General features: G+C 40.8%; 2 protein-coding genes and 2 long non-coding RNA genes across 5 annotated transcripts, besides 6 other annotated features; 2 read left to right on the top strand and 2 right to left on the bottom strand.

The window, feature by feature from the left end:
- The first annotated feature begins 2,583 nt into the window (after positions 1–2,583).
- Positions 2,584–14,506, top strand: LOC124904277 (uncharacterized). The gene is made up of 2 exons (XR_007066326.1): positions 2,584–2,711; positions 14,389–14,506. It is a non-coding gene; the product is annotated as an uncharacterized LOC124904277 (long non-coding RNA).
- TTR (transthyretin) lies at positions 11,263–18,207 on the bottom strand. Its single transcript, NM_000371.4, has 4 exons — positions 18,113–18,207; positions 17,058–17,188; positions 14,829–14,964; positions 11,263–11,516 (listed from the first exon to the last, which is right to left on the bottom strand). The coding sequence occupies exons 1-4, from the start codon at positions 18,179–18,181 to the stop codon at positions 11,409–11,411; spliced, it is 444 nt and encodes a 147-aa protein (NP_000362.1). The 5' UTR covers positions 18,182–18,207; the 3' UTR covers positions 11,263–11,408.
- Positions 53,173–67,938, top strand: DSG2-AS1 (DSG2 antisense RNA 1). The gene is made up of 6 exons (NR_045216.1): positions 53,173–54,121; positions 55,369–55,442; positions 59,725–60,046; positions 64,178–64,348; positions 66,689–66,982; positions 67,763–67,938. It is a non-coding gene; the product is annotated as a DSG2 antisense RNA 1 (long non-coding RNA).
- DSG2 (desmoglein 2) lies at positions 61,076–111,907 on the bottom strand. 2 transcript variants are annotated; one of them, XM_047437315.1, is made up of 16 exons: positions 111,788–111,907; positions 100,749–100,786; positions 91,810–91,845; positions 90,147–90,281; positions 89,120–89,281; positions 88,841–88,985; positions 87,835–88,001; positions 85,499–85,636; positions 85,196–85,381; positions 78,832–79,097; positions 74,672–74,814; positions 73,655–73,882; positions 71,106–71,333; positions 68,770–68,891; positions 67,232–67,564; positions 61,076–64,363 (listed from the first exon to the last, which is right to left on the bottom strand). In XM_047437315.1, exons 7-16 carry the CDS (start codon positions 87,988–87,990, stop codon positions 63,341–63,343), a joined length of 2,823 nt encoding a protein of 940 aa, XP_047293271.1. In that variant the 5' UTR covers positions 87,991–88,001; positions 88,841–88,985; positions 89,120–89,281; positions 90,147–90,281; positions 91,810–91,845; positions 100,749–100,786; positions 111,788–111,907; the 3' UTR covers positions 61,076–63,340. The 2 variants fall into 2 exon arrangements, with proteins under 2 accessions (XP_047293271.1, NP_001934.2); NM_001943.5 differs by lacking the exon at positions 100,749–100,786.
- Positions 93,215–93,758: an enhancer, noted in NCBI's record as "NANOG hESC enhancer chr18:29096289-29096832 (GRCh37/hg19 assembly coordinates)". NCBI's record gives its function as "activates a minimal SCP1, AML or CMV promoter by ChIP-STARR-seq in primed H9 embryonic stem cells {active_cell/tissue: H9 hESC(primed)}" and the evidence as "EXISTENCE:reporter gene assay evidence [ECO:0000049][PMID:30033119]".
- Positions 98,761–98,830: an enhancer, noted in NCBI's record as "active region_13199". NCBI's record gives its function as "activates an Ori minimal core promoter by ATAC-STARR-seq in GM12878 lymphoblastoid cells {active_cell/tissue: GM12878}" and the evidence as "EXISTENCE:reporter gene assay evidence [ECO:0000049][PMID:35858748]".
- Positions 109,553–109,662: an enhancer, noted in NCBI's record as "active region_13198". NCBI's record gives its function as "activates an Ori minimal core promoter by ATAC-STARR-seq in GM12878 lymphoblastoid cells {active_cell/tissue: GM12878}" and the evidence as "EXISTENCE:reporter gene assay evidence [ECO:0000049][PMID:35858748]".
- Positions 111,708–112,177: a silencer, noted in NCBI's record as "silent region_9384". NCBI's record gives its function as "represses an Ori minimal core promoter by ATAC-STARR-seq in GM12878 lymphoblastoid cells {active_cell/tissue: GM12878}" and the evidence as "EXISTENCE:reporter gene assay evidence [ECO:0000049][PMID:35858748]".
- Positions 112,378–112,517: an enhancer, noted in NCBI's record as "active region_13197". NCBI's record gives its function as "activates an Ori minimal core promoter by ATAC-STARR-seq in GM12878 lymphoblastoid cells {active_cell/tissue: GM12878}" and the evidence as "EXISTENCE:reporter gene assay evidence [ECO:0000049][PMID:35858748]".
- Positions 119,741–123,888: an enhancer, noted in NCBI's record as "VISTA enhancer hs2166". NCBI's record gives its function as "enhancer in: heart[3/10] | other[6/10]" and the evidence as "EXISTENCE:transgenic organism evidence [ECO:0001131][PMID:17130149]".

Genomic DNA, 130,143 nt, shown 5'->3' with positions numbered 1-130,143 from the left:
ACTGTGAAACCCATAAAATACCAAATGTCATCCTCCCACTAAAATGAGTAACTGCTGCTGCTTTGCAAATCATACCTTTATCTCTACTCTGGTCTGCCCTTCCTGTAGAAGTGCTTGAGATACCCAATCATAGAATTATCCCCAGTTCCTTAGACTCTCCCCAAAGTCACCCAACCAAAGCCCAAGTCCTCTAATAGGTTTTTTCTAACACCCTCTTAGTGAGATGGCCCATGGTTTCCCATGGAATATGTTTTCTCTTGCTGGAAGGAGTAATAAGCCCAACTGATTCAACCGCATAGGTGTGTTCCTGGGGGATGTGGACTGTGTAGCGTATTGACACCATTCTCTCCTTTCCATTTCTAGTTAAATCCTGTTTTTCATCATCACCAGCCTTTATTATCATCAGCAACAACATCATATGTAGTTTTCCAAGTTCCAGTGTTCTTCCCCTCTCAGCCTTTTTCATGCTACCATGAGATTACCTCACCCACCCCCACCAGTGGATTGTGTGAAACTTTTTGTTTATCAAAAATGGGCCACAGAATATAATGTGTCGACAACATAAACTCCTAGATGTAACGCGCTGAGAGGAACGCAATATCATTTCTATAATATTCTTACCAAAAATGCATAATCCCATTTCAATCACAAGAAAAACATCAGGCAAATCCAAATTGAGGGATATTCTCAAAATAACTGATCAGTACTCTTCAAAAATGTCAGTCGTGAAAGACAAGTGTGGTAAGTTGAATTGTGATCCCCCAAAACAGATAAACACATTCTAACCCCTAGTAACTCGGTGTGTGACCTTATTCGGAAGTAGGCCTGCTGCAGATGTAATTCATCAAGACAGAGTCATACATGTCACAAAAAAACAGATACTACATGATTCCACTTATGTGCAACTGAAGTAGTCAAATTTATGGAAACAGGAAAACGGAGGTTACCAGGGGCTGAGGGGAGGGGGTAAAGGCGAGTTGTTGTTTAATGGGTATAGAGTTCAGATTTGCAAGATGACAAAGTCCTGGAAATCTGTTTTGCTAGCATGTAAATATACTTAACACTACTGAACTGTACGCTGAAAAATTAAGATGGTAAATTTCTTGTTACATTAAAAATTAGATGCATACATATACATATGTATAAATACATATTGATTTTAAAAGATGATATCATGCTGGTTAGGGTGGCCTCTAGTCCAATATGGCTAGTGTCTTTATAAAAAGATAGCCATGCGAAGGCAAAGACACACAGGGAGACTGCCCTGTGACAACAGAGGCAGAGACTGGAGTGATGTAGCTGCAAGCCCAGGAAGCTTTGAAGAGGCAAGGAAGAATTCTCTGCAGATTTCAGAGACAGCACAGCTCTGCCAACATTTTGAGTTTGGACTTCTGGCCTCTAGAACTGTGAGACAATAAATTCTTGTTGTTTTAAGCCACGCTGTTTGTTGTTACTTGTTACAGCAGCTCTAGAAAACTACTACAGCAAAGAAAGACTGAGAAGCTGTTACAGGTTGGATAAAACTAAAATGTATTTCTATCAGTGTTCTTTTCCTGATTTTGATAATTGCACTATGGTCATGTAAGTGGTTAACATTAAGAGAAGTTTGGTAAAGAGCTCTATGTACTATTTTTTCTAACTTCTTTGAAAGGCTAAAACTAGTTCAAAATGAAAAATTAAATAAACACGGTGTCTTAGGCTCTTTGTGCTGCTATAACAAAATACTTTAGGCTAGGTAACTTATAAAGAACAGAAATCATAGTTCTGGGGACTATGAAGTCCAAGATCAAGGTGCCAGCTGGTAAGGGCCCAGTGTCTGCTTCCAAGATGGTACTTTGGTGTTGTGTCCTCCAAAAAGGGAGAGACACTGTGCCCTCACATTTTGGAGGGGGGAAGGGCAAGAGAGCTGAAGCCTGTGTGAATTGTCTTATACAAGGGCCTTAATCACATTCCTGAGGGAAGAGTCCTTATGGCCTAATCACCTCTTAAAAGTTCCACCTCTTAATACAGGCATCCCCAATCTGAAAATCTGAAAACTGAAATGCTCCAAAAGCCAAAACATTTTGAGCTCCAACAGAATGCTCACAGGAAATGCTGAGCGGAGCACTTTGGACTTCAAATTTTTGGGTTAGGGATGTTCAACCAATAATGCAAATACTCAGAAACTGGAAAAAAATCTGAAATCTGAAACACTTCTGGTCCCAAGTATTTTAAATAAGGGTTATTCAAATAGTACCATCACATTGGCAACACCTGAATTTTGGAGGGGATACAATCAAACCATAGCACATTGTATAGATGTTTTTTAAAAATAAGAAACACTGATTTGGAATACTAATCTAAACATGACGCATCTCTGCTTAAAAACCTGCGATTGATGTGGGAGAAACAACTCCTCTATGTTGCTTTCACTAACAAAGTGCCTGGCCTGACATACAAGGGGCAAGGTGCATGAGCTATCCACATCCATCAAGCTGCCCTCTGCTCTCTGACCTGGGTTCTCCAGCAGTGCTGACCACACGTGCTCATTTCCATGCCTCCCCTATTTCACATGACTCCATTCATTTATTATATCGTCTCCAATAATTTCTCTTTTGTCCTTAGGCAGCACCACTCCGCAGCTGCTTCTAACTCAGCTCCCAAAACACAGCCCTGGGCTCTGGGAAGGGAGAGGAGAAGATGACTAGAGAGAGAGACAAATACACTTAGAGGTAGGGACTAAGTGTGCATCCTGTTTTTTTTTTTTTAATGTTTACATCTAAAACAATAAGAAGAAATAGTCCCATCTCTGGCATTGCTTCCATCTCCAAAACTGCTGAATATCTGTTCTTATATCAGAAATGATTTTCCAGGCTTTAGCAATCTAGCATCTTGAAATATGAGGATGGTTAATGGGAAAAAATCACTAATCAACTTCTATATGTGACCAGACCAGTAATTTTTACCTGTAAAGTCTAGGTTCATAGTCTCAGGGCATCCACTGATTTCAACGGGGATTCCTGGTTCCCTCAAGATAGAATATGTGGCAAAGGAGAGCCTTTAGAAGAGGTAATTGTGAAATAGCCTCTCACATATTAATGTCCCATTCAAATATTATGTTTATTTGAGTGTGCCTTACATAGACATCATATGTAGCTTTTTCATCTTATTAAAAAGGGCAGGGACATTTTATGAGAATGAATACCCTTCTTTTAAATGACACTCTTGTTTAAACTCTCCGCCTCAATATTCATACACATACCCACTCACACCGTTATAGAAAGGAGTTGTAACACAGAGGATATGTGCAGTAGTGTGCTGGAATCAGCAACTAATGGCTTATTTTAAATTTTCAGAAATTTTGTAAGCTGGTTATTGAACTTAGCATTAACTTACATTCAAACAAAGGTAATAAATAGTCAAATCTTATTACTTCCTAACTACCTTACCTGTCCTCTTGAGGCTGTTTCTATCTGTTGTATCTGTATGGTAGAAATACTACACCAGACTACTGTATAACTCTTCCCAACTGTGCATTTAATGACATCATGGTGGTAGTTTGAAATTGCCATGGTGAGATTGTTTTTACCATGAAAATTGGCAAACATTACAACCTTGAGCTAGCTTTTTTTCTCCAAAGAGCCAGTTAAACATTTACCGTCAACCATACCCACAGCACACACAGCTTCTTTACAAAGACTGACTTTATGTTTTCATATTGGGATACAAATGATTGATTCACAAGGTAGAAAGTCCAGACAGGTAAATGGGATCAGAGCCTCATCATTCATCCCCCTGCAAGGCATCGGTTGCTTTTTAATCTACCTCATGATTTTTCCCTGAGGAATGCAAATCAAACCTCTTCCCATCACATATACATTTTAAGATCTGACATGCATTCCTTTTCTTGCATTTCCATGTCTGCCTCCCTAATGCAACGTCACATCACCTCAAATCTTCATTGCTACCAATATGGCAGTATGATTCCTCTACCTTCTCCCAATCAGTCCTATGATGTTCATTCCTACAAACTTTGTTTTCCTTTTTAAATTCATCCCCTCAAGCATTTATCCTCTGAGTCACAAATAATCCAATTACCTTCTTTAGGTTATTTTAAAACATACAGTTAAGTTATTATTGACTATAGTCACCCTGTTATACTATCAAATAGTAGGTCTTATTTATTCTTTCTGTGTTTTGTACCCATTAACCATCCCTGCCTCCCCCAAGCCCCCCACTGTCCTTCACAGCCTCTGGTAACTGTCCTTCTATTCTCTATGTTCATGAGTTCACTTGTTTTGATTTTTAGATCTCACAAATAAGTGAGAACATGCAATGTTTGTCTTTCTGTGCCTGGCTTATTTCATTTAACATAATAATCTCCAGTTCCATCTACCGTATTCCAAATGACTGGATCTTATGGCTGAATAGTGATCTGTTGTGTATACGTACCACATTTTCTTTATTCATCTGTTGATGGATACTTAGGTTGCTTCCAAATCTTAGATATTGTCAACAGCGCTGCAACAAACATAGGAGTGAGTGCAGATATCTCTTTGATATACTGATTTCCTTTCTTTTGGAGATGTACCCAACAGTGGGATTGCTGGATCATGTGGTAGCTGAATTTTTAGCTTTTTGAAGAACCTCCAAACTGTCCTCTACAGTGGTTGTAATAATTTACATTACCGCTAACAGTGTACGAGGCTTCCATTTTCTCCACATTCTTTATTATTTATTTTTATTTTTTATTTCCGTAGGTTTTGGGGGAACAGGTGGTATTTGGTACATGATTAAGTCCTTTAGGGATAATTTCTGAGATTTTAGTGCACCCATTACTAGAGCAGTATACACTGCACACAATTTGTAGTCTTATCCCTCACCTCGCTCCCATCCATCCCCCCTCCCCAAGTCCTCAAAGTCCGTTGTATCATTCTTATGCCTTTGAATCCTCATTGCTTAGCTCCCACTTATGAGTGAGAACATACGCTGCTTGGTTTTCCATTCCTGAGTTACTTCACTGAGAATAATGGTCTCCAATTCCATCCGGGTTGCTGCAAATGCCATTATCTGGTTCCTTTTATATCATACTACTCAGCCATAAAAAGTATATATACATATATATAATGGAATACTACACAGCCATAAAAAGTAGCTTTATTAATCAATGAGTGGATAAAAAAATTGTGGTATATATATATATATATCCACTCATTGATTGATGGGCATTTCGGCTGTTCCATATTTTTGCAATTGCAAGTTGTGCTGCTATAAACATGCGTGTGCAAGTGTCTTGTTCATATAATGACTTCTTTTCCTCTGTGTGGATAGATACTGAGTAGTGGGATTGCTGGATCAAATGGTAGTTCCCTTCTTTTTCTCCACATTCTTGCCAGCATTTGTTATTGCCTGTTTTTTTGTAATGTAAACCATGTTAACTGGACTGAGATGATATCTTATTGTAGTTTTGATTTGCATTTCTCTGATGATCAGTGATTAAATGTTTTCTTAAACTCAACTTCCATCATGTTGTTCCCCTGCTCCAGAACCTACAAGTCTTCCCTATTACCATACAAAGGGACCTTCAAAGGGTGGATGATAGTACAGTACCTGTATAAGTCAGTGTTCTCCAGAGAAACAGAACAAATAATGTGTGAGTATGTGTGTGTGTGTGTGTATTAGAGAGAGAGAGAGAGAGAGCGATGCTATACATATATCTGAATTAAACTTAGCTTTCCTGTCCATAGTTCCTTTTGGTATCAGCCTACTTAATCTTACCTGTTGAAACCAACTCAATTTGACTTCCAGTTTAATGCTCAGCCTTCTTTGTTTTTCCATGAATTCCATCCACCTTTTGGAGGCTATGGAGCATCTTGACATAAAGGGGAATGTGTTGTCTGGTCGCTGACTGTCCTCTGCCCATGCTGCTTCGACTGAAATGGTTGTTTGCTCCCTTGGTCTGTAATTGCCTGATGCATTTTTCCTGCTGTGCATACAAAAGCAATTCATTGAGACCATGGTATTACAGTAAATCAAGAGTTTAATTAATGCAAGGCCAGCCATGTGGAAGAACTAGAGTTATTACTCAAATCAGTCTCCCCAAAGACTTGGAGGTTAGGGGTTTTTAAAGGAAAGTGTGGGCCAGGTGTGCTGGCTCACACTTGTAATCCCAGCACTTTGGGAGGCCAAGGCAGAGGACTGCTTGAACCCAGGAGTTGGAGACCAGCCAAGGCAACATAGTAAGACCCTGTCTCTATAAAACATTTTTAAATTAGCCAGGTGTGATGGTGTACACCTGAAGTCCCAGTTTCTCAGGAGACTGAGGCAGGAGGATTGTTGGATCTCAGAAGTTTGAGGCTGCAGTGAGCCGTGATGGTGCCACTGCCCTCCAGCTTGGGCAACAGAGCAAGACCCTGTCTCAGAAAAAAAAAAAAAAAAAAAAAAAAAGCATAGTTTGGTGGGCAGGGGGCTAGGGAGTAGTGAATGTTGATTGGTTGGAGATGAAATCATAGGGGTGTGGAAAACAGTCCTTGTGCACTGAGTCAGCCTCTGGGTGAGGGCCACAGGACCAGTTGAGTCACAGTTGTGGGTTGAGGTGAAGTCCAAGTCAGTTGATTGTCAGAAGTGTAAAAGTCTGAAAAAAACCTTTTAAAAGGCCAATCTTAGGTTTTATAATGGTGATGTTATTTACAGGAGTAATTGGGGAAGTTATAAATCTTGTGACCTCCACAATAGTGAGTGGCTGGTTAGTGTTTAATTATGCCTATATCTTAGCATAATTTAGGCACATCTCAAAATCCTAAACTTGTGCCCTTTTATTAGTTTCACAAAGGTGGTTTAGTTTGGGAAAAGCTATTATTATTCTTGCTTTAAGGTTAAAAAAGACAATAAATTCATCTCAAAGTTAGCTTGGCCTATGCCCAGGAATGACTAAGGTACAGCTTGAAGGTTAGAAGCAAGATGGAGCCAACTATGTCAGATTTTTATTCAATGTCTTTTTCAGGGGACATAGTTTCACCCATAACAATGGCCACGAAAGGACATAAGCAGAAGATACTAACACAGAACAACAAAGACCTAAAGGTGCCTTTGCAAAAATCATGACCTGTGAATGTGACCTTATTTGGAAATAGTCTTTACAGATGTATTTAGTTAAGAGCAGGTAATTAGGGTGGACCCTAATCCAGCATGACTGGGGTCCTTAGAAGAGGAAAATTTGGAAAAAGACACAGGGAGAGCATCATGTGATGACAGAGGCAGATCATGGAGTGATGTGGCTGCAAGCCAAGGAACTCCAAAGATCAAGTGCCACCAACAGAAGCTAGGAAGAGGCAAGGAAGGATTCTCCCCTGCGAGTTTTGGAGGAAGTATGGCCCAGAAAATACCTTAATTTCAGACTTCTATCCTCCAGAGCTGTGAGACAATACATTCCTGTTGTTTTAAGCCACTCTGTTTTTGGTACTTTATTATTACAGCCCCAGGAAATGAATAAAACCTCCTGCGGGCTTCTTCCAAATTTTGTCCTAGGTTTATATTCATTGAAATCTTTGCCATTCTGAAAGTCAAAAATTACTTTTAATATTTAGCTCAACTTCTCTTTTTGCCTTGCAATACTGAACATATTGTCTCATGGTATTCGCCGTTTGAACCTCTCATGTGGACTGCGTGTCCACCCACATCTGCCATCTTATACAGGGGGCCCACTTATTTAATGTAAATTCACTAGAACTCTGTGTATATTAAAGAGATTATGAATCGTATTTAAAAGATGGGACATGTGGAGGAATAGTTGTCTAAGTTGTAGAAAACCACATCAGCTAAAATGTCTTGGTGGGAGTTAGTGTGATCATAGCAGAGAGGGAGATGGGAACTAGATTTTCAGAAGCAGAGAGCTGGAAACTCACGATGGAAAAAGCTGGAGGGGTAGGTTAGGTTCAGGTTAGAGAGCCACTGAATGCTAGGTTTGGAGGCTTGTTTTGGGATAAGAAAATAGATACATAAGATCAAGCAATTTGCCCAAAGCCATCTGGGGAGCTTTGGAAAGCCCTGAAAAGCAGAGAAACTTAATTTTGCCGGAGTAGTTATTGAGTTCTCAATTAATTTAAATGGTGAGGAACTGCTCACCTAAAGCCTTGAAATGCCGATGAATGCTTATAAGAAAATCCTGCCAATATCCTGCTTCTAACATATCAACCTTGGTGGGCTCCAGCCAGCCCTACACTTGATTCCCATAAGATACCCCAAAAGATAAATGAGTATGTTAATTAATTCCATTCATAGCCTTCCCCACTAATCAGAAACACAGGCATCTCTTAATTCCCTAAAGCTGGAGGGATCTTCATCATGATATATCAGTTTTCCCCGTGACCTCAAGAATAGGAATGTGGCCAAAGATTTCATTCTATGATGAACAAATTTGGGGAAGGGGACTGTGATGGTTAATTTTACAGTCAACTTGGTTAGGCCTATTTTTGGTCAAACACCAGCCTAGATGTTGCTGTGAAAGTATATTTTAGACGTGATTGACATTTAAGCCCCTAGACTTTGAGCAAAGTAGATGACCCTTCATAATGTGGGTGAGCCCCTTCCAATCACTTGACAGCCTTAAAAGAATAGACTCAGGCTCCTCCTCCTGACCCATGAGGAAAAAGGAATTCTGCTTCCGGATGAGACTGCAACATCAACCCTTCCCTGGGTTTCCTGCCTGTGGGCCTGCCCTGTAGATTTTAAACCTGCCAGCTCCCATAATTGCATGAACCAGTTCCTTTAAAAATACGTATATAGTTTATTTTCTTTCAGACAGAGTCTTGCTCTGTCGCCCAGGCTGGAGTACAGTGGCGTGATCTCAGCTCACTGCAACCTCCACTCCCCAGGGTTCAAGCGATTCTCCTGCCTCAGCCTTGAGTAGCTGGGACTACAGGTGCCCGCCACCATGCCCAGCTAATTTTTGTGTTTTTAGTAGAGATGGGGTTTCACCATGTTGGCTAGGCTGGTCTTGAACTCCTGACCTAAAGTGATCTGCCTGCCTTGGCCCCCCAAAGTGCTGGGGTTACAAGCATGAGCCACCGTGCTTGGCCACATGTATGTGGTTTTAAACTGATTCATATTTTCAACCTGTTTTGATTATAAAAATCCATAGCTATTTAACAACAGCCAAATGAATATGTAGCATTCTAAAAATAGGCAGGTTAGTGACCAATACAATCATGGTAGGTAATAGACTGAACCTTATGAAATTGCCAATATTTGACCATTTAGTCTATAAAAATGGCAATTTGCTATGGATTAACCAATATGCATGGAACAAGGACTTGCTAACAACATTAATAGAATTGGAGACATTGATTTTGCTATGTATCTTGGGAAAAGTGCATGTGAAAAACTCCAAAGCTACACTGCATTCTCTTCAAGTTTTTTCCTCTCTCAACATAGCCAGTTAGAGGGTAGCAAGATTTGAGATTTGAATTTGGAGGAAAATAGAAAGACCACTCAGGTAGGTTTAGGCCTAAGCCATGTGTCTAACTCAGGTTCTCCTGGAGAATCCTGGTTGGAGATTACGGGCAAGTGGTAACTATTCTTGTCCCAGCCACATGACTGATGTCAAGGTTCCCTTCAATGGACCCATGTTGCTTTCAAGACAAATTCACAGCTGTAACGCGTGGCAGATAAAACCAACCTTCACTCCAGCCTCATGCCCCACCAGTCCCAACCCTACTGTGGTAGAGATGGTTGTTGGCCAACTCAGATTAGTGCTCCTCTTCCAGAGCATAGAGTTAGTTGTTCTGGGAAATGGCTCCCAGCCAGGGGCCACATTTCTCAGCACATCTAGATGGGGGCATGTAACTAGCTCTGGCCAGTGAGAAGTCAATGGGACTCATGTGTGACACTTCAGCACAGAGGGGTCTAATACCATACTATGTTCCCTCAGTCTGCTGGCTAAATATCACCAGAGTGACCTTGAAGCCACAAGACTAAATCAAACTGTCTCAAACAGTCACCATTAGAAGGAAAGCCACCCTAAAGAGTCTCTAGAGCAAAGAGTTCTACATTGGACCTGGCACAACTGAGACTAAACTTTTACTTTGTTAAGCCCCCGAGATTTGGGGTTATTTGTGATAGCAGCATAACCCATCCCACCTCAATACCTTTGCCCTTCAACATTCTGAATCGTCGTCTGCTCTCTCAACTTATCAAATTGTTTCACTTGGCTGGGCCTTGCAAACTGTATTCTCTCTACCTAGAATACCTTTTCCCTTGTCTATCTGACAAATTACCAACACTCAGATTAAGTGACACCTATTCAGAGTCATTCCCTGATTTCTGTAGGGTGTTGGTTTCTTCCTCCTTCTTACCCTTGCTGTGCCTTGTACCATAGCCTCCTGCCAAACCATGATGAAACAGTTATGTTCTCAAAAGATTGTGAGTTCTTTAAGTAAATGCAGGTACTGGGTCCTATTCTTTATATTCAGTTCACCTAAAATAGTGCCTGGTGCATGTGAGTTCTCCATACATGGATTTTGGATCAGCCTAAGTAAATTGGGTGTGTGGGGTTCTTTGGTTTTCCCCTGACCTGGCTGGTTGCAGTGTAGATCTGGCCTGAACTGATCAGACGGCCTGAGTTGCTGCAGGTGTATCTTGTTGGAGCTCCCCTTCTCTTTAATCAAAGAAATGCCCAGAGTAGGGGCCGGGTGTAGTGGCTCATGCCTGTAATCCCAGCACTTTGGGAGGCTGAGGCAGGTGGATCACCTGAGGTCAGGAGTTCGTAGACCAGCCTAGCCAACATGGCAAAATCCCATCTCTACTAAAAATACAAAAATGAGCTAGGCGTGGTGGCATGCGCCTGTAATCCCAGTTACTTGGGAGGCTGAGGCAGGAGAATCGCTTGAACCCAGGAAGCAGAGGTTGCAGTGAGCTGAGATTACACCACTGCATTCTAGCCTGGGCAACAGAGTGAGACTTTGTCTCAAAAAAGGAAAAAAGAAAAAAAGAAAAAAAAAGAAATGCCCACAGTAAAGAAGTGGGCCCTTGGAATGTGTCTTTTGCTATTTGCTGAAGGTTACAGGAAAATAAGGCTCTCTCATTTACAGAATGTGTCTTTTTAATGGCTGCAGATCATATTTAATACGTGCTTTGCTTGCAAGACAATGGAAATTTGGATCTCTCCTAGCGTTCTGCCCAGATACTTTCTAGAATTCCTTTGATTCTTTGTAAAATTTTGATTCTCTTTTTTTTGGAAGGGACAATAAGGGAATTTAAAAAATCAAGTTAAAGTGGAATGAAAAGTGCCTTTCACAGGAATGTTTTATTGTCTCTGCCTGGACTTCTAACATAGCATATGAGGTGAAAACACTGCTTTAGTAAAAATGGAATACTCTTGGTTACATGAAATCCCATCCCTCGTCCTTCAGGTCCACTGGAGGAGAAGTCCCTCATTCCTTGGGATTGGTGACGACAGCCGTGGTGGAATAGGAGTAGGGGCTCAGCAGGGCGGCAATGGTGTAGCGGCGGGGGCCGGAGTCGTTGGCTGTGAATACCACCTATGAGAGAAGACAGACAGATCCATTTCCACCAGAGCCCGAAAAACGTGACAGATGACACACATGACTGACCACCGGAAGTCCAGTGCCAACTTAATTAATTTTATTCTTTTATATTTTGGAACAGTTTGAACAGAAGGAAAAAGCTCAAATATGCTGGCAAGCTAAGCCTTTGGAACCATGCACAGTCCTTAGAGCAGGAGTACAGAGTCAGGTCTTGTTTTGCAAATTCACGCCGAAAGTCAGGATGACCCTAGCTTGACTAAGGGAAATCCCAGAAAGCCTAAAGGCTGTATCTATTTTATTGGTTTTAGAAAAAAAAGGTAGGGAGAATGCAAAACTGCATTGAGTCATTGAAGAGCTGCTGCAATAGTGGCTGCCAACCACAGACTTAGAGATTTAGCATTCTGGAGCTGGAAACATTCTTCCCAATTTACAGATGAGCAAACCAGACTTGAATTATTGTATTGTCCCAGTCTACATTCTGATGGAACCATAGTAGGAAGGCAAGTCTCCTGTCTCCAAGCCCAGAGATTCCCCCACCCTCCTATTCTTTGCATTTTCTAACATGAAGAAGAAAAGTATATTTTTATGTATAACAAGCAATGAAATACGAAGTAAAAGCATTACAGGGCTCTATTTACAATACAGAGTGTGGAAGATCATGGTGGAATTTTGAAATATATATGCATGCACTAGAGCTCATTTAAGCTTTGTAACTGGGCAAATTGTGGATCAAAATGCTGTTCCAGATAGTCACACAGTTCTGTCAAATCAGTAGAATATCTGCGACTCAGGTGCTGGGACAGCCTTGGTTCTCAGAGTGAGGCAAGTTGGGATATATTGAGGTCAGGAAAGAGGTAGAAGACAGTAAAGATGTGTTTAATTTGATTTATTTTGTATACAGGCCTTGGGTTGAGGTTTGGACACACTCTGCATAAATACATTTTGTTCTAAATATGGGAAAAAGAAACCCGGATTACTTAGGGATAGGAGGAAAAAAGGATCTGAGTGAGCCATACCAAAAACAAAAATAATACTGGGGCAAGAGGAAGTGAGAATCACCTAAGAATCTCTTAGGAAGAAAGGGCTCCCCTTAAGGCCAATTCCCTAGAATCAACTAATAAAAATGTCTTTTGTCTTATGGTGACATTGACCTTCAGCCCACTTGATTCTTCTTAAAAATTGTAAGAGGCATAATCTGTAATCAAAAATCCATGAAGTAGCCGGGCACGGTGGCTCACACCTGTAATCCCAGCACTTTGGGAGGCTGAGACAGGTGAATCACCTGAGGTCTGGAGTTCAGACCAGCCTGGCCAACGTGGTGAAAACCTGTCTTTACAAAAAATACAAAAATTAGCCTGGTGTGGTGGCGCACACCTGTAGTCCCAGCTACTCGGGAGGCTGAGGCAGGAGAATTGCTTGAACCTGGGAGGCGGAGGTTGCAGTGAGCTGAGATTGCACCACTGCATTCCAGCCTGGGTGACAGGGCAAAACTCCATCTCAAAAAAAAAGGAAAAAAAAATCCATGAAGTGAAGAGGCCTAAGAGCTCCTAATAAAAGTTTCCATTTTCCCTTGGTAAATCTACTATGACCACCTGGGTCACTGGCCAAGGTAGAGTTGACCAGTTCTGAAGGAGGCATTTATCAGAAGAAGCTGCATGAAGCCCACCACGCACCCGTCACCAAAGTGAGGCATTGGGACTCATCTCTCACTACTCGCTCTCTCTTGTTCTCCGTATTTATCTGGGCTTCAAGCTGGGCTGACGGTCCTGCTTAATCTGTCTTACTTCAGTCCTTTCCCTTCCATTCCAAGGGTCGGGATGTATTTTCATTTCTAAATCCACAGCATCTAGCAGAGTGTTCCACACATAGAATGCTTTTTTTTTTTTTTAATGTTTGTTGAATGAATACTGCAAGAATGAAGAGCAGACAAGGAAGCTAAGATCTAATGAAAGAGAACAACATGTGGGCAGTATGTCAGTGAACCTTTTTATATGGTTCCCATCAGGCTGAGACCCAGCTCTTGGGCAAACAACAGTCTCAGGTAGGCAGATCTATTACTCGAGGGTAGGGGCTGAGACTCTAGGGGCAATGTCTTGTGCTGGGCGCCGCCGAAACCCTGCTCCTGCCCTGACTGGGGTCCATGTCTTGCTGCTGGCTGAGGGGTAGTCAGGGACATGCTCCTTGGTAGATGGGGCTCTCTTGTTGACTTGTGGGCCCCAGAAGTCAAACAAACCCCTGTTGTTTCCCTGGTAACATTGTCTAATAAAGGAACCACTTTATAGCAATTGAAAGTCTCATCCATGACTAAGCCAGAGAATAGTTCCCTTTCATGCCGAGCTATTTTTGATGGAATTAGTTGATCTTTAACTCTGACCAACATGTCTGGATTCTATTTCCATGACAGCCATCTGTTTCAAATGACTTAAGAAATTAAGGAGAAGGCAGGGGGACTGGGTCCATGTATAACTGTTTGAAGATCCTCACCATAGGCAGGGGAACAGAGCACGTTACAAATGTGGCTTTTCTTTTTTTAAGCTTGGCTTTCACAAGGGAAAAAGTTTCCTGGGGCATAATGCGAGGCATAGCAGAACTGAGGGCAAACCCAGCCTGGGCCTTAATTGTAAACATTTCTACTTGTGTATTTCCTAGTCTTGTGACCTTTGACAAGTTATTTGACTTCCTGGTGCCTCATTTTCTTCATCTATAAGATGGGGATAATAATAGGACTGACCTCAGTGGCTTATTCCTGAGGATTAAGTAGGTTAAATATGGAAAACACTTATAATTGTGTCTGCCACATGGTGTATGCTTGGTAAATGTTATCTATTGTGTTGCCATTATTACTTTGATTTTATTGTCTCTATAGGTATGTGTTGCCAAGAATCACTTGTCCAGACCTCCGAGAAGCCAGATGTGTTTTGGAATGAAGAATGTTACGGGTTTTCGAGAAATAAAATGGTGCATCTCTTGTTACATACACTCTACGTGGGGTCTGGAGGGCTGCCTCATAAACTATTATTTCAACAGCAGATACATCAATATTCATATAAAGTGGAATGAATAGACTATGAGTAGTTTCATGTAAGTTCAAGTCATGTTACTAAGTGGATTTTCATCAAAGTCAAAAAGAAATTTGCTTCTCAGAGTGTTGTGAATTTTTTCTTGTATAATAGGAAAGGGAACCTTTGGTCATTCATCACCTTCCTTAGGACATTTCTGTGGTACACTGAGTAAAACTGTGCATTTCCTGGAATGCCAAAAGCAAAAACCAAAACCAAAACAACCCTCGAAGGTCTGTATACTCACCTCTGCATGCTCATGGAATGGGGAGATGCCAAGTGCCTTCCAGTAAGATTTGGTGTCTATTTCCACTTTGTATATCCCTTCTACAAATTCCTCCTCAGTTGTGAGCCCATGCAGCTCTCCAGACTCACTGGTTTTCCTATAAGGTGTGAAAGTCTGGATTAAGTTACGCATGGAGGAAACAAATGGCATGGCAAAGTAATACACCCCCACCAACTAACACACATAAACATGTTATAAACATGTTATGAACATTTCCCCTCAACTAAGTCAGAAGTAGGGAAAACTCCTAACTGAAATTAAATGGCAAAAAGTTTGTAAAAACTTTTTGAAAAGCTCACTGTAGATTTTTTTCTCTGATAAGAAGAGAATGTAGGTATAATTTTTTTTTTTTGAGACAGAGTTTTACTCTTGTCACCCAGGCTGGAGTGCAATGGCACGATCTCAGCTCACTGCAACCTCTGCCTCCTAGATTCAAGGGATTCTCCAGCCTCAGCCTCCCAATTAGCTGGGATTACAGGCGCCTGCCACCATGCCTGGCTAATTTTTGTATTTTTCATAAAGACGGAGTTTTGCCATGTTGGCCAGGCTGGTCTTGAACTCCTGACCTCAGATGATATGCCCACTTTGGCATCCCAAAGTGCTGGGATTACAGGCGTGAGCCACCGTGCCCGGCCAGGTATAATGTTTACTTAAGAAAGAGTCCCTGTGATTCAAGATTGATGATTGGATGCAAGTGGCCACAGCTGTTCTAACTCTGCACTTCTCCAGGACAGCAGGATCTCGCTCCTCTCCCTTGTGGTGTGAGGATAGCTTTGAGGCATCTGCACACCACCAGGGAGTATCATTTGCACACACAGTGGAAAACCTAAAGTAGGAAGAAGAACCTGTATCTGACTCTTTTCCCTTTTATATATTTAACCTCTCTGATAACTCTTTGCCAGCAACAAACACTAGGCAACTTCTATTTCCATGTAAGTACCAGCTCCATAGTTGAATGTTGGAAATTGCTTCCCATTTGACTGCAACAGCTACGATAGATAAAAATAGCAGTTGTCTTTACTGACTCTGATTATGCCCCTCCTCCTTTCTTCTTTTCACTTCTTTTTTTTTTTGTCCTGGTGCAAGGAAAAGATTCACAAGAACATTGGAATATTTTTGGTGTCCATTCTGTCTCTCCCTTAGAATAGTCCTGTAACCACTTTTCATGTTATGCTTGGCATTTTATATAAACATAAATGAATTCCCAAATAAAAAGCCAGTTAAAACCAGACCTAAGAAAATGATCTTCCCAATAATGGTTGAAGAATCATGTGGTTCTTGGGGTTCAATTAAAACCCAACAGAAATTCTTCTCTGTGGAGATGTAAATACTTAGCAGTTCCTCTTCTGCTGGATGCAAAGGGTCTCCTGATTGCTCTGTCTTCTGGTCACTTTGCTTAGATTTATTAATATGTATTTTCCTTGAAGTTTTTGCTAGTGCAGGTAGAAAAACTCCATGAAAATTGTGAACTGGCTAATGAAGGTGAGAAGCCACTCTTGGACATGAAGTCGGGTGATCGTGGGATTAGCCTGGGGCTGTACTTTGCCTCATGGATCCATCTCTTCTATCTTTTTTTTTTTAACTGAGCTTGACAGCCCCCAGCCTTGCACACAGTAGGTGCCCCAAAGTGTTCATTAGGCAAAAGCCTTGGGTTTTGGGTGATCCATATTAACTACAGACAGATGCCTGGTTAATAATATTTCTGAATTCCTTTCCTTTTGTTAATGGGTTAATACACATTATACCTTTTCCTAAAATTCTAAGACAAGGACACTTAGCTTTGGTGTTACCCAGGGACACCAGGGAATCTGTGAAACTCCTAAAATCACATATATGATTTTGTATGTGTGTGTATCTGTGCATTTTTTCTGGGCATAGAATGTTTACTTTTCATCACCTACATAAAGTGTTCTGTGACCCAAAAGGGTTGCAAACCACAGCTAGAGGAGAGGAGTTCTGATTCCTTCTTTTCTCTACTGTCTGCCCCTAAATGATGCTCAGGTTCCTGGTCACTTCCTAGCTAAGCAAAACAAAAAGAGGGCATCCTTCAGAGGGCATACTTGACCTCTGCCTACGTTTTTCAATCTACTTGTAAATTCTTTAGCAGATGATGTGAGCCTCTCTCTACCAAGTGAGGGGCAAACGGGAAGATAAAACCAAGTCCTGTGGGAGGGTTCTTTGGCAACTTACCCAGAGGCAAATGGCTCCCAGGTGTCATCAGCAGCCTTTCTGAACACATGCACGGCCACATTGATGGCAGGACTGCCTCGGACAGCATCTAGAACTTTGACCATCAGAGGACACTTGGATTCACCGGTGCCCTGGGTGTAGAGAAGACACGTGAGAAGTTAACAAAATTGATCAGAGTGAAAGGATTTATTCTTTGTGGTATTAGAAATCTGGAGCGAAACAAGAATTACACACTGATCCCATTATCAGGAACGTAAGTGTCGACAATTAATGAGCTTCCCTACTCAGTATAACACAGACGTAATTGTTTCCAAAGCAAGAATGGTTTCTGCCTCCAGACACACTGCTATCAACCAGGGATGTGTATAATGAATTTTAAGGGAGAAAATAGGTCCCCTGAGAACAGTTGCTTTGTTAAAAGTCTCCATTTGAGTGGAATTACTGAAAAGATGTAATGTACCATACATAGGGCCAAACAGGTTTTCCTGAGATCATTTTAGTTGTTGCTATAGTCACTCCCTCTTACCAGTTGTTATAAAATAATGTCAGAACTACATCCAGACCCATTTTATAGTATTAGTTAATTCTTCTAGAGGATTTAAGAATTAGATATCTGACTAGAATATTGTTCACTAAGCCTTTTAAAGATTAATCAATAAATACGTTTTGAATAACTATAGGGCCAGAATATAATCTCCTGCAGTTTGTCCCCCAAATACATTTTATGGAGGGATACTTTTCTGAAAATTCAGTATTAACAGCTTCCTTAATATCATATCTTTATTTCTATCATCTATCTGAGGAAACAGAGGTACCAGATATTACAAACCTAATGCACCAAAGCAATGAGGTAGAATGCTCAGAGTTCAAGTCCCAGCTCAGTAAGCTCAGTGGAACTTCATTCTTTTTGAAGTTTGAATTAATTATATTAAAAATAGATGCTGGGTACCCTTGCCCTAGTAATAAAAGCTGGTTGGCAAAGCTGGAAGGAGTCACTTCTACTTCATTTAGCGTGAATCTTAAATGTAGGAATGGGATGTCACAGAAACACTCACCGTAGGGCCAGCCTCAGACACAAATACCAGTCCAGCAAGGCAGAGGAGGAGCAGACGATGAGAAGCCATCCTGCCAAGAATGAGTGGACTTCTGTGATGGCTGCTCCCAGCCTGGGGCTTTTATACTCACTTCTCCTGAGCTAGGCTGCTTATCCCTGCCAATCTGACTGCAAACCTGCTGATTCTGATTATTGACTTAGTCAACAAAGAGAGAATAAGTAACCCATACAAATATGAACCTTGTCTAGAGAGATTAGAGCATCGGAACATTCGTTCTATGAAATATTCTTAATAGGTCATTTGACCAGTTAGGTCACCAAAACAAAACAACCAAAACAAAACAAAACAATCAAAACAAAACAAAAATAGTCTTCTCCCTGTGTGACTGCGTGCACTAACATTCTTGGGGGTAATTTTTTCCTCCCTCACATATTTCTATGCATGTTTTCCATTTTTATAGATTTTTTGTCTCTCATTTTAGATGCAAGATTTTAGACAGATGCAAGTTGTAATAATGTATTTCATGTTGAATGACATCTAGCTGCACAGGCTTAAATATAGTGCATTAGAAAATGTTTGCACTTGATGGATCCATGGGTCAACAAGGAAAAACCCTTGGCAGTGCTCACATTTTTAAAAGCCTACATTTTAGCCAAACTAAGTCATTTGGAAGCTTTGCTTAGTCAGCAATTTCTCCACAATGTGTGTGTGCATGTGTGTATGTGTGTGTGTGTTCTGCCCAGATAAAGTCCACTTCAATCTAAGAATGGCATCTTCCCTCCCTCCCTTCCTTCCTTCCTTTTTTCCTTCCTTTTTTTTTTTTTTTTTGACAGGGTCTCACTCCAACGCCCTGGCTCGAGTGCAGTGGCACGATCACAGCTCGCTGCAGCCTTGACCTCCCGGGCTCAGGTCATCCTCCCACCTCAGCCTCTTGCCCAGGCTGGTCTCGAACTCCTGAGCTCAAGCAATCCACCCGCTTTGGCCTTCCAAAGTGCTGGGATTACACGTGTGAGCCACTGAGCTGGGCCAGAATGGCATATTTCAACCTGGCATTGATGCCCCTGAAATACAGAGAACCAAATCTTCTTTACTGACTCTTCTGCATTGGGCATGCAGGAACAAGGCTGACAGCTGGTTTTTGACAGAACCAAACTTGCTGGAAGAAAGTAGAGATGACTGTGAGAACCAGAAGCCATGATTGACAGCAGATTCTTTTCCTCCTGGCCGACTTATTAATACAAGTCCAGAAATTATGATGATTTGATGATTCATTACTCACATACAAAGTCTCTGTGTGTATGTGTGTGTGTGTGTGTGTGCGCGCGCACGCGCATGTGTGTGTGTGTCCACTAGCATGCGTGGCTTTGTTCATGGATAAACTAAGGCAGGTTTTTGTCCTTATAAGACAAACATGTAGAAAACATAGAGAAGACAAATATTTTGGACAAATACAAGCCAAGAGCAAGTCCGGTTTGGAGCACTAAGAATTGAGGGAACATTCCCATAACTGATAGAGTCAGATTAGAAAAAATTCAACAAGAAATTGTGAAGCACAGGAGCTTACAGGGAGTAGTGGAAGGGACAGAAAAGCCTTTCAGGAACATGAGAATGTGCAGGAGAGGACTCCGGGAGGTGGGTTGACCCCTCACAGCAATGAGCAAATGTAGTTGAGACCATAACTAGGAATGGAGTCTTAGACCCTTAGAGTTTAACTAGGAAGCAGCAGCAGAAAGACTTTTGCATTTGGAGTTGGATGACCAGAGTCATTCGATCCCAGTTCTGCTGCCCCGTTTCCCGGATGACCTTCTATGAGTTATCTACTATCTCAGATACTCGGCCAACTCGTTTGTAAAATAGAAATGCCTACTTTTCTACTTCAAAGGACTGTTCTAATAACTTTTAATATGAGAGGATGTACAAGCCTTTTGTAAGCTGTAAACCACTATCTTGCTGTAAAAGCATAACTAATAGAATTTGGTTCAACATCTATGCCTCAGGAGAGAATCCTTTCTCAAATAACATCTTTCATATATTGTCATCCAATATCCTCTTGATGATTTCCTATTGTTCAGAACCTGGATAGAGAGCCTTTTCTCTGGCTATGAATCATAAATATTTGGAAGTTCTTTCATAACCGAAGCAAAATCTACTGTGCACGCGTTTCAGCACTGCACCCTGTTGAAACTAAGAATCATCTCTTGTAGACCCTGTGAACTGGCAACGCTGGGCTGCCATCAGCCCATAGATATGTTATATTTGGGCTGCACAGAGTCTCTTTAAACATTTTGTAATAGTTGCCAAAATTAAAAATTGAGACATGCTGCATAAAAATTTGCATTTCTTGCTTCTCTTAAATCAAAAATATTGGCAGCTTTAGGCCAACATTTACACATGACAGTGATCATCAGAATGTCACTCTCAGACATCAAGACTCCCCAGGCCTCCCCGCCAACACTGAGGCTAGGTGATTCTCTAGTGGCATATCATGCGTGAGCTTTTATCTTTTCTTAAACATGGCCTGTTTCTTTCATCTGTGTTTCTGCCCAGCCTTTTGAAAAACTGAGTTTGTGATTGCTGGTCTTCCAACAGCCATGTAAGTAGTATTTTCTTTTTGCCAAATAGACATTCCCACTTCTGTGAATGAATCTTGTTTAGACATAGTTCCTAAGATCCTCAGCATCCCGAACTTCCTTTTCTGGCATATTCCCCTTGGTCAAAGTTCTCTTCAAATGTGATGCTCTGAACAAGACACAGTCCCTGAAGTAGATCAGGCCACAGGATGTCGAGACTGTTGCCTCCCTTGGCAAAGGCACTTTAGTGCAAATGTTGTACCCAGAATCCATCTGTAACTGTAGTAACTGTGACCCTCCCTTCGTCATAACACTACCCACTGTGATCTGTTGGCCACAATAATCTAAAATGACCTATATTATCTGTCATCCTGTGCTTTGATCATTTATGAATTTTAACCCAAATATGGGACCCTGTGTTTGTATCTGATATATCTCATCCTGTTAGTTTCAACCCACCACTTGATCCTTGATATGGTTAGGCTTTGTGTCCCCACCCAAATCTCATCTTGAATTGTAACACCCATAATCCCCATGTGTCAAGGGAGAGACCAGGTGGAGGTAATTGAATCACGAGGGGCGGTTCCCTCATGCTGTTCTTGTGATAGTGATTGAGTTCTCACAGGTTCTGGTAGTTTTACAAGGGGCTTTTCCCCCTTTGCTTGGCACTTCTTCCTGACGCCTTGTGAGGAAGGTGCTTTGCTTCCCCTTCACCTTCTACCATGATTGTAAGTTTCCTGAGGCCTGCCCAGTTGTGCTGAACTGTGAGTCAATTAAACCTCTTTCCTTTATAAATTACCCAGTCTCAGGCAGTTCTTTATAGCCGTATGAAAACGGACTAATACAATCCTATTGACATCATTTAATAGTTGTTCTGTAAATTCCTCTCTTAGAACAGTTTTCAGGCCATGCCCTTGGTCACTTTGACTTGCTTGCTTTCTGAACTATCATTGATCTGGAAATCATTAATGAAATCTGCATTTGAATAAGACAAGGAAGTGGGGAGAAAGTAAGGCAATTCAGGGTATAGAGAAGATCCTAAATTTCATTGGAAAATCACTGATGAAGCTTACAGAGATAAAGATTATTTTTTAATATAAAAAGACGAGAGGGTACAAAAAATAGAAAGAATAAGATCTACTATTTGATAGCACAACAGAGTGACTATAATTAATAATTGTATATTTTAAAATAAAGAGTGTAATTGGATTGTTTGTAACTGAAAAGATAAATGCTTGAGGAGATGGATACCCCATTCTCCATGATGTCCTTATTTCACATTGCATGCCTGTATTAAAACATTGCATGTACCCCATAAATATATACACCTACTATGTATCCACAAAAAATAAAATTAAAATTAAAAAGATATAAAGATAAGAGAAAATTTTGGTAGAGAATTAAAGATTAAATGTAGGTAGTCTGGAGTCAAAGTGAGAGCTCTGGGAGAAGAAGCTTGTAGTGTTTTAGGTGAGAGAAAACCAAGGCCGAAGCATGAAGGAAAAAGCAAAAAACGGAGATGGAATGTATTATTTGTTAAATGAATGCTTGTATGGAACCAATGGCAATGACAAATACAAGAAAAATCCAGTGTTTCTTGCCTAAGAAGCAATTTATGATAAGAGAGGGTTATAGGGCTAAACATATACTCTCAAAGATAAGAAGGTCTTCCTTTCCTGTGTTTATTTGAGTTTGCGAAAGCTCTTTTTGGAGGATGGTTACATAGGATCCATGAAGGGGAATGAATTAGGGTCAATGGTCACCACATTCCTGGAGGCCTAAGTGGTTGCTGCAGATACTGTGTGCTTGGGCACGATCAGTAGCTATGAAGATCCAATGCCTTAAAACAAAAGGAGCACCAGTGAAGCATTTCAGTTACAAGTCTATGTCTTTTCTTAGCTACGTACTGTTTTTCCTCTCAATCTGACTGTGGAGCTGTAGCATAGATGTTTAATTGAGGTGAAAAAGATGAATTTGATGACAACATTTCTCCTCCTTCTATGGAATATGCTGTGATTAATGAACAAGTTGCCTGGCTCTTAGTTTAGGGTTCTTCTGCCCTCTTCCTTATAATGGGCAGGTTTATCTATGAAAAATTTTGATATTATAGATAAACCCTTTCTTCTTGGTTTATTTTCTGAGGGTGCCTGTCAGCTGCTAGACAGTGATCTGTTGATACTGAAATGCCCACTAATATTAATATGTCTAAGCTGATTACCCCGAGTTGGGCATAGGCTGGCCGAGTGCTGAGACTGGGCCTCATGGTGGGGGTTAGGGGAGAGTGGAAATGACAGTATTTGGGGGCCCTGGATCTTTGCAGGTTGAATAATTCAACTTTGTCAGCTCCCCTTGAGGTGAATAAGCCTCGGGGGTTTGATTAATGGTAAGCAAATCATAAAAGATTCATGTTAAAACCATAATACCAATTTAATTAATAGTTAGATGGTTGCTAGGTAAGCGAAAAATTGGAGCAAAGGGCCCGGGCTAATTTTTTGAGAGTATTTCATCCGGACTGCAGGAGAGCCTAGGAAAGTTATCTGACTTCTCTGCAGCACATACCTTTCTTGTGTTTGGAATGCCCGTGTCTGCCTTATCTGGCATGCCTCTCCTCCGCCATTGTTGAATAAACACATAAAAAGCCTTTTCCCTTATCTTCCCTTCTTCCCTTGTCCATGTAAATAGCCATCCAAGTAAAGGCAAACATTATCTAGGATATATTAATTAGACCATATTTTATTTTTGTTAATTGTAGTTTGAGTTTCTTGGTTGAATTTTGGGGGCCAACCTGGTTGGGAACAACCATTGAGAACTCCCTTGTATAAGAATCTTCCACAACTCTTAGCCTGTGTGCTGCCATGCCCCATATTTGGGGACTGTATAACCAAGAGTGGCAACTTCAGTCTCACCCATGGCTTGAGAACACACCTGTCACTATCTGGGGGATTTTGTTGTATATCAGTAGCTCTGATGATTCAGGCAAGACACCCATGTCTTGGTCCAGGTTCGTATCTGTCTTAGTGATCACACACGTGTTAGAAGATTTTATCCATAAACAGTTATTAGACACAGTTAATAGTTTTGGCTTCTAGAATTACTCAAAGCTCATCCACCCCTACCTATGGGGTGGATATGCAGACAAAAGAGGAAGTTTAAATTTTTAAGGTATTTTTTAAAAGAATCTATTTGGCAGGTTTCCTTTGGGCTTCTTTTATCCACCCCCCGCCTTCCCCCCGGAGCTCTCATGCAGCTAGTGTAGCAAAACAAGCTCAAAGTTGGAGGCCACTTAGGTGGCCTCTCTGGCCATGATCTGCGAAGGAAGGAGGAAGTGGGGTGTGGCCTTCTGGATACCTGATATGATATATACCATTTCCTCTCCAAACACATCCTTGCGATATTTAATAACTTACCCCATTTACCAAGAGACTGCATTGGGGTATGTGTCAATCGCGCCAGCCAGAATTAAAGAGGATTTATTTGGTTGACTCTGTGTCTGTACTTACATATCCCTTAGATCAGCTGTACTGATTCTGTGGCCATAATCCATTGTGCGTGGTTCAGGATATAGATTTTGGCTACTTCTATTTTCTTTCAACCTTGGAACTGAGAGAGATATTTTAAATTCAGCAACTAATTTAAAAGAAGCAACTATTAAGCATCTTCCTAATGTGAGCCACTGTGCTAGCTAGCCATCACTATGGGAGCTATCAAGAGAGGCATGTGCCTTCAAATTGCTTATAATTTAATTATTAAGAATATGTACGTATGAAAAAATGCTCAACATCACTGGTCCTTAGAGAAATACAAATCAAAACTACACTGAGATATCATCTCACACCTGTCAGAATGGCTACTATTAAAAAGTCAAAAAACAACAGATGCTGGTGAGGTTGCAGAGAAAAAGGAACGCTTTTACACTGTTGGTGTGAGTGTAAATTAGTTCAACAATTGTGGAAGACAGTGTGGCAACTCCTCAAAGATCTAGAGGCAGAAATACCATTTGACCCAGCAATCCCATGACTGGGTATATACTCAAAGGAATATAAATCATTCTATTATAAAGACACATGCATGCGTATATTCATTGCAGCACTATTCACAATAGCAGAGACATGGAATCAACCCAAATGCCCATCAATGATAAATTGAATAAAGAAAATGTGGCATACACACACCATGGAATGCTATGCAGAAATAAAAAGGAATGAGATCATGCTCTTTGCGGGGACATGGATGGAGTTGGAAGACATTATCCTCAGCAAACGAACGCAGAAACAGAAGGCCAATTACCACATGTTGTCACTTATAAGTGGGAGCTGAATGATGAAAACACGTGGACACATGGGGGGAACAACACACACTGGGGCCTGCTGGAGGAGGGGCAAGTGGGGGAGGGAGAGCATCAGGAAGAATAGCTAATGGACGCTGGGCTTACTACTTAGGTGATGGGATGATCTGTGTAGCAAACCACCGTGGCACACTTTTACCTATGTAACAAACCTGCACATCCTGCACATGTACCCCTGAACTTAAAATAAAAGTTGAAGAAGTAGGAAAAAATATGCCCAGTCAACAGGAAACAGTTGATGAGGTGGATGGTAATTCACAGAGGGAGGAAGTGACTTTGGGATCTCGGAAGCTGTCTGTGAAGAGGTGAGATTGAAGCTTGATCATCAAGGAGAAATAGAATCTACAGAGGAAAAAGGAGCAGTGTGTGGAATTCCTCTCCCATACAAGTCGGAAAGCATTTGAGAGCTTCAAGTTGATGGGGATGGAAGAAGAAATTAATGGCATGAGTGCTGTGGCACTAGGAATGGAGGAAAATCCAGAACCTAGGAGTAGTAACCAAGCGTAGAATCTGACGAAGCATCAATGTTAATGAGCTAGGGTGAGAGGGTCGGACCAGGAGTGAGGCAGTGGGATAGTCATGGAGACAATGGAACAAGCAGGTCAGGAGGGGTAGGAGCAGTTCTAGAGCCTGGGATCTGATGGAGTCTGGGCCCTAGAGACATCTGAATGCTGTGCTTCTTCAGTTTTCCACATGCATAAAAATAATTTTTATATAGATAAAATTATATATATTATATATACACACATATTTATTTTGTGTGTGTGTGTGTGTGTGTGTGTGTGTGTGTGTGTGTGTATTAGCATTTTGGGATAAATGGAAGAGATTTCTCCATTTGGAGATAATGAGCCCAGGGAATCCAGCTTCCCCAGGCCTCATTTGGCAACTCCAAGGGCAGAAGGGACCATTCCTGTAAACCATTTATTACACCTGGTTTGGGAATTTCAGCATAACACACTGAGGCCTAGTTAAGAGTGTTTGGCTATGATATTTGTTATTGCTATCATAGATGTTATTGGACTCTTGGAGTCTCTTTAGAGAAGGAAGGATGAGGGAGTGTCTCTGAGCACTGAGTTTACAGGACAAGACAATCTGTTTTACAAGACATAGAAACCAGAATGAGTGCAGGTGCAAAAGTGGAAGAACACTAGGCATGGCCTGAGAACAAGGAGTAGAGCAGGGCCTACCGTGTGGATTAGATGAACCTAATGAGATGAGCCAGAGACGCCATTTGGAGTCAGACTGTGGAAGATCTTTAGTGCTCTCCCGAGAAGTTTGAGTTTTCTCTGTAAGTAAGAACATAAACCTATCTAGTAATTCAGGGTTATTACCCATAGAGCACTCTACCTCATGAGGTGGGGAACCCCATTGCCACTAGGGTACCCAGGTAGAAGCTCGCTGACCTCAGGCAGGAGTACTGGGGATGGGGCTCAGCAGTGAGTCAGAGTTGGAAATTCATGACCTTCAAAGTCCTTTCCACTAACAAGTCTATATAAAGGGGTTATTGAGAGTTCTGAGAGTTCTGGGTTATTGACAGAACAAAAATTAAAAGAGGTTATTGAGAGTTCTGGGTTACTGACAGAACAACAGGATGGAAACTGGAGAGACTGAGCCCGGAAGAGCCTGGAGGAGAAAAATATACAGGCTAAGTGGCCATTTAGGACACTAATATAGTTGTGTAATCAGTAGGGTGCAGCCTGTGGGTCAAGGTTACCTGCACCCCTGCCCTTCTGGAGTTATTGCAGATTCTCGAGTCTACATGCACACTTGTATTTTCTCAGTGAAATGTTATTAAAAAGACCTCTATTATGTGAAGGTCTGAATATATTTTATCATACTTTTAAAAGATATATTGCACTATAATTTACATATGGTAAAATTCTTTTTTAGGTGTACAGTTATATGAATTTTGACAAATGTATGTAAGTCATGTAATTAACAACAGAATCAAGAGTTGTAATATTTCCATCCAGAAAGTTTTCTCACACCATTTTGTAGTGAATTTCCTCCTTCCTCCCAGCCCCTGGCAACCACTCATTTGTTTTCTGTGGCTATAGTTTTGCCTGTTCCACAATGTCATACCCATTGAGTCCTGCAGTAAATAGCGTTGTCAGTGTGGCTTCTTGAAGTTGGCATAATTCCTTTTAACATTCCTCTATGTTGTTGCATGTTTTTATTAATTTTTTCTTTAATTTACTAGTAGTATTCAATGGAGTAGATATACTGCAATTTATCAGTTCACCACTTAGCAAACATTTCAGTTGTTTCCAGTTTTTGGTGATCGTCTCATACATTTTCAAATGTAAAAAACAATGTTCTTGCAAAGATGGAGAATATACCTAATAATGATAGGTAGTATTTATGAAATGGAATGACTTGCCCAAGAACTTAGAAACTGTGATGTGAGAGATACACTAAGAAATCAGCATGTCGCGAGGAAAGCAGAGACATGCCACATCAACTCAGTCGGGGCTCTTAACCCGGGATCCACAGATCCTTGATGTCTGTGAGCAGAATTCAGGAAACCTGTGATTACTGGATGAGAAAAAAATTACATCTTTATACAAACCTCTGATTGCAATTTAGCATTTTCTTAAATTATGAATGTAGATAATAAGCCAGAGTAGTTATGAGCAGTAACTGTGACTTTGTCACCAATAGAAATCACAGACATACTCCTATCACATATAGTTGATGGATACATTTTGAAATATTCTTTATGCTCATCACTACTTTAAAATTATGACACCCAGGGCTAGATTTTCTAACTAATAAAGATGCACATATATTACTATATGGCGATTTAAAAAATATTTTAATAATGGCATTTCAACATATTTGGTTTCCTTTGTCATCCTCTGTATTTAATTTTATGCACAATAAGGTTAAGAACCTGGACACAGAGACAGAATAACCTCCCCCAGGCCATCAAGGCTTGGCTGTAATCGAATGGAATCTACGAGCACATGTAAAGAAAATGGCAGTCATCCCTGGAATTTGTTAGCAGTGGAAGGAAATAAAAAAGGCAGTTGTAGTGTGTTGGCTTTTTGGACTGAAGATTTATAGTCTTATGGGCAGGACTTTTGCTGGAGCAGGAAACACAGCTGCAAAGACTTCCTACACAGTTATGCCAGAGAGAGAATATATTAGTCATTCTGGCCTGTGTGGCTGCAGGATTTCTTACGGAATATTACTACATTGAGATTCTTACTTATGCTTTAGCATTTGTGAGCTTGGTTAGTGAGTCCGTTTCTGAGATTTCTAATGAAACTGTGATTCTGAGCCTCCCCAGTGGACTTTGGGCATTGGCCAGCCTGAATGAATTGGTAAATTCATCCAGGTAGCCCTGGAGAGAGAGTTAGCTGGCCTCCACCTGGAGACACTGACCTCAGCAAGCACCTCTTCTGTAATGTCAACAATAGTAATCTGGGTGGGGGTAGTACCACTGGTTATAGAAGGAAGGGTTGGATGCAACAGACAGTGTTGAGCAAGGACTAATAGCAGAGGGACAGGGTGTTGAGGAAGGTGAAAGTCAGAATGATTCTCTAGTTTAGGACCCAAGAGGATTAGAGAGGACACTATCTTAGGTCCCTGACAGAGACCTAAGATAGTGAATCAAAGTAACATCCAAGTAAACTGAAGATTTCATTTATGACAAAGGAAGTCATTCACTATTTAAAGGCAGAGGCTTAGGAGACAAGCAAGTTTAACTTTAATTCGATGTCCTCGCAACAAACACATGCTTTCCTCAAACAAGGCCTTTGGTGTCCTGGAAGAGACAGTCTTAGACAAATGGACCACGAGAATGGAACAATAGAGGAATGTTTAGGTTGATCTGCTTCATCCCTCTGAGATGGAGAAGTATGACTGATTTTTCCAGTTGGCTGGATCCTGAGACCTGAGTGAACAAAAGGGATTGACCTACAACTCAGGCTCCATCGCCTTTATCCTCACAGGTGCAAACTCCTCCCTCTTCCCTGACTTCTCAGGCTTTCTGCTCTCTTGTGCTCACTTAGACTCCTCCGCCCAATCCTTCCACTGACTACCAGACAACTTCAATCCCACCGTGGCTAAATTCGCCAGTACCCTCAATCAGTGCCCTAAGTGCTCTCTGTACTTCGTCTTAGTTGGGATCTGGGTTCTCCTAGCAAGTGCACTTCTCTTGAGCTTTCTTCAGTGGTACCAGTTCCCTCATCTGATCAAGAGATCCTGGAGCCCTCAGCACTCCTATTTGGGATTCACTTATCTTCCCTACCAGCCTGTGTCCTGTGCTCAGTCGTTTCTCTCACCTCGTGCCCTAGATGCCTTCTGTCCTTAGTCTTCCCCACCCTCTGACTGAAGAACATCCACGGGAGGAGGAAATGTGCTAAGCTTGCTTAAGGGAAAAGCAACAACGTGGTCTTGATCGTGCCCTCAAAACATTCATTTAATTCATGTATAACCCTTATTATAGCTTGGTAATTCTTACATTCATGTGCATACTGTATTTACTCCTTTTTGCATTTTCTACATATTTTTAAAGACTTGCGTTAAACATTCATCCTTCATTTATTTTGTGAACCATTCCTTGACCCTTCTTTTGCTTTCGTCTCCCATTCAGAAGAAAGTTCATTGTTTCTTCTGGGTTACCCCCATCTTTCATTCTTCCAGACTATTGTTCCTATTTTGACATTGATCTTAATTTATTTGTCTCTTTTCTAAGATTATCTATTATCTACTCTCTATTGTTCTTTCTCCTTCTTTCTCCCTATCTTTTCTGGGTCTCTGTGCCTGAAAACTAATTCACGTCACCGCAAGGCAACACATCCTTCCCAATCTTTCTACAGCCTTTGACTAGGATTCTGCCTCTCTTACTTCTATCACTGCTAATGATTAATCTACTGTGCCACTTCTACTTTCTCATCATGAACAGCAGTGATGGCAGTCTAGTTTCCCCACCCCTTCTTCTTACAGGGCTTTTTTCTACTTCAAGGGTGTTGGTATTCTTATCATCACCAATTACAAAAGCGTTTTGGTCAGGCTTATACCTTGATCAGTTTCATGCAGAGCTTCTCTTCACCTCTAAGTAGGGCCATGAGGCTCTGGTCTTTCTGTCCCAGCCTCACAATCAGAATCCCTCAACTCTCTTAGCATCGCAATAGTGCCTCAAGCTCAACATGCCTAAATCTGAACACTGCATTTCTTCATTCCCTTCTCCCCTTGCCCCATAATTCTTTCCCTAAGTGAAATCCCTATTATCCTGGCTAGTCAAGGATAGAACCTCAAGAGTTAATGCTTGAATTCTGCCTCCCTTAACATCAGACTTCAAAAAGTAATACCAACTCTATTTCCAAAATATTTCCCTCATCTCTTACTTTCTGTTTCCACAACTGCCAACTGAATGCAAACCTTCCCTGTTAATCATATGGCCTTTTGCAATTATGTCCTAGCTGATCTCCTTACTGCTAATCTATTTTCCATATAATCTTTTCTATAAGCTACTGCCAAATTAATCTTCTTAATGCATACCTCTGATTACATCACATCTCTCTACAAAAGCTTTTCCGCGCTCCTCATGGCCAGCCAAATAAAGTCAAATGTCCTTAGTCTGACATTCAGAGATGGTCATGAGTTGGTTTTTTGCTTTGACCATTCAAAAACCAGTTGAATTCTGGGCAGAGCCTGTGACAGGCCAGCCTAGGGCCTTTACCCCTTTCTCATCCATTCTCCCTCACACTTCTAATTGTCTGAAGGAGCCAGCATAGTGGAGTGTTGCTGAAGGCAGTGGTTACAGAGAGAAAAGGCCAGATGAGAGATAGTTATGGGAGTAGGAATAAGAGATTCTGGTGACATCAGAAATGGAAAGTGAGTGAGAAGAGCCAAAAATGTCTGGAAGGATGTTTAGATAGTAAAGCCATTAGCTTATATGATTAAAAATATGAAAGAAAATGAATCTGCTTTTGGACATGTTGAGATAAAAAGGTTGACATGTAGGCATCCATGCCTAGAGGACAGCTGGAAGTGACAGCCTAGGAGATGGAGCTTGGAGGAAATCAGGTTGGAGATGGAGATTCAGCATGTGAGTTCAAGTATAGCATTTGGAGTTCACCACTGGACTAAATTTTTATTTTATATTATTTTATTTTATTTTAGGGACAGGGTCTTGCTCTGTTGCCGAGGATGGAGTGTGGTGGCATGACTATAGCTCACTGCACTCAAACTCCTGAGCTCAAGTGAGGCTCGTGCCACAACACCCAGCTAATTTATTTACTCACTTTTGTAGAGATAAGGGTCTCACTATGTTCCCCAGATTGGTCTTGAACTCCTGGCCTCAAGTGATCCTCCCGCCTTGGCCTCCCAAAGCACTGGGATTACAGGCATAAATACCAGCCCTGGACCCAAAAGCCTTTAACAACAAGAAGTCCAAGGATAGAGCGCTGGGGTAAACCAACCTTTGGCCAGTGATAAAAGCAAGAGAAACTTCAAGTAGAGGTTTCTCCAGGCAGAAGTTAACTCTGCTATGCAGTGCTTTGTACCTCTGTTGAACATTTAGCCATTCCATCAGAGTTGTTTGTGTTCACAATTTCTCTTTCTTGGGCAATGCCTTCTTACTTTTTGCATCCCCAGTCCTAGTGCAGGGCCTAGCATGCAGGAGATGCCCAGTAAATGCTTGCTGAATGATTCAATAAATGAATGGAGTCAGCTGCAGTCGCAGCTGGGTCTTGCTTTCTCTCTTAGTGAACCAACACTGGCATTGCCCTCTATCCTATTTCTGGCATTCCTGATTCCAGCTCAACAATCCAGCTGCCATTTTCCCATGTTCTTGATTGCGTGTGCCCAACTGAGCCAGACTGCTTCTGAGCCCCAGTGCTCCTTGTTCCATCCACTGATCGTGTCCTTCTTTTCCCACCTGCATTTGTTCATTTTCACCGGGCTGATAAAGACATACCTGAGACTGGGTAATTTGTAAAGTAAAAGAGGTTTAATGGACTCCCAGTTCCATATGGCTGGGGAGGCCTCACAATCACAGCAGAAGGCAAAAGGCACATCTAACATGGCAGCAGGCAAGAGAGAATGAGAGCCAAGGGAAAGGGGAAACCTCTTATAAAACCAGATCTCATGAGACTTATTCACTACCGCGAGAACAGTATGGGGGAAACCAACCTCATGATTCACTTATTTCCTACTGGGTCCCTCCTACAACATGTGGGAATTAGGGGAGCTAAATTTCAAGATGAGATTTGGGTGGGGACACAGCCAAGCCACATCACCGCCCACATGCCTGTGCCCACCTTCCATTGCCACCCATCCTTTTCCCTGGGCTTCTATATTTGTCTGAGGATTATTTCGTCATCTTTAATTTCAGACTCAAATGTAAAGCTTCCTTAGGATGGTTTATCAGGATGAACAGAAGCCTTTCCCCCAGACATTTAAAAGCCTCTAAAATGTGCATTCTAGAAGACAAATTCCCCCTAACTTACATAGCCTAGAACAGATTTGGAAACTGGAACAAACTTCTTTATTCTGAGTTTTTAGATAAATCTTTTGTGTCCCTGGGGTCAGATGAGCAACTTTTCCTCCTATCTAATCACACATGCTACCTCAGTGGATCTCCACATATGGGCCCTACACCGAGAGTATCACCATTCCCCAGGGAACTTGTTAGAAATGTAAATTCTAGGGCCCCAGTCCAGAAACACTGAATCTGAAACTCTGGGGGTGGGACCTGGCAATCTGTGTTTTAACAAGCCCTCCAGATGATTCTGATGCTAAAGTTTGAAAGCCATTGTCTTAGATGCAACTAATAACCAGGAGTGAGGTTGGGCCATGGAATCTAGAGTCTGGTGTCTTTAAAAGCTTTGCCATCTCCTAGCTGGGTAACTTTGGCCTAGTCACTTAACTTCTGTGGACTTTAGTTTCCTTTCCTCTAGGAGATAAAGTTTTTGAGTCAGTTGATCTCAAATTGTAGTCATTTTATTCTATGGCTTTGTGAACACCTGTAAGGATAGCAATGGCAAATTCCTATTTCGTTAACAGGGCAGAACTTCAGGGATGGCTAGGCACATTAAAAGGGCTAAGCTGACTGGGGACCAGGTGCATGTCTACCTCTGGTTTCCTCTGACTTTGCTCAGAAACAAATCCATCTGGCCAGATGTTGGACACCTGGCCTCCTTTAATCAGATGCTGAAGTTCTGTGTCGAGAGAGGCAAAGCAAATGATCTGTGACATGTGGGTTCTACTGAATCAGGCTCTCTTTAATCTGCACAGAAAGGTCTGTTTGCAGACAGCACTAGCTTAGGAAGGCTGGTGCAAAAGCAACGATCAACACAGGTTTCCACAGGCAGATGAGTTACCCAGATAGTGACTTGGTGTTGCCGTGTCATAGTCACTTATAAATTCAGTAGAGGAGCTTGTTCATTGTGCTCTCAATTCAAAGAATTTAAACTATAAGGTCACTCTGAAAATGAGTGCTGATTCTTCCAGAGAAGTAAACCATGTCATTAGCTGCTTGTGTAGTCAATACAATTCCTTTGGAACACAATTCAGCTTCTGTTCTTTTAATGCATATTCATGCCAACACTATAATTCTTCAGTTGGGATAAATGTTCACACAAGAAAACAAAATTAATTTATCCATAGCTTTATCTGAGTCATGTATAACCTCATTTGGCCTTCTCTCCACTGCTTAGTTCTGAGAACTGCTCCAAAGTCATCCTGAAGATCAAGTGTGATTGCTGCTGATTGGGGTTAGCAGTTTTCCTAATAGCACAGTTGCAGTCAGCCCACTGCATTTGCAATCTCTTACCTCCATCCCTGTGGTGCCATGGGGCTGAAGCCAGTTCCTGAGATGGGTAAGCTGCCCACCATGCATTATGCCCATCCCCTAGAGTCCTTCCTTCACTGCTCACCTCTGCCTGGAGACCTCAAAGGCGATAGACACAGCATTTGTACTTGGAGCTCCATATGGTAATTCATTGCCGAGTTTTTAAGAAGTTTACATGAGTGAGTAAGTGGAACATGTCTGTGCATATTTGATTTTTGAAATCTCTGTCTTATCATGGTCAGCTGAGGGAATATTGATTTAAAAACTCAGCTGGGACTTCTGTGGACAGGGGATAGTTTGAATTTTTGGTGTCAACAATTTTTTGAGCCTTCTAAACATCTCCCCACTTTCTTATACTAGAGCCATATACAGATCTGTCCACACCCACCCTGGCTGTAAGTGAAGGCTGCTAGGCAAAGAAATAATATTTCACTTGAGAGGCAAAGTAATGTAGGAGGAATAGTATGGGCTTTGGATTTTCAGAAAATCTTGGTCTGAGTCTGACTTTGCCTGAGTTTGCTTTGTACTAGATTGTTTACTTGTGTTTTCTTACACAACCGAGGCTTAGTGTCCTTATCTGTTAAATAGTGACAAGAATAGCATCTGCTTGTTAGGGAGGATTGAATTCAATAGTGGATAAGAAGCACAACACAGTTTATGGGCCATAGTAATTCATGAACACTGGTCTCATCAGGTAGAGGTGGAAATGGGGTTGGCAGACCTGCTCTAATTTTTATTTGAGCACTTTAATCTTTGGCTATGTTTGTTGTTCGACAGAGAAAGTTGCAAGCCCACGGCTGTCTGGATCCATCTTCCAGCCTTTTGATAGCAATCACTTTATCACGACTCATTTTAAGACCCATTTCATTTTTGCTCTGAATGCAAATACAGTGTCAACAATATAATATGTAAATCCATCAGAATTTGGATATTTATTAACTTGATAGTTGCCTCATGGTTTATAAGCACGTAGAAATATAACAAGTTAGTATGGCATTTAAATGATGCCGCCATTTATTTTAGTGGGACACGCTATGCTAAATGACTATTGCACCAAGTAGTTTGTGAAAATAAAGGCAGTGAATTGGGTCAAGGAAAGAGAGTTTTGTTGTGTCTGTTAATACCATGAAATATGAAACTTGGTCCCCACCTTTCCTAACTATGCAAGGGTAGGGCTCTGAATAATCCTCACTGGGGGCTGGGCGCGGTGGCTCACGCCTGTAATCCCAGTACTTTGGGAGGCCGAGGCGGGCGGGGAGATCACGAGATCAGGAGATCGAGTCCATCCCGGCTAACATGGTGGAACCCCGTCTCCACTAAAAATACAAAAAATTAGCCGGGCGTAATACAAAAAATTAGCTACTGGGGAGGCTGAGGCAGGAGAATGGCGTGAACCCGGGAGGCGGAGCTTGCAGTGAGCCGAGATCGCGCCACTGCACTCCAGCCTGGGAGACAGCGAGACTCCGTCTCAACAAAAAAAAAAAAAAAAAAAAAAAAAAAATCCTCACTGGGGAGAGGGAAGGATTGGAGCTGAGCCTTATTGTTTATTATAAACTGAAATAGAACAGTTTAAGTCATATTTATAGATTGTGTATGATTTCAGCTCCCAGCAAATTGGTCAAGCGTGACTGTTGCATCAGTTGCCTTTAAACTTTTCCCTAAGCCTTGAACTTCTGCAAATTCAGAAGCTGATTTTTGGCAGACTCAATGACTGTGTGTTCATAAATGGGGAACCTGGATTCTGGACTGCAGCTAGCAGCATGCCACCTGACTGTGAATGAGGAGAGGAACAGCATTCATGTATGGATCAGTAGTTCCAAAATGTTCTAATATGACATTGAAGTTCTTTCAAATGTCAAAAAATCCTGGGACCTGAACTTCTAATATCTACCTATTTAAAAATAAATTTATAACAAAATGTTAATAAAAAGTCAGTAATGGCTTGAAATGACTTTGTATTTTATTCTTTTAAATTATTATTTGAGACAGGGTCTCACTTCGTCACCTAGGCTGGAGTGGTGTCATGTGAACACAGCTCACTGCAGCCTCGACCTCCTGGGCTCAAGCAAACTTCCCACCTCAGCCTCCCAATTAGCTGGTACCACAAGCATGCACTGCCACACCTGGCTAATTTTTAAACAATTTTTTTTTGTAAAGACAATGCCTCTTGGCCAGGCATGGTGGCTCACGCCTGTAATCCCAGCACTTTGGGAGGCTGAGGTGGGTGGAACACCTGTGGTCAGGAGTTCAAGACCAGCTTAGCCAACATGGTGAAACCCTGTATCTACAAAAATACAAAAATTAGCCAGGCATGATGATGGGTGCCTGTAATCCCAGCTACTCAGGAGACAGAGGCAGGAGAATCACTTGAACCCAGGAGGTGAAGGCTGTAGTGAGCCGAGATCGCGCCACTGCACCCCAGCCTGGGTGACAGAGTGAGACCCCGTTTCAAAAAAAAAAAAAAAAAAAAAAAGCAAAGAAAAGACAATGCCTCTTCATGTTGCCCAGGCTGGTCTCAATCTCCTGAACACAAGCAATCCTCCTGCCTTGGTCTCCCAAAGTGCTGGGATTACAGGCATAAGTCCTCATGCCTGGCTTGTATTTTATAAATCAAATGTGTGTATGTATGTTTGAAAAATAGTAACCCATTTCTGGATGAATATCAGCTCCAGACCACCTGAAATGCCTAGGCCAAGGATTGGCAGGCCCTCTGCTGTACCTTTGTGCCCTCATACTCTGGAGGCCCAGAGATAGGGAACAAGAGCACTACCTTCCCTTGGTCCTGAAGAAAAGCTCTCGAGGGTTCTCCTGCCAGTGCCTACATAGATGAGAGCATGCTGGGACTTGGGGAGGGAGTTCAATCAGTGAGCGAATGCCCCTCTTGAAGGGTGAAGTGCAGTCCTAGATCTTGGCTACAAGGAAAGTGTCTAGCATAACTGTCCTTGAGCAAGTGAAGCCTCCTGTTTGGAGAGTGTGTCAGGAACAAAGGTTATATACTCGAAACCAGAGGCATGTCATAAAGGGCTGTGTTGGTGGTTCCGACTGAAATTGCCCAACACACTTGGGAAATGGGGAGCTCTCAGTATTCAGTTGTGGCATTAAAGAAGACTTTGTGGAGATTTCACTGGGGTCTAGAGCAAATGATAAGATTCAAAGATACAGAAATGAAGCAGGGAGGAGAAGGGAGTTCTAGCACTGAAATTTTCATTACCCTTTGCCCACCTAGAGACTGTTTTCACTCCCCCACTTTCCCTCCTTCCCTCTCTTTCCTCTCTTTCCCCTTTATCTCCCACGTGTCCGTCCTGCAAGCTTGTTTTCACTTGTACCATGCTAGTGGCTCTAGCAGAGACTGTGAGGAAGCATACAGCAGGTAGATCTTCCACAAGAGTATATTAAGTCAGATGTGGTTTGCTCCTGCTTGGCTGGGAGAACAGGTTAAAGTAGGATCCTGGGCCTTCTAGACCATCCAGGGGCTAGTGTCCATAGGCTCAATGCTCGGTTTTTAGGACCCCTGGCACAGTTGTTCTGGAAACCCTCTCCTGCTAGATACTTCTTGATTTTGCCCCACAGTTATTGCACTGGGTGCTGCCTGAGCAGCTTTTAGAGCCAAATCGGAGATTAAGATCCAAACCTTGACGGCAGCCAGACTGTGCCCTGACCTGAGCTCGCGGGAGGAGTCTGCACTGTGCCTGCTGCCCTTACCCAGACCTCATCCAGTCTGGAAGGAACCTCCTCGCCTCCTCTAGGGCTGTCTGCACAGGCCCACGGCAGTCTGAGCAGGAATGGGCCTGGGAGCCGGTAGCTAGTGGGGAACAGGAAGCATGCTTGGGGCCCTGGTACACCATGTTCGGTTGGATTCTTGGCTGGGATTTTCCATTCAAAGCCATCAATTTTACTTCATGTGTTCCTTCAGTCTAGGGCTTGAACTTTCTGGGAAAGCAGTACAAAAAATGGTACAAATGAGGTTGGGGGATTATCTGGGGATTTCAACAATAGTTGATTCCCTTTAAGAAGGATAATCTGGACTTGAAGGTATAAGGGTTGTAATTTCAAATCTCATGCAGGCTGCAGGGGGTGAGTGAAAACAGTGAATACAAGAGAAATGTATACACAGAAGGGGATGTGTCTCTTCTTAGGACTGTGGAAAATTGGTCTCATTGTGGCTTCCTCTGAGCGCTAGGCTGGAGCTGCCAGATCAGCAGGGAATCTGCAGTGAGAGGCTCTCAGAAAACACCCCTCTTCTCTAAAGACAGAGCAGACTCGTCGTTCGATGCTGTCTTGCTGGGCTATCGTTGTGACTGTGACCTTTTTGGGTGTTTGCATCTCTGTTTACCTCTGGGATTTCTCTCATTCTTTAGGAGAATTCATTATCCTCTGTTCTTGCAGAGAAAATCTCCTTAGGCAGCTGCTGGGAATAACTGTTAAGTTGTTCCTAGTATTTCCATGGCTACCCCTGTCCCAAGTAGAAGACAAGCTGGGGTCTCCTCTAAGTAGTCAAAGGGAGGGTGGGGTGGAGGAAGGATCAGGAGCTGTGAGGCAGACAGACCTCGTCCAAACCCTGCTTTTACCACCTTCTGGGTGTGCAGATGAATCTCAGGTCTCCCAGAGTCTCTGGTTCCTCCTCTGCATTGCTGAAGATTGGTAAAGATTGGGAAGAGCAAGGCCTGGAAAGCACGGCTTTAACAAAGAATCGGCTCTCAGTCTATCCTTATATTTCTTCACTTGAATGGCTTCTTATAAAACCTCTTTCTAATATGTTGCCTTCTTTCAGCCAAGTCTTGTTCTTTGTCTCCTATATACTATTTATCCCCTTTATCCTTGTATCTCCTCAAATCTTCCACCTGACAGCTTCCCCAATGATAAACTTCTTGCATCGGTGCGGTGCATTTGTTGTAACTGATAGCCAATATTGATGCATTATTCTCAACTGAAGTCCATAGTTTACATTAGGATCCACTTTGTGTTGAATGAGGTTTTGACAATTGTATGATAACACATATCCGCCATCACCGTATCATATGGAATAGTTTCACTGCCCTAAAATCCCCCTGTATTCCGCCTAGTTATCCCCCTCTCTTTCCCTACCTCCCCTGCAACCCCTGGCAACCACTGGTCTTTTGACTGTCTCCATGGTTTTGCATTTTCCAGAATGTCAGATAGTTGGAATCATATAGTATGTAGCCTTTTCAGATTGGCTTCTTTCACTTAGTAATACGCATTTAAAATTTCTTCATGTCTTTTCATGGCCTGATACCTCATTTCTTTTTATCGTTGAATCGTATTTTGTTGTGTGGATGCACTACAATTTGTTTATCCACTCACCTATTGAAGGGCAACTTGATTGCTTCCAAGTTTTGGCATCAACTATGCCAAATTATAAATAAATAAAGCTACTATAAATACTTATGTCCAGGTTTTTGTGTGCAGGTTTTGATTGGCAGCTGGAATGACTGACCTAGCTTTAAGAATGATCTTAGCTTCTCCAATTATATGTGTTTATTTTAGCATGGTTTGCATCATCTACTACATACAGAGATTTCTCATTTCTCTGAGCTAATGCTTCCTCGTTTAAAGAGAAACAATCATTGTCATATAACTGCAGGCATGGTGGCTTATGCTTGTAATCCCGGCACTTTGGGAGGCCAAGGCAGGAGGATCGCTTAAGGCTAGGAGTTCAAGACCAGCCTGGGCAGTGTAGTGAGACCTCATCTCTACCAAAAAATAATTAGCTGGGCATAGTGGCATATCCCATAGTCCCAGCTACTTAGGAGGCTGAGGCAGGAGGATTGCTTGAGCTCAGGAGTGTGAGTCTGCAGTGAGCTGTGATCAAGCCACTGCACCCCACCCTGGGTGGCTGAGTGAGACTCCTTCTCAATTAAAAAGAAAATTTAAATGAAAGTCATATAACTTGCAGAATTCTGGAGTTCGGGAACCTCTCAAGGCCCAAGTCCACACAATGTCCTTCAGCTTCCAGGCTTGATTAGACTTAGGGGACTCTATCACTCTCACAGCAATTAGCAACCATGGAGCTTTAACCCAGAGAAAGATCTCACATGGGGGTTTCTGGAACATGGCAGGCCATTCATAGCACTTGGCCATAGGCTAGCTCCCTAGTGACTTTCAATCCCACTGTTCCTTCTCCTAAAACTGGCTCAAGCAAGGAGAGCTTCTCACCAGCTAATGCACCCCAGAGCACTGCTCAGGTTTAGGTGAACAACTGTGAGAACTATTAGGGAGGAGTTTTTACTGGTGGGGGACCTAATCCACATGTAGACCAAGAGGGAAATGCCTGAATCTTGTTTGTCCCTCCCTATTTAGGCAATAGGGCTGTGGAATCAGTTTCCTGATCATTCTGCTGACTTAGCCCTGCCCTTTACTTTTACTTGAGGGCTGAGATGGTAAGATTATCATTTTCTTTTCTTTTCTTCTTTTTTTTTTTGCACTCCTAGGCGTGATCTTGGCTCACTGCAACCTCTGCCTCCCGGGTTCAAGCGATTCTCCTGCCTCAGCCTCCTGAGTAGCTGGGATTACAGGTGCCCACCACCACACCCAGCTAATTTTTTGTATTTTTAGTAGAGTCAGGGTTTTGCCATGTTGGGCAGGCTGGTCTTGAACTCCTGACCTCAGGTGATCCACCAGCCTTGGCCTCCCAAAGAGTTGGGATTGTGGGCATGAACCACTGCACCCGGCCATTCTCATTTTCTATCTGCTCCTATTTTTACACAGCCATTTCTTCTCTTCTAACTTTTAATTGCCTCAATAAAAAAGGATCTTGCAGGCCAGGCATGGTGGCTCACGCCTGTAATCCCAATACTTTGGGAGACCGAGGTGGGCAGATTGTTTGAGGTCAGGAGTTCGAGACCAGCCTGGCCAACGTGGTGAAACCCCGTTTCTACTAAAAATACAAAAAATTAACCGGGCATGGTGGTATGTGCCTGTAATCCCAGCTACCCAGGAGGCTGAGGCAGGAGAATCACTGGAACCTGGGAGGCAGAGGTTGCAGTGGGCTGAGATGGCACCACTGCACTCTAGCTTGGATGACTGAGTGAGATTCCGCTCAAAAAAAAAAAAAATAAAAATAAAAATAAAAAAGAATCTTGCTAGAAATAACTCCCCTGGATGGAGGTATTAGTAAACAAAATTAGCGAATACATGTTGTTCCAAGCTATTAGGTTTTTCTGTTTCTTATTATTTTTCATTCTTTTCAATAATTTTAGTTAACTTTCAATGAAAATAAAAATATGGTCCCGAGGTCAATTGGGATTGATTTTCTTGGTTGATTGAATTAAAATGCCCCTTTCTTGAGTTGCTAGTATCAGAAATAAAGGAGCCGAGGTGAGCAAAGGCAAAAATAAAATGAAGCAGACGCCTTTTTCCAAGTGTATAGATAAAAGAGCCCCAGCGACACACACATTCTAACAAGCTATGTGTGAAAATGCACGTATATATGTGTCTACATTTATAAACCTGGATGTCTAGGTGTCCTACTCCATTTTGTGTTGCCATAAAGGAATACCTGAAACCGGGTAATTTATATAGAAAAGAGGTTTATTTGGCTCATAGTTCTGTAGGCTGCATAAGAAGCACGGTGCCAGCATCTGGTTCTGGTGAGGGCCTCAGGCTGCTTCCACTCATGGCAGAAGGTGAAGGGGAGCTGGTGTGTGCAGAGATCCCATGGCCAGCGAGGGAGCAGGAGAGAAAGGGCTGGTGCCAGGCTCTTTTTAACAACCAGTTCTCGTGGGAACTAAGGGTGAGAACTCACTCATCCTCAAAGGAGGGCATTCATCAATTCATGAGGGATCTGCCCCCATCACCCGAACACCTCCCACTAGGCCCCACCTGCAACACTGGGGATCAAATTCCCACATGAAGTTTGGAGGGGACAGATATCCAAACGATAGCACTAGGTGCAGTTTACCACTTGGAAACACCTACGTAGAGGGACCCAATCAGATTTGGAGTAGCGGGTGGGTGTGAAGGTTGTGGGGGCATAGGGTAGGCCAGAAGAAGCAACACTCAGAGACCTGGATACAGATTCCCAGGGCAGGGGGCAGAACGGTAAACCTTGCCAGGCCTGCCTGCGGAGCTGACAGTGCTAGATCAGGGACTAGCTCAGGTGCAGGTAATGGGGAAATGCTTCACGGACAGGCCCTGTTCTTCTCTGGCTAAATAAGGCAGTTAGAATAATTTGTGTGCAAGTGTATTTAATTTAATGTCAGAGTTGAAGCCAAGATTAAGGTCCCCAACCAGGAAGAATGATTAACAAAATTCAGGCACCAAGAACCTGCTTATTTTTCATTGTGAAGCATAATGATGTGCAAACTCAAGACAAATTGGATGTCCTAATTATAACTCATAAAATTATAAATACTGACTGAGATCAGGGTTTAGGTTTGAAATTGATGGCAGTGAAATCTTCACCTGTGCCCACTGTGGAAGTTTAACTACATTCTCTATATTGATAATGACAGCATTTAGCATGTAGTGGAAGAAAAAAATCGTTTGTCAAAGGCATAATATCCTTTAACAGGTATCAGTATTGCCCCAATACTTACTGTAGAAGACCTCCACATAAACAAATACATGACTAGAGTTAACACAGAGGAAGAGTCTGGGACTCTAATGAATTTGGTATTATTCCTTCTCTGGGCATTGATTTCTTCTTGGTACTATAGCTGATTTTTCAAACTTTCCCCTTTTTGGTGTCTATGCATTCAACTCTAAGGAATTACATAGGAGAAAATATTATTTTTAATTTGATTTTATTAATTTTTGAGACAGGGTCTCACTATATTGCCCTGGCTGGTCTCGAACTCCTGGCCTCAAGTGGTCCTTCTGCCTTGGCCTCCCAAAGTGCTGAGATTGCAGGCGTGAATCACCGTGCGTTCAACTGAAAATATATTGTGACCCTAGAAAAATTCCCATGAAGCTTTGTTATACACAGTCCTATGGACTAGTTCCACGTGGTCTCCATTCATCTATTTTATGCCTATAGGAGGAGTGGGTTGGGACAGGTTTGGTGGGCATGAGGTAGACCCAGCTTGGCAGTGTCAAGGCTGGGGCATGAGGTTACCTGGGGTGAAAGGATGCATGGGGCAGGAAATGGACTTCTTATTCTGAAGGAGAACAAAGGGCAAAGTTGTGTTAATACATCCAAAGCCTGATGATTGAGTCAGCAGAAGCCAAGGTTCAGAGCAAATCTCTGGCAACAGAAAGTAGCAAAGCCAGGAGATGGCAGAGTCTGGCAGGAAACATGAGAGGCAGCCCGAGGAAAGCATGGAGATTGCATACAGAGCACTTGGGTTTTTCTGTGGCCCTAAGTGGGCTTGCTTGGGCACTCTAGTTAAGTCCAGTGGGCTGCGAAAAAGCAGTGAATCCCTTGCAAAACTGGAAATGTTAAAAATGTATCAGGCCCAAGAGTGGCTTGATCATCTGGCATGAGAGGAATCAAGCAGTGGGTGGTTGCAGGTTGTCTCACAATGTCAGCAGTGTCACAGGGCTGGGTTTTGCTTCTCTGTGATTCTCCTGACTTCTCTCACAGCTCTCAACACGGCCACCAGAGCTGTCTTCTGCAGAAGCCTGAGGAGGGAAAAGGATGTTTCTTTTTATCTGGGAGAAAGCAGCACCTTTTCACAACTTTCCCTCTGATGCTGGGAGCCAGGATTGGGACACAAGGCAGGTCCTGGCTATGTGTGATGGTAGGACAGCCAGTGCCTGGCATTTTGGGCTTTTATCATCCAGAAAGGAAGACGGTCCAAGGAAATGGCTATTGTAAGAGTGAATGACACCCACAGCGTTTCAATGTTCTGGAGCCTTTAAGGTCTTGTTTAGAAAATACAAGGAAATTGCAGCCACACTGCAATTTCATGTCACAGCCAACCTTTTCAATTGCTCTCCATCCTTGTTGAAAGAACAGTTATTGATTCACCAGAACTGTTCTTGAAACCCTGAATGCGAGGCACACAGGAAGCTTGGAATTTTCTCTTCCGCCACTGTTTGTGAATAACTGGAGGTGGCAGATCCTGGTTGAGAACTCTCTACTAAGGAAGAAGGAAGGTTTGGGGAAAATGTTGGTATCAGCACAGCATGTGTAGGTAATGAATTATATTGCTCATCGGAGAATCTGTTACACGTCAGCTACTATGTGATGAATGTTCAGTGCATGAAAAAAATTTTAGATAGAAAATATATCGGGTCCACTTCCAGAGTCACCTTTTCCATGGCTTTCTCTGAATTCAACCAGTGCTATTTGGCGCTGCCACGTGTTCATATGTGTAATAACTTTAAAGCTATAAATCCTGGAGCAGGATTGAAATGTACTCAGTGTGCTGGATTGTTCCACAGTCACCTCTGGCTATGTTAGGAACTGTGTTTTTCAGAATCCCTTCCCTCTATGGATCCTAAATAGAGTTGGCCAAAAGAGACACTTGCATGAGGTTTGAGAGGCAGAAGAGAAATAGTGGTCGTTTTTCTCTGGATCCCTTTGCAGGCTGATATCGTGACTATCAGATGGGCAATGCCCTGTGGGCCCCAGCCCGTCTTTGCTCTGTTCCTCTCCATGTCCAGGTCTTCTTTCTGATTGTTGGCCCACCACCAGCCACTTGGCCGTAGACCTGCAGTGGCCAACACTCCCTACCCACACATCCCAGCTCCCCTACTGTCATCCTGTTTCAGCAGCCCAACAGCACTTGGCCTTCCTTCCCTGATCTCTAGCAAGCTCTGATCAATACACTTGGCCAGGGCTTCAGGAGGACTGGACAGTGAGTTTTCTCTGATACTCTCACTTCCCCTTCCAGATCTCTGCCTTCCCAGCTTCTCCCACAATTGTGTCAGGTCTAATCCCTATCCTGTCTCTTCTTCCATGATATCCACAGTGACTCTACTTTCTTGAATACATGCTGATAGATACATGCTGTTATTCAAATCTGCATAGATTTGGCCTTCATTTGTCTTCTGTAACTGCTGTTTAGAGCCCCATTTCTACCAATGCTGGAGGCTGGGGTGGGATACTATTTAAACTTGCCAAAGCAAGAATATTCTGTTTCTTATGGTTTAAAGTAGTCATTTCTGGGTTAACTTAAGCTGTCTTGCATCTCCCTCCTGTTTTCCTAAAATGCCTCTGGGTGCAGGGAGAGACCTACCCATACTCCTGGTGGGATGGGCCTCTCCCAGCATGCTGGTCTCTGCTGTGGAATAGAGAGGCTGTCCCCGAATGTTCCGCACCATTCTTTCTTGAGATGTGTCTAATTGCACTTGTCCTTTGGACCAATATGCTGAGACTTGCTGCTGAATTTCAAGGCCCCTGATGTTTTGCCTCTATTGATGAGGGGGCCACCCTCTCTGGACTCAATTCCTGACCCTAGGCCTCCCCTGAGCCACCTGTTCTCTCTGCATCTCCATGTTGCCCTCTGGGACACTCCTGGCTTCCTAAATTTCATGCCAAGGCTGTGAAGGAATCAGGTTGCTATCTCAGGACCACTTAGAGGGTGTCTGCAAGTTAGGGGGCATCTGTAAGCAGGGAGGAAAGGTTTTCTAGAAATCACTAGAAAGTGGAAGAGAAGAGGTGATGGGAATAGAGCCATACCCTGGGGCTTGAGATAGAGGTTTCTGAGGTGGAACAGTTTCAGGAGCTAACAGCTCATGGATCTGATCCAGGAGAGGGGAGTGAACTGGAGTATGCGGGGAAGTCCAATAATTGGAGTCATCAGACCTTGTCTGTGTGTCTAGGAGAGAGTTCAAGGAAAGCAGCGGGAAAGCACTACGGTTTGCAGAGAAAGCAGAAGGGAGCTTAGGAGAGTAGAACAATTGTGAACTCTGTAAGCCAGCCTCCTGAGTTTAAATGCTGGCTCTAAGGTCAAGAGTGGATCCTTTCTTGAACCTCCCATTCTCCAGGTGTTAAATGGCTAAAATGATATCCCTTTTGTGGACAATTGTGAAATATTCAGCATACAGCAGGGACTGGGTGCATGGTAATCCCCATCGTTAGCTGCACTCACTACTCATCATCAGCTGCCAACTGTTAGAGAGAAAGTAGTGAAAAATGAGCATATTTCCTTAAGATGCCCCTCACTTCTCCTAGCATTTCTAAAATCCAGGTGATGTATATATTTGTTGTATTTGTTTCCATTTTTGGTCTTTTTGTTCCCTTACTAAACCAATGGTGCATCTTACAATTTTTGATACCTTGAATCCAGGAAATATATTCCTTGTTCTCCTCCTTATAGATACAAGGATGCTGGTACAGTTTGGTGTTCTTTTTGTCTCATTTTGCCACTAGATGGCAGGCCCATTCTATTATTCCTGCACCCCACCCCCCCACCCCAACCCCATCAGTGGAATGAAGAATTAAATTTTGTAACAAAAATATAGCTAAAATTTTGAAATGGAAAAATAGGGTAATCTCGAATGGACAGATATCAAAATGCAAAGTTTCAAAAACAAAGAATGTCAGAACTTTACACAATAACACTCTGCTGCCATCATTTCTTTAAACATCTACTTTACCCCATGAAAACATAAGCTCCTTGCAGCCAAGGGCTGTGTTATAAATCTTTCTATGTTCAGGACTTAGAAAGTCCAGTCCTGCTGCCAGCCCCAGTGGATTTAAAAATTGAACCTGGAGAAGAGAAAGGTCTTCATGAATTCATTACGCACATCAAGCAAGACTAAGATAGCTCTTAAGAAAGATTGATGCCTCTTTTATGAAGAGTTACAAGAAGAGATTAGCTGGAAATAGTAGCAAGAGGGACTCCAGTGAAACTTAAGAAAGAACTTCCTGATACAGATGCTGTGAACCCTGGGAGTGGATAACCAAGAATGATACCTAGTGGCCCCCTTCCTCCTTTCACTGGTCGGGAGGTATGTCCTAATGGGAGGATTGGACTAGTTGGTCTCTCAAGCTTCTTTTAATTCTCTTTGTGATTGTAAATGTGTTTTCCTCACTTATTGCAAATTATTGCTGTTATTTGCTCCACTGGTGAAAATCTATTGTACAATTAATTTTTTTGTAGAGACTTCAAAGCATTTCATAGCCGATCTTCATTATGGGCTGATGTAGATTTCTGTAGAGATAGAAAAACTGAGAAGCTCTACTGAGCAAGCTGGGGACCCTTCCCACAATCCAGGATCTGTTCTCTTGCAAAGATCTTATGAGTTTTTTAAACCAAATAAACAAAGAAAACTTGTTTTGCTCTGAAGGAAAAAAAAAAAGACAAACAAAACGAACAGCGACTTTGTCTGACCTTTCCATTGCCTGTAAGCCTCAGAGCTGTTGGCCGTGCCTTGTGATAACTCTGATCTTTTGACTAAAAAAGAATGCTAATCAGCTGGGCTTTGCCAACCTCCATTTGTTACCCAGTTGCTAAGTGATCGCTAAAGATTAGCCAGTCACAGGTGAATGGAAATTTCTACCCTGTGCTTTTTTTTAGAGATGAAAAATAGCTTAGGGCATTTAAAGAAAAACCAAGAAACAAACACTTGTATGTCTTTGGCTCTTGAATTGTTTTTAAACAGCCTTTCTCTGTCCCAACAAATCCAAAAATTGGAAGAGGCAACAAATGTTTTTCTGAAGTTCTGAAGTGCCCTTAACCTTGGCTTTTTTCTTGTTCCCGTCATCATTTCTTTAGCTGGGGTGAACTGTCTGATGATGCAAAAGCCAAGAGACAAACCACCAGCTTTATATATTGTATAGCTTCTCCAACTCACCCATCAAATGGGGGCAAAATAATAGATAGTACTGATCACTAGGACTGTTGTGAGGATCAAATCAGACAATAGTATGAGAAATGCTCAGCATAGGGCCTGTCCAGAGAAGGTACCCAGTGCATACTGGATTCTTTACTAGTGGTGTGATCACCATCACCCTTGTCGTGTGCCAGGTTCTCTCTGTGCTTCAGAGTATTATTATTCCAAAGGGAAATGCACATTGAATTTTCTCTCTTAAGAACTACTTGCAGTAGAACACCCTTTGACTGGGGTAAGAACCCTTGAGTAACAGAGGCCACTGTGTCCAAAAGCTTTACCTGTGTATAGGTGTGCCACAGTTGCATGAACCTCACCTTTGGCTTGCTCATCTAAAAAGTGGACCAATAAACCTTGCAACTGACACACAAGTTTAGAAAGGTCAGATAGCATGGTGGGTAGATCTATTCCAGGTTCCCTTGCAATTACCAAAAGGGTTGTAACTTTCAATGCTTCATTAATCCACATGTAGCACTGCACAGAGCTGATTTTTTTCTTTTTTTTTTTTTTTTTTGAGATGGAGTCTCGCTCTGTTACCTAGGCTGGAGAGGAGTGGCGTGATCTCGGCTCACTGCAAGCTCCGCCTCCCGAGTTCAAGCAATTCTTCTGCCTCAGCCACCTCAGTAGCTGGGATTACAGGCATCCGCCACCACACATGGCTAACTTTTTGTATTTTTAGTAGAGATGGGGTTTCACCGTGTTGGCTAGGCTAATCTTGAACTCCTGACCTCAGGTAATCCTCCCATCTTGGCCTCCCAAAGTGCTGGGATTACAGGTGTGAGCCACCACACCCGGCCCACAGCTCATTTTGAAGGAACTCTACCAATAACCTGCTGTTTACAATTTTTACATGATAAACAACATAGTAGCAAACATCCTTATATACATATCTTTTCATAATTTTAAGACTCTCTTGAGGTAAGATCCTAGAAGCTGGGCTGAAGAATTTGGTTCTCTTTCCATGGGTCGGGTCATTGGAATGTTCAGAGGATGCACCCGGTAGCAGATGCTCTTCCTCCCTAGTTATCAGGGCTATGTCAGGAGGAGGGGGAAAGAGACATGAGGATTTTGTTTGCCTCTATGTTCCTTTTACTTCCTTGATAGTTTGTCTTGGTTTATCCTATTTCTTTTTCTAACCCCCTGGCTTCTACTTTTGGCCAAATATTACTGGAGTATGTATGAGAGTAGAGGGAGACGCAGACGGGTCGGGGATGCAGGGAGTGGAAATATTGAGGGAATATTCCTTTTAATCATTATCTTTATTTTTATTTCATTCCAGCTTCTCAATGTGGATCAGGTGGGTGGATTTTTCTAATTTTTAAGACTATAAATCTTAAACGAATTTCTCTAATTTTTAAGACTCTAAGTCCTGTACTAGCAAGAACATGGATTTTTCTACCCTTCCTTAGAGTGCTCCAGATTATGTGGGAATTTTATTTCTCTTTGTTTGCAAGAGAAACTCCTAAAGAGCTCATTCCTTAGAAAAGCATGAATTTCCGCATGTCTCTTTAACCATCAATTTAGCTGCTCTCAAAGAAATCTGAAGAATGCTTTGCTTGTGTGTCTTTTTCCTTCTGTGTCCACTTTTAACTAAATGTCTCTTTCCAGTGTCTCCATTTCTAATTAATAAGAAGGGAGTTAGCTGGACTGATTATTCTTTGTCATCCCATTGTGGCCAGATCTTTGAACAGTCTATCTCTTGGGCTTCTAGACAACCTGCAGATGGCCACTTTTAGGTTCAGTACCTCTCTCATCCAGTCAGCTGTTGGTTGAGTGTGTGGTAGGGTGTGTATCATATGGAATGGAAAGATCCTCGGATGCTCTAGAATTCCGAGTGAGGTGAAGGGCATTCAGCGGACCTTGGGTGCTCTTACTCAGGGATTTCTTTTAAATTGGCAAGCTAGTCCAGGGGCAGTGCCAGCACTTTGGGAGGCCGAGTTGGGAGGATCACTTGAGCCCAGGAGTTCAAAACCAGCCTTGGCCACATAGCAAATCCCCATCTCTACAAAAAATATATAAAAAAAATAGCTTGATGTGGTGCGTGCCTGTGGTCCCATCTACTCTGGAGGCAGAGGCAGAAGGATCACTTGAGTCTGGGAGATTGAGGCTGCAGTGAGCTATGATTGTGCCACTGCACTCCAGCCTGGGCAACAGAGTGAGACCTTGTCTCAAGAAAATAAATAAATAAATAAATAATAAATTGGCAAACTAGGAGAGAAAAAGCATGGTAAGTATAGCCTGGCATTTTTGTTAAAAAAAAAAAAAAGCTTCTAAAAAATGTCTACACATACATTTACCCCATGACCCAGCAATTTAGGTATTTGCCCCAGAGCAATGAAAACATATGGCCACCAAGGCTTGAACATGAATGTTTATAGTAGCTTCATTTTTGATAACACAAAACTGAAGACAGTCTGGGTGTCCATCAATATGAGAATGGAAAAACAATTTTGACATAATTATACAATAGAACGCTACTGCATTCCATTGCAAAATAGTTTCTTTTCTACAAAAAGAAATGTGTTACTGGTACACACAACCTAGATGAATCTCAAAAAATTATGCTGAGTGATAGAAGTCTATTCCAGAGTCCACACTATATGACTCCATTTATATAAAGTTCTAGGAGAGGCAAAACTAAAAAAAATTTAAATAAAAAAGTCATTGCCTCTCAGAGATAGAGATGAGGCCTGAGCAGGAAGAGGTATTGGTATTTTCTGGGGTCATGGTCATTTTCACATCTTGAAAGGGGTTTGGTTACACGGGTGTATGCATTCTTCAAAACTTAGCAAATGTACACTTAAAATTGGTGCATTTCATGCTATGTGATTTTGCCTCAGAAGAAAAAAAATGTAAATAAATCTTGAACTGTAATTCAACTCTGATGTGTTCAGCGTATGGATGTATTTAAGTATACTTATGGCTATAATTTAATTTGAAATTCACCAAGAGAAATAAGATGGATTGATCAATGGATACAGACATGGATAGATATGTAATAAACTAAGAACAGTAAAATATTAATAGTGAAATCTTGGTGGTAGAAATTCAAGTGTTCACTGAAAATTCTTTCAGTTTGCTATGTGTGTGAAAAGTTTTCCAATAGAATGTTGGGGAAAATGTCTATTGAAATATGATATACCATTCAATTAACAACAAATAGTCATGCACGTGTCATATATAAAGCATTGTGATATGTACTAAAGATGCAAGAATGAAGAAAGACAAAGCTTTTGGCTCGGAGCTTTCACAGTTTCATAAAGGAGACCAAAGTACCAAATTGTTAGGGGAACAAACATGTCAACAATTTTCTGGAATCGTCTAATTTCAAGTACTTTACTTTTATTTGTTTTATGTGTAAAAGAAATGCATTTTATTATTATTTATGTTTCTGTTTCTATTTTTATATATTTCAGGGGTACAAGTGCAGGATTTTTAAATTTTCATTTTTTTAAAGCATAGTCTTTGTCATCTGGGCTGGAGTACAGTGGCACAGTCATGGCACACTGCAGCCTTGAATTCCTGGGCTCTAGTGATCTTCCCATGTCAGCCGCCCAAGCAGCTGAGACCGCAGGTGTACACCACCATGGCCACCTAATTTCTTAAAATTTTTGTAAAGACGAGGTCTCACTATGTTGCCCAGGCTGGTCTAGAACTCCTGGGCTCAAGCAATCCTGCTGCCTTGGCCTCCCAAAGTGATGGGATTACAGGCATGAACCACCAAGCCCGGCTGCAGATTGTTTACATGCTCGGATTGCATAACAGTTACATCTAGGCTTTTTAGTGTACCCATCACCGGAACAGTGAACGTTGTACCCAAGAGGTAATTTTTCAATCCTTACTTTCTCCTCCCTTCTCACCTTTTGGAGTCCCCAGTGTCTATTATTCCACTCTGTATGCCCACGTGTACCCACTGTTTAGCTTCCACTTATAAGTGAGAACATACGGTTTTTTTTTTTTTTTTTTTTTTGAGACAGAGTTTCACTCTTGTTGCCCAGGCTGGAGTGCAATGGTGAGATCTCGGCTCACCGCAACCTCCGCCTCCCAGGTTCAAGCGATTCTCCTGCCTCAGCCTCCCGAGTAGCTGGGATTACAGGCATGCACCACCACACCCGGCTAATTTTATATTTTTAGTAGAGATGGGGCTTCTCCATGTTGGTAAGGCTGGTCTCAAATGACTTTCTGTTTTTGAGTTATTTCACTTAGGTTAATGGCCTCCAATTCCATCCATGTTGCTGCAGAAGACATGATTTCATTCTTTTTTATGGCTGAGTATTATCCCGTGGTATATATGTACCACAGTTTTTTAATCCAGTTGATGGATTAAATTGGACACTTAAGTTGATGGACACTTAGGTTGATTCCATATTCAAGTACTTTATTTTTAAACGTAAGGAATTCTTTAAGTAAATGACTCCATGTTATTTTGATTGACTAATTTTGTAAGTGTTTTTATGTAAACAAACTCACAAGTTAGGAAAAAAATCTTTCATCAAATGCTGTCTTCTAATTTTGTTTAGGGAAATGTTTTTCTCATAACCATACCTTGCCTGTCTGTTGCCTCTGTGACCTATTGACATAATATTTAAAATTTACTTTACAGCAAGAAAAGGGCACTGAAAATGCACGGAAAAGTCAATGAAAGTCAGAAGAAAAAAAGGTTAATATTTAAGGTTGACTTTGGTTGGAGTTAACTTCAACTTTCCCCCACCCTCTTCCTGCAGAATCTCCTCCTTCCAGCTGAGGATTCTTTCTAAAACCTGGTTATAAGGTGTCTTGCTCACAATTGTCTGTGGCTCTTTACTGCATAAAGAGTCTGGTCCCACAGCCTTAGCTGCTGTTCCAAGTCCTCCACAGGGTGGCCTGTACCTGCCTCTTCACCCACACCTTCTGCTGTGCTCACCGCCTCTAATCCCTTACCCGCTAGCCACCCTCACCTGTGTGAGGTAAGCTTCTGATCTAGGTGGTCCTTCCTCCTGTTTACTTACTCTCTGGATTAGTTCATTTTTGCATTACTATAAAGAAATACCTGAGGCTGGTTATTTATTTATTTATTTATTGAGACGGAGTCTCACTCTGTCGCCCAGGCTGGAGTGCAGTGGCGCGCTTGGCTCACTGCAACCGCTGCCTCCCAGGTTCAAGCGATTCTCCTGCCTCAGCCTCCTGAGTAGCTGGGATTACAGACGCCCGCCACCACGCCCGGCTAATTTTTGTATTTTTAGTAGAGACGGGTTTCGCCATGTTGGTCAGGCTGGTCTTGAACTCCTGACCTCAGGTGATCTGACTGCCTCAGCCTCCCAAAGTGCTGGCATTACAGGTGTGAGCCACTACACCTGGCCTGAGGCTGGTAGTTTATAAAGAAAAGAGGTTTAACTGGCTCACGGTTCTGCAGGTGAACCAGAGGTGTGGTGCTGGCATCTGCTTCTGGTGAGGGCCTCAGGAAGCTTCCAATTATTGGCGGAAGGCGAAGTGGGTGTATCACATGGTGAGACCAGGATCAAGAGAGAGGGGAGAGAGGGGCTACGCTTTTAAAAAACAACCAGATCTCGCGTGAACGACCTGAGCGAGAACTGGCTCATCACCAAGGGGATGGCACGAATCCGTTCCTGCGGGATCGGTTCCCATCATCCAATACCTCCCACCAGACTCCACTTCCATCATTGGAGGTCACATTTCAACTAAGATTTGGAGGGGACCGTATCCTAACTATATTAACTTCCAATTTTCATCGAAAGCCCACCTGTCTAAGAAGAGCTCCTAGACATTCCCTTTCCCCTTCAACTTGGAGGAATTGGGAATGACAAAGAGAAATTAATCAAAAGAAGAATTAATCTCTCCAATCAGCCTTGGCATTTTCTTTCTATCTTTGATATGTTGTTTTTTACAGTGTCTTGGTTTTCAGAATAAGCTGTTTGTAACTACTTCCTCCACTATATTGTGAGCCTCTGGAGGGCAAGGTCTGGGCCTTACTCATCTTTGAGTAATTTTAAAGCCACTAAATAGGGCTCTGCACATAGTGAGAATTCAACATATGCTTAGTTGAATCTAATATTTCAGAAAAAGTCAACATCTATTCTTTAAGATAGCCCACAGCAGGCTGAGTGTGTTATTCGTAAATCCATTGGCCAGCGTCATTTCCTCCAAAGTGCAGCATTTTTGATAGAACCAAAGGCTCATGACTGACCTTCAGAAAGACATTTTGTATTTCACCATCAAAGAGTGGTATGGGTTTTATTAGACTTCCGTAATCCAGGTCTCGTTTCTCAGGCAACTCTGAAGCGTATCACACTTTATCTGAGAGGGTCACAATTAGTGAAGGAAGGAATTGGCCTTTGCAAGTTTGTGTTGCTCACGAACTTATTAAATTGCTTGATTTTTTTTTTTCTTCCTAGCTTTGATAGATTGACTTTGCCTCTTTTACTGCGTGCATAGTGCCATCTTGTGGCCATAAAGCATATAACACTCATAGTTATGCCACAGTGCTTCTGTTCCATCTTATTTCTGTAGTCCAGAGGATCTCTTAAGTGTAGAAACACATGGATTATTACTAGGTGAGCATACATATAGTTTACTGCTAAGCCAATTCAACCTGGTACATCTAGTTGGGGTATATCTAGAAGCATTTAAGATGCTTGTATTTTGTGCGTTTTCCAACTTCTTTCATTGAAGTATCCCAATCCAGTGTTTTTCTTTGAAAAAGAACCCATGTAAACTAGGGAAACAATAGATGTGGTCCTTGGAGAGGCTGGAATGAGAAACTCAAGATTACTTTAGAAGGGTCCAACTCAAGAGGGGTTGCAAAACCAAACTTCCTGCTAGAAGAAGCTGAAAGCTGTAGACGAGGGGCAGGGGAACATATAGGGTACGTCTTAATGTATAGCCTCGGGTAAAAAGAAAGAAGAATAAAACAGATCTTTAATACAGTGAGTAAAATCTCCAACAATCCAAGTAACCAGAATATAGGAACTGAAAGAGATTTTGAACCATTGCAAATAGATCGTGTCCTGCACTGAAACCTCTGTAGTTTTCCTCAGAATCCCTCAAACCCATTGAGAATCCATCAATTCAGACTTAACAATGAGAACTAACTTGGGCTTGGGATGCAGCAGATTAAATGTTGTCAGTTAAATGAATCATGTGCAGGTTTAGAAAACCAGTCTGAAAATTTTGTTTGGATTTTTGCAATTGTCCTGCTTAAATGTACCAAAAACCCTTACCCTCTGAGACAGGTAAATTCCTCCCACCACAGTTCACCATTCTTCCTATGACTGGCCCTCTGTTCATTCAGTCACCAGCTATTTCTTTTGTTGGTTGATACTGGAGTAAGTATGAGGTGACAAACATCAAAAAGGCCCATTCCTGCCTTCATTTATCTCAATACCCACTGACAGTACACAGGGGAACAATGCGGGATGCAAATCAATTCTTCAACAGCTTTATGACCCTAACTTCAGAGATCCTATCTATAGGAACAATGGAAATGCAAATGGTCAGTACCTGGTGCTACCTGACTTTTAGCAACAACGAAGTGGGCCAAAGTGCAGCCTGATTAATGTTTAATTACAAATATATTTCTGTTCAGAACTCAGCATGCAATCCTCGTCAACACTGGGGGACCGTTTCAAGTCTGGTAATAATTGAGAAGGAAGCAACCACTACTAATAGGCCTAAAGGAACAAGGAGAGAGCGTGGGTCCAGGAACTCAGAGAGGGAGTTGCTCTATAGAGAGATGCATGACAGAGGGAGGTAGAGGGAGAGATGCCCTGATCTCATTTTTCTCTTTCTCACCAATCTCTAGCCAAGGCCATCACTGGCCAAGCCCATCTAAAAGCCAGAGGCAGCAAGCAGTGCCCGTTGAAACATCCATAAAAGGTAAGCTCCTGGGTCTCAGAGCAGGGTGAAGAAGAGCAGAGAGTGAGTATGAAGAGGCAAATGGAAAATACCCGGCCCAGGGTGTATCTGGATTTTTAACAGAGACACACATTCCTCATCACATGGTTTTTCAATCTGGATAGGTGGGTTTTTGTAATCTGTGGAGCAATGTGAGTCCATTCCCATCCACTGATGGACTTGATACTGTATGTTTCATATCATGCCAATAATGCATTATAGCAAGTGGGGCAGGGGTATGATGGAAGGTGTGAGGGACAGAGACAATGCTGAAAGCTTCTTGATTAGCACGAGGGTAGAAAGAAAGTCAGAGATTGAATGGCATAGCAAGATCCACAAAGTGCAAGCTCAAGGTTCACATATATCATTTGTGAAATAGTAGAATATCTGAAGGTTGACTGTGATAAATTAAAGACGCATATTGTAATTTCCAGAACCATTGTAATCACCCAATGGGTTCTTCCTGCCACTGCACAGACAAAACCAATTCACTGAGACCATGACATTACAATAAAGAAAGAGTTTAATTGAAATGGGCTGGCCATACCACGTGGGAGATTGTTATCAAATCAATCTCCCTGAAAATTCGGAGGTGAGGGTTTTTCAAGGATAGTTTGGCCAGCAGGGGGATAGGGGAATGGATGCTGCTGATTGGTTGGGGATGCAATCATAGGGGTGTGGAAAACGGTCCTAGTGCACCAAGTCTGCTACAGGATGGGGGCCACAGGAGCAGTTGAGCCAAGAGTCGTGGGTATCCAGTCGTCAAAAATGCAAAAGTAGCAAACGACATCCCAAAAGGCCAGTCTTATTTTCTATTATAATAATGTTATCTGCCAGAGTAATTGGGGAAGTTGCAAATTTTGTCACTTCCCGAATAATGGATGGTAATTGTTTACTCCTACACCTTAGCAGACTAGAAGCCCCTTTCATCCTCCTAACCTGGTGGGCTTTCATTAGTTTTATAAAGGTGCTTTAGTTTTAGGGAAAGGTTCTTCTCATGTAAACTATAACCTAAATTTCTCCCAAAGTTAGCTTAGCCTAAGCCCAGGAAAGACCAAAGGCAGTTTGGAGGTTAAAGGCAAGATAGGGGTTGGTTAGATCAGATCTCTTTCATGTTGTAATTTTCTCATTGTTATAATTTTTGCAAAGGTGGTTTCACTCTGAAGTTCCCCCCAAATCTTTACACAATGATAGAAATGTTCTAGATTTGTGCTGTCCAATTGGTAGCCGCTTGCCACGTAGAGCATAGCCCTAGAATGTAAGTACAAATCTAAATGGGAAAAAAACTGAATTTTCCCTAGTGCAAACAAGGAAAACTTTCCCTTGCCATCTCTCATCTCTCTTTTCTTAGAGTATTTAGTTTAAAAAACTTGCAGTTGTTACTTCTTTCTCTATCTCCTTTGCCAGCTTTATAACCAGGGATGTCCTTCTGAAGGACCTGGGGCTATCTTTTTGAAATGTTAACATCAAGGAAGCTAGCCTCCCTATCTTCCCATCTCCATGGGTGCTCGCTCCAAATTATAACTAGCTACCTATCAGAGAGATCTAAGAAGTTTTATTATTTCTTTGAATAAAGGCAATTAGCAAACACAATAGCCCCCTCAATTACTAGGTGAGTTTAAGATGAGCTATGTATGACAAACGGTGCTGTCAAATCCTCTGACTTGAGGACAAGCTATAGTTTATCTTGTGAACAGGTATGTTCTAAATGGCTGCATAAAAAGCAAGAACTTTTTGTCTTTGCAATTTCTTTTTTTTCTTCTTTTGTGAGATGGAGTTTCACTCTTATTGCCAGGCTGGAGTGCAATGGCGCGATCTCAGTTCACCGCAAACTCCACCTCCCGGTTCAAGCGATTCTCCTGCCTCGGCCTCCTGAGTAGTTGGGATTACAGGCACCTGCCATCTGCCCAGCTAAGTTTTTTATTTTTAGTAGAGATGGGGTTTCTCTGGTCAGACTGGTCTCGAACTCCTGACCTCAGGTGATCCGCCCGCCTTGGCCTCCCAAACTGTTGGGATTAAAAGCATGAGCCACTGTGCCCAGCCTGTGGTTTCTTTTCTCTCTCTCTCTTTTTTTTTTTTAGACAGAGTCTCGCACTGTTGTCCAGGCTGGAGTGCAGTGGTGTGCTCTCGGCTCACTGCAAGCTCTGCCTCCCAGGTTCAAGCAATTCTCCCGAGTAGCTGGGACTACAGGTGCCCGCCACCATGCCCGGCTAATTTTTTGTATTTTTAGTAGAGACGGGGTTTCACCATGTTAGCCAGGATGGTCTTGATCTCCTGACCTTGTGATCTGCCCGCCTCGGCTTCCCAAAGTGCTGGGATTACAGGCGTGAGCCCCTGTGCCCGGCCCGCAGTTTCTTTAGGAGCTACCTGTGATGTGCCTCACCTTCAGGGTTTAATGCTTATTCAATGATGACACTGTTTTCTTTCTCCTTTACTTTGTGGAAAGGTTTTTTAGGTTGAGAGGAAATTTTGTTGTTAGTTATATTTCCTCAGTAAGAGCAACCAATTAAAAAGTAAACACAAGCGGGTGTAGGTGAAAGGTCAACAGAGGTGCTACAGTGGAATCCTAAAGCATGCAGTACACAAAAGAAGTCAGGAAACAAGAGTGGAGAAAACCAAAAAACCAACAGAAAACCCAGGTGGACAAAGATAAAACAAATACAAAGATGGAAGCTTAAACTTATCCATATAAATAATTGTTGTAAAACCTTCTGATAAAAGTCAGAAATTGTCAAAATGGGAAAAGCCAAGACCTACCTGTATATTGTTTACAATAAATGTACTATAAAGGCACAGACAGGTGTCAAGCAAAAGGATCAAAAAGATATACCACGGAAGCACTAACCATAAGAAGGCTGGTATGGCTGTATTAATGTTAGGCAAGGTAGATTTCAAGACAAAGAATGTGTTAGAAGAAAAACTTCAGGCAAATTAAATTTTACAAAGTTGGCTGGGTGTGGTGGCTCACGCCTGTAATCCCAGCAGTTTAGGAGGCTGAGGCTGGTGGATCACTTGAGGCCAGGAGTTCGAGACCAGCCTGGGCAACATGGGGAAACCCCATCTCTACTAAAAAAAAAAAAAAAAAAAAAAATGCAAAAATTAGCCTGGTGTGGTGGCGTACACCTGTAATCCCAGCCCAGCTACTCAGGAGGCTGAGGAGAATCACTTGACCCTGGGAGGCGGAGGTTGCAGTGAGCGGAGATTCTGCCACTGCGCTCCAGCCTGGGTGACAGAGTGAGACTCCATCTCCAAAATAATAAAATAAATAAATATATAAACAAATTTTACAAACTTTAATTGAGCAAAGAATAATTTGCAAATTGGGCAGTACCTAAACCGGAGTAGATTCAGAGCCACGCTGGTGCTGCCACGTGGTCAGAGAGGATTTATGGATAGAAAAAGGAAGTGAGGTACAGAATAGCAGGACTGGTTACAGCTCAGGGTTTGCCTTATTTGAATGCAGTTTGAACAGTTGGCTGCCTGTGAGTGGTTGAAGTATTGCGGCCGTGATTGCCTCAGACAAGAGTAGGTTACAGTCTGTTTACACATCCAGTTAGGTTATAGTTCACTAAGTATGGAGAAACCTTCAGGCCAAACTTAAAATATGTAACAAGGGCCAGGTGTGGTAATTCACGCCTGTAATCCCAGCACTTTGGGAGGCCAAGGCAGGCGGATCACCCGAGGTCGGGAGTTTGAGACCTGCCTGACCAATATGGAGAAACCCCGTCTCTATTAAAAATACAAAATTAGCTGGGCGTGGTGGCGCATGCCTGTAACCCCAGCTACTTGGGAGGGTGAGGCAGGAGAATCATTTGAACCTGGGAGGCGGAGGTTGTGGTGAGCCGAGTTTGCGCCATTTCACTCACTTGAAACTCCGTCTCAAAAAAAAAAAAAAAAAAAAAGGAAAAGAATGTAAGGAGGCAGCTTTAGGCTAAAGGTAATTAGCAGTTATAAACAGAGATGAAGAGAGGCATTTCATAATGATAAAAAGATCAGTTCTTCAGGAACACAGTAATCCTAAATGTACTTGTACCTAATAACACAGGCAAAAAGTTTCAAAACACAGGAAACAAAAATAGAAAGAATTAAAGGGGGAAATAAGCAAAGCCACACTTGGGAGACTTCAACCTCTTAGTAATTAATGGAAACAGTAGACAAAGTAATTGGGAATGATATAGAGGATTAAAATAAAACATAATGAAACTAATAAATTTTGGTCCTTTAAGAAAGTCAGATTTAATGATCTGAAATGTCTCATTTTTAGGTGATATTTGGTTAGCAACGTCCTACTGTAGACATTTTGATGTGGTGGTGATTGGAATATGGTCTGCAGAGATCAACCAGAATTAGCTCCATGTGCCACTGGGAGTGGGAACTGAAGTCACGCAGGAATAAACCAGTCTTCATGCTTTAGGATGTTCTGATGTGCCATTGTCGTGAAATCTTCATTCATGAGACATTCCAGTTTACCGGCAGTGTCGACTAGAATATGCTACAGCCCCCAAAATACGTTTTTAGTATAAGGATTATTTTGAGCTGATTATTTTGAGAAATAGCAGACGCAGGAGAAACTCTGAAGACAGAACGTAAGTTTACCTTTTGTAAAGGGATTTACATTTATAAGGGAAATGTCCATTTGTAAGGCTGTCTCCCTCCGTACCGGAAACACGGGATGACTATAAGTGACAAAGAGATTAATTTAAATCTGCATGACAAATCTTACTCAAGCTTACCAGACTTTTCCTGGTCACCTTCCCATAACTTGTTTCCCCTGCCCAGAAGCCCCTAATCCCCTTTCCTATGTTTTAGCCCAAGTTGGTATATTATTAAATTAAACTGGGCCTGAGGCTGCCTCCATACCTTGAGTCCCCACATGACGAACTGCAGCCTAGCTTGGTACATAAATGAACTGAAAGCCTAATTTAGGAGTATATTTTTGTAATACATAGCTGAGCGTCAATCAATCACAGCAGCTGAGTTTCAGCCAGTCACTGGCTGCCAACTGATCAGCCCACCTCCAAATAAGGCAAAGGCTCAGCTGTAACCAATCAAGCAGCTTCCCTACCTCACTTCCATTTTCTGTCTATGAATACGGCCTGCTCATTATTGTAGAATAGAGTTCTCCGAACCTTTTCTAGTTCCAGGGCAGCCCAATTTTGTGAACCTTTCTTTGCTTAAGTAAACTGTTAGATTTAATTTGTTTAAAGCTCTTCTTTTAACATTTTACACCCAAGTTCTAACCACCCCTTTGAGCTGCTCATTCCAGTTACTCCAAAGCATGCATGAGATACACATGTTAACAGACTAATGTTTGTTTTTCTCTTGTTAATCTGTGTTTTGTTACAGAGCCCCAGCTGGGGACCTAGAAGAAAATTTGTTTTTCTTCTCTTATAGCAGCAACTCTGATCTTTTCCCTTCTAAACTATAACAAGCAATTAAAACAGCCTCTCAAACATTGGTAGAATGATTTCATCTCTTTGGGTTAGATATACTAGCCTTCTTCTGCCAGACCCAACAGATTTCTCCAGTGTTACTCTGGGCAGAGAGCAACCTTCACTTCCTTAGGAACAAGGTTGCCAGAGTTGGACAATGAAAATGCCAAGTACCCCGATAAATTTGAATTTTAGATAACCGACAACTTTTTTTATTGCAAGCAGATCTAATTAAATAACAAAGTCCAAGAAACACCTGCCTTTAAGGCACTCTCCCTAACAAACTGAGTTATATTCCTTGTAAAATATAATAGAGAAATAAAAATCTATGGGGAAAGGGTCACTCTAAAGATACTTTTTATTTAAATATTTTATGATGATACATATACAAATATAATCTTCCAAAAAACAAATGTAAAACTAATACAAATCACTTTTTCAGGAACAAAGAAAATCATTTAGAAAATGTGATTATGCTAAAAGAGGCAGGTTAGGTTTCCAAGGCTGCTCAAGGTGGAAGCTTAAGACCAACTTTTGTTTGAGTACACAAGTGATATTTACATTTTCATATACTAGTGATATACCTGTTGCATACTTGGCAAAATAAAACTGATAGTAAGTCTATAATAATAAAAGAAACAACAATTACTAAGTAAACAATTCTAGATGATGGAAGAGTAACCTCCATTTAAGCTACAGACTTAGATGTCTAAAAATATGTGTCCTGATCTGTACAGTTAGTGGGAGCACACTATATAAATCCTTTGCATGACACCATTCAACAATATTTTTTAAAATCTACAAAATTTTAAAGTTTCACTTCCCTAGCAAAATATCTTCAGTCAAGAAATTAGTCTTTGAAAATTATGAAAATTGTTGTGGGAAATATTTATACAAATTATTACTGATAATGCACATATATTTTGAAACATTGTTTCTAGAAGCAATAAAATATAACCTATTTAGGAGATAACCCAAATGATTTGTAAAAAAATTAACTTGTAGAAAAGGGAAGGATGTTGTGTAAAATCAAGTCAATTATTTGAGGTTTTTATAATATTGAGTACTTATGTACTAAGTCACACCCAGCCAGTCAATAACTGAGAAATCAAAATAAAATAATAATTTCAAAGAATTACATAAATACAGGGCCTTTTGAGATTTTTGGCAATTGTAAACAAAAACGAATGGTTTTTACAATTCAGTGTAATTCTACGAATATTTATTTGGCACCCATGTTAGGCACTGAGGCTACACAGCAGTGAAATAGGCCTAGTTGTTCTCAACTAGAGAACATAGTTGGTTAATGTAGCTGCACTGAATTGTAGCTGTTTAGAAGATAATATACCCTGAGGCTTTTTAAAGTATACTATTACTATAAGAAGTAAAATTATTTTATACTTATAAATTTTGTTTTGGATTATTCAACTGAATTTGGAGTGTTCAGAATTTTCATGGCGGTTGAGACAAGGAAGAGGTATAATGCTATTTTTTTTTCCTTTTCTTTTTTTTTTTGAGACGGAATCTCACTCTGTTGCCCAGACTGGAGTGCAATGGTGCGATCTCGGCTCACTGCAACCTCCGCCTCCCGGGTTCAAGTGATTCTCCTGCCTCAGCCTCCCAAGTAGCTGGGATTACAGGCGCCCACCATCACGCCCAGCTAATTTTTGTATTTTTAGTAGAGACGGGGTTTCACCAGGTTGGCCTGGCTGATCTCAAACTCCTGACCACAGTTGATCCACCCGCCTCGGCCTCCCAAAGTGCTGGGATTACAGGCGTTAGCCACCACCCCTGGCCAGTATAATGCTATTTTTAAGACTATACAGTATGTACGTGCACACACACACACTGTCATGTGCACAGAAACATACAATGTGTATTCTTATCATCAATGGTCCAATTTAATGAATCACACAGATTGAAAGGGTTCAAGTCTTAAAGAAGTTATGAGCACCATAGCTGGTGCTCAGACTGTGCATGTATCTTTGGATCAATGAGTTGTTGAAAGTCTGCTGGGTGCAGTAAAGTACAGAATACAGAACATCAATGTTTAATGTTAATACGGTAGGCAAAGAGACCCAGTCAGTTTCCTGGGTTGCTTTACTGGACGGCTGATGAACTAGGTACTCTGTTCACTTGGTAAATTCTCAGAAGCCAGATTGACTCTCTATGTATCTTGTTTTATCAGGATTGTTTGCATAGCTTGCTAAAAGGCACCTAAGCAGCAGCATCATCTCTATGTCTTCAGTAAATTGTGGAACATTTCTAAAATACTCCTGGAAGCAGAGACAGTGTGGTCCTTTGCATATCAGTGACTGAGAAAAATTTTAAGATCAATGTGTATGTGTCTCTGTGTGTCTGTAAGGCTCATGAAAAATCAGGTACATTGGAAACATGAAATTAGTCACTGCTAATTAAACTCTGGGTCAGTTTGTGGCTGACTGCTGTTTAGGAGTAAGAATGCTGTACAGTGCTATGCTTGGTAACTCTGGTGGAAGATGTGGTTATGGTAGAATTAGAATGACCAGATTCCTCTAAACCAAAATCTGGCAGAGGGCCAGGGACTCCAGCTCCAGACACCGTGGTGTTCCTAGCCGTCATAGAATTTTCAGTGGGAATCTGGTAACTGGATTGCAGAGTGGAAGCAGGTGCTAGAACTCTTTCTGTCACTGTCACATTCTGTCCTACTGCTATATTAGGCATGGCCAGAGTAGGCTGCACACCTGAGCTGGGGGCAAGGAAGCTCTCTCTTTCCCTCACCATGACGTAAGGTACATCTTGAAGATGCTGAGTGCCTTCCAGAGGATTCGATCCACCCCCATGAGGCTGTATTACTCTTTCAGTGACCACAACTGTACCTTCATTAGCATAAGGCTGATCTACCAAGGTAGAAGCTGGAGCATACACCCTCTCTGTCACAATAAGGCTCTGTGGCTGGCTAGGACCCAGGATCACAGTGGTTGGTGGCATAGTGGACCCTGTGACATAGGAAGTTTCTGTTGCTATCACATTTCTAGAAGCCATTGGGTCAGGAAGAGGTGTAGCTACCTTTTGCGCCTGCCTAGAAGACACAGATCTTTCAGTGACTATTTCCTGAGTTACTTTCTCTGCATTGGCTTCTTGCAAAGATTTTGGAACTGGGAAGCTACTGCCAGAGGAGTAGGTATTCTCTGAATTAACCATAGTTTGCTCACAGAGTGAATGTGAAGCTGTGTTCATACTTGTTTCTGTGGCAGGTTTTTGTCTCTGCTCAATTTCCTTATTTATATCTATTTTTTGACCCAGGCAAACTTCAGCTAGTGTCTTGAATTTAAGTCCCAAATCATCTAAGAAGCGGTCATCTAGCTCTCCTTCAATAAAACTGCAACAACCAATAGAAGCATTCAGCGATTCAGTTTCTTCCTGAGAATAAACCAGAAGGCAATCTTTGGCTGTGTGATTTTCATCTTCCTCAGTGTAAGAGGCCGCTTTCTAAAATGAAAACAAAACAAAACAAACACAAAACAGACAAATAATTAGCAATATAAATTCATTTTAAAACAAGACTCTATATTCCTGTTCAAAATGCAGTAATGTGAATTTAATTACAAGGAACCATCAGGGAAACACAAATTGAGAGAGATCCTACGACACAACTGGACTGTATTCTTAAAAAAAATTAATATCAGGGAAAAAATAGAAAGGCAGAGGGGACTGTTTCAGATTAAAGGAGACTAAAGTGTCAGGACAACTAAATGGAATGCAGGATCCTGAGAAAAACAAAATTGCTGTAAAAGATAGTGTGATAGTTGGCTAAACTGAAATATGGACTATGTCAATATTAAAGTTCTACATTTGTTAACTGTACTATAGTAATGTAAGAGAATGTGTGTGAATGTGTGTCAGTGAGAGAGAGACAGAGAAAATGGAAAAGCAAATAGCAAATGTGGCAAAATGTTTATTGGGTTCAAAATTTCTATTATTCTTGCAAATTTTCTGATAACTTTGAAATTACTTCCAAATCAAAAGTTAGTACACACATACATAACCAAGAATGACTGGAGCAGGATTAGAGTGGAGAGAGGGAAAACTTACCAAAAGAAAACAAACAGGACGCTAGAATTGAGCTTAGCAGTGAGACAGGAAAGGCCAAGAAATGGTTTTGCTTGACACCACCCACATCCCTGTTAAGCTAATACTTGAAGGTGGGTGAAGGATGGTATGAAAGATGGGAGGTTAAAAAGGAGCAGAAAGTGGGAAAGCACGCTAATAATTTGCAAATTTAGAAGAGGGGGACAGAAGTAACTTGCTTTCCTCAATGGAAGCCCCTCCCCTTACTCCTCTCTAGGGCCCTTCAGATGCCTTATATTCCAACTCTGTCCATTCTCATGGGAGCACAGGGCCTTGTTCTCAAGAAAACCACCCAGTCCTACTTTTTAAAAAATTATTCTTACTATGTCTGTAAGATCTGTAGTAAAGTTCTTTATTTTATTTCTAACATCCATAGTTTGTGCTTAATCTCTTAATATCCTAATTAGTCTGGTAAAATGTTTATCAATTTTATTGACCTCTTTAAATAATAAGCTTGTGGCTTCAATTTTTTTTCTTATTACTTTTTGCTAAATATTTCATTGATTTCTGCTCTAAAATTCATCATTATCTTATTTCTGCTTGTTTTGGGTTTAATTTGCTCTTCTAACTTCTGAGGGTGGAAGCTTAGGTCACTGATTTGAGAACCATCTTCTAATATAGCCATTTTTGCTACAATTTCCCTTCAAGCATCACTTTAGTAGTACCCCACAAATTTTCATGAAGTATAATTTAATTTGCAGTCATGTGTATTTATAAATATTTGAGTATATTTTATATATCTCTTTGTTACTGATCTCTGGTTTTAATTTTTTTTTCATCAAAGTACATTGTATGACTGCAGTTCTTTAAAAGTTATTTACATTTATTTAATGTTCTAGAATACAGTCTATATGAAAAAGCATGTGTATTCTGCTTCTGTTGCATAGAGTGTTCTGTCAGTATCAACTAGATCCATTTGGTTCACAGTACTAAGTTTTCTATATGCTTACTGATTCTGTCACTTGTTCTTTCATTTACTGATAGATCAGGTTGAACTCTCCAACTATCATTATGAATTTGTCTGTTTCTCTTTCAGTTGTTTTTGCTTTAAGTTTTAAAAATTTCTGTTATTAGGTTCTGACATATTTAGGAGTTTCAGGCCTCCTGATGAACTGACTCATTTTTCATTATGAACTATCCCTCATTATTCCTGGTAATATTCCTTGTTCTGAAGTATACTTTATCTCTATGTTATACTTTTTTTTTTTTTTTTTTTTAGACAGAGTTTCACTCTGTTGCCCAGGCTGGAGTGCAGTGGTATGATCACAGCTCACTGCATCCTTGGCTTTCCAGGCTCAAGTGATCCCCCTACCTCAGCCTTCTGAGTAGCTGGGACTACAGGTGTGTGCCAGCATGCCCAGCTAATTTTTTGTATTTTTGGAGAGATAGGGTTTTAACATATTGCCCAAGCTGGTCTTGAACTTCTGGGCTCAAGTGATCTGCCTGCCTTGACCTCCCAGAGTGCTGGGATCACAGGCATGAGCCATTGTGCCTGACCTCTACATTATACTTTTATTTTCAGTTCTGCTTCTAATTCCTCAATTCTAGCATGAGCTTCCTTATTGCATCTGATCATCTTCCTGGAACTTTTCTCATCATTTTTTGGTGGACCCTCATAATAGCAAAGCCAAGTACTCTCATACAGAAGGTAAAATTTAAATGGACTTAATAGATTGTGTTTTTTAGGTTATATATCCTCTGCCTCTCCTACGGAGCTCATCCCTACCAAGCCTGCTCCTGCAGAGGGATGCAACTTTCCGACCCACTGACATCTGTCTTGGTCATATGACTTGCTTTGGTCAATGAAATGTGGTGTAAAAAGGTGGAGGCTTTGAGAGCCATTGCCTGGTTCTGCCTTGTTCTTTTCTTTGGGTCACAAGGACGGCAGCTTCCCAGGTACAATCTGCTCTCTCAGTGTGCATCTTGATATGAAGACATCATGAAGGAAAGCAGAGCTGACTGACTGGCAAAAACATAACTGTAAGTGAGAAATATGCCTGTGTGAGAACTAAGATCATGGTTACTGCAGCATAATTTAGCTAACACCGACTGATTCTGTGGGTCCCATTTCTCTTTCCTTATTGCCTATAAGTATTCCCTGAAAAAAGAAAAAAAAAAAAAACCCAAAGTCTCATTTGGATCCAAGGCAATGATTACCCTAATAATATCACATTCACATACAAATGTTCCCCCCACCCCCCACCACCAATACATAAAACTCATCCTTACATCAGTGAAATAATTTCTTAAGAATTCTTCGTTCAGTGCAACAGCAGCTGCCTGAGCTCCGGCCATGTCTCTGGAAGCCCCTGTGGCCCTTGCGGTCTTCGTGGTTTCAGTGGTCATGATAGCGCCTGTGGCCCCTGTAAACTGGGTAGCTCTACCAGAAAGCAGGCTTCTGTGTTCTTCCCACCTTCCATCCATCTCGGACATCTCATGTTGCCCTTTGACAATGGAAGCAGAGCTACTTCCTTTCATCGTGGCTTCCTTGGCCATACCTCCTACTCCATTTCTTCCTACTAGACTGCCCCCTTGATCCACTGGCAGAAATGATGGCACCACCTGTGAGAGCAAACACAGCTGAGAACTGAGTCAGGAGGATGGAGGGAATCCTTCATCCTTGGTAGAAGGATCTGAGTCAAGTGGGCATAGGAAGGTATAAGCTATTTCCACTGAGGCCAGTTAGAAAAAGTATTTTGAGTTGAATAACTTATGTAAGTCTTATGAAGATCTCCTTTCTTCTCTCTTCTTGTTTTATAGGTGGATAGAACCCAAAGAGAAAACAAAGCCCAAACAGTCTCAGCTCCTTTACTCTATGCGACCAATGGCATTTCAACCTCCCTCTACAGTTTGATACCTTCTTCTATAGTTACAGAATTCTTAACTTTGTTTTGACCTGGATCCATGGCCACCCAAAATAAAGACTATATTTCTAAGCCTCTGATGCCACTAGGTATAGCCACCTGACTAAACTGTGGTCAATGTGAATGAAGCAGAAATGGTGTACACAAGTTCCGGGAAGTGTGCTTAAAGAGGGTTCTTCACTTTTCTCCCATGTGCTGGTTAGAATGTGGGGACGGCAGCTAGGTAGCTAGAACTAGGACATGAGGACAGTGTGGGAATGGAACTCAACCATGGAAGAAAAACAAGGAAGAGGGAACTGGGGACCATGCTGCGGATGAATCATCATGTTGATCTTGGAATGCCCATTTTAGGATTAAGCCACTGTTATTCTGAGTTCTCTGCCACCTGATGCTAAATCCTATCCTATTAGAAATGGTGCTCATAACAGATGGTGGTGAGAGGTCCAGGGTGAAGGTGCAACAGAGAGACAAAGGGATATGGCTATGATGTAGTTGGGAAATGGGGTTTTGCAACATTTTACAAGTGTCATGGGGGTTGTGGGCTTACCTCTGCAAACCCTATGTATTGAGGGAAATGGAAATGAAGCAGTTCCTGGTTATGAAAACTGCCCATTTAATGTTAGGACAAAAGACTTAGATTCCTACACACTCTTGCTCTTCCTGAACCTTGCTCTACATTCTCTACAACATGGGAAGTGTCAAAACAGAGTAAAACTATCTCAATTCTGCCCCAGCAACAAACACAAAATATGCTGTCATTTGAACTCTTTGCTTAACAAAGGCACATGAGTGAAATCCATAGTGATCACTTTACTCACTCAACCAAACATGTAAGAAACACTTCCCTAGGCCCCTTTAAAACCCAAGAAGAAGACAAGTCATATTGACATCTGATCCACTGACCTTGTCTTCAGGTGGTGCTCCTTCATTATTCCAAGGATGCAGCATCTCTATGGTGCCAGGTATGGGGGTAAAGCCTTTGGCGCCCTTTCCGCAATGGCACATCAGCAGTAAAAGTGGTACCACTGTACAGACACAAAATTGAACACAGATAAGGTTAACCTTGATATATTTCTAAATTTATATTGCACAATTTTGGAATTTGCATGTCCCTTCCTGGACTTGTCTTCACTTATTTACAGCTCTATTTTTCTTTTCTTCACCCTGATCCAACCTTACCAAGCTTGTTTTGGGTGAATTACTCCAAAACCCGAAGGCAGGATGAGGGAGTCTTACAGATTCAAGGCCTTGTTCATCAAAAAGAGGCTGTCTGTGGCTGCTGAGTGGAATACCAAGACTAGGTTCAGATAGTATCCAAATCATCAAAACCAGCTTAAAGATTAATTTTTTTAAAACTATGGTCCAATTAAAAAAAAATCACTGTTGCAAAAATATATGTACTATTGAAAACAGTAATTAGAAATAATAAAGTGAAACATATAACAATTTCAGAGCCCTCTTCTTAGATTTTATTTTACCCCTAGGAGGAAGCAAAGACCAAGGCTGACCCCTTGATCAATGTAGTAAAGAATTAAACACACCTGCATGCCCATCTGCCACTCCCATTTGGCAGCTTCCAATGATGAACTGGCTACTGCCTAGATTCGTTTTTATGTCAAACAGTCAACAGCACATTAACTACAGCTACTACGATTAATAAGAAGACTGAAATCAGCCAGTGGCAATTCAACAATTTTAACAAACATTCATCAAGTGTCTATTATGTGCCAAGTACCACATTAGGCTCCAGGGAATCTGAGATGAGAAAGCAGTGCAAGGAATCCCTGAGCAAAAGATACAGTCCCAGCTCCAGTACCTACCTACAAACTTGGTAAGCTGAGACAAGTCATTTACCGTTATGTATCTGTATATGTAGCCATAGCATGGAGATGATGGTATAAAAGTACACTGCAGACTGTTGAGTGCTGTGCTTTCAATTGCACATCTACCAATGGCTCTAATACAGCAGTCCCCAACCTTTTTGACACCAGGGACTGGTTTCATGGAAGACAGTTTTTCCACAGGGAAGTTAGGGGTAGGGGGGTTGGTTTTGGGATGACTCAAGTGCATTACATTTATTGTGTACTTTATTTCTATTATTATTACATTGTAATATATAATGAAATAATTATACAACTCACCATAATGTAGAATCAGTGGGAGCCCTGAACTTATTTTTCTGCAACTAGATGGTCCCATCTGGGGGTGATGGGAGACAGTGACAGGTCATCAGGCATTAGATTCTCATAAGGAGCACGCAACCTGGATCTCTTGGCATGAGTAGTTCACGATAGAGTTTGAGCTCCTATAAGAATCGAATGCCAGCACTGGTCTAACAGGAGGTAGAGCTCAGGTGGTAACACGAGTGATGGGGAGTGGCTGTAAATACAGATGAAGCTTCACTCACTCTTCCACCACTCACCTCCTGCTGTGCGGCCTGGTTCCTAACAGGCCATGGACAGGTGCTGGTCTGTAGCCTGGGGGTTGGGGACCCCTTGTCTAACAGACCTCTCCTCTGTCACTGCACTAGCCTAGGCTGCCTTGGAGGCGGCCCTCTGTCCATATTCAGTGGTCAAGTAGAGTGATATTTCATGTGACCTCAGGATGCAGTCCCTTGTTCTTTTATAAAAGGAAACCCGAGGTCTTTGGAGCGTGGGTAGGGCAGGCAGGACTGGTTGAGAACATCTTACGGTCAGGAAGGACAGGAAGTGCTCAGAGGGTCTGCCTACTTTTGGTGCTGACGAAGAAACAAGGCAAGCGGGGAATATCAGGGAGGCGGAGCTCTGATAAGTTGAATGTACAAAGCAGGATTGATTGGAATAAACTGGGTTTGTAAAAAACCTTGTGCCCATAACCCAAAGTCATGCAACACATCTTTTTTGAGCGCTTACTACATGCAAGGCTCTGTTCCACACACTGGGAATACAGCAGTGAAGAGAACAGACAGCATGCTGCCCTCACAGAGCTCATCAAAATGGGAATACCAGTGAAGTTTATGCCAATAGTTCCTAAGTTACTGAAACCAGAAAAGGATATACATTTATAAAACAAAATTCTGAAGAGTCTTATATTATGCTTTGGTGATTTGCCAATCATCAGTTGTTTCCCTATTCACCCTCAAAGTGCTCTAGTGTGGTTAAAGAATAACTGTGAAGAAATCAATGACTACCATAGTAACACATCTCCAGGAGTGCACTCAGATTCCCAAAAGCACAACAGAGTGGCTTTTAAAGACTTACATAGCAGGAGCAGAAAGGCCAAAATCATGAGCGCAATTGCTGCGGGTCCCAGGCCCACATAGGAGTCATGCTGTGCTTCCCTGCAGCCGCTGCCATGCAGACACTCACAAACTGTGAGTGTAAGGACCTGCTTTTCAGGACAACTAAAACCCTGATTGTCTGAAATCAGGAACTGAATTTCACTTCTCCCAAGCTTTTTCTCACTTTGTTGCAGCAGCACACTGGTACCTACAAGGTTGGGAGGCAGAAGGAAATAAAAACGAACGATTACCAAGGATGAGGCAACATTAAATTCCACAAATGTTCTTTCATTGCTGATTGTATTTAACTCCAATTAGGTACTTTGTTCTTCCTTCACTTATTGAAGTGTGCTCATTAAAATTTGTCTATAGGCCCTGAATATGCAGTTTAAATAGCAAAGGTTCAGACCTGGACACCTACTTTCATGATGATTAGCTGTAACCAATGTGTGTGGGTCTAGGAAAGCTAGGAACTGTTCTATACACTGGGAATACAGTGACAAACAAGTGGTGAGTTAACATTTCTACTGAATGACCTTTATTTTACCATTTCTTTAAAAAAAAACTTCATTAAGGCAATTTTTCAAACATAGTAATAAAGAGAAGAGCATAACCCCCATGGTACCCATCCTCAGCGTTAATCATTTTCAATGATGGGCTGATCTTGTTTTCTCTAGTCCCTTCTTTTTTTGTTCTCAACACTATATACATTCAAAATGGAAAAAAAATTCAAACCTACAGAAAAGTTGAAAGAATATTTTAGTGAATATTAACAAACCCTTACTAACTGTTTACATTTTGCAACAATGCTTTCTTTGCCCTCTATATACCCACTTTTTCTTTTTTTTAAAGTTTCTTAACTATTTCAAGGTAAGTTACAGATAGCACGACATTCTTCAGCATGCACCTTCTAAGATCAAGGAACATTAGCACTCTTACACTTCTTCTTCTTCTTCTTATTTTTTGAAATGGAGTCTCGTTCTGTTGCCCAGGCTGGAGTGCTGTGCTGCCATCTTGGCTCACTGCAACCTCTGCCTCCCAGGTTCACCTGCCTCAGCCTCCTGAGTAGCTGGGATTACAGGTGCCCACCACCATGCCCAGCTAATTTTTGTATTTATAGTAGAGATGGAGTTTCACCATGTTGGCCAGGCTGGTCTCAAACTCCTGACCTCAAGTGATCCACCCGCCTCACCCTCCCAAAGTGCTAGGATTAAGGCATGAGCTACCATGCCCGGCTTCAACTTGTTATTGATAATATTCTGTAATATACAACTCAGTGTATTTGTAAGTTAAATTTATTAGAATTTTAGAGTATAAGGATCATAGGGAGTTTTTTTTTTGAGACAGAGTCTTGCTCTGTCACCCAGGCTGGAGTGCAGTGGCACAATCTCGGCTCACTGCAAGCTCTGCCTTCTGGGTTCATGCCATTCTCCTGCCTCAGCCTCCCGAGTAGCTGGGACTACAGGTGCCTGCCACCACGCCCGGCTAATTTTTTGTATTTTTAGTAGAGACGGGGTTTCACCGTGTTAGCCAGGATGGTCTCGATCTCCTGACCTCATGATCCGCCTGCCTTGGCCTCCCAAAGTGCTGGGATTACAGGCGTGAGCCACCGCACCTGGCTGGGAGGTTTTGTTAATTCAGATCACTGAAATATATAAGGAAACTAAATATATTAAATCTGTAAATACAGTTTGAAATATTGATGGTGTTTAATTTGTTAATTGGACTAAACATTATTCAAACCCTCTTAAAATGATTTCAAACATTTGCTAGACTTAACACAATAAAGCTGTAAATTAAAAAAAAAACTGACTATTGTCTTTGAAATTTTACTGAAATGAACCCTAGTTGTTTAAAACAAAATAGTTTTCTGGATAGACTTTTCTGCATTCAGAACCACCCTGAAGGACATCTGAAAACTCACATCAACACATCATATGGTCCATGTGTCTAGATGTCCTGGATGTGGACATATGGACATGTCCACTGACATGGGGAAGGGGGGAATCAGATAACTCCCCTGTTATGTTGTTTCTATCATGTTCTAGGTTTGAGCTTTACTTACCCCCAGTTAAACCAAGGTATCCTCAGCTTTAATCAGGGAATAATGTTGAAGGAAGGATTAAATATGGTAATACATAGGGTGGGCTAGCAGAATGCCTAGCACATAGCAAGTGCTCAATAAATGTTGTTTTAAATGGAATTACTGTTACTACAAGATTTTTAGAAGGCAAACTACTACGATTGTGGTGCTGACAAAGGCTTGGTACTCCTCACCTTACCAGACAAAACTACTTCAAGGGCTATTTAGGGAATACCCAGCTACCTTCAAGACATTTTAGATTATTTTTCTTCTCTCCATAAGCATATAAAAGATACTATATGTCAGTAGGTTCAGGACCTCATTTCATAAACTCCTTTAAAAAACTATATTGGAAATATAATTTATGAGAAGAAATACAACTTACAAATATTTTAGATATCATGCTTAATATTTAGATTTCTATGTAGTCCAGTGATTTTGCTTACTTTCTTGGCGTGCTATTTTCCATTTTTCTGCCATGCCAGGTGGTTTGTCAATGACGGAGAAACTGAAAGGGCCACTGTTTGGGTGTCCATCCAGGTCCTCTGCAGTAACATTCACATACTCTGCATCGTGACAGATTGTCTGCACAGGCTCTATCAGTGTGGGACAGTTGTCGTTGATGTCTTCAACATTGATAAGGACTGTGCCAGTGATGGTTTTTCTAGGATAATCTTAAAAATAAGAGAGAAAAAGTATGTACATTCTGTTCCTATTGCTGACAACAGACATAGTTTGAATTCCCTTGCCAATTTGGAGTGGAGAAGGTACTAACCACTTAGGACATTTTCTATCCTAGATATGTTTCAAATTTGGACCAAGTAATATCTTTTAATCCACTTACCAAGTAGAAATGTGAGATTTATCTACTGGAGAAATTAGGTGCTTATTTCATCTTACTAAAAAATTTTTTTAGACATCTATTTTTAAATTTTATCTACCCCTCAATTTTTTTTTGAAGATGGTGTCTTGCTTTTTTGTCCAGGCTGGTCTCAAACTCCTGGGCTCAAGTGTTCCAACCATCTCAGTTGCCTGAGTAGCTGGGACTACAGACACAAGCAACTGTGCTGGGGTGAGATTAGGTTTTTGTTTTTGTTTTTTTTTTTTTGAGTTGGAGTCTCCCTTTGTCTGGCGCGATCTCCGCTCCTCTACCTCCTGGGTTCAAGCAATTCTCCTGCCTCAGTCTCTTGAGTAGCTGGGACTACAGATGCATGCCACCATGCCCAGCTAATTTTTGTATTTTTAGTAGAGACGGGGTTTCACCATGTTGGCCAGAATGGTCTCGATCTCTTGACCTCGTGATCCACCTGCCTTGGCCTCCCAAAGTGCTGGGATTACAGGCATGAGCCACTGCTCCCGGCCGAGATTAGGTTTTTATACACAATCAAATCAATGGTTTCTGATGTTGGAAAATAAAAATCTAAATACATATAATCAAGAAAAAGATCTATTTAATAACTTACCTTCTGATATGGCCACAATCTTTACAGTGTATGTGCCATTTTGAACATATCTAGATTCAAAATCAGGAAGTTTTGCAAGTTTAATTTCAGATGTGACAGAATCCACAGAGATCCAATTATCTCTATCTTCTAATTTTACATATCTGTCATAAAACAAACATAAAATTAATTTTGAATTCTGCATGAATTGGAAACCTCTAACATCTACAGCTCTTTCAAGCTTACTTTTCTTCTCTTTAAATATGTTCTTATTACAGGCATTTGTTTTGAATGTTTTTAATTTTGCAAAACCATCCTAAAAGCCCCTCTCTTTACTGCATGTCACACTTAAATTGGACCTTTCTTATTCCTGCAACATACCCAAGACATAAAATTAAGGGTGATTCTCTTGAGCCCACTAACCACTAACTCAAGTTTTTAAGTTGCTCTGCAGTCTGTCCTATGGCATTTGATTTAGTGTCCCTTAAAGTTGGGTTAAACTTTTGGGGAATAACTTAGTTATACAATAAGCACTGGTGGAGAAGAGCAGTCTTATGTTCTGTTGTTTATTGGGGGCGTTAGCAACATTTACAAACATCAACTTTAAAAATCAATGATCGCAGGGGCCAGGTGCGGTGGCTCACGCCTGTAATCCCAGCACATTGGGAGGCTGAGGCGGGTGGATCACTTAAGGTCAGGAGTTTGAGACCAGCCTGGTCAACATGGTGAAACCCCGTCTCTACTAAAAACACAAAAAATGCCGGGCATGGTGGCACGTGCCTGTAATCCCAGCTCCTCAGGAGGCTGTGGCAGGAGAACTGCTTGAACCCAGGAGGTGGAGGTTGCAGTGAGCCGAGATCGCGCCACTGCACTCTAGCCTGGGTGACAGAGCAAAACTCCATCTCAAAAAAAAAAAAAAAAAAAATCAATGATCATTTTAAACGGAAGCATCTACAAATTTTCTGATACTGTTGATTATTGGGGTAATAATTTTCTTTCAGGCAGAACTGGTTAAAAGTGGAAACAATGCCGATAAAATCGTTTCTGGGTTTCTTCCCTCAAAGCAAGGAGAATTAGTGTGGAAGGAGCCAATGCTGGGAGAGCAAGGCAAATGTCCATATTATGTTTTCAGAAACGTATGTAACTGGCCAAGCATGGTGGCTCACACCTATAATCCTAGCACTTCGGGAAGCCGAGTTGGATGGACCACCTGAGGTCAGGAGTTCAAGACCAGCCTGACCAACAGGTTAAAACCCCATCTCTACTAAAAATACAAAAATTATCTGGGTGTGGTGGTGGGCACCTGTAATTCCAGCTATTTGGGAGGCTGAAGCAGAACTGCTTGAACCCGGGAGGCAGAGGTTGCAGTAAGCCGAGATCGTGCCACTGCACTCCAGCCTGAGTGACAGAGCAAGACTCAGTCTCAAAAAAAAAAAAAAAAAGAAAAAAAAGAAATGTATGTAATTAGTTAATGAATACCAATGAGTTTAACATAAAAATACCAGTACCAACCAAACATATGAGTATCTTGGTTTGCTCAATCAAATTGTTAATTTATTTTCTATTAAGTGGCTTCGAGGCACACAGGAATGAGTGGCTAATTTATAGCAATATTTATTTTTAGTGCTATTTCCAATTATACACTTGAACTAAATTTTTCTGCCTCTTAATACTGCTACCAGTAAATAATAATACATTTTGATTTTCACAATTAGTTTTGAATTTCATGTCTGAAATTTTAAAGCTTAGACATAAGTTGCTGTCTATGGTTTACCAACATTCATACTGATAATAAAGGCAGAGTCTTAGAAATAGGGATTACATTTCACAATGTGTTTGCTTAATCTCATTTAAGAAATCTTCTGTTCTCTGTTGTAAAAGCTAGACATCATTCAAGTAGCATAGCTGCTTACATGTTATATCAAATATCTGTAAACAGCTGATACACATGAATAATCAATAAAACAGTAAATTATGACAAACAGTCTGGAATGCAGTGGTGTGATGGCAACTCGCTGGAACCTTGAACTCCTAGGCTTAAGCAATCCCCCTGTCTAAGCCTCCCCAGTAGTGGGGACTACAAACATGTGCCACCATGCCTGGCTAATTGAAAAAAAAATTTTTTTTTGTAGAGACAAGGTCTTGCTGTGTTGCCCAGGTTGGTCTTGAACTCCTGGCCTCAAGTGATCCTCCTGCCTCGGATTCTTGAGTGCTGAGATGCCAGGCATGAACCCACCACACCCAGCCCCTTATCAGTGTTTCAAAATAACAACCACTAATTAGTTAGGTAAACATTTGGAAAATAATTTAACTTGGTTGTGCCTCCATTCCTTATCTGTAAAATAATAGGTTTGAGCTGGTCTTTAAGACCTTTTCTTTCTAAAATTCTGTAACTGCATTCTAAAGAATACAATAAAACACTAAGAAATAAAAAAGGCAGGGTTCATTATTCTTCCAGGCAGAACACACAATCTTTTGATGTATTCATGGCCCCTAAACAAACAAACAAACAAACAAACAAACAAAACAGCAGCCAAAAGTCAATAATTTGGTGGGAAACAGAAGCTTCAATAAGTGGCCACATATTATTGGTATATAATTAGTTTGAACATATAAGTTTCTCCATAGACAGCAGTGAAAAATGATCATATAGAAAATTCATGCTCAATTTTGTAAATTCAGTTGGGTATACTGTCTTGTGAGGTTATAGAGCTGAGAAAATTAAAACTAGACCAACTAGACCACATAACTCAAGAGGACCATAGTGGGCCAAAGAATGTCACCAAGGCACTACAGAAAATATGGTGGAAGCTGTTTGTTAACATTACTTTGGAAAAAATGTTATTTAAGGAATTCCATGAAAAGGCGATTCACTAAAAGGAAAAAGGTTGCTGAGGAGCTTCTTCCACATTTTCATTCTTGCTACACTTGGCGATGCACTTAAATACAATGTTTTAGGAAGCACTGGTACACAGGGACTGCTATGATTTTCATGTTTGTAACCCTCGGAAATTCTTATGTTGGAGTCTAATATGCAGTATGATCATATTAAGAGGTGGGGCCTTTGGTAAGTGATTAAGTCATGAGGGCACCACCCTCATGAATGGAATTAGTGCTCTTAAAAAAGAGACTCCAGTGAGTTCCCTTGTTCCTTTGGCCACGTGAGGATGCAGCAAGATGGTGCCATCTTGGAAGCAGACAGCAAGACTCACCAGATACCAAATCTGTTGGCTGGTGCCTTGATGGACTTCCCAGCCTTCAGAACTGTGAGTAACAAATCTGCTGTTTATAAATTACTTGGTCTAACGTATTTTTATTACAGCAGCTCAAATGGACTAAGACAGGGACACAGGTGTATAAGGACACTCAAGCAACCAGGCAGCTCTGGCACTGAGCAAGAAGTCACTAAAGTTGTGTCTGGGACAGCAGGTGGGGATTCTTTAAATTCAACTGCAGTAACAGTAACTAGAGCTCCATAAATAACAGCTCTGTAGAGAATGGTCTTTCCGTGGCACGGCACTGAGATCTAAGATGTAAATTTACTTTGAAAATTTGAAAGCATCACACAATAAGGTGCCACTACAGAGTGGACACAAACTAGTTTCTTCCAACACAGTGAGCATCTTGTAGGTTCTCAATAAATGTACTCTGAGTAAAGGTCACCATGATCAAGACAAACATAAACAGTGTAGGAGGCTCATTAATCTCTGAAACAAATAGGTTTAAATGAAGATTCATTCCCAAGATATATGCGTTAAGTAAAGCTGGTTTCCCCATATTAAAATACATTATGTAACTTGTATAAAGTAAATCTTGTGGATGTTATCTGCTACGTTCTCACCCTCCAATAATAATCTTTTAGGAAATAAGACAGGTTTTTAAAAGTTTTTTCCTGAACTTTTCCTTTGTTGCTTTTTAGCCATCTCTAGCCAGAACTGTTTCAGTGGTGAGTAAACTAACTTCCTCCTCACACACAGGTGGTTGAAGAAGGTGGATTCTGGTGAAAATTCCCCCTCATCTCTCAGTTATAGACACATCTTTGGAAAATTTAACTTGTAGACCTTTGGGGAACTATAATGCTGGATTTGAAGGAATGAAGTGTTCAGATTTGATTATGATTTTTGAAAATAGGCACTGAAAATAATTTAAAATAAAGAAATACACGTGTCACTCTCTCTTACCTTGCATGGGCTGGTAGTCCAGTGTCCTCATCAAAAGCTTGAAAATTTCCAATTATTTGGCCTTTGCTTGATCTATCCATGCTCTCGCTAACATAAATTGAGATGACGCTGCTTTTAAAATGAATGCCTTCTTTCACATTTTTCACTTTGACCTTGATGGGAATGGGTGTAGGCTTGTATTTACTCCTAATCGACTTGTGAAAAGCTGCTTTATTAGCGACAATAACACTGAAGTCAAGATTCTTCATTTCTTCATAATCTACTTCCTGAAAGGGAAAACCAAAGGGAATTCTTTTCAAAGAGAAAACAGAAGACATGTATACATATACATATACATGTGTGGTTTTAATGTTAGATACAATAATTTAATGCACAGGAAATATAGCAGCACTGAATAGTCCAACTCTTATACTGACACCAAGCAAATAAAAATTCTGTCAATCTGGATAGTCATAAATGTTAAGGATGTTTAGGAAGTATTACCAATTTATTTTCCTAAATGTTGAAATTACTGTAAATATATATATATATTTTGTTCAGGCATGGTGGCTCATGCCTGTAATCCCAGCACTTTGGGAAGCCAAGGCAGGTAGATCACTTGAGCCCAGAAGTTTGAGACCAGCCTGGGCAACATAGGGAGTTCCCATCTGTACAAAAAAATACAAAAATTAGCTGTGCATGATAGCTCGTGCCTGTGGTCCTAGCTACTCAGGAGGCTGAGGTGGGAGGATTGCTTGAGCCCAGAGGGTTGAGGCTGCAGTGAGCCATGATCATGCCACTGCACTTCAGCCTGGGCAATAAAGTGAGACCCTGTCTCAAAACATACACACACACATATCTATAGATATGTGTATATATATTTAACAATCTGAAGTGATTTTTTTTCTAATGTAAAAAATTAGTGGGCATTCAGTATAAATCAGTATTCCTTAAAATGTGTTCTATGGGTTTATTTTAGTGAAAATAAGTAGTGGTAGCTCTGTGAGCTCTGTCCCTCTAATATAGCTATATATTACACATTAGCATATTAAAATACTTGAATTCCTGGAGTAAAGAAGAAACCTAGAGATTTTCAAATCTGTTTAAACAAAGAACCCCACTCTCCTCTTTTTTAGCATAATACCTATTAATATCTGGTTTGCTGTTAATTCCATAAAAGATTAACCTTTCTTCAAATAGTTCTTTGTAATAGCACAATTTCCATTTGAAATAATCAGTTCATTACTGTATACATATTTTATGTTCCAACTTTTCAATGTTTCTTTTTATAAACATTTCCATAGTATTCTACTACTTAGATATAGACAGTCATTCTATAATTAGGCATTTGGGCTATCACAATTTCTAAATGTAATTAATACTGCTCTCAGCATTTTTATACACATTATTTTTCCTCTGTTGACCTATATCCTATTACTAAAAGAACTACCTAAAGTTTACTTAGGTCCTGTTGCTTTTTATTTCCAGTATCTCTGACCATTTAGATGCACTAAACATTTTTGCTTGTTTCTTCAGTATAAAATTAAATATATTAGGCATGTTTACATGAATTACAGCAAAGCTTTTCACTTGTGTTTTGGAGAATTCATTGTGAATTTCCTTCCTTTGGAGCTACCACTACTTATTTTCACCAAAATAAGTCAGTCAGTTTTCCTCTCTATTGGGCTCTGGATGGATCACAACTTCTGCACCCTTTAAAAATATGGATCACTATGATGTTGAGACAAGGACACAGGAGAAAAAGACTAGAGAAAATACATCCTTTGTGATTGTAATATCTTTGTGAAAGCTTGTTAGTTTATTTAAGTCACTCTTGCACTTGACATGCTTGTTTGATGGCATGATATATGCCGGATGAGAAATAAAATCTTCCAGCCAGATGTCATTAGTATCCAAAGGCCAAGACCATGAAAAAATAAATAAATAAATAAAAGCTAGGTATTGGGGCCATAAGTGTTTCATAGTGTTAGTCATAAATAGCCATAATGCTCCAAAGCAAATGGAAAATTTTCAGTATCAAGAGCGCTGTGTGAGGGAATAGACCTCTATTTTTTACAACTCTGTAAACTTATTTTATCATTTCCATTTTTGCTATTTTTTAATAACATTAAAGATTGTAAGTTTATTTGTTAATTTGTTAACAAAGCTGTGAATTTTTCTCATGTGACTATTTACTATCTCTATTTCCATATTTAAAAATATCCGTTCATCTCCTTTATCCTTTTTGGACAGCTTCATTCAGGTATAACTTATATACAATAAAATTTGCCCATTTTAAGTGTACAGCATGATGAGTTCTGGATTTGCAATCATCACTATGGTCCAGTTTTAGAACACTCCATCACCCCCAAAAGTTCCTTTACATGTGTTTGTAGTCAGTCCCCACTCAGACTCACCACTCCAAGCAATCCCAGTCTGCTTTCTATCCCCATTGTTTCACCTTTTCTAGAAATTTCAAGTAAATGGAATCATGTAATATGTACTATTTTGTGTCTGGCTCCTTATACATAGCATAATCAGCAAATTTTTTTTTTTTTTTTTTTGAGATGGAGTCTTGCTCTGTCTCTTAGGCTGGGATGAAGTGACGTGATGCTGGCTCACAGCAACCTCTGCCTCCCGGGTTCAGGCAATTCTCCTGCTTCAGCCTCCCAAGCAGCTGGAATTATAGGCATGCACTACCAAACCTGGCTAATTTTTTGTTTTAGTAGAGTCAGGGTTTCACCATGTTGCCCAGGCTGGTCTCAAACTCCTGAGCTCAGGTGATCCCCCAACCTCGGCCTCCCAAAGTGCTGGGATTACAGGCGGGAGCCACCGTGCCCAGCCCATAGCATAATGTTTTTGAGGTTCATCCGTGTTGTAGCTTGTATCAGTACTTCATTCCTTTTTATTGCTCATTAGTATTCCATCATATGAATACACCACATTCTGTTTATCTACTCACCAGCTGATGGACATTTGGACTGCTATTAGTTTTTTTTATTATCATGAATAATGCTGCTATGAACATTTGCATACATGTCTTTGTATAGACCTGTTTTTATTTTTCTTGGGTGGAAACCTAAGAATCAAATCATTGGGTCATATAACTACTCTTGTGTAACTTTTAAAAGAAACTGTCAAACTGCCTGCATCATGTTACAATTCCACTAGCAATCCAGTTTCTCTATATTTTTGCCAATAATTGGTGTTGTCAATCTTTTTGATTGCTATTGTCTGAATGTTTGTGTCGCCTTAAAACTCACGTGCTGAAATCCTGACTCTCAAAGTGATGATATTAAGAGTGGGGCTTTTGGGAGATCCTGGGATCAATGCTCTTTCAAAAGACGCCTAGTGGAGCTTGTTGGATGTTCCACTATGTGATGATACAACAAGAAGGCACTGTGTATAAGCCAGAAAGCGGGACCTGCCCAGACACTGCATCTGCTTTGATCTTGGGCTTTCCAGCCTCCAGAACTGTGAGAAATAAATTTCTGTTGTTAATAAGCAACCCAGATGATGGCATTTTGTTGTAGCAGCCCAAACGGACTAAGATATTCATTTCTGCCATTCTAGAAGGTAAAGTGGTATCTCTTATAGTTTTAATTTGATTTTCCCTAATGAGTAATGATGTTGGCACCTTTTCACGTGGGTATTTGCTACTTGTATATCTTTTTTGTCTAAATTCCTTTCGATGGAATCCGATTGCTGCCCTTATAATTTGGAAGCAATTCATTACATAATTGAGACAATGACTTTGTAATTATCTCACTCGGTTGCTTTCACTGTAATACTCATTTTATTGTTTTTTTATCCACATCCCTCTTGATAGAAATAACTATATCCCTTTTTTTGTGCTATCATAGTACACTAAAAATACAGTCATGCATTGCTTAATGATTTGAGAAATGAGAAATGCAGTTAGGCAATTTTGTTGAGGTGCAAACATCACAGAGTGAACTCACACATACCTAGATGGTAAAGCCTACTATACACCTACACTATATGGTATAGCCTATTGCTCCTATGCTACAAACCTGTATAGCATGTTACTGTACTGAATATTGTAGGCAATTATAATATAATAGTATTTGTGTACTTAAACATGCTTAAACATAGAAAAGGTATAGTAAAAATATGATAGTAAAGATTTGAAAAATGGTACAGCTGTATAGAGCACTCACCATAAGTGGTGCTTGCAAGACTGAAAGTTACTCTGAGTGAGTGAGTGAATGGATATGAAGGCCTAAGACATTACTGTACACTACTGCAGACTTTGTAAATACTGTACCTAGGTGACACTAAATTTAAAAAAAAATGAAACTTTCTTTCTCCAATAATAAATTAGGCTTAGCTTACCATAACTTCTCTATAAACTTTTAAATATTTTCTTAACTTTTTGACTCTTTTGTAATGAGCCTTAGCTTAAGACACAAACACACTGTGCAGCTACACAAAAATATTTTTTTTCTTTACATCCTTACTCTGTATTTCTCAGCTCCATGATAATTTAACGGGGCCATCGTCATATATGTAGTCTGTCACTGACTGAAACGTTCGTATGTGGCACATGACAATTCTATGCTAGCACCTCTGTCATTCATCAATATCTGACTGTTTCTCCTTGCGTGTATAATTGGCTTTTCTATCTCAGGTATCTGGCGTGGTCATACCTATAAATTGATGGCTTAAAAATTGATGACACAAGCAGATAAACTGATTTTGTCTCGAATGACATGATCCATTTCTTCAATAATCATGAGTTCTTCTCTTTAAACATGAGGTAATGCTACTCAATTTTACTCTGCTTTTAAAAAGGTAGCTTAAATGCATATAGTAGCTGTCAATAAGTGGTGCTCAATTATCATGAAACCTCAAGTTAATTCTTCCCTATTCTGTTATACATTTATATCACCATTATTCCTCTTTCCACTGTCAGAGTTTTACCCAGTCTGTTATATATTAAGTTTTCATAAGAATTTCGAAACTTCTGGAATCAATTTTTGCCTATGTGTAATTTAATGAAATAGTATTTTGGAACTGTAGCTTTGCATTTTATTTTAAAATCTGGTAAGGCAATTCTAATATAAGCTACTTAAAATACACTGATATTATTCCTTACCTATATTTCTTGAGACGGAATCTCACTCTATTGCCCAGGCTTGAGGGCAATGGCACGATCTTGGCTCACTGCAACCTCCGCCTCCCAGGTTCAAGTGATTCTCCTGCCTCAGCCTCCTGAGAAGCTGGAATTACAGGCATGCACCACCACGCTTGGCTAATTTTTGTATTTTTAGTAGTAGAGATGGGGTTTCACCATGTTGGCCAGGCTGGTCTCGAACTCCTGACCTCGTGATCCGCCCTCCTCGGCCTCCCAAAGTGCTGGGATGGGATTACAGGCCTGAGCCACCACACCCGGCCCATCCTGTAATTCGACATAAATGCTTAATATCCCTATTTAGTTCAATTTTCCCTCCATTGACTCAATTAAGCACAAGAACTTAGTATACTGTATTTCCAAATGTGAGCCTCATACTAATATTAGAATCACAAGTGGATTTTTGCTAAAAAGACAAGTTCCTGAAACCTGCCCAATGAAACTTTTTGTTGATGAGACCAGGAACCTACATTTTTGGCATGCAGTTTTATGAGGTGATTCTTAGGCACACTTAACTATCAAGTTATCACAGCTTTTATTTTTAGATGTTATTAGTGAGGCCTGGGTTTACTGGTTTTGTTTCGGGGTTTTTTTTTTTTTGAGTCAGGGTCTCACTCTGTTGCCCAGGCTGGAGTGCAGCAGTGTGACCACGGCTCACTGCAGCCTCCGCCTCTTGGGTTCAAGCTATCCTCTCACCTAAGCCTCTTTAGTAGCTGGGACTACAGGCATGTGCCGCCATGCCCAGCTAATTTTTGTATTTTTTTTCGTAGAAGCGGGGATTTGCCATGTTGTCCAGGCTGGTCTCGAACTCCTGAGCTCAAGCTATCTGCCTGCCTTGGCTTCTCAAAGTGTGGGGCTGGCTTTACTCTTAAGTAGATAAAATCAGAGGTAGTAATTGAGGGGATACTCAGTAGAGGCAAGAGATTGTGATGTGAGAATGTGATCGCCAGGTATGAGCTGCAAGAAAGCCTGGAAATGAGCTAAGCAGTAATGATGGTGGTACCATGCTGTCTGGCTAGGATTAGAGTCCCCTGATATGAATTTGAACCATAGTGTGACCACTTCCTAACCACAGAACTTGGGCAAATAGGGATGGCTCCTTTCTCAAACAACTGTAGTGCTAGTTAATTGAATATGTAAAGCACTTTTAAGTGTTCAGGGCTCAAAATATATTAGATTCCTTTCCAGCACCAACTTGGCCCACGCCAGTTTTGAATACTTAGTACTTACCTTAATAAGGGTCACAATTCCTTCGTTAGTTTGAGCATCTGTTTCTATGTGGAAATAACCTCCTTCATTTCCTGATGCAAATGTAAAATTTGCCAGCCAATTATCAGAACCTATTTCATCTGCATCGAACACTTTTATGCGCGTAACTTCTACGTTGACTTGATTTTCTTCAACCATCCCTTCAAGCTGCAAAACATGAACACATGATTTTTATTTCAATGAAATACAAATATAAGTGATATATTTTTAATTAGGACTGAAATATAAATAAATAGGTACAGTTATTAGAAGAATAATAGTTACCACTTTATTTTCTACTACAGGTATATTGTCATTGACATCCAAAATACGAATCTGAACTTGAGCTTGTTTTACAGGTTTGTCTGTAACTTCTCCATTGCCATCTCTTGCTTCTACTGTCAAAGTGTAGCTGCTGTGTTCCTGCAGAGCAATGAAAAATGTCCAGCTGGGTGAAAAGAGTCACTCTTACATCTGGCTTTCTGGTTTTAGTCCAGTTTATCACGTACCACAGTATATTTTATTTACAAATCTGTTTTATGATCTGCTATTATTTGTGTGAAGATACTATTTACTTGCAGTCAGAGCTTTTGCAGAAGAACAGAAAAGCCTCGGGAGTTGTAGATAGTCAAATTCTTCAATAAGTCATTGGTGATATTATCAGGAGATAGTCTGCACAAAGGAGCCACTATTGAAAATGTAGCTTATTCTCTACTGAAAGTGAGGTGGAACTGTAGGAATTGGTTCTTTCTGTCCTGCACTTCATTCTCAGTGAGGAGAAGCTGGTCCTAAATAAACTTGGTTAGTGAAGGCAAAACTGGGTGAACTTTGTCCAGAATTCCCCAGAGATTTGATTCTTATAGTATGTGTCCTAGAGAACGGCTTCTCAGATGTCACTTCTTCTCTTCCATGAGGTCCCCTTACTATGGTTCTGTTCAGCGTGGCTGGAATTTAGGAGGGCAGGTAGTGCCAGTGCTTGGGGTCCTGCATAGGGCAGAACCACTCAGTGCACAGCAGGACACCAGGACCCTGGAGCCATCTGCCTGGGTTCCAATTCTGGCATCGTCACTTACTGACTGTGTTGGACATGCACTTATTCGCTTTGACCTTCGGGTTCTTTATGTGTAAGATGAGGATAATAAGTGAATCTGCCTCACAGGGTTTCTATGTGGATTAAATAGGTTAATCCATAAAAAGGCTTAGAACAGTACCTGGCAGAAGGTAAATGCCCAGTAAGTTAACAGCCATTATTATTGGCTAAACTTTCCGTCCTTTAGAAATAGCAGCTTGTTTAAAATCACACTACTAATGCAAAGTAACACTTTTCCATTCTAGTTTTATGTGAAAAGGTATAGAGTAGAATTTTAGGTGTAATCATATTCTTTAATTTTATAAACATTCCCTTAAGCCTGTTAGGCACAGTCCTTCCAATTTGGGCAGAATTAAATCATGTTTCTTTTCTTTTTTTTGGATATGGAGTCTTGCTCTGTTGCCCAGGCTGGAGTGCAGTGGCGCGATCTCAGCTCACTGCAAGCTCTGTCCCCTGGGTTCACACCATTCTCCTGCCTCAGCCTCCCGAGTAGCTGGGACTACAGGTGCCCGCCACCACACCCAGCTAATTTTTTGTATATTTAGTAGAGATGGGGTTTCACCGTGTTAGCCAGGATGGTCTCGATCTCCTGACCTTGTGATCTGCCCGCCTCAGCCTCCCAAAGTGCTGGCATTACAGGCATGAGCCACCACGCCCGGCCAATCATTTCTCTAAGAAATACTGAACGTAGTGCACTTGGATGATGATTTATATCTGATGACAAAGAGTGTACTTTATGATCAACCACATTTTACTCTTGTACGCTGTTAAAACCTTTATGTATACAGCATTTAAAAAATCTTCTATCTCCCCTTTTTATTTAAAAATTTCCCTTTCAGTTAGAAATAATAAAGTGAAATGTTCGAGAGAAATGCCTTCCTAGTAAACCTACTCAAACTTTCCTTCAATTTGGGATTTAGAGTAATTCTCTCCTTTACAGATACTTTTATTCTCTAACTAGGATTCCTATTTTCATCCCTTTCCTCACTGCCTCCTACGTACTAGCCGTGGAGGAGCCTCCTAATGTTTCATTAGAGAACTGCAAACTGAGAAATGTTTTAGGAACCTCTAGTAAACAGAACCCTGATAGGAGAGGCCCTAGAATGGTGCTGTTTTTATGTAATTTTAAATCTTCTAGTAGCCACATTTTAAAAAGAAACACATGATAACAATTTTAAACAAGTATATTTTATTTAATCTATGATATCTAAAATATTATTTTAACATGCAATGATCACAAAAAACATTAAGGTCATATTTTGCATTTTTCATATTAAGTTTTTCAAATCTGGTGCATATATTACACATTCAACGTGCATACAGCACATTACAATTTGGGCCAGTCACATTTTAAGTGCTCAATAGTCACATGGCCCATATTGGACAGCACATCCCTAAAAGAGAGTAATTCCAAGAGTTATCCTATGGATAAGGAATACAGAACAAAATAAGAAAATTAGAAAAGAAAAAGAGAGGAGAAACTGGAAAGGATAGAGAGTTTAAAGATGGGCAACATAACATATTAACTTACCTCTCTGTCCAAGGTAACACTGGTTGTATAAATCTCTCCTGTATCTTTATTTAGGTAGAACACTGGAGGATAAGCAGGCTCCAGAGATACGATTCTATAGGAAATTTTCGAATTCAGGGTATTGGGCTCATCTGCATCTGTTGCATTGATTTTCATCACAAGAGTATCTGGCATTAGAAATAAAGATGTCTAAGATGAAATTCAACTTTAAGCATATTTACCTGTTATTTTATTTATAATTTTAGCTTGTTCCAAAAAAGATTTCAGGTGCTTATCAAAATCACATACAGTTGACCACAATATAACATTTAACTGGATGAGGACATAAGCGTGAATGGGATATAACAATAGTAAAAACAAGATGAAGGCAAGGCTGAGGGTAGAGTCCTGAAAAATTGCTGTATAAGGGCACAGATTTGTTTATAATAGTATTAGTAGCCAATACAAAGAAAGTAACATGAGCAGGTACATGATCCTGATATCTATTAAGATACAAACAAATCAGGAGAAGCGTAACTATTCCTTACATCATGGTCAAAAAGAAATCTCTCATTCGGGTCCTCATGAAGAGCACTGTGTTGAACAATGTTGTGAATAAATATTACAGTAAAAATAATACAACTTACAGGTCAGCAAACTATAGCCAAAGCTGTAGGGCCAAAGCTAACCAGCCACCTGTTTTTGTAAATGAAGTTTTATTGGACCACAGCTAGGCTCATTTGTTTACATATTGTCTATGGTGCTTTCCTGCAGATAGCAGAGTTGAGTAGTTGCTACAGAGACCTTATCCATCACATTAATCTACCCTATCTGTTCTGAGGGTAAAAGCAATGGCATGTAAAGTCCTTTAAACCTATAAGGAAAGCAGTTCTGAACTGCTTTCTTATCATTTGTTCTGTAGGTAATACTCAACTTTCATTAAGATATGAAATTTAGTGTTTATTTACAGTGGGGATAAAGTAATCTTAGGTATTTATTTATTAAAAAAAAAAAAAAAGACTCTTACGTGCTGCACTCAACTCTTCAACAGACCCAACAAAGACATCCTGTGTGAACACTGGTTCGTTGTCATTGATATCAAGAACCTTAATGCGTAGCTCTAAGGGTTTCTCTACATTGTTTCCTCTTGCATCCAAAGCGTAACCTGTTAGCTGAAATCATGACATAAATAAGATTAGATTTAAGCTAAGAAAACTAAATTACCATACTATGAAAAAATAAAACAAATGACACTTATTATGACAGAAAAACTACAAACTAATAAATCTAAAATTATTCTTCTTACCAGAAAAAATGGTGTTTCTTCTCGATCAAGAATGCTGGTAACATTCAGTTCTCCAGTATCTTTGTTAAAGACAAATATACCAAAAGGTGGCTCTGTAATCCCTTTTCCAGTGTATTTGTAAGTAATTTTGAGTCCTCTTTCTTCTGCAAGATCAGAATGTATCTAACATAAAAATAACAGGAATGTTTCAGGTTGAACTCTCTGTAATTTACTAGATTTGATCTTAGCCAAAAGCCTAAGAAGTGATTCTCTATAATTTACAGGTAAATATTTTTATGGACAATTTCCTTCTGAAGTTCTTTGGTAATACAGGCCAGAGATGACATGACTTGGACTAGGGGAATGGCAGTGGAGTTGAAGAGAAGCAGCAGATTTGGAATATATTTTTGGAATAGAACTGATAGTGTGTGGTACATTTTTGGCTTGAAAAACTGGAGAGAATTATAGCATCAATTACCAAAATGGGTAGAACTTATGAAGAAAAGCTTTGGGGGGAAAAAAATGAAGGGTTTATGTTTGTGCATGCCAACTTTGAAATATAGAGTAGCAACACTATCACATAATTTATCAAAAAAATTGGACCCCTTGAGAGTGAAAACACAGATATTAATTATTAAGCCAGGAGAGCAGGCATAAACCACGACTGTCTCAGGCAGATGAAGATGGTCCCCCTACCTAGTAATAGACACCAGTTCATCTTGAAAATGACATTTTATGACATCCTCTTTTGAGCACTGAACATTTTGTGTTACCAGTGCCAAATCCCTTTACTCTTAGTTAAATCAAAACTCAAAGTTATCTATATTTTTGCCAATGATGCTGCATCTTCCGGAATGGGAAAGAGAATCTTAAAGTTGATACTTTATGCTAAAAAGTAAGCTCTGCTAATTTTCAGATATATCTTGAATATTTAAAAATTCTGTAAGCACATCATACATTTTCCTTAAATCTTAAAGTAGACATAAAAGTCCTCTCACACCACATTTTAGTCATATGCATGTATTTCATGTTCCTCTTTAGGAGGTACCTTGGCAATTGGATTCTTCTTGGACAGATCCTCTCCCTCCCGAAGAGCCACGGGGGCGGTGATCCAGGCGCGCTTTTGCCGCACTAAATGAGGATGTTTAGGAAGCAGCTTATTTTCATTTCTTGTGCTTAAGACCTATAACAATAGAATATTGCCAAAATTTATTATGTGTCATAAATATAGAACATTAGTATGCTGTCCTATAACATAATAAACTTTTAAATAGTGCAAATTTTAAGGTATGCTTCGTATTTCCTATGAGGCTTCATTGTCTAAAAGGGAATATATATATTCTAGCAAACTGCATAGGGCCTCAAGAGATTGTCTCCAAGCTAGTAAAAGTGTAGGGTTTTTTCTGGTTTATTTTTTCTTTTGAGACAGGGTCTTGCTTTGTCACCCAGGCTGGAGTGCAGTGGCATGATCTTGGCTCACTGTAGCCTTGACTTCCCCGGATCAAGCCATCTTCCTGCCTCAGCCTCCTAAGAAGCTGGGATTACAGGCATGCACCACCACATCTGGCTAATTTTTGTATTTTTAGTAGCTATGGGGTTTCACCATGTTGCCTAAGCTGGCCTTGAACTCCTAGACTCAAGCCTCAAGCAATCCGCCCGCCTCAGTCTCCCAAAGTGCTGGGATTACAAGTGTGAGCCACTGTGCCCAGACAGTAGAATTTTGTTTTTAACTGTAAGAAATGATTTCCCAGAGTGAGAGTTTGAAAAGTTTAAAGAATCATTTAGTAGCCTTACAAATTGGCAAAGTAAAAAATAACAGATCATGTCAAAAACGTTTTTTCTTATTAACTGAAAATGAAGTTTCATTTTTCTGTGGTGGTTTGTGGTTTAAAAATAAATTACTAAATGTTTTTTAAGGCTAAATCTTAGTAATCTATTGATATAAACTTGACTAAAACCAGGGAAACTGCCAGTTAATGAATTTATTGTTTTCAGGATTGGGTAAAGAATTAAATTTCCCATTTCATTTTCAGAACCTTAGGCAGAAAACCATTCTATAAATTTCCAGTTGGGTTTTACAGGTGAATATATATTTTATCCAAGGGAAATTTCAATACAGCTGACCTGGGATCTTAAGATCAGAAATAATCCTTATACTAGGTTTGGTTTATCATTTTACTCATTTTGTTGCTCTATGTAATAGGTATTTTACTTCAAAATATGTACTCTGGTTATCACTAGGTCATTGATTTTTTTTTTTACTTGAACAAAATTTTCTATGACAAAAAATTGAAATTACTTTTTCATTTATACCTCACAAAGTATTCATTAACAGCTTGATTAATATCTTTTATGATTTTTCATAACTATACAGTTGCACATATATACACAGATGCATAAAGGTCTTTTTGCTATAAAAATGGACTTACACTATATATCTTATTTTGCCCCGATTTTCATTCAGCACCTCGTCATGGACATTCTTTCATGTACCATAAATGGTTTTAACATTCACCTATTGGTGGATATTTACATTGTCAAAAACTGCTGCACTGAATACCCCTGGATAAGCTCCTCTGCACTTGTTTGAATGGGAATGGCTGGGTCTAATACAACATGTGTCTTCAATCTAGTAAAGCCCAGTCAACCTGTTTGCCATGGAATTAACCCTCCTGAGTCAGAAGGCAGAAATAATCCCTTTGTTTCCTCACCTGTAAGTGAAGTCCACTTCCAACGTTAAAGCAGATCTGTAAAATAAAATTATTTGATATTTAGCCAATTTACTGCTCAATTCAGTGTGAAAACATTGTTCATGAATAACCTACTGCATTGAATATTATAGACATAAAAAAAGTTTAACCACTACTACTATTCTTTGTCAAGAGGAAACTAATTTTTCCCATTGCCTTCCCTAATGGGAAGTGCCCGAGGAGAAATCTATATTCTCCTGGATCCATACTGACTCCTCCAGAAAACAGTATCTTAAAAAACAAACAAAATAATCTGCCTTGTGAAATCTTAGACATTCTCTCATCCTTTACTCCGCATCCTATGGTTTTTATCTTGTGTTCTCCAGGACCTGCTTACTTTTCCTCGAGGCCACCAGTATGTAATGTACCCCACACCCAGCTAACTCCCACCATCCCTATGGATGTGTGTGCATTATACACACACAAAAAAACACACACCACACACACACGGACAGCCCATGTTCTGACTTCTCGGTTCCTCAGCATCCTCAGTCCCACCAACTCTTTTCTTTGGTTCTTCATAGGCACTGTCACACTTGGGACTTCATCATGACCTAGTACTGTTCTAAATACAGTTATGCTTACTCTTAAATTTGCCCAAAAAACTCCCATCTTGCTTTCTGAATATTTTGCACTGTAAAATAATAATTTTAAAAATTGATGCATTAAAGATGTGCATAGTTTTGGAATACATGTGATAATTTAATACATTCATATAATTTGTAAAGATAATTAGTATACTTGGGATGTCAATTACCTTAAATACTTGTCTTTTCATTATGCTAGAAACATTTAAATAATTCTCTTCTAGCTGCTTTGATATGTATAATAGGTTATTGTAAACTATAGTCACCCTGCTGATCTATCGAACTAGTGTACTTATTTCTAACTAGTGGTCTTATTTCTTCTATCAAACCATATATTTGTACCCATTAATCAATTCTTTTCTTCCCCCACCTCCCCACTACCTTTCCCAGTTTCTGGATTCTATCATTCTATTCTCGATGCCCATGAGATCAAAACTTTTAGCTCCCACATATAAGTGAGAAGATGTTGTATTTGTATTTCTGTGCCTGGCTTATTCAGTTAACATAATGACCTCCACTTCCAGCCATGTTGTTTTGCTGCAAATGGCAGGATTTCCTTATAGTTCATTAATCTCCCTGCTGGCTTCCTTCTTCTCTTGGCTCAATCTGAACCAGCACTTTCTAATATGGTAGCTACTTGTGGCTATTTGGATTTTAACCGCAATTATTTGAAATGAATAATCCAGTTGCTCCACAGCCACATGTGCTAAGGGCTACCCATTTGGACAGGGCAGACAGAAAACATTTCCACCGCTGCACACAGTTCTACCGGAGCAGCTAGCAGACTGCTGCCTGCCACTCTGAAGATGTTGTCAGTGACCACCAGGGAGGCTTCATTTTCATGACTGCTATTCCTGCCTCACTTTTCCTCTCAACTCTAGAAACCTATTATTCTCTTTAGTTCTGACCATGTACTGGCAATATCGCTAGAGGAGGCCACAGTGGCTGAATAGATCCCTTACACATTCATGCTCTCAAATAGCTGCTCTTTCCATGGGGTGGCGGTTCCTTTCTAGTGTGACCATATGTCTGCATTTGCTCAGAAGAGTCTAGGTTGACACCTGCTGTGAGGCATTCCATCTGTTAACAACCCTTTCATCCTCAAAAGTGTGCTCACACTATAAATTATATCGTCACTTTGTCATTGCCTTACCCTTATTGCATTTCTAAAATAGGCATTCCAAACTTTAGGAGATGACTCTAGTCACACCTCTGTACCTATTCACTCTTATGAGATGACCCCATGTATTATTTGACTGAGACTATCTTCAGTCATCCTCTCCTTCCCTTCTTTCCCCACAGAAGAGGTGTCCTGACTCCTTTCCAAGGCAAACCATCGTTTGTGTGCTTTATTTGCAACTCTATTTGTTCTCCCACATTTATCTTCAAGAACCTTAATCCTTCCACTAACCTTTTATCTTCCTTCTCCATTGGCTAATCAATACATTTATTTCCTTCTGATTGGCAAACCAAATATATTTAGGTTTTCCTTATCTTAAAAAAAAAACCAGATCCCTCTCTTGTTTCTGTTAACAATCTATTGCTCTATATCCCTCTCTTACTTATAATTCCAAATTGAAATTATTGTCTATATGTATTGCTCCCACTACTCCACCTTCCATTTATGCATTAATTCACTGGACTCTGTCTTTGGTGTAGCTTTTCTCAGTTGTTTGCCTTTTCCCATCTGCATGGTCACATGGATCCACAAAGCCCTAGTTGGTACATCATGGGAAACAAGGCATTCCCTAAAATTTCAAAGTCTCTTTCACATCCTTTGCATTCATTTGAAAGCTTCCTGTAGGGTCCATTCCACAAGTGAATCTTTCAGCCTCTTTCTTTCCTTTCCATTGTCAGTTCATGTTCTTGGCTCTCCATTCCAAAGAGAAACTCAAGGAGAGCAGATGTTCAGCTTCTAGTGTGGGCTTCTCTGGGGCAGATGAACAATCATGGCTAATTCTCTATTTTATGATCAGATCTATGATCTCTTCTTCATTCTGTCTACTATTAACTTGCCCAGCTAGCAATGGCCAGAGATGTCTCTAACCAAAGTGGTGCTCCCCAAATTTATGTATTTTCAAAGGTGGCATGGTATGAAAAGCAAGGGAAAGCAATGCTGAGATAGATCACTTCTCTCTGCATGTTCCTTGGGTGGGAATTTTTGAAGAGAAAGATCAGTGCCTGGATCAGAGAGGTCCCAGTGTCCACATCATCAGGGAACAGCCTTAAAATTTAGTATATTTAGGCCGGGTACAGTGGCTCACACCTGTAATCCCAGCACTTAGGGAGGCCGAGGCAGGCGGATCATGAGGTCTGATGATCGAGACCATCCTGGCTAACACGGTAAAACCCTGTCTCTACTAAAAATACAAAAAAATATTAGCTGCCCGTGGTGGTGGGTGCCTGTAGTCCCAGCTACTCGAGAGGCTGAGGCAGGAGAATGGCGTGAACCCGGGAGGCAGAGTTTGCAGTCGGCCGAGATCGCGCCACTGCACTCTAGTCTGGGCGACAGAGTGAGACTCTGTCTCAAACAAACAAACAAAAAAATTTAATATATTTCTTGCCCATCCTTCTAACCATCAGACTCTTCTCTTTGATACAGGCCATATTAAGTAGTTGGCTGCACTGAATATTTGCTACTTTTATTCTTCCCTACAATCTTACCGGCCCTAGCAAGAGGGTATAATTTACATGTTATTTTAAGTAAATATTATTATTCTGACCAAGTGTCATGTGTTTTACTAGGATATAAGAAAACGGAAGTAATTTACAGTCCTCTAGTCAAACGTAAATTCATCATATGAGCATCTTCACTGATTTTTATTGGAATTTACTTTCTAGATGTGATTTGCTCAGAAATGCAGAAAATCACATGGTTACCAACAGTGCTTCTTAAACTTTAATGTGTATTTTGTTCACTGGGGACCTTGTTAAAAGGAAGATTCCAATTCAGTAGGTCTAGAGGTCAGCCTTACACTTTGCATTTCTAACAAGGTTTCAGATGATAGCAATGTTGTGGGTTCTCAGACCAAATTTTGAGGAGCAAGATTGTAGAATGTGACATGAAATATCATTTGTTTGTTTAGGTACAAACAACAGTCAATGAAGTCTGCCTTATCCATTGTTGTTTCAGTAGTCAGCACAAGAATTTTTGTTACTCTTGACTGCTAGTATCTCGAAGGCAGAAACTCATAAAATATATTTCATTAATGTATGTATTTTTAACATTAAAATCACTTTAAATTGCAAACATGTATAAAAGCAGAGTGAATAGTAACATGCACACCCATATAGCTAACATCCAGTTTCAACAATTACCTAGCACACATTTCTTTTAAAATATGTTTTTACTTAGGAATAGTTTTAGATTTACAGAAATGTTGCAAAGATAGTACCAGCAGTTCCTTTCTCCAATTTCCTCATATGTTAACATCTTAAATAGCTGCTGTACATTTGTCAAAATTAAGAGATTAACATTGGTGCATTTAGTTAATGCACTGTTAACTAAATTCCATACTTTATTCTGATTTTACCATTTCCCCCACTAATGTTCTTTTGCTGTTCCAGGATCCAATCTACGATTCCACATTGCATTTGGTGATCACTTCTCCTTTATATCCTCTGGTCTTTGACACTTTCCCAGTCTTTGTTTCTCATGACCTTGACGGTTTTGAGGAATACTGGCTGAGTATCCTGCACAGTGTCCTCCAATTTGGGTTTATCTGTTGTTTTTCTCACGATTAGATCAGTATTATGCATTTTTGGAAAGAACATCACAGAGCTGAAGTGCCCTTTCTGTCACACCATACTAGCTGGTGTGCAATAGCCACATGACACCACTGGCTAAGGTACTGATTGCAGTTTCTCCGTTGTAAAGTTACTATTTTTCCCAGTCCCTATTCCATTCTTTGGGAGTGAGTCATTAAGTCTAACCCATCCTCAGGGCAGAGGGAAGCGGGGAGGAGATCCTGCCAGACAAGATGCTTTAGTCTGAATTTCCTTATCTGTAACAGGAGAGTAATACATACTGTGGCAGACATTTTCAATTGTCTAGCTTATTGGCATTTTCTCTCATCTTCAGTGTTCATAAAACTCTACTTTGTACTCTCAGGTAGACCCTGCCTAGCTCATGGAGCTGAATGACTGGCATGACAAAGCATGGTATGTATGCCCATTTACTTTGATATTGGCTGGTTTAGGCATAAATGTGTAAGAGAATTTTGGTCAATGAGGTATCAGGAGACCCTACAAAAGATTCTCCTCACTGATTAGAAGAGAAGCACATGCATAACCTTCCTATTTAAGTGCCTCTGGAGACTGTTGAGTGAGGAGGTGACATTTGGAATAGCTACAGCCATGCTGTGACCATGAGGGGAAAGCTAATGAAATGCTAGAGAAGCCAAACTGAAACCATAAAGGCTTTAAGTTACAGAATCGTTCAAATTTGGACCAACTCTCTCTCTAAACTTTTTCTTACGATTGATATTCAACATTCTTTTCTTTAACCTAGTTTTAGTTGGGTTTTGTTACTTGCATCTGAAAGCCACCTAACTAGGATACATCCATTTTGCAGGGCTGATGTGCAAATTAAAGAAATATATGAAATGTAACTATTGCAGTGACTGGCATTCAATAAACAGAATTTATGAGACATTTCCTCAATTCTAAGTTTTGCATGGTCCTTATCTTAAAATTTCTGCAAGTTTGAATTAATTCATACCCTCAATTTCCTGAGCTTGTAGGATATGTTAAGTAACACAATATTCTTACCCTGTTGGATGCTTACATACTGGGGAGACAAAGACAGACCAGGTTTTGATAAGAGCAATAAAAAAAATTAAAGCAGGGTCAGGATAGTAGAGAGTGACTTGGAAGTGTGGGAAAACTCTCAGAAGGGGCTGCATCTGCACAGAGACGTGAATGGTATGAGGAAGCCAGTCAGGCAGAGCCCTGCAAAAGGAACGCCCAGGCCATGCGGTGGTGAATCAGTGATGATGATGTCACAGGGATAGGCCAGTACCCAGTCAGGGAGAGGACTTTGGGTTTTATCCTGAGTGTGAGAGGAAGCCACTGGAAGCTTTTATGTTTGGAAATGATACAACCAGTTTATGTTTGAAAAAGCTCGCTGGTGCTACTGTATGGAGAACAGGCCATAAAGTGGCAAGAACAAATGTATAGAGACCAGACTGTAGTCATTGCATCATTGCAGAAGCACGTGCAATACATAACACTAGCTTAAACCCTGGGAGTTGCAGTAAAGATGAAAGAAAGTAGATATCTCCAGTGTTTATTTTGAAGGCAGAGGCAACAGAGACCTGTGAATGGAATGAATGAGGGCAAATATAGATGACCCTTAGAATTTTGACCCGGAACACCTGGGTGAGTGAAGGCACCATTTCCAGAGATGAGACAGAATGGGGAGAGGGATGGGGTAAGCTGAAGGTGAGGCAGGAGACAGGGGTGGTGTTGAGGGAGGGGTGAAATGGGAGGTAAGAGCCGTTTTTATGTGTTCTGTGTGAATGGCCTTTTGGATATAGGAGTTAGTAGCTCAGAAAAGAAGTTATGCCCGGAGATAAAAATTTGGGAGTCATCAGTCGGTTTTAGTTAAGGAACTGGGATGCATATTAGAGGTTTTGTACATCTTTAATGTAATGTTTCTTTTCTTCTCTCAAAAGGCTGGTATTAAATTGCTGAGCATCTAGGGAGCCAGCGTGACACAGGCAAGGCTAATCTGCTGTGAATTGGGACAGCGGCTATCAGGGGGATCGTAGGGACTGAAGGGAGCACAAGGGGCCTTCTGGGATGCTGGCAATCTGTTTCTTCACCTCGTTACTGGTGACATGGTGTTTTCAGTTTGTGAAGATTCAGTGCACTCGTGATATGTGCACTTTTCTGGATGTATGTTACACTAAAACATCAGAAGAATTGATGTGCATCTTAAAGTCAAGGTTGTCTTGGAATCTAGGTAAGAGGGTTCTGCTATCTGCATTTTTATAGCACGTATTGCAGTAGCATGCTTTTAGTAAGGTGTTATGGACTGAAATATTTGCTTCATTCATTGTACAAAAAAAGAAAAAAGAACTGCACTAACATTTTGTCAATTGTGGAACTGTCTGTTTATTTGACTGAGCAGTTAAGATCTCAGCCACTGCTTTCTAAATAATTTGGATCTGGTTCCTTAAGATCCTCTATCTCACAGAACACATTCTTAATTTAGACCAATCGTTCTCCACTAGGGGCAGTTTTGCCCTGCCCCGCTCCTCCTGCCACTGGGGATATTTGGTAATGTCTGGAGACGTTTCTGGTTGTCAAACCAGGGTGGGGCTCGAGGTAGGGGAGATAAATGCCAGTGGCATCTAGTGGGTAGAAACCAGAGATGCTGTCAAACATCCTACAATGCACATGATAGCCCTTACAACTAAGTGTTATCTGGCTGCAACTGGCCAAGTGCCGAGGTTAAGACACCATGGCTGCGTTTCTCTGATTGGAAGCTACTGTAATAACCAGGGTCAGGACAGTAATACAAGCTGCAGAGGACTGTGGAGATTCTGTACATCTCTAGTGGGTAGTATACTGCAAGTAACATGACTGGAACAAGCAGAAACTCTCTGCCTTAGTCCTCCATTCCCACTCCCTGGCACTTTTTAAAAAACCTGTCCACTCTGTAAGTTTGAGTCACCTCCTGTGGGGATGCTGTGAAGAGGTTTCAAGCATGGGAGGGGTGGCTGGACAAAATGGCCAATAAGGTTTCCTCCAAACACTAAATCTGTGACTTTTTTTCTCACCAGGAACTTGGTGACAGAAAAATGTCACCTGCAACATGACTTTAAGACTGACGAGGAAAAGTAAGCTGCTAGTTCCTGTATCCAAAGCAGTGTTTTCAGATGAACCAAAAAATTCTGCAAAAGCTTTTCTAATTTGCTAAACTCTAAAAAAAGTATTTTATTAACTAGTTTTGCTGCTTTGAAAAACATGTAAAAAATTTTTCTACCATTGGATCCTGCACATCTTATAAAAACTGGACTTCCTGGTATCTGGCAAAAGATTTTTTTTTTTTTCCTGCAGAGGCATGAGGGAATACCAAACACCATCAATCAATGTACTCTTTGTTTTCAAGGTCAGCACTTTTAGAAAAGACTTTCTGTTCTGAAGTCACCTTGATGAGTTTAAACAAGAATCCAGAAGGACTCATGAGTCACTGGATGACAGCTCCTCCTGGCTGACAGGTTCTCTGTCAGAAGTCTTTCCTTTAAAGTAGAGAATCTTGAAGTGTTCAGTGGTTTTATGGTGAGGTGATCCCTTAAACTTTAATAGATCAGACTAAGAGATACCTTATTAAAAATGGATGTAGAGAAATACAAATTAGTTTAAAACATTATTTCAACTTTCAGTCACTATAATGGCTTCTAATGTCCATTCAGCGAGAAATTACTAGAAGGTAAGCAGTGTGCTCAACGGACTATCTTTAGAACTCAAACACAGAGGACGTGGCACTTGCCAGTGGTTCTTTAAATTCATGCCCACCTCAGGCCCATCATCTAACATCTGTGTTATTTTCTTTCCTTGGTTACTCAACCTTCCAACCAGCAGAATGTTTTATAATTCTTTTGTTTCTCCCTTTTATTGTATAGAAGGTCAAATCAAAAACTGCCCAGAGGATCCCTGGTTTATCCCCAATCCATTCTTAAAGAGCTTTCAACTTTGGCTGAAATAATCTGAAAGAAATAAAATGAGATAAAATAAAGGGAGTGGATGCCACTTGTTTATTTCCTCTGGTCACACATCCTGACTTTTCTATTTGTATTGGCAGAGCTGGTGGTCTGGTCTGTAGTAGCGTCCATAGCCACAAAGAAGGCTCTGTAGTCTACAGTCATAGAAATGTACATGTTCAGAAGAGTTCAAGTGACCCAGTGCAGTCAGGGTGGACCAGTGAGTTTGGTGATCTGCTCTGATAAATCTGACGTGGGTCAGATTTATGTTGGAATTCACCTACTGCACTTTTCTCTTCTTAATCTTATTTTGGGGACAGGAGGAAGAAAAGACAGTTTTTATAACATTTATTTTACGGCTAACCAGCATAACTTATTTAGAAAATTCCAACTTAAAAGTCCAACTTACAGATGATCTAGACATTTATATACTCCTATAGCAGTCTCACTCAACAGCTGATTTAAATATGTAATTATATTTTTCACAATTGCTAATTTAAAAAAAAAGAGCAATATTTTGAACTTTTAATTTTTGAACTCTGAATTTGAACTTTAGATAATAATAAATATTTTAAGTCTGACAGTAATAAAGTACATGACTTACCAAAATCTTTCACCTGTTCTTCGGATGTTTGGGCTAATCTGAATGTAACAAATATGATTTTAGGTGAGTCATATTGAAGTTAGTTACAAAGAGGAAGACAGTTTCTTTGAAAGCTTTTTATTAACTCATAGAATTTTAAAATATGCATTTAGCAATGCTTTGCTACACTTGACTTGTTCATTCATGCTGTGAATTCTTATTTCAAGTAAAGTTTTGTATATTCATGGACAGTTCCTATTTTTTCCCTTGACATAGGGCTTTTTAATATTTAATCTTCTTTTCTACTCCAGTTATTTTTATTTTCTAATTGGGATGTTAACAGTGGTTTTCAAGCTTGAGTGGCATTAGAATCACCTTGATAAAACACAGATTACTGAGTCCCGCCTTAGAGTGTCTGACTCAGTAGGTCTGGATGGGGTCCAAGAATTTGTATCTAACAAGTTTCCTGGGGATGCTGATGCTGCTTGGCCCCAAAAGTGGGACCACACTTTTGGAAACCACTGTGTAAAATCACATGGTAGCATAGGAAAGGGAAGAAGAGGAGAGCCTGGATAATTCATAAACTGGATAATGAGCCCCTAGTTACAGACAGATGTGTGAAAAGATGTGTTCTAAATCAGGCAATTCAGGCCGGGCTCAGTGGCTCACGCCTGTAAGCTCACACCTGTAATCCCAGCACTTTGGGAGGCAGAGGTAGGCAGATCACCTGTGGTCAGGAGTTCAAGACTAACCTGGCCAACATGGTGAAACTCCATCTCTACTAAAAATACAAAAATTAGCCAGGTGTGGTGGTGCATGCCTGTAATCCCAGCTACTAGGGAGGCTGAGGCACAAGAATCACTTGAACCCAGGAGGCGGAGGTTGCAGTGAGCCGAGATGGCGCCACTGCACTCCAGCCTGGGTGACGGAATGAGACTCTATCTCAAGAATAAATAAAATAAAATAAAATAAAATAAAATAAAATAAAATAAAATAAAATAAATCAGGCAGTTCAGTAACTGTGAATTCTCCCCATCACAAAAAGATTTTTCATTTTACAAGTATTCATCAACTACAATTGAACTGTAGGAAAACACTTTAGGTAGTGTTTTCCCCTGGTTTATACCTCTTCTTCTAGTTTAACTTTTACTGGTCCTAAGCATTTGTCACTCAAAAAATACCATTTTATGGTGTTGGGAAAACTGGCTAGCCACATGCAGAAAACTGAAACTGGACCCCTTCCTTACACTTTATACAAAAATTAACTCATGATGGATTAAAGACTTAAATGTAAGACCTAAAACCATAAAAATCCTAGAAGAAAACCTAGGCAATACCATTCAGGATATAGGCATTGGCAAAGACTTCATGACTAAAACACCTAAAGCAATGGCAACAAAAGCCAAAATTGACAAATGGGATCTAATTAAACTAAAGAGCTTCTGCACAGCAAAAGAAACCATCATCAGAGTGAACAGGCAACCTACAGAATGGGAGAAAATTTTTGCAATCTATCCATCTGACAAAGGGCTAATATCCAGAATCTACAAGGAACTTAAACAAATTTACAAGAAAAAAACACTCAGCCCTATCAAAAGGTGGGTGAAGGATATGAACAGACACTTCTCAAAAGAAGACATTTATGCAGCCAACAAACATGAAAAAAAGCTCATCATCACTGGTCATTAGGGGAATGCAAATCAAAACCACAATGAGATACCATCTCACACCAGTTAGAATGGCGATCATTAAAAAGCCAGGAAACAACAGATGCTGGAGAGGATATGGAGAAATAGGAATGCTTTTACACTGTTGGTGGGACTGTAAATTAGTTCAACCATTGTGGAAGACAGTGTGGCGATTCATCAAGGATCTAGAACCAGAAATACCATTTGACTCAGCAATCCCATTACTGGGTATATACCCATAAGATTATAAATCATTCTACTATAAAGACACATGCACACATATGTTTATTGAGGCACTATTCACAACAGCAAAAACTTGGAACCAACCCAAATGCCCATCAATGATAGACTGGATAAAGAAAATGTGGTACATATACACCATGGAATACTATGCAGCCATAAAAAAGGATGAGCTCATGTCCTTTGCAGGGACATGGATGAAGCTGGAAACCATCATTCTCAGCAAACTAACACAAGAACAGAAAACCAAACACCACATGTTCTCACTTATAAGTGGGGAGTTGAACAACGAGAACACATGGACACAGGGAGGGGAACGTCACACACTGCGGCCTGTTGAGGCTGTGGGGGTAGGGGAGGGATAGTACTAGGAGAAATACCTAATACAGATGACGAGTTGATGGGTGCAGCAAACCACAATGGCATGTGTAAACCTATGTAACAAACCTGCACGTTCTGCACATGTACCCCAGAACTTAAAGTATAATTAAAAAAAAAGAAAAAACAAAAAAGCAAAACGATACTTTTTCTTTTCCTTGAAGTCGTTGGATTGCTCAAACAAGCAAACTAACTAAAATACAATTTCAATTCAAAATAGCATTTATTAAATGACTAGACATGTAAAAAATATTTTACTCTTTTATTGGTAGGTGTTTTCTGTAATGGCCACAAATGCTTTTGGAATTAGGCAAAATATAAATAAAGCTGTATAACAGACTTCACAAAATTTGATAAACAAAAATTATAGGTTGTCTCCACTCTTTTGCTGCAATATATTCCTGAACTGAAAAGTAAAATGAAGAAAATGATTTCTTTTCACTGGGCAGTTTAAGAAAACCAAGAGCTTCAGACTGTCCTTTTTTACCATTAGATGGCACTGGCCTGTCAGTAAGGCAAACTGCAGGAACTACCAGAAATTAACCGACAGGCAATTCCAAGGTCTAAAGTGGGAAGCAGGCGTTTCATTGGTCTCAAATAAGTGGATCAGCAAAATTGAAAAGAGTGAAAATCAAGGGCTTTAGAAAGTTATATGTACAGTTTTGCAGGATTATATCTCTGAAATGAGGTAAATCTTAATTTACATTTCTTGTTTTTTTCCTTTCTAGAATGATTCTAATTTGCAGTGAAATTAATTATCTAGTTCCAGAAGTTCGGACCTTATTGATGACTCACTGTAGCAAACTGCTGTAAGGGGAATTCACGATGATGCCTCTGGGTTGACAGACAGGCATTTGGTGCCAGGTGAACCTGGGTTTGATTCAGTTTCACCCATTATTAACTTTCATTAAATCCAGTGACTGGCACACAGCGGATATTCAAAAAATGTCAAGTTCTTGTCCTTATACTCCTTTCTCCACTGTAAGCTCCAGGATTGCAGGGGGCAGTTCACATGTCCTTAGAAGACTGTTGGTCATATAGTAGACGCCCAATTTGTGACTGCTAAATGCATAAAATTTAAACAAAAATTTACTACTCGGCCAGGTGCGGTGGCTCACGCCTGTAATCCCAGCACTTTGGGAGGCTGAGGCGGGCCAGGTCAAGAGACCAAGACCATTCTGGCCAACATGGTGAAACTCTGTCTCTACTAAAAATACAAAAATTAGATGGGCGTGGTGGCGTGCACCTGTAGTCCCAGCTACTCGGGAGGTTGAGGCAGGAGAATCGCTGGAACCTGGGAGGCGGAAGCTGCAGTGAGCCGAGACTGCACCACTGCACTCCAGCCTGGTGAAAGAGAGAGACTCCATCTCAAAAAAAAGAAAAAAAAAAAAAAAGAAAAAAAAATTACTACTTAACCTATCTGGGCATTAAATAATTCTCTTAAACACATGAAATCCATATCATTATTCCAGCTTTTCTAAACACAGAAAGATACTTTAACTCACATTTTTAAAGAATACGTCCGTGCCCAAGGCATTTAGCTAGTTTATAGATAAAAGATACAAAGATCTTGCTCTGAAGAAGCTTACAGTTTAATAGGAGGATCAAACTACTATGAGGTAGGAAACCTTAATTGTATAACTGACGGCTATAAAAATAGTTCTGGGGAACTCAGAAAAGGCAAGATTACTTCCTTGCGGGGAAATCAGGAGAGGTTTAGCAAGGAGATAGCAATGGGCTTGGCCTTGGAAATGGAAGATAATCTGTTTCTGTGCATACAGGAGGAAGGAAAACGCACAGATGAGGGACTCCATGTGCCAGAACATGGAGATATTTGGACAAAAAATGAGAAGTAGTGCAGTTTGGCACCTAGAACTATACGATGGTGGCAAGTAGAAAATAAGGACAAAGCGTTGAGCTGAGGCTCTTCACTGATCTTATAAGGAGTGGAGAGTCGTTGCCAGCTTCTGATTAGGGAGACTATGTCGCTAGTGATTCTGAAGATTTTTTGGCAGTACTGTGCAAGATAAAAGGCAGGAGACAGTTCAGAGATTAAATTACTAAGTCAGGGAGATGGAATGAGGAACAGTATCAGGGGAATGGCAATGAGATAGACAGGTAGAAGTAGGAGTCTTTATGGGGACAAAAATCCTTGGCAATGCCCTGTGTGGGGATAATAGGGAAGGAGTCAGAGGGTGCCAACGTTTTCAGTCTGAGTGGCTAGAAAGATGCAATTTCCAGAAGACAGATTGTAGACATGTTAAGCTTAGGTCCTGGGGAAAGTATCTGAGTAGGGCGGAGAGATGCTACATAACAGAGAGCAGGGCAGTGCGGCTCAATGACGAGCATGGATTGCCTGGCCACTGGGGACATTCTCAACATCCACATGCACACTGTCCTAAGGGCAGCACCCTCTTGGCCACTGCCATTGTCTCCCACCCCTACTTGATGTCTCCTAGTAATATATGTACTGTGTCCCCCCCTCTGCCGTCTGCCCATCGTGCTAGGCCAGATAAAAAGGGGTGAGAAGCACTGCAGGTTCCTGTAAGTGAAAGGAACCCCAGAATACTGAGAAAGCAAAGGAAGGCGATAACTGAAACAAGAAATGATATGATTAATGGTTTTAAAAGAAGATGATGACTGAGCTAGGACCCTTGCCCAGTTTCTCAATTAGCACTTTTGGGGTCTAAGGAGACTGGATCATTAAATTGAGGCAGTGGGTATCAAACATTGTTTAATGTTTTTGTTTGCATTGTAGGGGGCTTGAAAGAGTGGTGGGATGGAGGTGTTTTAGACCGAGGGAAATCTGAACGGTCTCATCTCCTCTCATCTCCATCCAAAACATTCCCCAGTCAGCCAGATGGAAACTCCTTGACTGATGAAAATAATCCACAGTCAGGTGTGATTTCGAGGTGAGACCTGGAACAGTGCTTGGCACAGAGTAGGTGCTCAATATTTGTTGAGTGGACGAATGTATCAAGGCGTAATCAACCCAAGAGATATTTGCCTTTCAAAAAGAGGGTCCAGACAAGTAAAATAAATCCCTACTTAGAACCTCTTACTTTGCCTATCACTGTTTCTCAATGTGGGTGCTATAAGCATTTTGGATAGAAAAATTCTTCACACGTGCCCAATTCTTGAAGGTTCTGCAGAATGTAGAGTCTTAGCATCCCTGGACCTTGGGAACTAAATACCAGGGGCATCCTCAGGCACTGTGACAACCAAAATGCCTTCCCACCCCTTTGGCTCCCAAACCAATCTCCCTGTGGCAGTCAGGCTGCTTCTCCCTCCCAGGTACCCCATGGTCTCTGGGCTTTTCTGCCTGGCTTTGATCTCAGCTTACCAAGTCCTCAATGCCTGTTGCCTCTCTTTTTAACTGGGCGCAATTATACTTAATCACTCAAATCCTATCTCTTCTTTCTTGACTCTTTCCTGACCATCTCACCCAAAGCCCATCTTTTCATTTACTTAGTGATGTGAATACCTCCCTGAAAACACTTCCTTGGCAAGTAGCTTTTCTGGGCTTCTGTTGGCTTGAAGGCCTATCTTCCTATACATTCTTCTGCCTCACTTTCTAAGTTCAAGCAACAATGAATGTTTAGGTTCCTCTGCAGAACCATGAACTATCATTTTCAGGCCTTTTAGATGCTCTTCTCTCTACCTAGAATCTATTTCTCTTCATATCATCTCACTAATTTATAATTATTCTCAGATACCAGCTGGGATACCCAGTGCTGAGATAGTTGCTCCTTCTATAGGCTCCATGGTACTACGTTTCTCTATTATTACTCTTCTTATCGTTACCCATTTGGAAGTTAGCCATTTACTTGTTATACCATTCATTAGACTGTAAGCACCATGAGGGCAGAACATGTCTGGCTTTTTTATAGTTCTCCAGTGTTTAGCACATTGCCTAGCATCAAGCAGGGATTCACTAAATAGGGGTCATGTGTCTGGTTTCTTTTCTTATGGACATTTCTCATCTCACTATCGACCACGGTAGGAATTCTGTTGTTCCAGCTTCTTCACTCTAATCACCAAGCTTTGCATATGACAAAAACTTAATAAAAAACAAAACTGAGAAGATAGTTTCTCATCATATGTAGACTATATGTTTATAAATTGTTGTCAAAGCTATTGAAATCTGTGTCAGAGTGAAAGACAAGGGAAAAAAGCTGTGATTAAAAATTGCTCAAATAGATCTAAAAGTCCTTTATGCTTTCAGTTAAAGTTCCTTCCTTCCTTTCTTCCTTCCTCCCTCCCTCCCTTCCTTTCTTCCCTCCTTCCTTCCTTCTTTTTTTTGACAGAGTCTCCCTCTGTCACCCAGGCTGGAGTGCAGTGGCACAATCTCGGCTCACTGCAACCTCCGCCTTCCAGGTTCAAGCGATTCTCCTGCCTCAGCCTCCTGAGTAGCTGGGACTACAGGCATGTGCCACCACACCCAGCTAATTTTTTGTATTTTTAGTCGAGATGGGGTTTCACCATGCTGGCCAGGCTGGTCTCAAACTCCTGACCTCAGGTGATCCGCCCACCTTGGCCTCCCAAAGTGCTGGGATTACAGGCGTGAGCCACTGTGCCCAGCCTAAAGTTTCTAATTTTAAATATAATTTGGCAGTTTTCAAAAACACTTATCCCTATTCAATGTGTAATTTTTCCCATGTAAATTTTTCTATGTCATAAATATAGATTTTTTTGCAAAATATAGACCAGTAATTCTCACGCTTACACTTGTCTGACAATTAGATCAATTGGGAAGTTTCTATAAATACATATTTATATTGTAGTGAGCCCGCCCCAGGGCTCACTACACTCACACACCACAGAATATTAGCCTTGGAAACTTTAATTTAGCTTATCGGGGATTTCTAATAATCAGAGAGTACGTAGGCCAATGAATGCTCATATCTCTTTGTAAAGTACTTGCCTTAAGTTATAATTAAAGAAAATTTCTGTTAAGAGCTGCCATTTTCCCATTACCTACTAACTTTTAGAAACAAAAACCAGTAAGAAATCCATGTTTCTAAAATCCTTGGATATGATAATTGATTATTCTTATGGCTTCAATATTCACCATCTAATTTATACTTTAATGTATTCTTTAATATATATTATTCAGTTGTATATTAGAACACTAAGCATAACTCTGATATTATTGATAATTTATAGATACTTGAATCCACTTGTTATGGATCAAATTATGACCCCTAAAAGATAATATATTGAAGTGCTAACCACCAGTACCTCAGAATGTGAGCTTATTTGGAAATAGGGTCTCTGCAGATTTAACCAAGCTGAGGTCATTATTTTGGGGCATAATCCAGTACAACCGATGTTCTTATAAAATGGGGAAATTTGGACAAGGACACAGACATGCACAGAGGGAAGATGATATAAAGAGACAAAAGAGAGAATGCCATGCGCAGATGGAGGATTGGAGTAATGAATGCACCTACAAGAGAAGGAATGACAAAGATTGCCAACAAACCAGTATGCACTTGGAAGAGGAAAGGAGGGAAACTGGTTTCAGAGGGAGCATGGCCCTGCCCATATCTTGATTTTGGATTTCTAGCCTCTGGAACTGTGAGATCATACATTTTTGTTGTTTTAAGCCACTCAGTTTTTAGCACTTCGTTACAGCAGTCCTAGCAAACTAATACCCTACTAAATATATCTGCTCACAGTGTGATCTGCTATCATTGAATCCTTAAAATGTAGTTTGATTTTAAAGCACAAGCTTCATTAGTCGAACCCAAAATTGAAGCAACCATCAGGAAATCTCTCACCCACGAGCCCTCCTTGGCAATCTGGCGAGGCCTATGAACCCCTTCTCAGATTAATGATTTCAAATGTATAAAATAAAATACAGGGGATTATCAATGAACCCAATTATATTGAAATAGTTATCAGCATTTTTAAAATACCAATTTGTGATGCAGCAGTATCATGTATTTTATTAACATATTAAGTAAAAGATCTAGTAGAAAGTCTATTAGTGATGTTCAGAATAAATGGTATTTTGAGATCACCATAAGATGTAAAGGTATTTATGAATTCTATTGTGATAGTCACAGCTACTGCTCACACTACTGTGCAGTGTCTTCCCCACACTCATAATTTAAAGAAATACTAAATTTCAGTCCGAAGTTAGTTAAAATATATATGTAATTAATTCCTTGCCATCTCTAGGAACTCTTTGAATTCTATCTGTGAACCATTTGGGAGTTGATGGATTGCAAAGAACCCTTGAAGAGGAAATATTCTCTGATTTTATTCAGAAAATTATTTCTTTTTCCCATTTTGATACAGCTGGCCTAAATGTTTGATAGCTATGTGGGTGACACAGCTACCTTCTGGTGTGTCTCCCTGCACTGCTGAGGAAAGCGAAAGACCATGTGTCACAGACTCCACTGCAGGCTTCGTTCTGAATGGGGTTTGGGTTCAATTAGTATTTACATGAGATTTGAAAGAAGGAAGTGAAACAGAGCTCTGTGCCTCCTGGCAAGCAGATATGGACGTATGGAGCTGGGTTCTTTGTAGTCATCTTATTATGGCTCTAGTGTCCAGCTACTAGATTTGTGAACACCAAGAGGCAAGGTACAAGCATCCATGTTGTTATGCATCCTAGCAGATGTGGCATGCATGGGTCTGCAGCTGGTAGCAAAAGTAGCACCCTGATCACAGCAGTTTTTCAGACTGTGGGAGTGGCAGTGCAGTTCCTGGTCACAGGAGAGGCAGCAGCTCCCTAAGCGGTGTGGCTCTGCTGTGTGGCTTTGAAGTCATTACTGACAGCTCAAATGGCAGTCTTCTCAATCCTTCCTACACTTAGGTAGTCAGTTTAGTGCCCCGAAATAAACCTATTCTTGCTTTAAATAGCTAGAGTAAATTCCGTTATTTGCAACTGAACTCTGATCTAACAGACTACAATTTATATTCCTTCCAATAAAGGACCTGTTTCCTTGGCAACTACTTCTGTCAGATGAGTTGCTTTCCATTTTTTTTTTTTTTTTTTTTTTTACCAAAAAACTGCAACTGCAAACACACTGGGGGTAAAATGCTGCATTGCCCACTACTCTCTGGACAAAAATAAACATATTCAAATTTATACTGCAGAAAGTTTTATAGAAAATACATAGAACAGTCCAAGAATTTTGCTCCTGTTCCATTGGCTATAGTCGCTTTCTAAAGGAGATGTTTATTACTGCCCAATAAGGTAAAAGTATCAAATTGCTAAAATGAAAGATATGCCTAATTTGCTTACCTGCTACTCTGTGAGTGTACAAATTGGCCTGATTGCTACATTATTTGAAGATTAAAGGTCATTTATTTTCATATATGGAAAGAATATGTAACTCTCAAAGTAAGCTAGGTGTTACATTAGCTTGGGATTCTCCTTAAACAAGGAAACATCAAGGTGACAGGATTAGTTGTTTTGCCAGCCCAGAGGCTAAAAACGACGTCCCAGATCACGTCTTAGAAAAGTTTTGTCAACAAAATGAATTTTCATTGAAAGTTACCTCAAGGACACGGGGAAAATGAAATGGATAAATAGAGCATGAAAATGAACTGTGTGCTAGGCCTGGACGCCCTAATTATCATGCTCTTCCACCTGAGAGTTCATGGAAATCTCTAGACTGGATTCAGTCACGCCTTTTTCCGTTTTGAGACACACACACACACACACACACACACACACGATTTTCTTCCACATCCCACCAAAACTCGAGGATAGAAGGGCTCATGTTTTGGAAGTTAGAACTTTGAATATAGTGAATGTATTTGCATTTTTAATTATTACGTAAGAAAACTGAGTATGATTTTGCATCTAATCTCTGTAAACACATATTTGTGAACTCTCTGGAAGGTGAACTCACACCTATATTTGCAGCATAACTGTCACTTTATTAAAACCCCTTTAGTAAACCCCTATAAGCGAGATACATACGTGCAACCCCTTAAACAAACAGAAAACCAACAGTTTAAAATCCAATTTGAGCAAAAGAACTCTAAATCCAGGGACTGAACGTCGTTTCCGGGAGTGAGGGGTGGGGCGTGGGGGAGGGGGCGCTACACTTCCATTTTCTGTAACCTTTTAAATGAATAAGGCTTCAAACTATTACATATGTTTATTATCTTTAATATTGGAAAACTTTTGAAACACCAACTTCATAAACTTTAAGTTAAAACTATATGTGGGTGATCCACTTAAAATTAAGCTTTGTAAATTACACCTTTTTAAAAAATTTTTAGCCAACTTTTTGCACTCTAAGAATACAAGTATGTTCCTGGTTTCCCCAGTTCACTGGCTTGTGTCGGCGGCTAGAGGAGCTGGGGAATCCTAGGGAAATTTAAGGAACGTGGAAGAAGCGCGAGGTTGTTCCCTATTGCCTCCACGTTTCTCGTCCCAGAGACTCTCAACAAAGCCTCCGACCCCCAGCAATGGTGTTCCCCGCCCCAGGGCTCACTACACCCACACACCACAGAAAAGGGCGCTGGGGCCTGGGTGACGCGGGAAGGAAAACACAACTTCGATAGGTCGCAACTTACTCTCCTGGCTCCAGCCAAGAGGATTTTCCGAAGCCCCAGGTCGGATCTCGCCGCAGCCTGCCCGGCCCTTTTCCCCCCTCGGGCAGCAGGAAGGAGCGCCGGGCAGGTAACGCGCACAAGGGCGGCGGGCAAGTCTGGTCGCGAGGTCTAGACCTCGCCTACCGACGCCCTCCCCGGCGGTGGCTCCCCTGTCCCGCTTGCGGCACTTACCAGGAGAAGCAGCAGGGCGTACGCGCGTCCCGGGCTCCGCGCCATCGCACCCTCGCCTCCGCCTCCCGCCGCCGCACCGCTCCGCGCCGCCGCCTGCCCCGAGCGCGCACTCGGCTCCTCCCTGGCCCCGGCCTCCCCCCGGCCCGGCCACCCTCTCCCTCCCCGCCCCGAGGGCTGTCTTCCCGTGGCGGTTGCGCGGCCCAGCCCAGCCCAACCCAAAGGCGCGGCTCCAGGTGTGGCCGCCGCGAGAAAATGGAGCCGGGGGCCGGCCCGGGCCGCTTTTACAGAGGTGGGGAGTTCAGCAGAGGAGGGAGGCGCGGGGTGGACTCCCGCCCGCTCGCACTCGCACCTGGGACCGTGACGTCCTTGGGTTGGGGACTGTGGGTGGCAGGCCCCGCCCCGCCGTTCTCTCCTTCCCGACCCCCTACTCTCTGGAGAATGGCGGGAGGAGGGAGCCTCCTGGCGGGGCTCGACCTGGGTAGCGCGGGTCGCAGGGCCCCGGCCCAAGGACAAAAGCTCCACGGAGCAGAGTCCTGCGGGACCAACCGGCCCAGTGGCTGCGGGGCCAGGCCGCCCAGCACCGCCCAAAGGTCCCGCACTTTGTGATTGTGCTTTGGGCCCGGAGCGCAGGTGTCGCTAGTGACATGGGGACCCGTGTCCTCAGGAAAGCTGCGACCGCGGTGCGTTCGGCCCGCTCTCCTGGAGCGGAGGTTGTGGAGCAGAATTTCAGGTGGCTGTCTCCCCAAAGGCTGCTCTTCCCTATGGCCCTTCACTGCTTCCAACAGGTTTGCAGCTTATCTGGCTCAAGGAGAAACAATCACCAGAGGTCAAAAAGGACAATTCTTGGGCTAGGAGAAAACTCTAGGGTGTTACGGGAAATATATATATTCTTTGAAATGATTTACAATTTCTATTACACCACTAGCTAGATCAGAGGCCCCGCTCCAAGAGTGACTAGCTGAGTGGCCTGGACTAGCCTCTCTGGGCCCCAGTTTCCAGATCTGTCAAATGGAGTTAATAGCGACCAACGCACGGGGAAGTTTTGAGAACGAAATTGGAAAATCTTAGGTAAAGCATTCTGCAGTGTCTAGAACTTAAGGGTTCAATAAATAATTGTTAAAATTAGAACAACGTGATTGCGAGGTGAGATGTTAAATTGACATCTTGAAAAGCAGAAACTTAGTATGGGCATCCAAACACTAGAATCAGCACCGGATTACGAAACTTCCAAGAAATGTAACGACTGAAAGTAATGGACGAGCCTATTGTTCTGTGCGAGAAAGGCGCAAGGGGAGAAGAAAAGACACACACACCATACTTTTAAGGGTAAACAACCTTTATCCCAATTAAATGGCAACGCGGATATAATAAGCAAATGATATAATAAGCAAATTGCAATGGGAAGGGGAGAAGGAAAAGATATATTTATAGGTACACTCACCAGACTGTGGAGGATTCACCACCACACCGGGAAGCAACAGCCTGGGCTCCAGAGTCGGACACTACACTCACCAGACTACAGAGGATTCTCATGAAGTTTCCTCATGGTCTGGGACCCTAGCTCTTATCGTAACAAGTTGTTTGGCATGAGACCCAGTCACAAGGGCCCTTCCCGACTGGACTCAAGGAACACAAAAAGGTCAACTTGTGTTTGCGATTGTCTGTTGTGTTTCAATAACTAACAAATAGGAATTTAAATAGAGATTTATTTGAAACAGCGCTCGATGAATTCCTCAAGGGGCTCACACCACCTGTTCTGGGACTTGGTGGCCATTGTTTGTGTCCATGTTCAATTGAGTTCAAATTTAATATTTAAGTTTTCCTCCACATTCGGCTTCAATCTGATACTCAATCGCAGGAAAATACCCCTACAGATACATGGGGAAGGCATAGTTGATAGAGATTACAGATACAGGGTAAGCACAGGAGAATTAAAAGCAAAATTAATAACACACCCATCATGGCTTTGCAAGGAGAGTAATATTGTGAGAATTGTCAGGGATATACACATAACATCCAGTGCAGTAAGGTGCAAACCCCTCCTTGGGCTGCAGTAAGCATATCTAATGCCTTTCCATTTGCAACACAACAGTACATAGCTGAGCAAATTCATCTGATAACAACATACATCCAGTGCTACTATCATTAAGAGCTTTTCTTAGAAGTGAGCTTAATGTTTTAATTTGTTGCTGAAGCAGGATTGTATCAGCTGCAGGGGAGAATGCTGTGATAGGATACCACCCCTACGGAGTCGGATGCATTCTAACCAGGGATGTTTGTAAGCATCTAGATTACTGGGGAGGGGAATATTATCCCGGATGGTGAATGGAATTAATGGCCACCCCCAAGTGCATATCCCCATCCAATATGGGGGCAGGTATCGCTACCCATAGGATCCGCATACCCAGAGGGCCCCGCAGGGGACAGCAATGGAGTTACTGTAATCATAGTGTACTAATGTGTTATAAAAGTAGGAAAGAGATTGTGTTTCATTGGGGGTAATGTTGTTGATTTGGAGCATGTGTTGACAATTGTCTGGCAGGAGAAACCCCAGAGTACCAAGGCTTGGTTTGGTCAAAGAAAGTCCAGGTTGGATTGCAAGTGTTGTTGTTGTGGTCCCATTGGTAGCGACATAGTCATTCAGAAATGTTAGCAGGGAGGATTCTCCAAGGTAGCTCATTCCCACATAGCCAACATTGACTGTGGTTGGCTTCCTCTGCAGCGGTGGCTACCCAGTTGATGAATTTAATCTTGGCGTCAGACACAAAGACACAGGTGCTGACCATTAGTAGATAGGTTATTCCATGTGATAACAAAAACAGAGGGGAACATGATATTGTTTTTCATCTTTAGGAAATTGTAGTGTGCTTCATTTTCTGCTCCTATAGCTACAAGGTCACCAGTCTTAAGGGTGGGACCTGATGGACGCTGTACCCATATTTTGGCTCCAGGATTTTGGCTCCAGGATCTGAATCCCCCAGTTCTGCATGTAGCCTCTGTTGGGGCAGATTTCCTCAGGGGTTAATTGCTGACAAGGTTCCACTAACAATTGAGCAACCTGCATCTGAGGTTTTATAGCAAAAGAATCTGGAGTGGTATTGTATAAAATGACCTTTAACTCTCCCCGGTAAGCACTATCAATTATACCACCATACATTATAAAGCCTCTCATTGCAAGTCTTGAACATGTTGTAATCCATTCATCCACATTCAAGTTTGCAGTTATGGTGGAAATTTTGGCCTGTTGATCTGCCTGCTGATGAAATAGTCTGTCAAGAGCAAACAGACGCATGAGCATCAACATGGAAAACAGTGATAATGGTAGTGTGTGCCAGGATTCAGATATCTTCCCAGTATTGTTTACCCCAAACCTCTTCATTCCCAATTAACCATTTGTTTTGTTGCCATTGGGGCATCCAGGTGGTAAGAACATTTGCTACTGACCAAGAGTTGGTATTCAAGTGGCAAATCCCTCTGGCCTCCTCCTGAATAGCTCAGAGGACCACTACTAGTTCAGCCAGCTGGCTGCTCCCACCCCTTCCTTCATCAGAAATGCTTATGCTTTTTAACAGGGTTATGAGCCATGGCCTTCTAGCATCGGGTCCCATCAATGTATTTGGTAGATCCATCAGTAAACCAAGCATGTTTCTGATCCTCTGGGCTTAGTTCTTTAAAGGATTTGCCCCATTGGGCGGGGGAGGTTTCCTTCCCTATCTGTAGGACTTGCTTGGTGGTTTCCTGAGCTGGCAAGTTTTGTATATATCCTCATGTAAAAGTGATACCCCCTTTGGTTTTGGCTTAGCCTGGTCTTGTATGTACCATTTCCATTTGATGATGCTACTTTCTTGGGTGTGCCCTATCCGGTGAGCTTTGGGGGAACTCATGACCCAAGTCATAATAGGAATTTCAAGCCTCATAAAGATATCATGGTTGAAGCAGAGGTGCTCCATTTCCAGCAAAGCCCAATAGCAAGCTAACAATTGCTTCTAGAAAGGTGTATAAACTTTGCCATCCTCTGGCAGTTTCCAGGTCCAAAACCCCAAAGGTACCCTCTTCCTATCTTGTTCCTGGCTGAGGCTCCAATTAGCATGTTGATCTAGGACAGTTACTTGCAGTTCTACTGGTCCATCTTGTATGGGCCATAAATCCAGGGCCAGTTGCACCACTTGTTTAACTTGTTCAGAAGCCATGCTCTCTTCCTCTCCCCAGTGAAAGTCATAGCCTTTTCTAGTGACTGCCTGAAGAGGTTGTAAAATGTCACCCAAGTGGGGAATATGATGTCTCCAGAATCCAAACAAGGCAATAAATTTCTGAGCCTCCTTTTTAATGGTAGGGGTTGCACATTTTAGTATTTTAGCTTAGCCTTTGGTAAAATGGACTATTTCCCTGCATTCCATAGGATGCCAAGAAATTTTACAATTTGTGTAGGTCCTTGAATTTTACTGGGGTTAATTTCCCATTCTTGAGACAGGAGCTGAGTTTTTACCTGTTCTGATCCCTGGCTGACTAGTTCTTCAGTTTTACCCTGACTGGGCCACTTGAATAGCTGCCTTTTCAGCAATAGGCTGATAGATTTGAGCCTGATCCATCAAGACATAGGCCTGGCATTGGGCCAGGGCCAGTTTGGAAATCAAATTAGCATTTTCCTTTTCCAGCTTACATTTTTATTGTTCCTATCTTGACACATTAACTTATAAGCAGTAAGCAAGCACCATCCATGCCAGTAAATTCCCTCAGTTTCCACTTTACCAACTGGGATTCCCTGCAGCACCTCATGCACAGCCAATGGTTCAAAATGCACTAATTTAGATTCCCAATTTTCACAAAGGCCAGTTCCATTGGACCACTCAATGGCCAAGGAGGAGAAGTTGGGGAGTTCCCATCCCGGAATATGGGGACCTCCCAGCCCGGTCCTTGTGGTGGAAAATGGCATGCTTTCGCTTTCAGATCCTGTTCGTGACGCCAAAAATGTTCTGTGTGGGAGACCTGTGAGGGGAGAAGCCACGCACAGTACTTTTAGGAGTAAACAACCTTTATCCCACGTAAATGGCAATGCAGATATAATAAACAAATGATACAATAAGTCAATGATATAATAAGAAAATTGATATAATAAGCAAATTGCAATGGGAAGGGGAGAAGGGAAAAGATATATATGTATATGTGTGTATATGTGTGTGTATATATATATATATATACACACACACACACACACACACACACACACACACATATACACACTCCTCAGACTATGGAGGATTCATCACCAGGCTGAGAAGCAACAGCCTGGGCTCCAGAGTCGGCCACTCATCTGTACACAGACAAGAAGATGTCTCTTGAAGCTTCGTTGCAGTCTGGGACCCTAGCTCTTTTTGTAACCAGTTGTTCGGCATGAGGCCCAGTCACGAGGGCCCTTCGAGACTGGGCTCAGATAACACAAAAGGTCAACTTGTTTTTGCGACTGTCTGTTGTTTTTCAATAACTAACGTATAGGTGTAGATTGAAATAGAGATTTCTTCGAAACAGTGCTGGATGAATTCCTCAAGGGGCTCACATGACCTGTTCTGGGACTTGGTGACCGTTGTTTGTGTCCATGTTCAATTGAGTTCAAATGTAATATCTAACTTTTTTTCCACACCTATATAAGCATAAAGGGTTATTTGGAGACTAGAAAGAGAGGTTTGGTATTAAATTTGGCTCAAATAGTAGAGTTCCTTCTGTGGTCCAAAATGCCCCCTCTCCCTCTGGTAGCATCTCTCACCCTTCTCTCCCAAGTGCCAATCTTCAAGATCCAGTACAGTCACCACCTCCTCATTACACTCTTTCTTCTCAGTTCCCCAAGGACCACTGCCTATTTGAGCTGAGAGAAGCACATTCTCCATATGTTTGGGGCTTAGCTGCTGAGTGGATTTTCTCATGCAGTTACTTAAGTGACGGTGGCTGAATTAGTTGAGGACTTAGCTCATTAATGTGCTCAGAAGTGCCCCAAACTGTGCTCTGTACTATGGGATACTCTCAGTAAACTTTTTTACATCATTGAATCTGGAGGAAATATGTCTTAATTTCCACTCCTTTCTCTTGAGCTAGATGTGGGTATTAGCACACCTTGGGGATACTTCTCGTTTGCCATCATGCTGGGAGCACTCCTGATTTAAGAAGTGAGGCTTTACCAAATCACTTGCAGAAATCATTGTAGGAAACTATGTGTCAGTCCTGCCTTAAATTTGTGCCCTTGCAATTGAGTCCTATAGAGAAGTATTTATGCCTCATTATTAAGTCTTTGGTTTCTATTCAGCAATGAAGATAATCATAGCTTCCAGAATGAGAAATAGCCAATGCAAACTTTATTTCTGTTGTATTATTCAACCTCCCCTGAAGGCTATCAAAGTTAGTTTCAAGGTAGTATTCCTTCTATAAGACATTTTCCCCAGGACTTTGAGAGAAGGTGCCAATATGTCATCCAGTGCCATAGCATGTCACTCCTGAATTAGTTCTACTTTAAAAATTCTAAAACTTATGACTCAGAGAGGTGAAGGAACTTCTTGAGAATCAGATGTTTCACAGCTAACTCTCTGGCTCCTAACTTCTTTATGCTGGGGTTAGAGTAAATCTGTTTCATACATCTCTGTGCACAAAAATAAATGTAGCCATTACCAACAAAGGACTAAGGATTTGTTTAAAATAAATTGAAGTCTTAACAGGATGTGAAAATTTTAACTTTCATGTTTTCCTCCCCCAAGTTAGTTGAACATTACGGTAAATGTACTTTTCTTAAGACATTTAGAATGGATTAGTTCAAAACATATTTTGTGTGGATAATAATTACCTTTAACATCTAGATATATTCAAAATATCTACCTGAATTTATGTTTTCCAGAATACTTTGCTTCACACACATACACAGATAAGAATAATCTTCAAGTGATTAGCTCATTAAAATCACCCCTTTAATATGATCTAAAACCAAAAATACTTTAAAGGGTTTCAGAAAGATCAATGAAAATTAATATATCTCTTTTCTACTAACACTGCTCCTTACTGCCAACACATCCTAGCATTAAATATTATTTTAAAAATGGACAGTTCTTTGCTAAAGGTCTGATAAGTGGCTGACCACTTAATTCCAGTGAAAATCTCATGAGTATATGTATTAGAATTAATGTTTCACAGGTGAGAGCTAAATCTGGTTGCTATCCTTTTAAAATGCTTTATAAACAAATCATAGAGTTGTGTAGCTGTTATAAAAAAAGGTTATCATGGTCAGGAGGATTACTCATAGAATGTTGATTAGCAAAGGGCATATGGACACAGGACAAAATGTGAAATACTCCCAGGTAATCTGAGAAGGGAAATATGAGGAGGAATCTGTTTTTTGGTTTAGTTCTACTAGTTTATTCAATATTTACCTTGTCCCTGTTCAACAAACATTTAATTTTCATTTTACTAGAAATGCAAAATTAAATGTTTTCCTGTATCGAAAGAAACAAGAATAGGTGCTTATAAAATAATATAACTATAATTACTTATAAAATAAAATAATATAACCACTGTGGTAGAACTACACATGCAGTATATGAACAATGAAGGTTTCCCACCTCACACTTTGGACTATGGGGTTAGAAAAGGCTTCTTGGAGGAAGTTTGCTGAAGTGATTCTTAAAGGATGAGTAATTGTGAACCAGGTGTTGAACCTGCCAGGGCAGAGTGACTCAAAGCATAGACACTGTTGATGAAGAGTCAGGGGCTTTCGCTTTAGCTGTGAAAAAAGCTTTCTTTTCATCATGTTGACACAAACAGGGAATCAGAAGTAAAAACTTTCCTTTTGGTAAAAACATGTTGAATTTGAGACATTAGAACAAAATCCAATTAGAAAAGCCTAGCAAGTCATTTGAAATGAGAAAGGACAACTGCATTGCAAATAGATTTGGGCAGCAGAAATAGTCACCTTATTTTGTTCCCATCTCACTGGCTGTTCTTTCTCAATCCCTTTCTTGCCCTCTGCTACTTGTAAAATGTGTGTGTCTTCTGAGTTCCAAACTTTGCTTCTTTTCTTCTTACTTAGTAGCAGGTATGATTCTGTGGTCACTTTCATTGTGTAAACTTAGCTTTCTTTCTCAAGCTCAAATCATGGGACCTCACTATTTGGATATTTCATGGGAACCTCACACTTCCATAATAATTTTGTAGGGATATCAAACTCAGCATATTGACAAAAAAGCTTTCCCTCTGATATGGTTTCGCTGTGTCCCCCACCTAAATCTCATCTTGAATTTTAGCTCCCATAATTCCCACGTTTTGTGGGAGGGACCTGGTGGGAGATAATTGAATCATGGGGGCAGTGTCCCCCATACTGTTCTCATGGTAGTGAATAAGTCTCACGAGATCTGATGGTTTTATAATGGGTTTCCTCTTTTGCTTGGCTGTCATTCTCTCTTGTCTCCCTCCATGTAAGACATGCCTCTGCTTCTCTTTTGCCATGATTGTGAGGCCTCCCCAGCCATGTAGAACTGTGAGTCTACTAAACCTCTTTCCTTTATAAATTACCCAGTCTCAGGTTTGTCTTTATTAGCAGCATGAGAACAGATTAATATCTCCTCTCTTTACTTTCTCTCCAGTGCAAGCTTGCTGCTTTCTCATATGCCCCACTCAGTCAATGGCAGCCTTGCGAACTTGGCCACTCACTTTAGGACCTGAGTGGCATCCTCTATTCCTTTTTCCATCCTCTCCATATCCAGTTACTTACCTCTCCTTCAGTACTCTGTGGCTCTATCCCAGATGACTCACACAACCTGCATAGCAGCAATCACATTATAGTTTATGGTTATTTCATCCATGTCTACTCTTCCACCCATTTCTTTTTCTCAAAGCTGTTCCTTCTTTGGGAGCAGAGGCCATATGATATTCACAGTGAGCCCAACCCTCAGCATCCAGCACATATCAGATGATCAATTAAGACTTGTTGAAATAAGCCCACACACTGGAAGGGATTAATTCTAAGTGAAAAAGGAGTATTATAAGGAAAAGTGTTTGGAATATCCACTGTGGGTGAATTAGCAGAGGTTCTGGTAAGAAACTGTTGGTCTGTGGTATGTATGTGTACATGCATTTGCACACATACACGCACATGTCAGTTTGTGTACGTATGTTTTCCCTAACAACACTGCAGCCCAGAGCAGAATAAGGATGGCAGCTGGTAGGTGTAAGTCAGGGTTGTAGAGTGACCCAGATGACAGTTAAGAGGTGTAAGTATCCAGGAAAGATCAACTATTATTTTGATGTTTTTCTAGGTCCAGATTGATGACATCTTATGGAAATATCTATGTAAAACATCTATAAAGAGAACTGAACTAGGCACTGAGGACAATATCACACATACAAAGATGATAAACAAGATCTATAACAAAAGGCTGAAGGTGCTGGGAATATTTAACCTAGTAAAGAATAAAGTGGTCAGGTGCAGTGGCTCAAGCCTGTAATCCCAGCACTTTGGGAGGCCTAGGTGGTGAATCACCTGAGGTCAGGAGTTCAAGACCAGCCCAACCAACGTGGTGAAACCCCATCTCTACTAAATACAAAAAATTAGCTGAGCGTGACGGAGCATGTCTGTAATCCCAGCTACTTGGGAGGCTGAGGCAGGAGAATCGCTTGAACCTGGGAGGTGAAGGTTGCAGTGAGCCGAGGTGGTGCCAGTGCACTCCAGCCTGGGCAACAAGAGTGAAACTCCGTCTCAAAAAAAAGAATAAAGTGACAGTATCAGAAAAAGAATGTAAAAGTCCTAAAAATCGTTTCTATAAGGAATATATTCCTATTGCTTCTTTAAGCAGAAACATGTTTAAGTTTCAGAGGAAAAGGTTTAGGTTAGAAACTGTAACTTTCCATTCTATAAAAAAATCTTTATCAAAAGAAAAGAAAAAAAAGAGGTGTAAGTATCCAGGATACTCCTGGAATTGAGTGTGGTCAGGAGGAAGACAGACAGGGTGAATGAAGCTGGAGGAGCTCAGGGCCCAGTTGAGAATAGACAGTTTGTTACATTGGCCATGGAGAAATGGGAGAGGATCGTCCTTCCCCTCAATCCTGGAGAAAGACCCATGGTCCTATTCCATGGAAGTCAAGGCATGGATGACAGCACCAACATTTGGAGTCAGGATCTTGAATTTCTTATGGACTCTCCAGTTAGATGGACCAAGAGACGCTTCTGCCTTAGGTGGTGAGAGAGGAGCGCTGGCCAACGTGGGGGTGGAGGAGGCCTCTAATAAGAGAGCGGGAAGAGTTATGTTGACTTTCCCAGTTAGAACTCACAGGATAATAAAGCCCAGCAGACTCCAAGCCCTGTTGTCTAGCACAGAGAAGCCAGCACGTCCTTAATGAACAGTCCCCTCATTCTGGGGGAGCAAAAATAGGCAGCCCTGAGATCACAGCCTCAGACGTCAACATCCCGAAAGAGTGAGAGTCCCAGTGCCGTGAGTCACAGTGTCTCACTGAGCTTTCCCCACATGTTCCTCCTTGTGAGTCAGTATACATGGACTGACTGCTTTGGATGCAAAGTCTCTGAGCCAAGCTGTTTTAAGGAAATTGTTAACATTGTTCATGAGGCAGAGGAGAATTAGGGAAAGACAGTGACAGTTGCAAAATAGCATTTGGTGCAGTAGAGGAAACAAAATGGTCTATTCTTGGGAATCAGTAGGGTGTTGAACACATCTCATGCAATCTTTTTTGAACTAAGTCACAGTAGTTTAAAAATGTGATCAGAATATAATAATGCTGGATTGAGGCAATTATGAAACAGGCAACTGCCTGGGAAACCCCAGCAAGGCCTGGAGGCCCCAACAGAAGGCCTCTCGCATTCACTGATTAATGTCGGCATTCCTTCAGCAGAAGGCTTCCTTGGAGTGCATATTACTGGGAGGGCAGAATGTTGATCCACTGTCAGTTATTTACATCTTAGTCTAGTGCCACAGGTTCACCAGGCATGCCCCACCTCGGAGCCTTGCACTTGCGGTTCCTTTTCCCTGGAAGTTTCTGCTCCAGAAATGTACAAGGTCTTTTCCGTCACTCTTCACTTTTCTCCCCTCAAATGTTACCTTCTCAGTAAGGACATTCCCTGACCAGTGATTTTAAAATTGTAATTACCCTCCCCCCGCCCCCCGTGCCCAGAGCTCCCCATCCTCTTTTTCTCTTCTGTATTTTTCTTCTTGGTACATTGTAACCTAAAAGACTGTGTTTTAACTTATTTCTTATCTGTTGCCATTCCCTAGGATGTAAACTTTGTGAGGGCTGGGATTTTTCTCTGTGAACTGCCGTGTATCCTGCAAATAAAACAGTGCCTGGCCCAATGTAGGCTTTCGGTAAATCCCAGCTGAATGTGTAAATACATGAATAAGTGAAGAAATTTTCAAGGTTATTTTGGAATTGAGAGAGAGAGAGTGTAAAATGAGGGTAAAGGGGAAAAGGGGAAGAGAACATTGGATTCCTGGAAGGACATGAGGGACTGTCACCAGACTGGGGTGGGGGTGTGATGGGGGGCCTGGCTCGCTGTGGATAAAATTGCTCTACCTCACAATTTCGTCAAGGGCGGGCATTGCTAAGACTGCCGGGACAGGGTGAAGTGGAGGAGTTCAGACGCCAGTGGAGAACACGGCTGTTCTTCCTCTGCTTTAAGGCTCCCTTCCTTGCAGGGGGAACCAAGGAAGAAAGCATCAACAACATGAAAAATCCTCCTTCTCCCTGGAAATGAACAAAATGTGCATTCACTACAGGAGTGCAACACTGGGGAAAGTTAATTTTATCTACTCATGACAAATCTATCATTTCGGTTTCACCCTAAGTTTTGTTTATGGAAGTTCTTGGAAAGATAAGGGAAATAGCAAAGAAAGAGAGCAGGGGAGTCCTTGGTTGCTAACAGCAGTCCTGGACTGGAATCCATCACCAGCATGACAGGGCTTGCAGGCTTTTAGGGCAGGCACAGCAGTACTTACTGAGTTTCAGAGGGAAACCATCACACTGACCCATTGTGACTAATGAGCTTAGGGAGATACACAGAAATAAATAAATTTTAAAAACCCCTCAGAAGACAGAAAAAACAGACAAAACTGGTTTTTGGCAATTATTCATTCGTAGATAGACAATGACAGTCTTATGTGCAATGAAAAAGTGAAATAGAAACAATGCAGTAGCTTCGGAGAGTGAACCTGGAAGTAAAATAGTGGGTTTAAAAATCTTTCCAAATGACCTAGAATGATAATTGTAAGCACTTTGGTTGAGAGATGCAGAATTTCAAAAGTACATGATTTTCATTCTAAAAAAACCCAAGAATTTAAAGTAATTAAATTATTTATTTTAATTTACTTTACAAATTAGTCTTTTTGGTGGTGGCTTGAAAATTTCAGTCAACGTACTAATTTGTTAATAACATTCTGAAATTTGTGAAGGATTTCCTTTGTTAAAATGATTGGAGCGCATTTAAGGCTATTCAATAACGAACTTACCCACTTGTGTTCTGCTATTCTTCTCAGGTTGAGGAAAAACATGGGTTCCAACAGGGAAGGAGATGGGAGCCTTAGCCTTGATCACAGGGCTTCTCCGTCTGAGGGCGTGAGCTTGTGAATGTCATCTACTTTGGAGGACACACTTCATGAACTGTGCTGACTACAATTACAATATTGTTATTCTTGAATCCCAGGTTAGATACTGTGAATGGCAAATTACTTCTATCTAGTAACTTTACTTCCGTAGCAAAAGTAATTGAAAACCCCATAACATGATAAATAATAATTTAATTAATTTTGGCATCTATATACACCCAGGGAACTGGAGAGTCAAAGCATTCTTTCAGATATTATAAGAGAAGAGAACCAAAATGTTGTCTCTGGTGTCTAGAATTTCAGGAATTTTTTTTTTTTTTTTTTTTGAGACAGAGTCTCACCCTCTTGCCCAGGCTGGAGTGCAGTGGCATGATCTCGGCTCACTACAACCTCCGCCTCCTGGGTTCAAGCGATTCTCCTGCCTCAGCCTCCTGAGTATCTGGGATTACAGGCTCGTGACACCACACCTGGCTAATTTTTGTATTTTTAGTAGGTACGGGGTTTCACCATGTTGGTCAGGCTGGTCTCGAACTCCTGACCTCATGATCCACCCGCCTCGGCCTCCCAAAGTGCTGGGATTACAGGCGTGAGCCACCGCCCCTGGCTGAAAATGTTTGTTTTTAAACCCATTTTGTTCAAATTACATAGCTTTTTTTTTTCAGTAGACCTAGATTGAGTTACATCACCTCTTCTAATTCTCACTCCAAGTAGAGGTTTTATGAGACAGAGATGTGTTTAAAGATTAAGCAAACTGATTGAGCAAAAAAGTTTGATACAAAGAAGGCAATGGGAAAAAAATTGCTCTGGATAGTTTAGATATAATGCTCACAATGACCTTTTTCAGCTTGTCTGAAGACAATTGTGGTTAAAATTAAAAAAAAAAAGATTGTGTTCATTATGAACATTACTGTGTATCTTGAAAGCTGACCCCTTACTTAGCTAGGCAATTGTCTGCACATTTACTGTAACATCTTCCTCCTCCCAGTGGCTGAATCTTCAGCTGGAACAATATGTGAATGACATTATACCTTTGGAGAGAGTTACACCCATTTCATGCAGAATCAGCTACAATAAAGTTAAGTCAGTCAACAAAGACTGCTTGTGATTAATTCTCTTACGGGTATGAGAGAGGATGAAAGTGTATCATTGTACTTCTTTCTTAACTGTGGGATTACAACATGAATCTGAAGTAAATAGTTATGTTGATGACAACAGGTTAAGCAGAACAGTATTACAGAAAAGATTCAGAGTTGGATAATGTGAAATCCATGTAAAAGCTCATGTGAAGAATTGCTCTATGGTTCATAAAATTGCCATGGCTAGTTTTCATTGTTTGACACTACAGGAGAATTAGTCTACTCTATACCCCAGAATTTTCAATCATTGAAATCTTGAGTCTACAGAGTATGCTCAATGGGTCAGAATGTGAGGCCTGAGTCCCAGGTGTGATCATGTGTACAGAAATGGTCTAAATGGACAGATGTGAAATGTGTGATTGGAGGGATGCTGGACAGTGTGTGTTCTCAAGTTGCTTTACCTCCTAACCTATTGCTCAATGATAATGAAAATTCACTTTGTTTATGCAGTCAACAAATATTCTAAACATTAAAGACACACACTTCAGGGAGGAGTAACAAAGTGCTTTTTGTGATTTATACCTTACTGTGAATTAATTTCTCAAACAATTAAAAAACTTATCAACTAGTTATAGCCAGTTTTTAGAAGAAGCAGGTAGCAGTGAATATGAAGACATTAGGCATGTCATGTGCTAGAAATAAAGAAAAAACATGCAAAGGTAAAGACAGATTTCACTTCCTTCCATTTTATGATGGGTCAGCTGGCATTTGCAAATAAGCTGATTTTCACTTGCCCAGCAGTGATAATGATCCATAAATCATAGAGAAACTGAACATAAAAGTGTGGTCTTTTTTCATGCAGTTTGTCACTATTCTAGTAACATTAAAATATATATCCAATGGAAGTGGGGTCAATTAGTGTCATTCTTTTCATGCTAGTTTTCAAGTAACTGGGTTTTTTTTTTTCCCCCAAAGCCACGTGGATGTCCCATCTGGCTGGTAGAAATGACATAGTGAGTATTCTCTGGGGGAAGAAAGAAGCCATCCATCCTGCCCATGACCCTATTGCAACATGATAGAAACAACCTACATGACCCTGTCACAGTTAATATCCACCTGAACACAGGAATTCAAGTCTTCATTTAAAAGCCTAAATTCACTTTTCCAAGGAAGCTGAATTGAAAAATGGCAATCATCTGGTGATTCTGATCGGCTTGGGTATACAAGATAACAATTTGTTATGAACTGGCATGTCTTCATTGGACTGTCCATTCATCGGAATTTCCAGTGCTGAGAAGACTAGGGCAATCCTTGTGGCTAAGGCAAAAAATTAATAAAAAAGACATATTATGGTGGCAGTCTAGAGTAGCAGGAAGAGAATCAGCCTAGCCAATTCTTAACTCTGAAATTGATCCACGAGTTGCTTCTCAGCCTCAGTTTAAGCATCTATGTAAAAGGAGGGCTTTGGATCATACAATAGGGATATTTCGAGATTCTGTGGTTTCAGTAGTTTGTACGTCAGAACTCTTTGAGATGATTGAGTTCATTTTGAAGATTTAAAATACAGTAAAAAAAGAAAACAAATCTTTATGAGCATTTACTATGTTCAAAGCGCATTCTCTTAACTTTACAGAAACTCTGTGAAGTAGAAGCTATTATTATCTTCATAATAATAGTCCAGAGAGGTTCACAGAGATTAAGAAACTTGCCCCAAACCATAAAGTTAGTAAGTTGGGAAACGGGGATTTGAACTCAAGTATGTAGTTTGTCTTCAAAGCCTGAACTCAACCATTAACTTAAATGCACAAAAAAGACAAAACAGAAACCTTTTCAAGTTTAACTTTTGTTTTTTGTTTTGTTTTGTTTTGTTTTTGTTTTTGTTTTTTTTGAGATGGAGTCTCTGTCGCCCTGGCTGGAGTGCAGTGGCACGATCTCGGCTCACTGCAAGCTCTGCCTCCTGGGTTCACGCCATTCTCCTGCCTCAGCCTCCCGAGTGGCTGGGACTACAGGTGCCCGCCACAAGGTCCGGCTAATTTTTTGTATTTTTAGTAGAGACAGGGTTTCACCGTGTTAGCCAGGATGGTCTCGATCTCCTGACCTCGTGATCCGCCTGCCTCGGCCTCCCAAAGTGCTGGCATTACAGGCGTGAGCCACCGCGCCCTGCCTTAACTTTTGTTAATCATTAAAATATAATATAGTTATTTTGATTGATTAACAGATGGAATGAGATTTTTAAAAATTCTCTTAGCTCCTTCAGTAGTGATTTTTTTTTTTTTGCAAACTTTAATAGGTTTTCTTAGCTTGACAACTCATTCTCTATATTCACGAACATCTCCTGACTTGTTCCTTCAGTGGAGATACCCTTTTCTAGCCAGAGTTGGCAAAAGTAGCAATAGCATGCATTGGCTTGTTTGAGAGGCCCTGGGTGAGCCTTTGTTGCATAAAGTAGGAGGTCTGTTATTGTCTTGGTAGCATATGCCTTCATTATAAGTTTGCCTCTTTGAAAGAATATTCAAAGACCAACACAAAAGAGAACATTTCCAGATCCAAGAGAGTGTATGTAGAAACAGTGGCAAGTTAGAAAATCAACTTAGGTATCAGATAGCAGCCACAAAATATGTTCTGAGGAAAAATTCATAGCAATTTATAACAGCTGAGAAAAAGAGGGAGGATGCGGGAAGGTAGATTTTGTCAGAACTTACTAGACTAAGGATTTATTGCATATTTTTTACTAATTAAATGTTGGGGATGTCAGACGTGGTTGAAAATAATTAAAAGTCTGGTTAAATAAGGCTTTTTCACCATAGCTTACCTAAAGAAATTTAGGTGCAAAATCTAGGTGATTATTATTATTTTCTAAAATAATAATGCTAGATAGCAGAATTCTTAAATGCAGAAACTTTGTGTCTGCAGCGCCCACTAAGCATTAGTGTCTGGTCCATAGATTTGATAATGGAAAGACCCTGCTTTAGCTATGCCAAGCCATGAGGTTACCTGAGGCAAGAATGTGGGTGTGTGTGTGTTTCATCTGAGTTAGGACCATATAAATCTTATTATCAGTAGAAGTCAGTTGGACATGAGAAGACATGACTGAAGTTAATCTCATATTTTGTGTTTAAATACTCATTTTTCACTTAGTAACAATGTCTCCTTGCAGGATTGAAAATCATGTCATTATGCCATTTGAATAAATACAGGATTACCTGATTCTTTACAGCTTTATAATCAAGAAAGTTCCTTGCAATCCTTCTTTTGATTATGAAAGAACATAAATACTTCTTCTGCCTTCTGGGGAAATGAGGACATACACGTTGTTTCAATATCAATGTTTTGCTTATATTATCATCATTTGATTCTCTGTGTTGTCACATAGAATTCACTGTTTGCTAATTTAGTAATGATGAATTCTGCACACAGAAAACATCAGAGATGTTCTGAGGCATAAAATTGAAAATATAGTCGTACCATGTTCCTCAGGAAAATCAAAGTAGAAATGAAACTGATTTCAAGGAGTAAAAAATTTGTAGTTGTTAAAATATGTTCTTTTCCACAAATCATGGAAACACTGAGCTGGAAGGACATGTTTAAGGTAATCATTTCATATCTGGATACATTTCATACAACCTCTTCTAAATAGTGCTTTATCAAAGTAATTCTTAGGGACTTGACTGAGAAAGAGATTCCAGGTAGTTTTTTTCAGTACTTACAACATCAGTTATAATTGTATAAAATTGCATTTTAATTTTATATTAAAATACAAAAATTGTAATTTAAATTCAGCTAAATACTTGTTTCTGCAATTTAGGCTTTTGGCTCATTCTTATTAGTTATTGGTTGTGGAAGAGACCTGGTCACTGGCCCCTGAAAGAAAAACCTCCACATGTACTTCAAAATAGCAGCATCATGTATTAGCATTCTCTCTCTCTCTTTCTCTCTCTCTCTGTCACTCTCTCTCTCTCTCCCTCCCACACACACATATGCCTACATTATACTACTTATTTAATCTTTAAAATTACATCTAGATTTGTAATCCTTTTTATAATTTTCATTTTCTTTGTATTCTTTCTAATTTTTAATGTTCTACTCAAGTCTTAGACTGGAAGTGAACGGATTATTCTGAGAGTAATAGTTATTATTTCCAGACAATTATTGATAAACTTTCACATCTGTGTCACTTATTGTGCAAATTTGAGAAAGTTATTTTGCTTCTCTGAGTCTCTGTTTCCATGCCTGTAATCTAAGGATTACTCTAGAATTGAATTAGAGTATGTAGCTCTCTTGACCACGTGGTAACCCTCACCAATGTCTCTTTTCTTCTTGCTCTGATAACCGCATCCATTTGTACTTGTTCTTCAGACATTACCCTCTTGAGTTTTAACTATATCTCTATTGTGTCTAAATTTTTTTGTTTTTTATTTGTAAAAATGAATCAAACTGTGGAAGAAAAAGAAAGTAAAGACACCAACCAGAGAACAGCCTGATGTCTTTGGCCAGGGAGGGAATCTCAGCATACTCTGGACAGCAAAGCAAGAGGAGTCTCAGCGTTCATCGTGGAAAACGTGTGGTTTCTGGCTTCTGGAATTTAAATGATTGTGTATCTTCTTGTCTTATCAATTATCCCCTTTACGTAAAACCATCTCAGACTATGTGACTGAACGCTGTGAAACCATATAATCTCTAATTCAGTATTCCTCTTTGT

Source organism: Homo sapiens, chromosome 18 (assembly GCF_000001405.40).
Source record: "Homo sapiens chromosome 18, GRCh38.p14 Primary Assembly".
NCBI lineage: Eukaryota > Metazoa > Chordata > Mammalia > Primates > Hominidae > Homo > Homo sapiens.
Note: the sequence above shows the minus strand (reverse complement) of the source record. Positions and strands in the feature narration are given on the sequence as shown.

Excerpts from the sequence above, each read along its gene's own strand:
- TTR (NM_000371.4), bottom strand. The coding sequence starts at position 18,181 with ATGGCTTCTCATCGTCTGCTCCTCCTCTGCCTTGCTGGACTGGTATTT. Across the intron at positions 17,189-18,112 it reads TGTCTGAGGCTGGCCCTACG|GGCACCGGTGAATCCAAGTG; the intron begins GTGAGTGTTTCT and ends CTCTACACCCAG. Across the intron at positions 11,517-14,828 it reads CATTCCATGAGCATGCAGAG|GTGGTATTCACAGCCAACGA; the intron begins GTGAGTATACAG and ends CTTCTCTCATAG.
- DSG2 (NM_001943.5), bottom strand. The coding sequence starts at position 111,832 with ATGGCGCGGAGCCCGGGACGCGCGTACGCCCTGCTGCTTCTCCTG. Across the intron at positions 89,282-90,146 it reads AGAAGAATCCAATTGCCAAG|ATACATTCTGATCTTGCAGA; the intron begins GTACCTCCTAAA and ends TTTTTATGTTAG. Across the intron at positions 88,002-88,840 it reads TGAAGAGTTGAGTGCAGCAC|ATACTCTTGTGATGAAAATC; the intron begins GTAAGAGTCTTT and ends TTCTAATGCCAG.